Source organism: Macrobrachium rosenbergii, chromosome 42 (assembly GCF_040412425.1).
Source record: "Macrobrachium rosenbergii isolate ZJJX-2024 chromosome 42, ASM4041242v1, whole genome shotgun sequence".
Classification (NCBI taxonomy): Eukaryota; Metazoa; Arthropoda; class Malacostraca; order Decapoda; family Palaemonidae; genus Macrobrachium; species Macrobrachium rosenbergii.
Window position 1 is genome coordinate 36978822 of NC_089782.1, and position 132500 is coordinate 37111321.

Sequence of the window (132500 nt, forward strand, 5' to 3'; positions counted from 1 at the left end):
AAAGGAGCCATTCTTGCAGCATCCTGACTAAATATGTTTTGAAGGCCAAGTTTTTACGTACTTCAGTATTCGTTTTTAGTGCATTGTTCTGCTTGTTTCAGTTGCACCATTGTAACCGACACGTACGGATAACAAGCACATTCCAGGCATAGAGAATGTGAGATGAATATTTATATATTCTACCCTAATGAAAATAGAACCACAAAGACCGTGGTAGTAAATGGCGCGTTCATACAGATTGACATTTCCAGACGACTACTGGAATGGTTGTTCCAGACGGCTACTGGAATGGTTGTTCCAGACGGCTACTGGAATGGTTGTTCCAGACGGCTACTGGAATGGTTGTTCCAGACGGCTACTGGAATGGTTGTTCCAGACGGCTACTGGAATGGTTGTTCCAGACGGCTACTGGAATGGTTGTTCCAGACGACTGACGGCTACTGGAATGGTTGTTCCAGACGGCTACTGGAATGGTTGTTCCAGACGACTACTGGAATGGTTGTTCCAGACAGAATGGTTGTTCGGCTACCAGACGACTACTGGAATTGTTCCAGTTGTTCAAGACTGGAATGGTTGTTCCAGACGGCTACTGGAATGGTTGTTCCAGACGACTACTGGAATGGTTGTTCCAGACGACTACTGGAATGGTTGTTCCAGACGACTACTGGAATGGTTGTTCCAGACGACTACTGGAATGGTTGTTCCAGACGACTACTGGAATGGTTGTTCCAGACGGCTACTGGAATGGTTGTTCCAGACGACTACTGGAATGTTTGTTCCAGACGGCTACTGGAATGGTTGTTTCAGACTACGACTAGAATGGTTGTTCCAGACGACTACTGGAATGGTTGTTCCAGACGACTACTGGAATTGTTGCCCAGGGGACACCTTTTATTATTTCGAAAGGATATTAAGTAGTTTTGTACCTGATTTATATTATCATTAGTTATATTATCATACTGAATGTATAAATAAAGGGAGTTGAATTATGTAACACTGTAATTCGATGTATGTATTTACTGTTCAGAAAATACTTCTGGAAGCATAATGCATTCCAGTTGATATACGTATAACTCTTCATATATCGCATACGTGTACTTATGCAGATTTGAGGAGGTTGGCTCCAGAAGGCGCTGCTGCCCTTAGTGTTTTAGCAAATGCTTTTTAGGATGAAGTTACTAGCTCCACGCCCTTCTAGACAAATGCTCAGTGGGTTTACGTGCTGACGGATCCGTGCATTTATTGGTGATCACCTATCCAGCTACTGACCAAACCGTAAGATTCTTGGAGTTGATGATCAAGTAATGACCCGCTGTGTGTTTGTGTGTGTGTGTGTGTGTATCTTAGCCACTCTAAAATGACGACCACGTCAGCATACAAATGATCTGGAAGAGAAAATGTTGCTGGGCGATTCGTAAGCCAAACAAAATCGACCGAGAGAGAGAGAGAGAGAGAGAGAGAGAGAGAGAGAAATGACTATCCTTATAAAGACAGAAAATACAACGCAAGTAACAAAAAAAACAACGTCTTAAACAGCAAAAACAATAACTAAAAAAAAAAAAAAAAGACAAGTTGCAGGTTGCGTTACCAGTTTCAGCAATCTTCTTTTAACCGGGTCCGGACCGGTGCGAATTTGGGTCAGCCCCGACACATATCCCAGAGTCCTACTGACCCTGGGGAATGGGCGCCATGCCCATGTCCTTAAAGGAACTGTGAAGGACGCGTAGGAGTCAACGCTTCGCCGAGAGCGAGATCGTCTGTTCTCGGTGTGGGAAGGCGAGGCGTTCCCTCGAGTTTCTCTTAAAATACTTGAAACGATTCTCTCTCTCTCTCTCTCTCTCTCTCTCTCTCTCTCTCTCTCTCTCTATATATATATCTATATATATATATATATATATATATATATATATATATATATATATATATATATATATATATATATATATATATATATATATATATATATATATATATATATATATATATACATATATGTATATTATATATATATATATCATCATCTTATGAATAATACTTCCATTCCAGCTTAGCTTGAAGTAATTATTTCCTCTCTCTCTTCCATAAACTGTGGAGAATTAGCAAATCCTGGACTAGTCATGAAAGTGACCGCTTTTACTCCTGCGTCTCTTCTTCATTACCTTGCTCTCAGCTTCATCCCTGGTAGGGGTCGGTGTTTTGAATGAGCATTTTTATATAACTCATTTCATAGTTTTTTTTTATATAGATACCTTTCCTGCCTCCAACCCTCCCTATTTATCCGGGCATGGGGAGATCCTACTGCTATTTTAAAAAGAGGAAGTCCAGTAATTCCTAACTTGGTTTGTTCCTTTGTTCCTCCGCCAATTCTCATCCCTTTGGCCCCCGAAGCAAATAGATTTTCTTCAGGACATTGCTCTCTCGGATTCCACTGACCGTTTCGCCTGCGAGTTGATAGGCCTATCGATGTCCTACTTGCTGTTTTCGGCCACTAATCCTTTCACCTCCTCTGTCCCTTTAGGCTCGGCGTCGGTAACGGGACTCGAATACGTATCTCGCATGTGGGAGTGCCGTAACACGTGTACGAGGGTCACAGACAAGGGTGGAGGGGGGGGGGCACCTTGGGCACGTGCCCCTCATGAAAAATAATGACAAAATAATGTTATTGGATATATAGACAATAATAACATAAATGAGAGATATAAAAATTGGGAAAAAATGAAAAATCTATTATAGAAATAATAGTTATCCCTCTCTCTTGCTCTCTCTCTTTATATATACATATATATACACATATATGTATAATATACATATATACATGTATATGTATATGAAAATTGGTGGCCCCTCCAATGAAAATTTTCTGGATGGATCCTCTAGTGATCACAGAAGCTTCTTGTCAAAATGAGAAGAAGAAGAAGAAGAAGAAGAAGAAGAAGAAGAAGAAGAAGAAGAAGAAGAAGAAGGGCACTTGACACAACATAAACCTCTCAGACTGTTTGCCAGTCATTAGCACCAGCATAATAAGGGACTCATTCAAGTCCTGTTCTGATGCTTTAGCACACATTGTTATGGCCGTGGAATTTATTTTTAGAAATGGGCGATCCTATCCAAATTTTTAGTATTGATGTATTTATTTTTTATTTATTTAGCTATCTGACGAATGATTTACTTTTTGTGTGTTTGTGTACTATTTATTTTTATTTATTTATTTAGCTATCTGTCTAATTATTTACTTTTTGTCTTTTTGTGTATTTATTTTATATTTAGCTATCTATCTAATTATTTACTTGTTTGCCTGTTTGTGCATATTTTTTATTGATTGATTTAGCTAAATCTATAATTATTTATTTGTTTCTGTGTATTTATTTATCTATTTATTTATTTATTAGTTGGTAGTTTAAATGCATGATGTCTCCTCTCCTGAGTTGGCAGTAATGATTGTCACACAAATCTTAGCCGAAGCAGAGAACCTTTAGGTCACAGTTGCCATAACCTTTTTTTCATACTTGTAATGAGATTTTCTTGCAGGCGTGATTACACTCTTAAAGGGTGTAATTTTGCGTCAACTCCTGTAATTATGTTTTTAAGACACGTAGTTACATTACGAAGCTCTTTGATTTTTGTCTACTCTTGGAGAGAGACGAGATGCCTTGAAGCTGGCGACGTTTCTGAAACTGGAGAAGTTTCCTGAAGCTGGTTGCGTTTCCTGGAACTGGCGACGTTTCTTGAAACTGGTGACGTTTCTTGAAAATGTCGACGTTTCCTGAAACTGGCGACGTTTCATGAAACTGGGTACGTTTCTGAAACTGGACAAGTTTCCTGAAGCTGGTTTCGCTTCCTGAAACTGGCGACGTTTCTTGAAACTGTCGACGTTTCTTGAAACTGGTGACGTTTCTTGAAAATGTCGACGTTTCCTGAAACTGGCGACGTTTCTGAAACTGGCGACGTTTCATGAAACTGGGTACGTTTCTGAAACTGGACAAGTTTCCTGAAGCTGGTTGCGCTTCCTGAAACTGGCGACGTTTCTTGAAACTGTCGACGTTTCTTGAAACTGGCGACGTTTCTTGAAACTGGTGACGTTTCTGAAACTGGCTGTGTTTCATGAAACTGGCGACTTTTCATGAAACTGGCGACGTTTCCTGAAACTGGCGACGTATCCTGAAACTGAAGACGTTTCTGAAACTGGCGACGTTTCCTAAAACTGGCGACGTTTCTGAAACTGGCGACGTTTCATGAAACTGGCGACATTTTCTGAAACTGGCGACTTTTCATGAAACTGGCGACGTTTCCTGAAACTGACGACGTTTCACGAAACTGGCGTCGTTTCACGAAACTTGCGACGTTTCATGAAACTGGCGACGTTTCCTGAAACTGGCGCCGAATCCTGAAACTGTCAGATTTACTTTAGTAATGACCTCATCTTGATGTACAATGAAAATCGACCATTTGTACCACCATTCTTGTCGTATTCCTCAAACTACTAGTTTTAATATACGGATGCGGATGAAATATAATGAATGAAAGCGATATTACATTGATACTCTCAAACCTGTTTTGTTCTCAAACTCTTAATTTAATGCATGACTTCGTCTCTGAACATAATTAAAATCATACGTTCATACAGATAGCATCTCGATTATGTATCCCTGATACGGAGGAGCCTCCTTCTCTGATGTATGCTATTTCTGCTGTCGGAAGAAAGTTGGGAAAAGCTGGCATTGCATATTATATGTGTGTGTGCTGTCTGTGGACTGACCTGCGTTTGTTAGCTGTTTTTTATATGTTTATTTATTTATTCAATCATTTTTTTAAAAGACGCAATAATATAAGAAAAATATTGACGGGAGCACGTTTGGGTTTCACGCCGGTGGAAAACGTTCGCTATAGCGGTAGAACTTTCTCAACACGCCTGGGGAACAAAAGTAAGACGCGCGCTTGAACTGTATACAGAACAAAAATAACAGCACTCGATTCCTTTTCTTTTTTTTCCTGCTCTACTCTCGGAAAGTCCCAGAAGAAAGGCGAGGTGTCGTTAGGAGAATAAAAAAAAAAAAAGAGAGAGACGAAGATAAAAGACAAAGAAGAAAAAATCGAAGCACGGACATCGTCATGGCTTAAGACAGTTCGCCGCGGCTGAGGAAATACTTCGCGTGGGACTTATTCCGTTACTTGTCTGTGCCACTAACCTGCATTGTGGTGCACCCCGAGACTTCCTTACCTAGAAGCCTTCCTCCCACCCTCCCTTCCCCCTCCCCTTCCCCCACCCCCCCCCAGACCAGAAAGATTCCTTTCCTCCAGGGTCTCTCTCTCTCTCTCTCTCTCTCTCTCTCTCTCTCTCTCTCTCTCTCTCTCTCTCTCTCTCTCTCTCTCTCAATTAATCCCTCGCCAGCTGATAGCACCTTCAGCCCGGCGGTTCGTGCTAAGGTTCTAACCCGGGGGAGATTCAGCTTTAGATATGTAGTAACACCTCCAGCACGTCTGATCCAGTAGGGCTAATGACGCGACATAAAACGGCTTCTCCTTTGTCGTTTTAGTGCAAGAGGTCGCGTCGGGCGTCATCCGTTGTTTTATTTTTTCTCGCCTTGGTTTTCATTCGGGTCATGATTTAAAACCACCGCAAGAATTTGTGTGGGAAGAGGTTGACAAATGTACATACCAATCAGGATATTACAAAGCTAGTGGCTTCGTATCACTTATCAAGAAATGTGGAAGAAGTTACTTTTCCCATGTATTGTTTGTACGCATACGGTAATACACAACTATTCCATACATATTTGGACAAAAGGCCCCACTTTGTTTTGAATCGCTGAAACCGAAGCAGCCGTATTATGATTGGATTACAACTGTAAAAAAAATGCGCACACTTGTCGCGCTGTAAAAATAAATTAAAATCCAGTTGTATTTTGGAAATGCAATAAAAAGGAAAAGACTAACCAAACCACTGAAGACGTTTCCTGGGTTCTTTGCATGTCAAGTAGTCAGGTCATTTCTCTCTTGCAGTTGCGCGTTTCGAGACCTAGAAAGTCTCTAGAATCCGGCATTTTCTGAGGGCCAACTTACGGCAGCATCTCAAATGCACCCACTTACCACTGAGCGTTCCAGGTCTTCGTAGATGACCGTCGTCGCCTGAGGCAGCTAATGGTAGCTAGCTACGCTCGCTGGACAAAATCGTCTTGCCTTTTCCCTTCCCCCAAAACCACCACCACGTAATTTTGGAAGATTTATTTTCTGACTGGTTGTTTACTGACTTCCCGAGGTTCCTTTGTCCTTAATTCTGTGCCGTGTCTTCGTCTATTACCTCTCTGCATCATTCCTCCGAAGCCCTCTCTCTCTCTCTCTCTCTCTCTCTCTCTCTCTCTCTCTCTCTCTCTCTCTCTCTCTCTCTTCCCTTGTTACGCGACTCAGGTAGCTCTCTCTCTCTCTCTCTCTCTCTCTCTCTCTCTCTCGTTATGTGACTCACTCAGGCGCCTTCTTGGTATCGTACTTTCTTTTCCTTGGAAGGGCTACCAGGTTCCGTTTGGCTTTGAGAGGCGTGTCAGTCCTACTTTTATCACTCCTCCTAATGAATCATCATCATTATCATCAATAGCACCGTAGGGCTGTTGCTGTTAGCCGTCATTGGGTCTGGGCAAGTGAATTTCCGTGGGTCATGGCGGGAATCTAGCGTGGCGACCCAATCCAAAAAAATACTAGCTGAAACCGGAGGGCGTAGCACTCTTAGAACTAACCCCTTTAAGGGAAAAAAAGTATATATAATATATATATATATATATATATATATATATATATATATATATATATATATATATATATATATATATATATATATATATATATATTAATCTACTATTCACATTTAAGATGTACGTGTAATTGTAATAACCACAGTGATCTCGCAACTTCTTGATTACGTAACACCCACAAGTAGTCAGATGGTTAGGGTTAACCTCATTCTGACGTATCGAGTGCGTGTTCGAACTTTTCCGCGATCGTCAGAGTTTCTTTATTCGGATATCAGGCTTTGCAGTGAAAAACACATCCAAAAAGTGCGAAGAAATCATTCAAAGAAATAACTTAGAGACAGTTTACCCAAACCTGTTTTGAACAGGGTTTGGGTATTATAACTGTCTTCAGTCGGTGATGGAAGGTCATTTAGAAAACTGATATCGATAAAAGAATAATGTTCTCGGATCGATCATTGCTGATATATATACATGCATTTCAGGTCTCACTTTAATAAGCTCTGAAAGGCATCTTGCTAAAAAAAATGTTAAATTTCACTTACGCCATTCAGCGATTCTCTGAGAAAGATAAAACGCGGCAGCGCATTTCATTGTCTGTCTTTCTCATTGCCAAGGTTAACTTAATTCTTCCATCCAAGTTGCCTGTAAGGAAGAATTTCCCGTAGGGGGGTTAGTACCATCGGTGCACCTCATGCGGTGCACTGTACGCATTACTTAAGGGTCTTTGCAGCGTCCCTTCGGCCCCTAGCTGCAACCTCTTTCAGTCCTTTCACTGTACCTCCGTTCATATTTTTTCCTTCCATCTGACTTTCCACCCTCTCTAACAATTGTTTCATAATGCAGCTGCGAGGTTTTCCTCCTGTTACACCTTTCAAACCATCTTACTGTCAGTTTCCCTTTCAGTGCTGAATAACCTCTTGGGTCCCAGCGCTTGGCCTTTGGTCTAAATTCTATATTCTGTTCTGTTCTGTGCAGAAGAATTGCACCGTATTATGTTCTGTCTCTAGTTTCATTGCTCTTTGTAATTAGAGTAAGAGGTTATGTTATATATATATATATATATATATATATATATATATATATATATATATATATATATATATATATATATATATATATATATATATATATATATATATATATATATATATATATATATATATATATATATATATATATATATATATATATATATATATATATATATATATAGTGAAGGAAAAGTGAGAGAGGCATGCAGTGAATGCGACCTTTGCAAAAGATGGTCAGGTGTGAATTTTGATAAAAAAATAGAATTAGTGGTTTTTTTTCCCCGTTCGCGTGTTTTCTGTTGATGACAAAATTACTTCTGCTCGTGAGAAATGTCAAGTAGTTCTGAAGTGGAATGTGGGATTCATTCTAAATGTCTATAATTTTTTAGCGGTCATTCTCCTGTCGTCTGTACATTCTTCCCTTTGGGAAAACCCTAGTTACCTCCCACAGTTCCAGATTATGGCTCACAAGAAGAACGGATGGACATTATGTTATATATATATATATATATATATATATATATATATATATATATATATATATATATATATATATATATATATATATATATATATATATATAGACATATGTATATTATATATATATATATATATATATATATATATATATATATATATATATATATATATATATATATAGAGAGAGAGAGAGAGAGAGAGAGAGAGAAAGAGAGATGTGTTCGTTTGTCTGTGTGCGTGCATAATCTTTGGAAGACCAAGGGAGGAAGCAGTTCACACTGGAAAAAGATCATCTCGTGCAAACCGCTAAAAATAAAAATTTTGTGACGCGAGTCTTAACAAGAAAGATAAAAGAGAAGAAAAATGTTAAGCCTTAATCTTCAGGTACCGTAATGTGCTGCCCTTGTTTTTTTTTTTCATCCTTAGACAACTATGATCATTTCCATAGTTAATGAGTAAGTGTTTCGCAACGCAACACGTAAGAGTGTTCTCTCTCTCTCTCTCTCTCTCTCTCTCTCTCTCTCTCTGTGTGTGTGTGAAATACATATATAATATATATCTTGTACACAGAGAGAGAGAGAGAGCGTCTTTCGGAATAAGTTCTCCACACACACACGTGTATATATATGTATATATATATATATATATATATATATATATATATATATATATATATATATATATATATATATATATATATATTCATATATATATAAATACATACATACATACATACATACATATATACATACATACATACATACATACATACATAGGCTACATACATACATGAGGTATTCCCGTCTGCGTCTTGTTCCAGATGAGATCACTTTCTTTACCACCATTGAAATCACCGGCGGAAATTTTAGCGGAACTGGATCTTCTGTTAAATACCAGAGAAACTCTTCCAGTTTTAATCATCTTCTAGTAAGTGGCCACAGCGTCTCCAAATCTAAAAATTTTTCGTCCAGAATAGAATTTTTTTTTTTTTAATGATCATTCTGGAGTTTGGTTCAGTGAGGCGAATCGACCTTTTCTTGGGCTCTCGAACAGTTTTAAATTAATAATTAGTAATTAAATTAATAATAATAATAATAATAATAATAATAATAATAATATTTAGCTTTCACAAGCGTCGGTTGTACATGGAGTTTTCAAAGCTGTGAATGAGCTTAAGTTGTAATTACTGACATTAGCTATAAAAGCCCTGCGCCTGCGCACACATATACAGTGTATTAATTGTATGTATGTCAATGCAATTATGTCCGCTCATTTACTTGCTTATTCATTTACTCACAAAAGATAATGTTTACGTCCAATAAACATTTTTTCATTTAATTTTTCCTGGGATTTGTCAACGTTTTAGTAGAGGACATAAGTGAACTGTAACTGTGAGACTGTCTGTAACACATCAGCAACAGCCCATGGAATATTCATGTCGGAAGATGACACTCGATGCATGCAAATGAACAGGTGGTTAACATACCCAGCGTACTCGGACACTAGTAATAGATATTATTCATCGGATAATCGTTACTCATTGTTGATTTGTGTGTGCATAGGACAGGGAAGCAATTTCAGATATTTATGGTGACCGAATTACAAAAACAGAATGAAATTTTGACCTGCTTAAACGTATTATGTTATTGCCCTTTGTTTATTTAGAAGTTAATGCATCTTCCACATTCCTAAGCTTCTGATTCATATGTGTATAGGACGATCGTTCCTCATTGTTGATTCAGATGTGCATAGGACAGGGGTGCAATCCCAAATATAATTCTTAAGGAACAAATTATAAAAATAGTTTTATTAAAATTTAGAACTACTTAGGCGTATTGTATCATTGTTCTGTTTCGTTGCGAGTTGGTGTATTTTCAGAATTCCTAAACTCCTGATATGAATTCTCATACTGAATGACTGAATAACCCCTATTTTCAAGACTAGAGCATTCAGGCAATTCGTTCGAGAGAATATTGTATCTTACAGTTTCACTTAATGGAGCCCTGTGACTATTCCCCTTTCTCCTAAAGGTAGTCACTTGAGAACTGCCAATTTCTCAACGAGAGTTGATAGAATTAAGGGAGTTTCATAGGGACTTATTCCCCGTAGAGGGGTAGTCCCGTCTGTGCACCTCATGCGGTGCACTGTAGGCATTACTTAAGGTTCTTTGCAGTGTGCCTTCGGGCCCTAGCTGAAACCCCTTTCGTTCCTCTTCCTGTACCTCCTTTCATATTCTCTTTCTTCAGCCTTACTTTCCAGCCTTTCTTAACAATTGATTCATGGTGCAACTGCGAGGTTTTCCTCCTGTTGCACCCAAACCTTTTACTGTCGATTTCCGTTTCAGCTCTGAATGACCTCATAGGTCCCAGTGCTTGGCCTTTGGTCTAAGTTCTGTATTCAGTTCAGTTCATAGGGATTTATTTACAGTTTATACTACAAACCACTGTCGAGCTTTCAAAGGTCACCGACCTCGTCGGCGGTTGTCCTGAATCGATAATTTTGGCGCTGAGAGATCCTTTGTTATATTGGTTAATTTTATCCTTCCTTATATGAAAGTGAATTTCCTTAAAGATTATTGTAGCTTCCACAGCCTTAACAGCGTTATATTCATTTTACTAATCATGTCCTTTTAAATACTTTAGCCCTGAATGGGTTCTGCTGTAAAATACAAAACCTACAGCTGTGAGAAATTCCCGATCTTGTGTAAAAACGCGGTTTTCATTTATTCTCCTAACTCATTTCCCTTGCAAAGAGAATTTCATCTTTTTCTCCCTCTCGTAATTCTGAGGTTTTCCTTGGAAAGCGTATCCATAAGTATTAGAATAAATAGACATTATGGGGTTTCTTACGACTTTTAAATTACATAGAATCGGTACGACAACATGACCAATCGAATCAATAGCTTTCACGTAAGTTCCAGTTGTTGTTCCTGGAAATAATTTTACAAACGAATTCAAACAGTACTGCCTCGTGACATTCCCTCGTAAATCGTCCGAGATTTGAATGCTTATTGTCTGAGCATTGATGGATAGGCTTCGCCAGAACTGCCGCTGTGCACTGCCGTTGCAGTTTCCTCTGAGATGAGCACCTGTCGATTTCAGAACCTGTTTTCGAGACGTGACTATTATAACCTCATTTTCGTTTGCTACACCCGTCAGTAAAAACGTTTGTAGTGTCCTCTCTCTCTCTCTCTCTCTCTCTCTCTCTCTCTCTCTCTCTCTCTCTCTCTCTCTCTCTCTCTGTGGAGAATTTAGGCGTTCGCGGACATCTTTCGGGGTCGAAGTAGTACTTTGTGGCTCGTCTAGTGTGCAAGATATGTTTAGAACAGCGAAACCTTCAACACCCATTCATTTTAAAGCGTAAAAACTAAGCCTTGGATCAATCTATTATATATATATATATATATATATATATATATATATATATATATATATATATATATATATATATATATATATATATATTATTATATATTCGTTGAATTCTATGGCATTTTGATTGTTGATCAACATCTTATTAATTTGACAATATTTTCTGAATGTTCTACGTTCTTCCAAATTCAGTTGCTGGAAGTTGATCAACAGTCAGAAAGCCATAGAATTCAACAGAAATTTGCATACAAGAAAAAAAAACTTTATATATATATAAAAATATGCATATATATATATATATATATATATATATATATATGTGTGTGTATATATATATATATATATATATGTGTGTGTGTATATATATATACATATATATTCAAAGCTTCTGTTCTCGCCCTCTGGCCCTCTGGAAATTCCTCGTAGATCAACTTTCCCTCCAAAAGCTTCCCTGATTTCCACTCTGACACCAACCCGCCAAGACAAGTGGTACAGTACACGACGCTTCGTGCGCACGTTGGCCGAATTCCTTCTTTCTAAGCTCATAACCGGCAATCCGCGTTCATGCCACAGGTACCAGGTACTAGGCGGGGTTACTGATGCCGACACCAGCATTCCGTGGTTCATGGAGGGTGGGCCGATGCAAAGGTCTTTCTCTTTGCGTGTCTTCCGGAACGGAGGCGATTCTTTTCTGCTTCGTCATTGTTGTTAGATATTGTCGTCGCTGTATTTTTTTTTTTTTTTTAGGTATTGTTTCTTCAGCAATTTTAGTTTTCTGTAAAAGGAAACTACTGTGCCGGCTTTGTCTGTCCGTCCGCACTTTATTCCTTCCGCACTTTTTTCTGTCCGCACTTTTCCTATCCGTCCTCAGATCTTGGAAAACTACTAAGGCTAGAAGGCTGCAAATTGGTATATTGATCACCCACCCTCCAATCATCAAACATACCAAATTGCATCATCAAGCATCTTTCAGCCTCCTCAGTAGTTTTTTATTTTATTTAAGGTTAAATTTAGCCATAATCGTGCTTCTGGCAACGATATAGGACAGACCACCACCGGGCCGTGGTTAAATTTTCATGGACCGCGCCTCATACAGCATTATACCGAAACCATTGAAAGATAGATCTATTTTCGGTGGCCTTGAATATACGCCGTAGCGGCTGTACAGAAAACTCGATTGCGCCGAAGAAACAAAGGCGCATTTTTTACTTGTTTCTTCTTGCTCGTCATGTTTCTGTTAGTCCTTGTTATTATACTGCGCTGCTGTGATTGCAAGATTGTTGTATATTTAGTAAAATTTCTTCCTAATCTGTTTTTCTTTCGGCGTGTCCCATTTTCATGGTATTGTTTTTATTGGAAATTTATAACACTAAAATCAATTTTTATTACCCTTAAAATAAAAAACTTCCAGCACTGGAAGTATGAAACATAATTCCAATAAAAATTCGCCTGGAAGATCATATTGTTTTTCCATGAGGAGGCGTTACATCAATTTTAAAATGAGAGAATATGTAGTCAGATTGATTCTGAGCGATCTCTAACCTTTAGAAATTAAAATGAACCTCTTTGTGAATGAACGAAACGAGTAAGTATCAATGAATCAGGAAGAAGAAGAAGAAGAAGAAGAAGAAGAAGAAGAAGAAGAAGAAGAAGAAGAAGAAGAAGGAGTTTAAGCTCAAGAAAAATAAATACGAAAAGATGATAAGAAGTTGGCTCAAGAACAAGTATGCAAAAGAACAGAGTGGATGGAAAGGTGAAAGAAAAAAAAAAACTGATAATAGCTCCGACGATGTTAAGCGGATAGAAGAACCGCAACCCCCAGAAAAAAAGATACAAAAAAATCCCTTTTTTATGGCCGTAATTTTCTGGCCTCCTCGAGATCATATCCAACCTCTACGGAAGTCTAACGGTACTCGAGTCGCCGACGTTCGCTTGGCGGCAAAATGCAAACCACGCGCATGCTCACTGCGACGTCGGCTTCCGAAGACAAACTCTGTAACGTCCTTAATAAGAGGAGAGAGAGAGAGAGAGAGAGAGAGAGAGAGAGAGAGAGAGAGAGAGAGAGAGAGAGAGAGTCATTAAGGCCTTAATGAACGCTCTGAAAGATTAAACACACAGAGCGAAGTCTTCAGTTCACTTCCGCGGGGGCAGATCGGTCTGGTTCTTTGGTCAACTTGTGGTGAACAGAAACTTATTGTTGAATGAGGATAAGCTTGATGCAGCCCTGTGTTCGAGCAGACGTTTGTGACCCCGCCCCCCCCCCCACCCCACCAAGAAACAAAAAAAAAAAAAATGAAAACAGTCAACGTGAAGAAAAGGAAAGCAGGAAAATTGACAGAAAAGGGATGATTGGCGATTGGAATACCGAGGAAAGATTTCTTAAAACTGTCGTAATTATATAATATATATATATATATATATATATATATATATATATATATATATATATATATGATATATATATATATATATGTATGTATATATATATAATATATATATATATATATATATATATATATATATATATATATATATATATATATATATATATATATATATATATATATATATACACAGTATAAAACAGATAAAACAGAGAGGAGAATAGGTAACAGCGGAATGAAAGACTTAAAAGAAATTAATGGATAAAACGGTTCCCGCTAGAGGACACGGAGGAGAGAGAGAGAGAGAGAGAGAGAGAGAGAGAGAGAGAGAGAGAGAGAGAGAGAGCGCGGAAACAGTTTTGAAAAGAAAAGTAATTAGCTTCGAACCAGGTTATGAAGGTCAATGTTTTCCGGCTCGTCTTGACCTTATTCGAAAGGCAACTAGTTTAGACTCAGTACGTTTCAAAAACCCCATTCTTTTGAGTCTCACACAAAGTGTGTGCAAACACAAATGCAAACACACACACACATACACACACACATATATATATATATATATATATATATATATATATATATATATATATATATATATATATATATATATATATATATATACACACACAAGAAATACGTGTATGGAAGAGATTAGATTAAGCTTGTGAAACATTGTATGCTGTTATAGCATTTTCCCTGTTACATACATTATATTCATCTTTTGCTCTGTGTGCTACGATGCATGGCAATTAATTGTTTTAACACTTTCATTTTGTAGTAATAAATGTGCAGTTTGTCTTCGGTTGAAATCAGAATGTTCTCTTCGGGAAATGGGAGAACAAACTAATGGGTTTTTTCCCCGCTCAGCTTTCACAATGATGACGTCACAGCGTACTAACTCGGGTTGCTTAGGCTCGGTCAATTCTCTCTCTCTCTCTCTCTCTCTCTCTCTCTCTCTCTCTCTCTCTCTCTCTCATAAAAATGCTTGAGGACTTTCCCCATTCACTTTTTTGTTTGTTTGTTTGTTTGTTTCGATCTGCAGTGCTGCGTGCGCCAAATAGAGAATTTTCATTTCAATTTCAAATCAAATGGATATTTTATCGTTTCTCTCTTCTTCTCTTTGTACCCTGTTAATTTGAAATATAAATTATTAGTGAAGGAAAAGGAAGTCTTATTATATCTTTGTCCCCTGTCTTTCAATTTGAAACTTAGATTATTACCCTGTGAAACAGAAGTCTTATTATATACGAGCAAAAGTTAAAAAAAAATCCCGCGAACTCGATGAACACATCAAGAAAAAGCAACGTGCAGAAGCCTCTGTTGATCTCAGCAGCCACAGGCACCAACTGTAGTGAATATGATCATCATGGCTCCTTGCAGATGTTGCGAAGAGTATGTGCGTGTTCGGGCGTGCGTACGTGCGCGCAGATGCCTTCCGGTAAGTGTTGCACATGATCCGCGCGCGCGGCGAGCCACTTGGGACCCCTCTTCTTCTTCTTCAAGAGGTCAGTGTGACGCGAGACACCTCTGCGAGAAGGTGTCTCAGGGTGCTGCTCTTCAGAACTGAAACTTTTTTTTTTTTTAATCTCTCTGTCGTTCTACCCTTGTGTTAGTTCAGGGGCAGTGGTGTGTATCAGTCGTTTCTAAAGTGAGACGAGAGCATATTTCGTTTGACTGCGTATACTCTGTGATTTTTTTTTAAACAGTAATATGAAAGAGTAAAAGTGAACATATGACAATACATTTCACCATGTTTTCCAAATTGCTTTTTGTGTGGTGCTCGGTGCTGGCAGCCACAGGGGCGCACTTAATTCCCTACAACCTCGGGGGAACTGTTATCATGGTGGACAGTGAGGCACTCAAGTACAACTCTCCTCTCCTGGCCCACTTGGAAAACGGGATGCCCAAACGAAAGGGGCCCGAGAACTCGTCGAGCGAAAACCATTTTGAGACGTTTGGAACGATCTCAGATGGTCAGACGAAAGCAGAAAACAATCTCCACGCCCAAGAAACGCAGACATTAAGTCCAGCAGAATATTCAGCAGAAAGTGATTTTAAGACAGACACTCAGGGCAACTTAGAAATTAGTGTTTTGGACGAGGGTCAGGAAGTGTACCCTTTGCCCACGTACCATTATGACCCCCCTCAACCTGTTGGGTGGAAGGACGCGGCGGGAATTTACATGGGCGAACAAAAAATGCCCCTTGTGCCAAATAACCAGCCTTCCTTATACTACTCGGTAGAAAACCCAGACGAGACCCACGTTTCAGAGACAATCCACAAGATAATAACTTCGTTGAACCAAAACACAGCCGATATCAAACTGAACGATCGAGCTCCGGTTCCTTTGATCCCACCTATTCCTGATGCTCAGAGCTTTGTCAATCCCGTCCAGAATGCTCACTTCCCCTCCCAGGAGAGCGAGCAGTCGACTGACAGCTTCCTGAGTGATGCTTTCTCACAAGCTTTTGTCAGTGACTCTGATTTCAGGGATACTGTCGACAGCGTGACGGTGTTGGGAGATAATGTCCGTACCGAGATTTATCATGAGCATCAAATACTTGGTGGCGTTGGGGATACTCATCGTAATGACAATATACAAACACCTCCAACGGAAAGTAGTGGTCAGGAAACTACGACTAGCTTTGGACTCTTCCAGGCATCCCAATCTGATCGAGAAAATCTTGAGACTGTTACCAAGACCGCAGAGGACAGCAACAGCCCTTCTGTCACTGTTGTTAGCGATGGCACTGAAGAACCAAACTTTGATGGGATCACAGAACAACCGTTGGAGGATCAAACTACTGAAATTCCTCTGGAAGAAATTCTAATCCAGAAGGAGGAAGCCATCGTCATGGGTCTGCAAGAAGAAACTGAGATCAAGAAAGAAGAAGAAGAACACCAAGCTGCACTTCAGCAGGCAATGGCTGATATATTTGGTAGCCTATTTGCATCCGAACCCGAGCAGTCTGATAAAGAAGACGGAACAGTTGCAAGCGATGCCGATACAGAAAGCTCAGTAAGTTCTCAAAATTCAGGTAATGGAGAAGTGCAGCAACACTCTGACACAAGTTCAGTGGTGCATTCAGGTTCAACAATACAAGAGGATTCCTCTGTATCTAACTTCAGTGATAAAGAAGATGCCCAGGAAGCATAGAATCGCCAGCATCTTCAGCTGTTGAAGTTCAAGAGGACTCTGACGTGTCTAACTTCAATGACCACGAAAAAACACAAGTCTCAGATTCACACACACCCGCAGACCTTGCTGCCCCAGAGGATTTAGAGGGCGCTAATGATCATCAAGAAAATAAGGAACAAGAAACAGACTTTCCATTGCCATTCGATCTTTTTAAAGAAGAGGATTCGAATATACCGAACAAAGATGAGGAGGAAAATGTGCAAAATGAAGAAGTCTCCCTAGATCATTCAGATCTTACACCACAAGAAGATTCAGGCGTGTCAACTGTTGATAAGCAAGAAACAGACTTACAAGCACCTTCAGATGTGGACCAAGAAGATACAAATATGTCTAACGCTGATGAACCAGAAGGAGCACAGCATGATGCAGATTTCCCAGTACCTTTAGACTTTATTGCCCTGAAAGACTCAGAGATGTCTGCCATTGATGAGGAGGAAAGTATACAACAGGAAACAGACTCGTCAGTTCATTCAGACGTTACCATCCAAGAAGATTCAAGTATGTCTAATGCCAATGAACGTGAAAACACACGGCATGAAACAGATTCACTAGTACTTCCAGATCTTACAGTTCAAGAGGATTCAAGTATATCTAATAAGGATGCAGAGGATAAAACACAACAGGAACCAGGCTCGCCAACACCTTTGGATCTAACAGCTCATGAGGAGGACTCAGCTGCATCCAACAATGCAGAGCTTGATAGTACCCACCAACAAGACTCAACATCAGAAACAGATGCAGGAGCATCGCATGTTGCAGAGGAAGAAGAGAACGACGAGCCTCTTGATATCCTTGGTATCCTAAATGGTCCAAATGAAGGGGCTGAAGAAGAGCAGACCTCCCTCTCTGAGACTGATGATGACAGTGGTAATGATGAACCTTCAGCGGTGAACGAAAATACCAATGCCAGTGGGCAAAGCATTTCCAGTACTTTGTGGTCCTACTTCCCAAATACGAGAGGGGAGCCAGAAGAGGCGTCTGTTGCTGAAGCCCCTCAAGTTCCCCATCACTCCCAGGCAGTTATGAATCCTGTGCCAATCACTGGAGACCAAGCGGCTGGAATCTACATCGATGACAAAAAAGTTTACAACAAACAACCAGATGATCATACCCCTGGGTACTCAACACGGCACGACCCGCCTGAACACGATGACGGACTGCTCACCTGGTTTGACGACGAACCTATCAAGATTTTCGACCGTGAAGTAGCTAATGACACTTCTCAAGTGGCTAGCACTCCTGAAGAAGGTAATACTCCTGGAGTAGGTGATGCTCCTGAAGAAGCTGATGCTGCTCAAGTAGCTAACATGCCTGAGGAAGTTATCACTCCTGAACTAACTAACACTGCTGGAGTAGCTAACACTGCTCAAGCAACTAACTCTGCACAAGCAGCTAACACTGCTGGAGTAGTTAACACTGCTCAAGCAGCTAACACTGCTCAACCAACTAACACTGCTGGAGTAGTTAACACTGCTCAAGCAGCTAACACTGCTGGAGTACCTATTACTGCTCAAGCAGCTAACACTGCTGGAGTACCTATTACTGCTCAAGCAGCTAACACTGCTGGAGTACCTATTACTGCTCAAGCAGCTAACACTGCTGGAGTACCTATTACTGCTCAAGCAGCTAACACTGCTGGAGTAGCTAACACTGCTGGAGTAGCTAGCACTGCTCAAGCAGCTAACACTGCTGGAGTAGCTAACACTGCTGGAGTAGCTAGCACCGCTCAAGCAGCTAACACTGCTGGAGTACCAATTACTGCTCAAGCAGCTAACACTGCTGGAGTAGCTAACACTCCTGAAGAAGGTAGCACCCCTGAAGTGCAGGGGTCACCCGAACCAAACCCGCCTGCCCTAGTTGACCTGAGAGACACACAAAGACCCATTGACAACACGATTCCCGTGGGACCCCCTAATACTGTGGGACGACCTACCATACCAGGCAGACCCCCCATACCAGGCAGACCTACCATACCAGGCAGCAGTGTACCGAAACCGAAACCTTTCAGTGATATCAGTGGTATGTATGTATGGTGATTTATTGTGTCAGGTGTAGTTTTTAGTTTCATAACTTATGATTTGGCACAGAATGTGATAGGCCTACTTATGATGCTTCTTTATGTGCAGCTGAAAACGTCGCAGTAAAACACTGCTCTCATAATTTGTAGATTATGTAAATTTGTATTATTAGTAAGATACTTCTTGTGCAGTTTTCTGTTGTGAATTATTCCATGCACACTCTATTTTCGGCTGTGGGTCCATCGAAATTTGTGTTGGGGGTGACCTTGGTGACCAAGGAGAAGTAAAAAAAAGAACAGAAGCAGTAACTTTTAGATTTATTTTCGTGACTGACCAGTTGATGGAGATTGAGATGATTTTTCAATAAGAAACAGTTAATTACCAACAAAACAAAGAAGTTATTTGTTCCATACACAAATGAACTTCATTCATGATAATCAAGACGTGAGATATCAATATTTACAGACATTTAAGGAACATTTTAGTTGTTTTTGTGACCTGCTCAAAAAAATATATATATATGCTACAGAACTCTTTTCAAGAATTTCTGTCAGACATATGGATAAAATTGTTGTATTTTTTAAAAATCTTCCATACATCTCTTTATCTCTCCTTTCTCTTTATCCCCGGGCTCATTTCTCTCTCTTCTCTCTCTCTCTCTCTCTCTCTCTCTCTCTCTCTCTCTCTCTCTCTCTCTCTCAAGCCTGGGGTGTTTCGAATTCAAGCCCAGAAGTCAAATATATACAGTTGTCAAGATGATGTCCCTCGAAAGAAATAAAACCAAATAAATCATAAATATGACTTAATCTATCATTGCTGATTTGGAATAAAGTAGACCTTATTATGCCAGCACGGGCTCTTCCTAGTACGAGCAGCAGCCAGCCTGTATAAAAAAAAAGAAAGAAGAAGATTCTCAGGAAGAGAAAACGTCAAACCGGACATGACAGGCAAACTGGAGTGGATCGATCCGCTAATTCGCCGAACTGATGACCCAAATCAGGAAGAAGAAGAAGAAGAAGAATAAGAAGAAGAAGAAAATGAAGTAGAAAGTTTTTTAGAGCTTTGTAAATAATTGGGAATGAAGTTTCTGTCATTGATCTTGAAGATGATATGTTGCCAGTTGTAATAATAATAATAATAATAATAATAATAATAATAATAATAGTATGGCGACTAAGAACAGGTAAAACAACCCTGTTGGAGGAAATCGTGAATTATTTTACTTTTGTTCTTCTCTAGTGCATTGTTTATAAGATGAAATCTCTCTCTCTCTCTCTCTCTCTCTCTCTCTCTCTCTCTCTCTCTCTCTAGTGCATTGTTTATAAGATGAAATCTTTTACTTTTGTTCTCTCTCTAGTGCATTGTTTATAAGATGAAATCTCTCTCTCTCTCTCTCTCTCTCTCTCTCTCTCTCTCTCTCTCTCTCTCTTCTCTTTCTCTCTCTCTTTTTTTTTGATTATCATTATCTTTACTAAAATACAGATGTGTATAGATGAAAAGCAAACTTAAGACGATTAGCCATTTTGTATATTAGATGCAGTTTATTTACTTGTTCACTTATTCTTGTTTTCATTTCTTCAGTTTTGTCCATTTTTGCCATACACATCATTAAACATCAAAATGCTCATACTAAATAACGTATTTAAATGAACGCCACTTTCTTCGTGTCTCTATATAGAGCAAAAGAGCTAAAAAAGAAAAATCAATTTTGTATAATTCTCCATCAGCTAAAAACTCATTTTATATTCTCCATCAGTTTTTGAAAACAGTACCGAGTTTTCATTGGGAACTTTGAGGAAAAATCCACTTTTATAACTTTCTACGCCAAATGTAAAGACGACAGGTATTGAAATATTTTTAAGGGTCCTGCTATAGCCTCTGGGAGGGAAAATGCATAATGGACCGCTAAAATCAATTTTTGGGTTTCGTTTCCCGCTGGCTCCTTGAATGTGTGTCAATCCCCCTCCCCCCTCCCAACATCCAACCACACCAACCCCCTCCCATCGATGTCTCTCTTCCCATCGCCTGTCATCTCAGTTCCTCGTAGAAAACGGGGTGAGGTCACACATGCGACAGCCGACAGGTTTGATTGGGTTGAATGGTGGGTTGATTGCCAGTTTCCGTAAACTGGCATCGTAGCATCTAAGGCTTGATTGATTGATGTTTCATTCCTGTACACTGGCGTCGCAACAAAGGAAAATATTAATAGCAATTTTGCAGATAAAGTGCTTTTTTTAACATGTACATAATCATACTATATAATACCGTGAATATATATATATATATATATATATATATATATATATATATATATATATATATATATATATATATATATATATATATATATATATATTGTGTGTGTGGCACGGTTACTCTGTGAGTACTAAACATCTTAATCAAGAAAATGCAATGGAACATATAATGCACATAATTTACAAACAATGCAATTGCAGTCACTCAAATATTGATGTTATTTTTTGATGGGACACTAATTCTAGTACTGATCCATTTACTAACTAAAATGTGGAATTTTCCTTTAATTCTGTGTTTTTGGTCCAATTATCATGTCAATGAATTTCATTGAAACCACTATATTCTCAATTACTTTTACATGCCGTCTTGTTCTCTTCAATAAATGTTACCATTTTGCCTTTTATGCAGATTCCCCGATGCAAAAACTCTGATTGTTTCCTTGCCAAAATTTTCAAGAGATTATCATTTTAAAAGTCATTTGTGTGCCACAGTCTTATGCACTTGGTTTTCCATAGTGTATAGGCTGAGATTCTTAACCAGTTAATCAGAATTGTAGGGTTTGAAACTCGCGATGGTTCCTGTAAATTCAACATTTTTCAATGGCTGATTCATGAAATTTAAGAATAAGGCATAATTCTCAGGAACGAAGCCTTCAAGATTGCATGCAATGTATGTAGTTTCTGGCCATACACGTGCATGCATCAGTGCCTACACACTCGCACACATATTTCTTCCATGTTGTTTGATAGTCATATACATGCATGCATATATAATATAATATATATATATATATATATATATATATATATATATATATATATATATATATATATATATATATATATATATATATATATATATAATTAATTTTCAGTATTTGCGATGAACTGAGATATGAATTGGGAAAGTTATGTGAATATTTAGATAGTTCGTCTTTTATATCCTCTAAAATTGATGATCATCCGAGAAACATTCCTGCCTTTTGGAATAAAGAAATTGTTATTTAAGACAAAACTTTCATGGCCATACCAATGTAGACTTATCAGAGACACCTTTCACAATTTTTGCAAACAGAGAAGTTACTAGAACATACATCCATACGCTATGAAAGGAGAAAACTCTCAGGTTTTGGAAAAGGGACAGACCTCTCATATGATGCCTTGGTCACAATCATTCCAGATCCTGGAAAGAGAAAACTTAGTTTTTGGAAAAGGAAGAGAACTTATGATGCCTTGGCCTCAATCATTCCAGATCCTGGAAAGAGAAAACTCTCAGTTTTTTGGAAAAGGGACAGAACTCTCATATGATGCCTTGGTCACAATCATTCCAGATCCTGGAAAGAGAAAACTTAGTTTTTGGAAAAGGAAGAGAACCTATGATGCCTTGGTCACAATCATTCCAGATCCTGGAAAGAGAAAACTCTCAGTTTTTTGGAAAAGGGACAGAACTCTCATATGACGCCTTGATCACAATCATTCCAGATCCTGGAAAGAGAAAACTTAGTTTTTTGGAAAAGGAAGAGAACCTATGATGCCTTGGTCACAATCATTCCAGATCCTGGAAAGAGAAAACTCTCAGTTTTTTGGAAAAGGGACAGAACTCTCATATGATGCCTTGGTCACAATCATTCTAGGTCCTGGGACGGTCGATGGGGACTTCTCTGAGGACCAGGCCAACGTCACGATCAACACAGGAGGTGCTGTGTTCCACAACGCTATTCCAGACCTCCTCCACAAGTCTACTTGTCGTGAGTATTTCCCTGAGTATTATTACTACCCTGCATTGTCTGTCACTTAAGAGGAGATTGAATAGTTTAAATTAGGTTGGTGAGGTTAGGCTATGTTGGTCAGGTTAGGTTAGGTTAGGTTATGTTGGGTAATTTCTTCTAAGAGGAGACTGGATAGGCCAAAGTAACTGACGGATTTCCTCCGTTGTTTTCTGTCACTTAAGAGGAGTTTGGATAGTTGAGGTTAGATTATGTTGGTTAGGTTAGGTTATGTTGAATAGGTTAGGTTTTGCTGGGTAAGTTCTCCGTTTTCTGTCACTAAAGAGGAGACTGGATAGGCTGTAGCAACCGCTGGTAGCCATATATTGAACCTGAAGAAGTGCAGATCGACAAGGGCCTCCTAGTGATGGCCTTTGCTTTGGAAGAGGGCCAGTGACAACCATTCGATCCTGCTGAGTTGACCACGCTGTTCACTCACCATGAGCAGTGATGGTTGATGGAGCCTTTCATATTATATTATAATTTACTTTTAATAGTTACTGGTATTGATCTTCTGTTATTTCTTATTTCTTATAGCACTCTTCGTTGTTAAAAGTCAAGCAACTGTATTTCTATGACAATTTTCCTTATTTCTCTTGAGTAACTTCATGAACAATGAGCTACCAAAGGTGCTTTAAAGAAAACGTATTTTATATTTTTTACTTTCATTATTCATTTCCTCATTCATGTCTCTTTTTAAAAGGTGATTGACCATTCCCTTATCAACATTATCTCATTATTTCTGAAATTACTTTTTGTATCTGCTTCTTTTACTGTCATTTCCTTCTTCAGACGATCTAACAAAAATAATTCTGTTCTAAAACAAACCGACCTCACCGTCTTCCAGGATGCGGCCTCAGGTTCAACCAGAAGATTGTGGGGGGCGACCCAACGTCCATCGACCAATACCCATGGATGGCGGGCATCACGAGCAAGTCCGACGACTTCACCTTCTGCGGAGGGTCGTTGCTCAACGACTTGTATGTCATCACGGCTGCCCATTGTCTCTACCAGTAAGTATGAGAATGGTAGGCCTATCTATTGCTTTTATCCCACACTAGAGACCTCTGTCCAGTAAGTATGAGAATGGTAGGCCTATCTATTGGTTTTTCTCACAGTAGAGACCTCTGTCCAGTAAGTATGAGAATGATAGGCCTATCTATTGGTTTTATCTCACAATAGAGACCTCAGTCCAGTACGTATGAGAATGGTAGGCCTATTTATTGATTTTATCTCACACTAGGTACTTCTATCCAGTAAACGTGAGAATGGTAGGCCTATCTATTGGTTTTATCTCAAACTAGAGACCTCTGTCCAGTAAGTATGAGAATGGTAGGCCTATCTATTGGTTTTATCCAACACTAGAGATGTCTGTCCAGTAAGTATGAGAATGGCAGGCCTATCTATTGGTTTTATCCCACACTAGAGACCTCTGTCCAGTAAGTATGAGAATGGTAGGCCTATCCATTAGTTATATCTCACACTAGAGACTTCTATCTGGATAAAAATTACAATACTCTGTCGCCTTTAATGTCTGTAACTAGCTTTGTAGTGTCAGCATCCGCATTCTGTTAAGGTGCATGGATGTCACTCTGTTCATTATCTCTGTAGGTCATATGGATGATGAAGCTTCTAAATTCAGGAGGAGCTGTAGTGGTAATTTGAATCACCATTACTTTGTGCACGGGTATTTTCCATTTATTTCTTATGAGTCATTGCTTTCATATATACGTCTATTTGTAATTTCCATATATTTTTAATATGCATCTCTAGATTCCGTCCCTCTCTTTACGTAACTTTTCACAATTTTTTGTATTTTGTGGAAAATGACATAGAAACCTGCAAAGATTTTTATTTTTATATTATTAATTTTTCATTTGAAATGTTACTAAAATTGGGTCACTCAGTCAAAATTCTATGTGGTATTCTCTTCATTACCAAGAAGAGCATGCAGTGACACTATCACTCTAGATTAATTTTATGTCATCCAGTAAAGCTGCACAATTTCTTTTGCCATGCAGTAAAGCTACATCACGTCATTTTTGCTTAAAATCGACAGGTATCAAGTGGAAAAGAAAATCTACGCTAACTGAAAGCTAATTCAGCCATGAAGTCCTACTGATCTAAAAATTGTCTCCCCCCTTTTTTTGCAGGCAGTATGCTGAGGACATCTACGTCCGCTTCGGGGAGACCACGAGAGACAATTACAAATCTTTTAATGTTGATGTGGAGAAAATAATCGTTCATCCGAAGTAAGAAGCATTCTCTTTTGTTTTGTTTTAGGAATGCATTTAAATTAGTATTAAGTTTTTTGTGCTCTAAAAAGTTCTTGAATAACAGTGCCTTTTCAGTGGTTTTGCTGTGTGATAGGAGGGTAGTGGAAGAACGTACTTTATTATATATATATATATATATATATATATATATATATATATATATATATATATATATATATATATATATATATATATATACATACATACATGTGTGTGTGATATTTAAACATAAAATACTACAGGAAAAAATAAAACAGAAGGTATGAATACTAATTGGAAGAGCCTTTCCCATTTAAAATCTAAATAGTCAAAATGGTCAGGATTAATATATATATTATATACATATATATACAGTATATATATACATGCACACACACACACACAAACAAAGCCATATATATATATATATATATATATATATATATATATATATATATATATAGAAATGGCGCTGGTGACTGGTACAATACATGCACAGTGGTATGATTCTTGGCTACCAGTCGAGAAGGGTGGGGTTCAAATCCTTCAAAGAAGGCCGCTCACCCATACAAATGAAAAATGGCACATTAAAAGGATTGTGCCACTGCAAAAACCAAATAGTCAAAATGCCCGTCAACCTAACGGTCCGAAAAAAACCGAGGTTCAGTAGGAGAATAGGTACCAGCCCTCAACCTAACGGTTGGGGAGTTGTACAGTGGGCCTTAAACAGTGGGCCTACACACACTGGCCACATGTCATAGGCATTGGGACCAGGTCCCCCACTGACTGTCGGCCTAGGAAAAAGGAGATTATTGCCTGCCCTATGAGCCAACAGAGGACCAGGAGGACTTTAATATATATATATATATTATATATACTGTATATATACATATAATACATAATTCTTCCGCAGATACGACGTGAATATCGTGTACAAGGCAGACATTGGGCTGATTAAACTGAAGCAGCCCATCCCCTCCTTCACCGACAAGATCTTCCCCGTCTGCCTCGCCATCGGCAAGGATACCTTCACTGACTCCGAAGGTGAGACACGAAAGAAATAATATTTGGATATTTTGATTGAAGTCTCAAGGGGCCAAGGCTACTGTAGGCCTAATAGGCATTTTTTGTAGTAGGCATTTCAGAGGGATAACCAGAAGATGTACCTTTGCCTAACTTAACCTTGGGCGACTCTGCGGCGTAGCCTATCCAGGGGGTTATGGTTGGGGTGGGGTCCCTGCACCCTACCCAATCTGTGACCCCTTGCTCTGCATTCTACCCCAGTTATTTTTATAACTTGTATTAAAATACAAAAGTCCACATTTTTTTCACATTATTTATAACACCGGGCGTGCCTGCTCATCAGTAACTAAAAAGAGACCCCTTAGGGGGCTAGTGCCGTCCGGGCATCTCATGCGGCGCACTGTAGGCATCACTTAAGGATCTTTGCAGCCTCCCTTCCATGGCCCCTATAGCTGCAACCTCTTTCATTCCTTTTACTGTACCTCCGTTCGCATTATCTTTCTTCCTTGAACCCTCTCCTAACAATTATTTCATAATGCAACTGGTTTGAGGTTTTCCTCCTGTTACACCTTTCAAACCTTTTCACTGCCAATTTCCGTTTCAGCGCCGAATGACCACATAGGTCCCAGCGCTTGGTCTTTGGCCTAAACTCTATATTCCATTCCATCAGTAACTGGAAATTTTATTTCAGCCCAAGTCGCTGGATGGGGGAGGAACAGCTTTGGCGGCGACGTCACCCAGGGCCTGATGGAGGCGACGGTGAAGGTGCTCTCGACGAAGACCTGCCGCAAGGAATCCTTCTACCAGAAATACGAAGTCCACAAGAAGGTCATTTGCGCCATGGGCAAGGACATCGACGCCTGTCAGGTAAAATGCCCCCCCCCTTATTTTTTAGTTTTTAGTGAGATGCCTCTGATCCGTAAGAGTGTAGGCTCTTCTCTCTCTCTCTCTCTCTCTCTCTCTCTCTCTCTCTCTCTCTCTCTCTCTCTCTCTCTCTCTCTCTCTATATATATATATATATATATATATATATATATATATATATATATATATATATATATATATATATATATATATAATATATATATATATGTATGTATTCTATATCTATATAACATTCATTATGTATGTATCTATATCTCTCTCTCTCTCTCTCTCTCTCTCTCTCTCTCTCTCTCACACTGAGGGACTCTCTCTCTCTCTCTCTCTCTCTCTCTGTCTCTCTCTCTCTCCTATAAATTAGAGAAAGGATATCAGTAATTTACATAAAGATGTAGACGAGAGAGACAAAAATATCTTAAATGACTTATTCTCTTATCGCATTACATTTAAGTTTTACCTTTATACAATTCGGAAGACAAGTACATACATTCATTCATACATATACATAAATACATACACGTGTGTATTTGACAGGTGTATTATCAGGGAGGTTAGTGTTGCCAGGATACATATATACATACACATGTGTCTGATCCTGACTCAAGTACGAGACTAATTAAGAATATTGTATTTCGTCCTTTGAAAACAGGGTGACAGCGGCGGCCCCTTGGTGGTTCTCGACGGAGACCAGTTCAAACTAGTGGGCATTGTCTCTTGGGGCATCGGGTGTGCCCAGGAGGAATACCCCGGAATCTACACGAGAGTATCCTCTTACAGGTTGGTATCGGATTATAAAATTTTGGCCAAAGGCCGAGCGCTGAAACTTATGAGGTCATTCATCACTGAAAGGAAATTGAGAGTAGAAAGGTTGAAAGGTGTAACAGGAGGAAAACCTCAAAGCAGTTGCACTAAGAAACGATTGTTGGGAGAAAGTGGAAAGTCAGATGAAAGATAATATTAACGGAGGCACAGTAAAAGCAATGAAAGGGGTTGCAGCTAGGGCCCGAAAGGATGCTGCAAAGAACCTTGAGTAATGCCTACAGTGCACCGCATACGGTGTACTGACAGCACTATAGCCTCCTACTCACTTTAAATACATCAATGGTGCTTCTGTTGTAAATCTCATTTTGCTTATTAACTTTCTGATTTTATAAATTAATTGATTGCTCACTCGCTGTCACTTTTCATTTGGTTGGCAATTCCACAGGTGGTCCACACCAGGCCTCTTATGCCTGTAACATCTTTCCACATTTAATAGGCCCTTGCCAGTGCAAAGGCCTGTGCTGGCCTAAGGACGGCTAAAAATAAAACCAACAGACACCCATTTCTCCATCTTATTTTTAGTTAGGCACACCTCGCTGTAACCCATTACCTCTCAAAGATTGCTCACAAGTATATAAAAGCCCTGCAGTTCTGTCCATATTTACATAATCATTCTTCTTCTTTGCCTTCCAGCAAATGGATTCTCAACAACTCCAAGGACGGCACCGGATGCAGATACATCAAGAATGTGAAGCCTGGCAACAAGAACAAAAACAAGAACAAGAACAAGAACAACAAGAAAAAGAACAACAACAACAGGCTCCAGTTGGGCCAAATTCTGAAGAAGAAGAAGAAACCAGTCATAAGAGATGACGAAGTTGGGGCCGAAGATGGCGAACCGGCCAAGGGAAACAAACAAAAGAACAAAAATAACAGGAACAAGAACAAGAACAAGAATAAGAACAAGAACAAGGGTCAAGGCGACAAGAAAGCCGACAAAATCGAGGGGCCGAACAAAGGGTGGCAACTGATCTTCGGTGGCGGAGGCGCAGGCGACCAGGGTTCGGGAAACAAGGAGAAAGTGAAGAAGAAGAACCAAGTCAAGAGTGGCGGCGGCGACTTGGCTCCCGCCGGTCAAAATGCGATGACGAGCAACAAGAAGAACCAAGGCGATGACGGCGAGCAGGCGCCCGCAGCCGCTGACGTGGCGGGTGAGACGAAACTGCAGAACTCCTTCACCGAACCCGAACTGGCGCAAGACACTTCCACCAAAAAGAAGAAGAAAAACAAGAACAAAAACAATAACAAACGAGGCGATGAACCCGATCAAGGAGCTTCCGACGACGGTGAGAACAACACCAAGAAGAACAAGAGAAACAAGAACAGGAACAACAAGAACAGGAGAAGGAACAAAAACAAGAATAAATACAGCGAACAGACGTTAGAAGAGGCTGACGAGGAAAACGAAACGAAACAGGAGAATGTCCTCAGTGGAACTGAGGCTCCCGAAGACAGCCCCGTCGTCGATAACAAGAAAAACAAGAAGAAGAAGAAGAAGAATCACAAAAACAACAGCAACAGAGGCGAAGTAGACCAAGGCGACTCTGGCGACACGGAAGCCACTGACTTAACTAAGACCAGCAGTAACAGCAACAGCCAAAGAAACAAGAACAGAAAGAATAAGAACAGGAGGAAAAACAAAGAGGAGGATAAAGATCGAGTTGACTGGGGCAACCTGGAGTCTGCGCTGAAGGGAATCGGCGACATGATCGTCGGAGGGCAAAAACAGGCTTCCGGATAAAGCCACTCCCGTCCTTTCAACCGCATTCGTATATAGGCCTATATTTGTTACACTCTGATATCTATACTCAAGCTTTATATACCTTCCTATATACCTCCTTTAAAAGGTAACTGCAATTTACAGTTGAAAGGTTTAAGGGAGGTTACCAGATGCTTAAGAAAGGATGGGAGGTTCTGATTTTCTGAAGATAATTCGGGAAAAACAACAAAATTGTTATACTTCCTCTTGGTTGTAACTGGAAAATACAGATCATTTTTTAATGTATACAAGGTACAAATACTGTGTCTCTTGGTATTATGGTGACAGGTATCCACAGTAAGTCAGATGTAGTGATTCTCTGTAAATTGTGGGGAAAAGAGAAGCATTATTCCAGTTAACCTGTCTTCCAGTTCGTCTAAGACAGATATACTTTCCGTCCTTTCTCAGAATTGTATTATCTATTATCATAGACTGGCAAACAGTCCTCTCAACTATGTGGTAACCTTTCTTAGCGCAGATCTCTGGGCTACAACTGTTATCAGATGACATTTAAAGAGGCATATATTCGTCATGTAGTGTGATGAGGTAGACAGATTAGGCCTATATCTTTCTGTAGGTTAGTGTTTATTTATTTATCTATTTATTTATTTATTCACATGTACAATAATACATTTCTTTGTTTTCTTTTGTCTCTTTTTCGTATTTTACTATACATACCTCGATCCACACTGAACTATCGTTGAATCTTTTCTATTATATAGTTCTGTGTTATACCTCGTTATCTCTGTTGTTTTCTTTTGTTTTTCTAGTTAACTGAGTCCGTTCGCGTGGTTTGACATATTGTTGTTATTGTTGATATTTCCAAGATGCTGATAAAACTGCTCACTGAGCTCTTTAGACTTTAGAGCATTACAAAGATTCGTTATTTTACTCGTTAACATTTTGAATGCCAGAAGTGAAAGCTGAGTTGCAAAATAGGAAGACTCATACAAATTGTGATTTGTCTTCTCGCGTTTCAGTACTGGGACCTGGCGGTTTTTTTTTTTTTTTTTTTTTATAATGGGACTTTTTTCAGAGTCAAAGTCTCCATATTTATTTGTGTTGTCATTTTGTTCTGACGTTGCCAAGTTCTTCGTACATGTACACTATTTATCTCTTAATTTATTCCAATATTTATTGCTGCGGCTTTGTCCCCAGCGACCCAAACGCTGCATTTTTACAATAAACGAAAGTTGTACAGTACCTGTTTTCTTCCTGTCCTTTTTCCCACAAATAAATAGAAAATGATTACAAGGGTCTTCTTCATTACGAACCTCTATGGGGTAATAAACTCTGGGCTCGTCCAAACGTCGACAATTCTTCGACTCCCAAAACATAAAGGTCAAAACCGGAAAAGATTTGAGGTTGAAACCCCTCTTTTATGGATATATTTGAAATACAGCAACTCCTTTAAGCTGACAAAAGCAGACGTCTATGTTTAATGGAGATATGGTAAATGTAAAGGAGACTTCACAAAGCTATCATTTATAATTCTTTGGCTAAAATATATGCATTGTATATATGTGTGTATGTGGAACTATATATATAATAGGGTGTATATAATGCAATACAGGTGAGGTAATCTGAGAAATCTACCGAGATAATGAGGAATTTACGGCTATTATGTTTTTGTTTTTACGTTCGTCCCCGACAGGCTGGTACTAAACACGGCAGAAGCTCCGCAGGTTCGCCGTGTTTTAGTTATCAGCGCCTTGGGGGATGCAAGTAAAAAATAATATAAATACAAGACGGCGAATTTCACAAATTATCTTACCTGTACTGTATTATAAACACCCTTTTTTTATATACTCTTCAGTTTAAAAAACTGTATCAATAAATTATATCTTAGTGCGGTCGTCTCCCTTACGTTTATTTTTTCTCCGTAGAGAGGTAGTGCCGTCAGTGCACCTCATGCGGTGCAATGTAGGCATTACTTAAGGGTCTTTGCAGTTTCCCTTCGGCACCCTAGCTGCAACTGCTTTCATTCCTTTTACTGTACCTCCGTTCAGTTTCTCCTTCCATCTTACTCCCCAGCCTCTCCTAACAATTGATTCATAATGCAACTGCTTTGAGGTTTTCCTCCTGTTACGCCTTTCAAACCTTTTACTGTCAATTTCCGTTTCAGCGCTGAATGGCCTTAGTTGCCCCAGTGCTTGGCATGCGCGCCTAAAATCTATAAATCAATCAACCAATCCTTTACATTTACTGAAGATATTGCAGGCCAATAATATGTCCATAAGGAGAATAAAAGAAATAATATCAAAGAAAAGACAACATGCATCACAAGCAGAAAAAAAGAACCAATATAAAAGATAAACCGCAGTAAATCAGAAGAGCATCGCACCAGGAATTGAGGTGCCGTTACATAGCGAAAGGTTCGACCGGCGAAACCTAATTGACACTTGATTGATTTTATATAAGTTGTCGAACAACAACTTACCCTACCTCCCAGCATATAATGTGAAACAGATACATTTTTGTGCAGCAGCCACATCAGGAAATTAAAGAGGAACTGATAGCTAATATTATTTTATTTACAGATCTGAAAATAGGAGAGAATTTATAAAAGAAGTATGGTTTTAGACAAAAAAAACTTAAGCACAAACAAAGGAGGAATAAAAGCGAGCAAGGGAGCCGTTCCAGAGGCAATACTCTTATTCACAGATCTCCTGAAAATAGGAAACAATTTATAAAAGAATTATGATTTAAGAGACAAAAAAAAATTAAACACAAAGGAGGGATGAAACCGAGCAAGGGAGCCGTTTCAAAGGAAAGCCCCACCTACTAATACTACTACTAACCTTACATAAGTTATTGACCCGCTCCTCGTAGCTTTTGGCGGGCATTACGTATCGATTCGCGACGTGGATTACGATTCTATCCCGACGGATTGGGAAAAATGGATTCAGACGGACTAATCCCGACGACATAACCTTCCTCGTGTGACCCCGAGAGGCTACTTCCCCCCGTAAGGCCTCAGAAAAAAAAAAGGGACCATGGGCATTCAGGGTTTACTTCCCTTCCTGAAGAAGGCGTCGCGGCCGGCCAACCTTCGGGATTTCAAGGGGCAGACTGCGGCCGTGGACGCCTACTGCTGGCTTCACAAGGGCGCCTTCTCGTGCGCTGATAAGCTGGTTCGAGGAGAACCTACTGACGGGTTTGTAAAAGGATTAATTTTTAAGTGGAGTTTTGTATTGAGACCTAGGCCTATAGGCCGAGCTAGGCGCGACGTAATGTTGCTCGCGACCATAGGCCTAAGTAAGAGTTTAGATTTGGTTTAATTCAAATTTCAGGCACTAAATTAGACGTACACATGGTTACTGTAAGACTATGTAGGCTTAGCGTAGCCTCCTTTTTAAATTGATCTTTCTCTGTTTATTCCAAAAAATTAAACTAATTAGGCCTATTTAATCTGTTGGTATCACTAACCCTGTTTTTCAGCGTAGGGCCTACTGTAGCACCTACTAAATAGGTATAAGAAATTTTTTCGACATTTTCCATAAACATTCTTTGGTTAGATTTTAAAATTCTCTCCACTAAATTTGCTATAGGCCTAATAATATCCCCGTAGTAGGCCTACTGTGGATGCTGAGGCTCGAAATCCACTCCAGCTTCCTGTAATGACCATTTTTCGAACAATCAGATATTCAGTTTTAACTTCATTTAATTTTAACTGTTTCATTTCCATTTAATTGATATTTATGAAGTAAGCTATTATTTGCAACCACTTATACACTAAGTAGGCCTATTCATGGTCAGGTCAAGCTAGAAGCCTTATTTCCAGATGCTGTCGAACCCTGTAGAAACTCCTTTAAAACTCACCTAAACGTCAAATAGATTTCCAAGGCTTATAGCTGTTAATTGTCACTGGTAGCAATAGGCTTAGTTATGCAATTAGAAATCCTCTAGATATACTTAAAGATATTTTATTTAGGCCTATTAGGCTGACACTGTATGTATGATATGTTGAATGAAATGTCTTTTTAAATTTGGTCAAGTTTGTTCCAACAGTAAGCTAAGATAGGTTACTTCAATAAAGTTTTAATTGCAATGCAAACCTTAGCTTTGACAGTTGTTGCAGAATGCCCGGGCATGTCATGATCTGATAATAGACATGCCAAAGTCCAAAGTGCAGTCACTTAAATCTAACTTCTCTTTGTTTCTTTATTTGTTTTTTTATAAACCACATGGCCATGAAGGTAAACCCAAGGTTTAATTGTTCGAAGATCCATTTATCCCTTTTGTTTTAATGGTGGAAATTGTAATTTAGCTCTTCTCATTAATTGTTGAAAGTCATAGGTAGTAGTCTGCTAACGACTGATTTTACTGAATGGTTAAAGCATAATGTCATGCACAAATATGCGTCATCATATGATTCACTCTTGTGCCTTGTTTCTAAAATCTTCTTTGAAGCAGTTGACACTTGAAAGACACAGAGATATATGACTAGCATTATGTAGAGAAGGAAAAAATGAACTTGGAAATGTATCAGAGAAAGTCAGGTAGAGAATTATTAGCCTATACATAGGATGGTAAGTGCAGTGAATGTATTTAGGCCACCATTCAGTACAAGAATTTCCAAGTAGAAAGTGGCTCAATTTTACACACTGCTAGGGCAAAGTGAATTACTGGTGGAAATTTATGCAAACAAAATGTAGATTCAAGTAGTTTCAAATACTCAATAAGGAACAACATGCACACAATGGAAAGCCTCCTGTCTTTAGATATATCTAATATATCTACAATTTTATGCAGTGTGCTGGACAGTATAGTATATATTATACCAAATTCTAAGAGGTATTTTTCAGTATTCAACTCCAGTACTGCCATTTCTTAATTTAAGAAAAGTTATATAACAAATATTTTTTGCATATATATTTTAAACAGTAACAATATATGAGCATTTCAGTCGAGAAACATGCCAAGTGCCATTTTTAAAATATAACAAATTAAATTAAAAAATACTTTGACCCAGGATGGCGCTTGGCATGTTTCTCGACTGATAGCCTCATATGAAGTTAAGTTTTGTGAGGTCTCTCTCAGATAGTTAAAGAACATGGACTCCTCATATGTCTGGGATCAGCTGTGCGGTATAATGATATGTACAGCAGTCTGTGTTTTAACTGTTTACTTTGTTAAAAGGTAATCATGGTAATTATAACTTTTCTTTCAGATATATCCTCTATGTGATGAAACAGATTAACCTGTTCCTCAATAATGACATTAAACCCATTCTTGTGTTTGATGGTTGTCACCTCCCGTCAAAAGCTGTTACGGAAAGCAAGCGGAGAGAGTAAGTTGATAGTGGAGATGTACAATTTTTACTCTGTTTATGTCAAGATCAATAATGATTTTTTTTGTTGAAAGGAGCAGTTAAAGGATTTTTTGTTGATTACAGTAAGGTTTACAGTACTGTATATGCATGTGCAGTTAAGCCTGTGAAGAAAAAATGCATAAGTGGTTAAATTAATATGTTGTTTAATGAGTATAGTAATATTTTTAGATTTGTGAATTTCATTAAAAAAATTTGTCATGGACTGGTAGTGTTACAGAACTAATGAATGTATGGTAGTGTTATGGAACTAACGAATGTATGGTAATTTACGGAAATAATGTACATTCATTTTGCTTTAGAAAAATATTCTGGAGTCATGAAATGAATTTATCAGTTGCTTTTTTCACCTCCAACAACTTAGGAACAGAGAACGTAACCAGAAGAGAGCGAAAGAGCTGTTGAGAGAGGGAAGGGTCAAGGAAGCTAAGGAGTGCTTCCAACGATGTGTCGACATCACTTCAGAGATGGCTGCTGAAGTCATCGCTGCCTGTAGGGCAAGGAATGTTGACATCATTGGTAAGGTTTACTGGGTCTGTTGGAATGTATAAAGTCTTTTTGGCACTTGTGTTATACTCTTGAAGAAATGTGTTGTAGCTAGTAATCTTAGGGATTCATGGTCAGTTTAGCAAAGGAATTTATAGTAATCCTAACTGCTTTAAAAAAAAAGATTATTCGTGTGTAACATACAGCATACTGTTTGACTTATTTTGCAGACTGTCAATACTATTGGTGTCAAATTTCTTTTCAGTGGCTCCGTACGAAGCTGATGCTCAGTTAGCTTATTTGAATGTGTGTGGCGTTGCCCAGCTGGTGGTCACTGAAGATTCAGATCTGGTGTTGTTTGGCTGCAAAAATGTAAGTTAATTGTTAAACAATGAATGTCTGTACTTTGTTTTGTGTACTAGTTTCATGGGCACACACCGAGCAACACCCTAGTAGCAGATACCCTAGATCATATTTGTCATGAGATAAAATAAATGTTAATTTGTTCCAGGGAGATAAACTGCCATAGTGTTAGTTAAAGGATCCTAGATATGGAATGAACTGCTGGCTTACATCAGAGGTGACATGGATCTGTCAACATTCAAAGTGCAGTTTAAAAGAAAATTCAGAACTATTCATGATGAAGCATTGCCAAACATTGTAGATTTTAGACTTGTATCACTGGATTTGCCAGTTCACTTGGTTGTTAGCCATCATTTACTTAACAAGGACTTAACTTCCTAAAAATACTGCATGTGAAAATTACTGTTTACATATTTTAGTTTTTGTAAATTTGTACTTTATCAGACTGTACATATTTTTCAGTATTATGTGAAAAGAAGTTGAAATTGGAGAGCCCAATTAAAATATAGCAGCGGAGGAATATGGAATATGCGAGTAGGAGACAGAAAGCAAAGTATTTAGGAACAAAGTTATTACGAAGTTCCTTCAGTATTACCAACAGCACCCCACACAAGGCACCTACAGTTCTGTCCCCCTTTCATAATAAAAATCAAATTAGTCCCTAATCACTGAATGGTTCTGGGAACATGCCTTATAGACAGATATGGAATTGTTGGCCAGCACCTTTATCATGACCCTTTGACTCCCAGCTAATCGTTAGTACCCATTTGCAGTGGGGTGGAGTAGGTGAGCGGGAATCAGGCATCAAACTTTAGACCTCACAAAGGCTAGCTAGTTGTACAACCACAGAGCCTTTTAAAAATACTGTATCTAATAATCACCCCTAAGTTGCAACAAAAACTTAATCAGTCTCCTGCATAAAAGTTATTTCATAATTTTCCTGATGTCAAAAGAGAAAGTGCTGGCTTATGGCAAGTTAGTGGGAGACTCCCTCTGCTCACCTGCGTACTAATAATTAAACCATCTTGTTACTAGGCTTCAGTGACCATTTTCAACTCATGCTGGTGAATGTTCGTACATAAGGTTCTACTTTGTATATTCAGGAAAAATACAAATTACAGTACTTTTAAATTAGATATTTTTCAATCTTTGAGTAGCTTTATTCAGTACCTATTATAATCCCAGTCTCAAGATATGGTATGACAAGATATTAATATGTTATGCCAGCATGGTGTAGCATGTTTCCCATTCCATTCTTTAAATCTAATTTGTATCTGTAAATTAGCATTGAGAATACAGATGTCTGTATCCATAGGGTTTCATGATATTGTGATACTGGTTAAGATGTTAATCCATAATTACACTCTTGTCTGCTCAAGTACTGTATTGAACTTTCATTTGATTTAGTTTGCTGTGAACTTATGTACCATATATTATTCATTGTTATTCTTGCTCTCTCAGGTACCCTAATTATGTCATTTCTATATCAAAATGTTTTCATATAAAAAGTATTTTAGGCAGGGGATTTAGGTGACATCATGGCAATAGGAATGAACTGCATTAATTTTTATTTCATAATTCTGATGTCTTTAATTTTACAGATTTTATTCAAGATGGACTACCAAGGGAATGGCATTTTAATAGAGCAAGAGAAGTTGCACTTGGGGATGAATGTGCCAAGGGACAAGTTCGATTTTGACAAGTTTCGCAATATTTGCATCTTGTCCGGTTGTGATTACTTGCCTTCCTTACCTGGTATTGGCCTTGCCAAGGCCTGCAAATTCTTCAGTGTCACTTCAAATCCAAATCTCCACAACGTAAGTTAACTAGGATGGTGCTTTTGGTAGATATTCAGAGGTTTTATGTAAATGGTGCCAAAAATTAAGTCACATAATTTCTTCAGTCTTGTTAATCTATATATTAATGTCTGTTAGTATCTATCCATTTAAAATACATGTTTAAGTTTGTACAGGTAATTATAATTTATAGTGTTCCTGTACTTTAATTGTTCAGTTTTGTTATAAATTTATTATCATATCTACAGAGTGATTGCCTCATTATGTCTGTCTTGTACCAGAGTAATTTAGAATTTACCTTTATTATTGACTTTATGATGTATTTACATGATATTTTTCTGTGTTTCTGCTAATACGTTAGTAAACAACATAAGATGTAGAAAAGCAAAACAGAATTATATAACAAGATCATAAGAAAAGGAGAAAGATTTTCTAAGACAGGAGTGTTAGTCATAACAGACTGAATAATGTTGAATTTATCTACGGAGATAAGAAATGGGTGAAGTAAACCAATCATTTAAGAAACATGGGAACTTGGATTTAGGAGTAAGGTGTGATTTAAGGCATTCATTGATCTTTGACTTTTGTAACTTACGCTAACACTTCATAATGTATGTAGAGCATTGCAAATATTGCCGTGGGAAAGGCAGTGAATTGAGCAAATTTTCACAATTTGAAATAAGAGGGCCTGCTTTTACATGACTATTTATTGTCTAGTTCTTCATTCCAGCTTTCAGTCGTAACATAAGTGCTTAGTGTTTTATGGTATTTCAGGTTTTGTGCAAGCTTCCATCGTACTTGAAGATGCCACAGCTAGAAGTAACTCAGGAATACCGAGATGGCTTCATAAAGGCGCGTAACACATTCCTGTACCAGTTGGTGTTTGACCCCATTGAACGATTGCTGAAACCTTTGAATGATTACCCAGATGGGATGGGACCAGAAGATTTTCCTTACGCGGGGAAATTCATAGGCCATGACAGGGCTTTGCAGATAGCCTTGGGAAATGTTAATGTTCAGACAGGAGAGACTGTGGATAATTTTGACCCTGAATTTTATCAGGTTAGTGTATAATTGCTATTTATCTGGATATGAGTAAAAACTGCTGGCCTTATTCTAAACTGTGTGGAGAGCATGATGGCTTTTCAAAATGGATGTTATATATAGAAAATGCAACTTTAAGATGTGTTTTGTCATGAGAGCATTGCAGAATACTGTACTGGGTTTTTATTTTATGGTCTGATTTCTTCTCTGTATATTAGAAAATTACAAGATATCACCAAGGTAAAGTTTACAGAGTACAATAGAACTTTGGATGTGCCTTTTAGGTTGTAAAATGGTTGCAGAAATATATTGATCAAATGGAGTGCATTTTCAATACAGGTCTTGTATTGATCTTGGGTTTGTATCAGACAATCAATAACTTTGGAATATCAGGTAGTGAGGGAAATCCTTATGTTTCTCACCTACCCCAATGATCTTAGGAAAATCTTGGTTAGATTTCTTTTTTACCAATTACTACACATCCCTGAGGATGTTGTGCAGTTGGAATCTCAAAAGTTCAAGCAAAGTTGCAATGTATTACTACTAGATGAATCCTTGTATTTTATTAATTTACATTTTTATCTATTTATTAATTTGTTCATTTATTTTTTCATATATATAATAAGTGATCTTGTCTTTCTGTATTTCCTGTTACCTTCTGTCACTTCTTTCAAATGAACTCCATAATCTTTGGAAGCTTGAACTTCAAGTTAATGGCCTCTGTGAACTTGTTCCATATGAATATAGTTCATCATCTGAATTTGTTTGAAAATTTCATTTTGTTGTAGATCATTTACAAGGGGCTTGAACAGCCGTTCAAGAAAATTAGGACAATAGTCAGAACTCACTTGAAAAGAGTTGTTCACGAAGTAGAAACTGTTATTGTTTCCTTTCTTCCATGTGCCATATGTTGGTTGTTTTAGATCTTCCATGTGTATCAATCTTGCCCAGCCTCCGTGACTATTTGAGGGCTGACCTTTCTTCAAAGACCATACGATGAAGAAAGCAAAATTTACATGGCATGATTTTATTTTGCTAGTTTGGATGACCTAGCTTCTTGTAAAAAGTTCTGCTTCAAGTCCCATTTAGTCTGACTTTCTCGCCCACCATCTGTGCCAAACTGCTCTCCTGACTGTTAAACCTAGTTCTTACCGAATTTTAGTGGATTTTTAATAGATTCTTCATATTTTAACCATGTTAGTCATGCCCTCCCTGTAAATTCTTCCCCTCTTCTATCCAGTAGTAAAATATACAGATCTGTTTTGTTTCATTCATTTCTTAGATTAATTGGCTCAAAAATTATGGATGTCCCTTGATCAGTAAACTTGTAAGTTTGTCAGTTGCTTGCTTTTGTCTTTACTGCACCTTGTAAGGTTACCTGTTCACAGTGTAGAAATCTCAGTGGTTTTGCACCCACTTTCAAATGTTTCTATGTACGTAGGTAAGTTTTGAATAATCTAGTGCTGATTTTAAGACTTCTATTTTGAATTAGAGTCGAGCTGAGCCATATATTTGATAATTTGTTTTTAAAAATATTGAAATGGGTGTTTTATTGCTTGTCATTGCAATGTTGAATTAGTACCCTTGGGATATTATTGCTAAAAATTTGCTATGCCAGGTGTTTTTATGCAAGGTTCTTGATGAAATTAGTACAGCCATCCACTAGACCTAAGAGAATTTTGAATGGTAACTGACTGGTCTGGTTCAAGTATGAAGTAATAATGATAGTTGTTTATGTTTGATTATTGAAAAAAAAGAAAAGTATACCTTAGTTTAACCAGACCACTGAGCTGATTAACAGCTCTCTTAGGGCTGGCCCGAAGGATTAGACTAATTTTACGTGGCTAAGAACCAATTGGAATAGCATGAAAGTTTCCTAGCTGATGTATAATGCACATTATGACCAAATGGCTTGAATAGTACCAGAGACTATTGATGTGTTGATTATTAGGGAGCAATATTAAAACATGGAAAAATAACAGAATTAAAACAATTTGTAAGGATAGACAGGTTTCCAAGTCTTGAAAAACTTTTTCAGTATATTGTACTGAATTTATGTGCAGTCGAAGAAGATTTATACTTTACCATCAGGAAGACACCTAAAATTTCTTATGAATAAAATGTAGTTTAAGTTAACACTGTCAGTTAAAAAAATCGAAGTGGAGCAATCCAGTGCCCTGCACCTCTTAACAGTCTTGCTTTCCAGTTGTATTAAAGTTTTTCATCTCCCATAATTTGCACCGTGCAGTAATTTTAGCTAAATCTTTATATGGCAAATAATGAAGTGGCAGAGAGACGTTGTGTTCATTAGCTACAAAATGGAAGAGATCTTGAAGGTTGAGATGGTTCTGACAAGTAATGAAAGTGTTTGAGGGACAGTTAGTCAGAAAAAAAGATTTGAAATAAGGCCCGGCAGGTCTTGGAAAAAGATAAAGACTTAGCCCTGGCAAGAGTTCAGATAGTGTGTGGATAGAACTGAAGAGATGAAGGAGCAGATTTCAAGTTAACCTGATTTGTGGGATTGGATGCATTCCTTTACAGTTTTCATTGACTTGTGTGGTTTTAATGCAAAGGTGATTTAGTTTTTAAATAGCAGTAGGGTTTTCATAAGTAAGTACCGTAAGGGACTCCATAGGTTTTTTTCATGAGTCCTGCATATTACAAAATAACATACAACTTTGTTGTACTTCACCATGAAGTCAGCAGAAATATGAAATTTACAATGGTAGTTCAGAATATTTCTATTTTCAGCCACCTGAGATGAAATCCTCTGGATGGGATAAAAAGGGTAATATATGCCCCACCCATCCCAGTATGTGGAAGAAAGATTTCACTCCAAGGAAGTCTCAGCCACCAATCCCTAATCTCTGTGTAACTGATCGAGAAGTAACTAAAGGAAAGGAGGTTGTTGTGCCGACAGCTGCTGTCAAGAGAAAGAGAATGACAGGTAAAGTGTCACCCATAATCTTGTGTGTAAGAGCTTGCCATTTTTCAATATTTGGACTTTGCATATTGCTAGTAGGAAGGTACTCTCACAAGTAACAAGTGATATGAGGTTTATGTTACTTGTTTCAGAGGTTAATGGAAAATTAAGGTATATATAAAAATTAAAAGAAAAAAGATACAAACCCAGTAATCATGATACCTTATTCTGTGTGGAACTTATCCCTATTGCATAATAGTACATATTTTCCCTTGGCCTCTACTAGTTTGGCTTTTGCTGAACATGGAGCTATAAAGGACATGTGACCACAGCTTGGAACCCCATTCTGTGCAAGGGTCATCACTGCCCAGGGTATATTGACTGGTATGGCTGATACTGATCGTGTGCCATCATGCTGTGAATGGGTAGTGGAGCAGACTCGTGCATTTCTCTCCTGAGAGAGGACTCAGCTTGTCCCTCAGGGGATCTGATGGAACTGGGCAGTCCTGTGCCTCTGGAACCCCAACAGGCTGAACCGGAATGGTAATTTGCAGATGTCATTACTTACCTGTGAGTGCAGTGATTCTGGGGAGGCTCCCCAATCTCCACACCTGTATGTTTGTTCCACCAACCAGCGATCCCCGTAGGGGGTTAATGCCGTCAGTGCACCTCATGTGGTGCCCTGTGGGCATTACTTAAGGTTCTTTGCAGCTTCCCTTCAACCCCTAGCTGCAACCCCCTTCATTCCTTTTACTGTACCCCCGTTCATATTCTTCTTTCATCTTTCCACCCTCTCGTAACAATTGATTAATTGTGCCACTGCAAGGTTTGCCTCCTGTAACACCTGTAAAACCTTTCTACTCTCAGTTTCCCCTTCAGCACTGAATGACCTCATAGGTCCCAGCGCTTGGCCTTTGGCCTTAATTCTATATTCTATTCTATTCTACCATCCAATGATTTTAGTGTACATAGCGGTTCATTCTGCTAAATACAAAAGGTCATCAACTTTGACATGTTCATTCCTTCTGCCGATACTTCTAGCTTACTAGGTGTATTATCTCATTTAGTATAAATATTTTAATGTTTACTGGACTTGGATGGGTCAGCTAATTAATGCAATCTAAGTTGAAGCCTTTTAAATTGGGTTGCCACTGTTGACACAAAAATGTTCTTGGAGAGTGCTGCTGAGATGTGATTGCTACATAATTTCACCACTGAATTAGTCTTGATAAATTTCACAACCAAATTAGTATTGATACAGAGCAGTGGGAGGGGTCTGGTTGGATGGAGTTGGTACATTTTCTTCATGATTTAGCTGGTTTGACAAGGATAAGTTCTACACAATAAGGCATGTTATGATTAATGGGTTGTAATGAACAAATTCTATGAAATATAATTTTTGTGATTTATTGCTTCTAAGAGAATTTAACTACTTTTTGCATTTAAATGTTCAGGTACATTTGTTTTCTTAACAATTAATCACTTTAATTTAATTTTCATAACTTTTAGATATAAAATTTTTGTCTCAAGTGTATGGATTGATGTAAGGGGACAAATGAACTCATGAATAAATTTCTGTCTATTCCCTAATGGTTAATGGATATGTCCTTGCATGTGAAAGGAAAATTTGCTTGGAGGATACTCTCAAGCAAGGAAATGCAGGCCAAGAATATGAATGATTGAGGTACAGAGGTTGTCGTGTGGTTCATACAGTTGCCACCCAGTGCAAGGCAATTAAAAGTGGCACATGAGATAACACACCTAGTTGAAGTTGCAACACATATGCATTATACTAAACATTACTGTAAAGGAATGCTGAGTACTCACCCCCTCCCCACCACCACTGTAGATGTACATGGATCATTAATTGTATAGCATTTTTTCATTTGTATTTGCTTTAAGTATTTTTATTTGTGCTCAGAAAAGTTCTGAAACTGAAAACTAAATTGTATGCTTTTTGCAAGGTCACAGTACATTTTGTGTGCGTCTTAAGTCCACTGATTGAACAGATTTCTCTTACTTTTTCAGAGGAAGATTTTCCAACTGAAATAACAGAGGGAGATCTTCAGAGTATGTATGGAGTTGGGGAAAAGAAGATGAAACTTCCTTTGGATTCCAAAGGAGATCAGCCTTCACAAAGTATGGATGAAGAGGAAGAGGAGGAGGATGCTAGTGGTGATGCCTTGGATCTGCTCTCTGATGCTCTTGATGCTGAAGAGAATACCAGCGAAATATCCCCTGAGGAGGGTGAACAAAAAGAGCCAGAAGTGCAGAAATCCAAGAACCCTTTTGCCAAAGCGCAGTTGCCCAAGAAAAGCTCTCAAACAGTGAGCCAGTTTAGTGCTTTGAAAAAATTTAGCAATATTAGGAAAACAGTTGTTGATCCAAATACCATTGTTCAAAGCAGGTTAGTAATTTTTCTTAATATTCTTAAAGCTTACTTGTTTTATACATAAAAAGTTGTAAATCTGATACAGAATCATTAGTTGGTTTTTATGATGTCAAACCCCTTAGGGCAGATGTTTAAAATTTGAGTCAAACCCCTAGGACAGATGTTTAAAATTTGACTTATGAAGCAAATTTTGAACATTTATGATGTATTTTAAATACTCATGCACTGAAGCGCAAGAAATGTTCACATAAAGCTGATGATTTTTTCTTTCTTATACAGTTTCTAATTCCTTTCATGTGGATAATTATCACACATTTCCAGATGACTTTATCTGTCATGTATAGAAGCTTAAGCGAGGTGAAAGTGATCAGTGCACTCTTGATGACCCAGGAATCTCTCTTTTGGTTCAAATCTAAATTTCTCTATATGCTTCCTCTCTTTCTCATCATTATTTCAACCACGTTATATTTTATCCTATTTCATCAGATGTCTCCCATCTTGTTGTCCATCCTTTCTTGATTATTACTTCATAATGCAACTGCACCTGAGGGGTTTTTCCCCAGTTTCACCCTCATGGACAGTGCCACATGCACTAGTTTTAGCAGCAACTGAAGCAGCAATGGAGTGTCTCTCAGTATTTTCCCTCCCATATGGACTGTTATTGCCAGATAGATGAGGGCTGTAGTTATGCACCAGGTACCTAGCAATGATAGATGCATAATTTTCACTTTAGACTAGAATTCACCCGTGAAGGGCATGTCTCATTAAGAGAGATTCGTAGACAACTTTGTCTCTTACTGTCTGGGATAGAACCATGGATGGCAGTGAAGTTGATTTACTCACCTTATGTTTTAGCAGCACAAAGCAGTGACTGCCGGGCCAATTTTAGGCCACTGGGAAGGTGGTTCCATTAAAGATTAACAGCCTGTTCAACTTCAAAAATCTGGGACAATGGAGAGAGTAGTTAGATTGCCCCCATTTGTTCCAGTCTTGCAGGAATGCATCTCATCTCTTGCTCTTGCCTGAGTGTCCATGTTTGGACACACACACACACACACACTGGAAGTGGATGGTTCTCTCATGGCAAACAGGTCCAATTGTAAATGTGGAAGTAGGTTGTCAGTCACTTGGAAGGAGGGGTCACCCAACCTTCATTTGGTTGAGGATGCCATCTGCCTTAACAGGGGGTCAGTAGTTACACTGAGCACATAAATGGATTGCTGACAAATGCCACCTCCTACTAGAGTTAAATCAAAGACTTAAGAGCCAATAATTTGGTGTTATTGCAATGGCAGACCTAAGAGTAATGGTAAACATGGCAGACTTGCATACTGTTGGTACATCTCTATGAAAAGGGGAATTGGAAAGACCTCAGGTAATTGATGTAGGCAGGGGAGAGAGCCCTCCAGCCTTGAGTCCTTTTATACTTCATCACTGTGTCAACAGGGACTGTGTTGACCATGACCAGCCATGAGAGTATTTGAAATCAGTTGATTTTTCTTATGGTGTCCTTGGCAGGGCCATAAGGGTAATTCCTTTGAAGACAAACTGCTGCTACACTATCAAACAAAGATATCAAAAGTTTTTATGATATTTAACTATTTTGACTTATTGTTAGTGTCAGTAATATTTTATCACAGTTTTATATCTAAACCATTCTCAAAAGGGTACTGAATAACCTAGCTGTTCCAGTGCCAGGCCATTGACCAAAAATTCCTAAAAACTTGCAACCTCCTTCCAACATTTTTCTTCTTATAGAAGGTTATTACACTTTTGCACCCTTTGGTGTCGTTATTTTGTCATTGAGAACTTGCACTACGCTCAAAAGCAAAATTAAAATGTGTGTTGATTAACAGTTTAACCAGAAGAGTGATCGGTAACAAGATGTTGAATTATTGTGTGATAATTTCCATTCCCTTGGACAAGCAATGAATTTTTTATCTTGTATAGATATTCCTGCTTGCTTGAAAGCACTGATTGGCTAAGATCTCCAAAATGCTTGGCTTTACAGCACGAATTTCATCATTCAGTTCAACTTACCATCTTCAACAATACTTGGCTTCATCATGGTAAAATGTTAGTCATGAAGAAGGCTGTGTTTAGTAAGAACCTAAAATGAAAATCTGATGTGCCTTTATGATCTTTTATTATTGTGTGTGTCCATAGCTGAAGTTTTATTCCTTAAATTACCGGTCCTTAAATTACCGGATATTTCATGTGTAAAAGTTAATAATCCTTTTTTATGCTTTTGTTCACAGATACTTTTCATCATCCCTGCCATCAAAATCAGTTGCTGCTAAAGAGGAACCATTGGATGCATCTGTTCAAGAATCATCTGTAACTTGTAATAATGAAGGTTGTCCTAGTGCAGTGCAAATTGATGAGATTTCTGATGAAAATAAATGTAATAAAAATGACAGAGTAGAGTGTGTAAACTCTGATAATAAAACTACAGAGAATGTAGAATGTGAGGCTGCTAAGGAGCAAAACAAAAGCAAAACTAATGATACTGAATGTTATACAAAAGCACCATTGTCCCCTGTACAGACAAATTCAATGACTCCCAAACCTGAAAAGACATTTAAGTGGGGAAAACTGTCGGACATGTTTTCGTATAAAGGTAATAAGACAGAGATTAGCAGCAGCCCAGCGGCAAGAAATTCTTTCAAGCCCGTTGTGACTTCACAAAGTGTTCCATGTACACCTGTTTCAAGGAAAGAAAATGAATATATGCCTGTTGTTGTGGATCCATTAGAATCCACGACCCTTTCTCAAAAGAGCTGTCTCTCGGAGGTTTCCATAGCAAGTAACATTGGATCCATAGATAATGATTCATTTGAATTGACCCCTTCCTGCACTCCAGATTCTTCTCAAAACTCACAAGGCAAAGAAGAGAAATGGAATGCACAAGGAGACGATAAGAAGGCATCGCATGTTAAGCTAACAAGTCCTTTGGTATGTTGTTGAGTTAATTTTGATGTTTTATATGTGGTTTCCAGTCACTGATAATATATTTATGGCAGTACTTACATTTTATTTCTTTGGATGTTTTACTTTTGTTTCAGAGTCGGACGTCTTCAGTAAAGTCAAGGCCCTTGGGTCTCTCCAAACCAAGGGGCAAGGCTCAGAAACAACCAGATGCTAAGCAGAGGAATCTCAGAGATATGTTTGCTTTTAAGAAGTAAGTATATAGTATCGTAGATGTATTTAGCTGCAATACCCTGTGGCAGGTAGTGCCGTCAGTGCACCTCACGCGTGGTGCACTGTAGGCATTACTTAAGGTTCTTTGCATCTTCCCTTTGGCCCCTAGCTGTAACCCCTTTCATTCCTTTTACTGTACCTCCATTCATATTCTCTCACTTCCTTCTTACTTTCCACCCTCTTCTGACAATTATTTTATAGTGCAACTGTGAGGCTTTCCTCCTGTTAAACCTTTGTAACCTTTTACTCTCAATTTTCCTTTCAGCACTGAATGACCTCATAGGTCCTAGTATTTTTCATTCAGCCTAAATTGTAAATATTCTGTTCGATTCCATAGTTGCAATAAGTTTGCTCATACAAGTTTCCTACACTAGAGTATGGATACGAGGCCCAAGAATTATACTACTGTTGTGTTGCAGTTAACCGACGTCTTGGTTAGCAGGTAAATTGGTTGAAGGACGTTTTTTCCAATGAAAAATCTGCTCCATTAATGGACTTATGCTCAGTTTAAGTAAATTTGATGCAACAAACATATTGAACTCACTTTAGATCTTTGCCAGAAGTCAACATTAATAGTTCCTAAAACACAGTTGACTGATGACAGAGTTTAAAATGAGAGCCATCATTCAAAGACCACTATGGTAAACATTACTGTAAACAAGGAAGAAGAATGTAGTTAAAACACTCAGATGTACGCGTTTCATCACCAAGTATCACAGCAGTGCTATCCCAGATCATGTCTGTGCATTGTACTCACAGCCTTTGGGCAGTCTTACTCTCACATTTCCACTATATTCTTATCCTTGATGCCTTTAGTATCATTACTGGTGTGTGTCTGTCAAGAAGGGGATCAACTTTTGTGTCTTCCACAGCAGGATTTGAGTAAGTACATGATCATTGTTCTCAGTTGTGAAGGGCTTGCTTTGCTGGTGGTTCTCTATTTCATGTTATCAACACTTAACCCAGTCACTGATTGCTACATTTGGTACAGTGTGGGTACTTTATATGCAAATTATGTTTTTTCGTGACTGGCTCCATCTCGCTTTGGTTTGAGCCATCTGCACAAGCGTCTGGATAACAGGAACTTTGCTGTACCTTAAACATCAGCAATGATATTTTTTTTTTCTTGAGGCTATCATGCCATATTCATCATTGATTTTTTTATATCTGGTTGTCAGTGGGCTATTTTTCCTAACTGTTTCTCATTTTTCTGTTTCAGAGATACAACCAAACTTTTATCTTCAAGACCGTCATTGTAAGAGCAGTTTTTAATAAGACTGAATGCCTAGTTTATATTCAGGTAATTCCATGCAACTTTTGAAAGTAAGTGAAATATATTTTTATATTAGTATTTGAGCCAGAATGGTGTGTATGCTTTTTATTTCAACTTGTTAATAAAAAGATATTTATAGAGTGGGTGACATCTTCTTATGTGAATAACTATTCTTACACAAATGTTATAATATAAATAGTACAAAATGTGTATTCAAGTTATTTTGATTATAGAAAATTGGGCTGAAAACTGTAATGGATGAAAAAGTATTTTAAGTATTCTTTATTTTAAACCTTTCAGGATATCTTAGACTTCTATAGACATTACTTTTGATACTTTGTACCTTGTGCACAGTTGTAAGAATTTTATCTTGACTGACCATTATACAAACTGGTCATTGGCATATAATTTTTTTTTTATTTTTAGATACTTTAACATGAAATATGGTAATTGTATTGAAGTCTACAGTGTTAATAAATATACAAAGCACTGCCTAGTCTATGGACCTGAATTTCGTATTTTTAAGTTCCTTAGATACTTGAGTATCTCATGACATTCAGTTGCAATATATTAAGCACCTTTTTATCATCCCTCACTACTACAGACATCATCCCATTGCTACCTGATGTCAAAATAAATATTAAGTTTTTTATTTTCTACAGATGATACTGGAATGTCAAGGGATGAAATTTGCATGACGTTATTTGGTGTCAGGAGAGTTTCAAGGGTTAACAGGCTAGAAAAGTCTTGCAGGTACTAATTTTTGCAGTGATTAAAAGGTTTATTAAATTATTTCGTTGCATTGCTTATTTTTGGTGACATGATGTCCCCTGTTGGTGCAGTCATACTTTGCTTAATGGACTTGATCTATTCTAGGAGGCTGTCCTTTAACTGAGCAAATTTTTCCCAATAGAAATAATGGGAATTAGTCCATTCCAGACTTCCAAAAATACAACAAATAAAAGCACTTTAGCTCTTAATTTAACAAGAAGAAAATTCCTCGGCTGTTGTTTATTCTCGCTCCCTCTGAAGGTCCTGCAGCTCTTGTGTGTGCTCCACCACTAATTCCACATCATCATCATCAGTGACCTCCAGAAGCCCATGGACTTGCCCAAGGATATGATATCTTCCACAACAATTTCAGGCTCAAGCCTTCGAAGTCACTTTCCATTACAGCATTCGGCCACAATTTCCCCCGAGCAGAATTCAAGGTTCTGTAAAAGACTTCCTGCCAGAATTTGTCTATAAAGCTTATGTAGTGGGGGATGTTGAAATGGTTCTTTCCAAACTCTCCAAGGGTCAGCTCTGCATCAGAGGTAACTTCAAGGCACTTTTGGAATAGTGCTTTGGTGTGGAGTTTCTTAAAAGTTAAAAATAACCTGGTGGCCCATGAGCTGGATGTTATAAATTTAAAATCCTGCAGCAACCTGGTCTCCAAGCCTGGAGGGAAGCAAGAGCATTAGGGCTTTCAGAGGCAATTTTTTCTCCGAGGTATTTCATTCATCCACGCCATAAAAAATTACATTATTTTTGTTGAAAACCCTTGGGGGTTTCTGACAGACAGGCAAAGGCTTTGGATATAGGTACTGCCTTGTATATTCCCACAGAGCAAAAGAATCAACCTGTCCTTCGTTGGCTTGTGGCCTGGCAGTGGGATCTCCTCTTGGGTGATAGAAGTCCTGTTTAGCATTTTCTTCCAATACAGGCCTTTTCCGTCACAGCTGAACACTACTAGGTGCTGGAGCTCTTTTACATAGTTTTTCAGCAGCACTGTTGTTAGCACTAGGAGCATCCCCATGCTTCCGCACATTTCTTATGCCACTTCTCTTCTTGAAATGCTAAAACTACCAATGACTTGCTTAGAACTCTCTCTGTGCTGTTTGTAGCAACACTTGTTCTAGGGGTAGTTTTCAAGAGATCAGCATAAAGTTTTCTTGCCTTTTATCGTAAAATGGCCACAGTAACTGCTTTTCATGTATCCAAATTAATACAAATTTCTCAGCCTCTTTGGTTGCCTGAGACCTTTGTTTCATAATATATTTCACTCCCTTAGCACCATGTTTATCATAGTAGGAATTGTTTGGCTACCCTCTGTAAGAGTTTTTCTCTCTTTGCCTTGCTGTCATCTCTAGCCATCTTATGAGCCTTGGTGACGTATGTGCAGCACAAGAGTGGTACTGTACTTATTACTCGGTTAAAACAAAAGCACTCCAGCAAAGTTTAGCAGAGACATATACTGAGCAAGACTCATGCTTAGACTGAACCTTTCCCTTTGTTTAAGCTGGGAACCGCTCACTTGTGATGCTTTCAATCCCATACATGTTCACAAAGCTCTTCGTTGGGCGAGTCGGTAGAGTTGTGGCCTGGCAACTCACTGGGACCGAGTTCGCCTCTCCGCCCGGCTAGTGAAGAGTTAGAGGAATTTATTTCTGGTGATAGAAATTAATTTCTCGCTATAATGAGGTTCGGATTCCACAATAAGCTGCAGGTCCCGTTGCTAAGTAACCAATTGGTTCTTAGCCACGTTAAATAAGTCTAATCCTTCGGGCCAGCCCTAGGAGAGCTGTTATTCAGCTCGGTGGTCTGGTAAAACTAAGGTATACGTAACTTCTAGCTGGTCATCTTCGTCCTTCCTCAAACCAAGAAAATGTCCATTAATAAAGCAGACTTTTAATACACATCAATTAACCATTTAATACACATCAGTTAACCAAATTGTCCATTACGTGAGCCATCTGTTTGCTGAGGTATTACTGCATTCTTATCTGACGACCATGGTGGTTTGCGGTGAAGTTGATGGAATAGATTTATAGAATATTTGGGATAAAGTTAATAATCAGACTAATGGTACCAGTATGGTTTAAGTTAGTAATCACACTAATGGTACCAATATGGTGTCATAGTCTTTCAGATGGTGGGATTTCCTTTGCAATTAATTTTATATGCTTACCAGAGTTCTACTTGTGTGGTGAAGTTGGGTCCTGTTGTTTACAGGTTTTCATAATCAAGAAGGGATCAATTGTGTTTGCAATACTTATAGAATAATTAATTGTGCAATCAACAATTGATTCTGATTATTTGTTTATGTCCTGGATTCAGAGGTCTGGTTAAACAAATCATTTATAACTATGTCCTGGATTGTGTGCATTAATAATATTCCCTGTGTTTAATAGGGCCACTGTATAATTCATAGAAATGTGTAGGCTTTTTCTAGATTGTAATCAAGCTTGGCTGATTATTCATACCTAAAAGGATAAAAGTGCAGTGTTAGTTCTGAAATTAGGGGGTCTGTGGTGTAAAAATGTATTTTGTCATATGTCCCCTTTATATTGTATATGTTAGTCCAAGATGCTGCTTTTTTTGGGTGGTTTTAGTGAACTCAAGACATACAGTATTTCCAATTGGTTGGGGCATGCACAAGTAATGAATAGGTAGGGCTAATTTTTAAGTGAAATTGCATTTTTTGTAGATGTATAGAAGACATGTTCAGAAAGTGTCTGGCATCTTGTATATAGTGAATTATTAACTAATCAGTTATGTCTGGACCTTAATTCCCCCAGAGATTGATTGATATGTCAGTTTGGTCTGAACCCATTAATCTGTGAAATAAACCTTGCTTCAAAGTAAACAGCTCTCCAGTTGTTGCACCAGCTTGTTCAGTCGTGATAGACAGAATCCAATTGTGTATGGCCTATGGACAAAGAATCCAATTGTGTATGGCCATACTATACTTGGTCATCCTTCTAGACATCTTGCTTCCATACAACTCTGTGTGCAGACATAATGCAGAGTTGTTCTTCCAGGATTGGCAGTATTTTGCATTTGAGGTGATGTACTGTATATTCATTTACTTTACAAATTTTCTTATAGGGCTTTGTAGTGATTTAGAAATCTGACTTTAAAATTTTAGCATCCCAAATGTTACATCTAGTAAAGTTTTCCTTTGTATTATTGAGCAATTTCCGTTATTCATTTCCATTCTAGTGATTTAGAAATCTTACTTGAAAATTTTAGCATCCTCAAATGTTACGTCTAAGTTTTCCTTTGTATTATTGAGCAATTTCCAATATTCATTTCCATTCTCTGGATAAGTTTAAATTAAAGTATGTACAAGCATGGAATTATTGCAAGTTTAAATTTTCAGTAATTGAATTTTTTTATATGGGAGTTTCTCTTGCTAGTTTCTCAGTAATGGGTAATCTTCAGTTCTGTTTTCTGTTTTCTCAATTTTATTTACTGTATATTTTTTATTTCCTTTTTTATTTACTGTAATGACTTTAACATTTACTCTAGTTCAAGGTTTTTGACATCATCTTTACTCCTTAGTAAGTATTTAAGAAACTGTTTACCCATTACTTGTGCCTGCATAATTGTGGATATTTTTAGTAGACTTTATATGCCTCAGTGTACTTGAGGGTTTGGAGGGGCATCCTTGCAGCTCCTCGGTGTAATCTGACAATGGCCCACATTTTAGTGTCCCTAGTGTTGGGAAAAAGTGTTCCCATCCTGTGTGAGTTGGTTCACTGATTAGTGGTTTCTTAAGACCAAGAGCCCTTACATGGGATTCACCGATTACTAAATAACACAGCATTATCTAAAAAAATTCCTATTTTATTTTCAATACAATTACAAAATTTGTGCATTAAGTACAGAAGTATGCTAGCCTTTTCAGACGTGTGCAGATACGGCCACTGTAGTCTGACCAAGTCGACAAGCAGTATCACACAGTCTGTGAATCAAACTGATTCCCAAGATTAAAATGAACTGTCTCCAAGAGGCTTTTGTGACTGATTATTCAGGTAACTATAAAATTAACTAGCAAACATGTAGAAAAATTGATTTCAAAATGAATTTTTCAAATAATTTAACTTAAAACCTTAGAAGAACTCTTAAATATGCAGAAATTTTATTTTCACTAGTGTAAAAAACAATTCCACAATCTTCATAAATCTCATCTTCAACCTGTTTGCCAGCTCCAAGTTAAAGTTTATTACCCATGGAATCTACACATCACTGTAAATTCTATCATGTATACCCATATACATTATATATTTATATATAATATATACATATATAATTGGTATTGGTATAGCATTCTTATGTAATCACAATAAAAGACTTTACTTCTGGTATGATGAACATGTTACAAGGAGCGTAATCAATGGCACATACATATTCTTAAAACAGTTGCAGCAAAATGTAAGGTGTGGGGTATAAAGCAGCAGGGCATTAAAACATGCCCTGAGCTTGAGCTAAGGCACAAAGATTTGGGAGCCAAAAACATACAGCACATTACCTAGTAGTACACATACATAAATTGGCTCAAATTTGCAATTACAGCATAGCACCACTTTTCCTAAATGCCAGACATCGCACAATAACTCAATATATAAAAAAAAAAAAAGGACAACATACAAATTAAACCTGTAATTCTGCCGCTAGCCATGAACCACATGAAAAGGCATACCAAAGCAGAATTTTCAGTCTTTACTCCCCCTTCACTTTCTTAACCTTGAACACTTTCCAAAACATTCTCTACTTGCAGTGTTAGAGGCGATTCCTCGCTCCCTTTGCCAATCTATCCTAACAAACACAAATTTGCTCCATTTTCAAAAAATAAAAGAGTTGAATAATTGTCTGTACATATATCATTTTTACAACTTTACAATATTTATACCTAATTCTATACATAAAAGTCCACACAAACTATTTGTGATGGAATTCTATATCATCTCTTTGTGAAACATTGGTAAAAACAATAAACAGAAAAAGACTGACAAAACAAGACAGTGGAGATGGGAGTAGTAAGGTCATTAGTAGATGACTCCATTAACAGACTCGTAAGGAGATTACTTTCACAAAATCACATCATAAGCATGGCTAATGGTCATTCCTAACCCCACTCCTTACTAACAGACATTAGCAAAGGTCACTAATTTGAGTTAGCAAGAACATAATGCCTATTCAATTAATCTTAACAAAATGGGTTTTAAAAATTGACAATTAGCAGGAGCTCAACTCAAAACTGAAAAACAAAAGCTTTGGTTTAAAAAACAGAGAAGACAATTCCCATACATTTTCTGCATTATTTATCCAAGAATAAAAAAGCATTTCCTTGTCCAAATAGGTAGAGAATATTTTCATTATTCAGAAGGCTAAAGCAAAGTCAGTTGAGAACCCTTATAACATTGGTTATGGTGAAAAGTAAATGAAGCCATGTGGTTGAAAATTATCCAACAAGAAATTTCAATTACCAACACAAAAAATTCCGTTAACAGCTCATTTTGACAAAATAATATTCATTAATATGGGTTAAGTAAACTTTAAAATTAATTACTAGATGCTTCACTAACCCTTACCACTTGTACTACAAGCCACTTCCTGAAGGTGTTGCAAGTGGTACCTGACCAGTGTAACAGGGAAACCTCAGAAGGAACACAATAAGACACAAGACAACAGTCAGAGACATGGCATTTGGATATAAATTACAACATGAATAAAAACTCAAGAACTCTCAAACCTGTAATTCTTCAAAATTAAAATTTTCATAAATAGCACCATATTTAACAAGTGGTAATGACATAGCCATCAGAGAAGATATCTCCGATGTGGGATTGGTTGCAAAGTCCACCATGTCTCTGCCTCATATTTCCAACAGTTTGCTGGGCAACATTAGTTCAACATAACAGGTATTAATAAATAAGATGAAATCACCAAATATTCATAGGCATAAAATCATACCCATTTACAAAGGAGAAGTCAAAAAAATCAGGCCCTAATTTAGAGTAAGTTAGAATACATGAGATCCAAGTCTTAACCCCAATTGGCCACAAGACTTGTTTGGTTTTCAAATTTTTTAACTACATTTCTGTACTACACTATAAAATTCAATATGTGGGCCAAAAAGGACGTTACAGCTACAATCTATAACAAATGACCTGATGAAAGTATCAACCTAACAATTATGTGGGGATAAAGCTATAATCAACCTCTTATGGGTGTTAATAACAAGCGGACACTCTGCATAGGAACTACACCGAGCCAAAAGAAAAAAAAAATCAATGAAGCAGCCAGAGACTTCACCCTTGCCTGTACATCTCAGTTTTGTAGGTTGTTATTCTGAACAACTGGGCAAATAAATATTCTATCTACTTTTCAAGAAACCTTTCTATTATTAAAATAATCAATTACAGGCATAGAAAGTTTTGTACAAGTGTTTTCCAAACACCAATGGTTTCCTAAAGTTTTGGTCAAGGAATGAAGTACGAATCTGATTCGTCTTAACCAAATAAAGTATATTACAGTTTGGGCTGGAGGATGTAACAAATGTTTACATAGGGTTAAGTTACTACTGTACAATGTATTAAGGTAAATGGTAAGGAAGGTCCCATGCATCCTAAAAGCAATGATGAACTTGACAATCATTGGCAAGGCACATAAACCTCATTCTACTTTGTGTTTTCCCACCAGCAGAGTAGAAGAACAAACATTTACAACTAGTAGCAGGCCTGTACATTAATTACTGTACACATGACTATGACTGGGTTGAGTCAGCTGGTAGTCACTAGTGAGCGATGGAAGGACTCTTGAAAGGGAGCCCCTCAGAATATTTACAAATACAGTACACATTAGTTTTCTGACTTATTGGTTTCGTAAGGACTATACAACTGATGCATCACAATCAATCTTCACTTCACAGAACACTGCAAGAATAAAGTCCACTATTTCATCATAAACATCTGGATAATGAGTAACTGCATGGACTACTGTAAACAGCTTCAGCAACAGTGGCTCTTCTTGTGGTATCCCTGACTGACGTGAAGCACAGGACGCAACATGGTGTGAGAGTGTGTACGCAAACACAACAGACATCAACAACTCCTTGTCTTACTGGGGCTCAGGTATGGCCTCCTTTGGAATTTACACCTCATCTGGGGCCATATCACAATTGTTGTTGACCGTATTTGCTGCGTGGGAACTTGGGGCCTGGCAAAATAGGGCTTAGTTAGTTGGCTATGTTAAATAAACAATTCTAAATATAAATCTAAGCCAGAGAAAAAATAAGAAAATTAAGTATAGTACTGAAATAATATTGAAGTACATAAAATGTTAGATATTAAATTTCAATAGAAAAGCAAGAAAGCAAATTATTATATACATGAGAGCTGTTAGTTTAAGACTTTACAATATATAAAAGAAAAGCTTATCTAAATGGGCAGACATTAAAAAAAAGGCTTTCACTATATTTAAATAAAATCTAATGCATAAATAAAATCTAAGAAAATATATAAAATGTCAATAAAAGCTTGAACTGTTTAAATGACAAACTAAAGTAATGCTAAACACCTTGAAATGAAAAGAAAATAAAAAAAACAAGGATCTTTATATCATGTTATGGAAAGAGCAAACACATCAATGAAAATATTTTGGAAAGTCATAATTTCAAGAGAGTACCTGTTATAACTTTCCAGGTGAAGTATAAATATTTTGGCTAGTATAGGATAGTTAGGAACTGGTACTAGTACAGTGAAAATCTTTTATTTTTTCATTTTTATTGCTTTATAGTCTTGGAAAATTAATGCATAAGACAATGATATACAATTACATAAAGCATTTGATGCATTGTGCATGCAATATATTTCATCACACTAAAGACAAATTAACTAGCCAAAACATGTGTGGTTAAGTAAACAAGGCAAAACTTCCCAACTCTCCCTTAACTCCAAAAAATCCATCCCTGTAATAATCTAGACTTTCAGTTCACTAAAGAAAGGAGATTACTAAACTAAAATACAAATTTCAGAGCAATATGTTCCACAAGTAGAAACCTCTCATTTTATATATGCATATCATTCACTGTGTTACCTAGCAAAGAGATGTAATTATTCATAATAGAAAACTATGGGTTCACGATGCAAAGATGAGGGTGGCTCACCACTTGCAATCTATATTGATTTAAGTGGAAAGGACTTGAGAGGCCAGTTGGAAATTGTAAAGGTTGAACTTGCACCCATTAATTCTGATGGCTATGAAACTGTTGACATGTAGGCCCAAGGAAATTTTCCTTGAAGGAATGCAACAAGCATAAGCCACTTGTCCATAGTGCACCACCTTCCATACAAATCTCAATATCTCTTTAACAGTGGATGAATAAAAAAACTGGAGCTGTGAAAGTCCAGTATGCTTCTTTTCCGACTTGGCCATTTTCATTATGATGAGTGCCAGTTGGTTGAGTTTGAGGGACCACTTATAGCCAATCCTTTGTGCACTTAGCACCATGAAGATTCTTTTGTAGAAGCATGGTAAGTTATCTTGAATGTCCTCAGTGGCTGCCTTCTGCAACACGTTTGCCACTTTGTCTAAGGCTGTGAATCCCTGAATTGGGCCTGTAAGCTGGTGGTCCACCAGGAATCGTTAGCGACAAAGGACATGCAGAGAATGTTTATCCTTCATATTGTATGCAATTACGAATGAGCTTGTGCCCTGGTTTTCCAATATCTCCAGGTAGCCTGAAGACAATCACCCACTAGATTCATTATAATCTGGCCAAGATGGTGCTGTTGCTGTCATTTTTTTTTATATTTGTCATGCTTTCTTCCTCTAGTTAGGGATCTTGGAAACTATTGAGCCTTGGTCCATAAACCATCAGTGAATGTGTAGGATCTCACAAATGGAAGAGGTCCTGCCATAATGCCTTCTGTGGAACCACTTCCTCTGGCATCCTCTTAAAAGATAAATTTCATAAACCTTTCGATATAAAGACAACTCATGTTACCTTACCACTATTTTGGCAATGCTTCTCAATACCATTAGGCTGAAGATTAGGGTTGTAGCCAAATGCTGCAGCAAGGTCACTAATCTATAATTTTGATGACAAGTCTCTTTGCCTGTCGAATAATGCCATCCAAGCACCCTGGGGCAATCAGCAGAATAATGGCAGCCAATGAGTGGGCCAACAAAGAAGGGAATACTCTGGTTGGTATTGAATGTGTCTAATTCTGTATACAACCAACTATGGGAGTTTTAGCTAAGCTTTATTGTGGGAAAAGGTATCCAATGTTGTATAAACTTGGGAGATCATCTCCAAGAACTCCTTTGCTCCCAGTACAACCTACTGTTGTTTGGATGAAGACAGAAAAGATTAGATGCCTTCCACAGAAGCAGCATTCACTTACTAGTGATTTTGACTGAAAGCAGAGGATATAGTAGATCAATGGCATCTTAACTGTATATATGTCAGGAACATCTAAGTCACCTTTCAACAGTTAGGTGTGTGACCTTCCACAATGTTTCCTTTAATGCGACCATGAGAGTTGTCTAAGTTCTTTCAGATCAGATTGTCATCTTTTCCTTTAGATGATGGGAAATGCCTGCAGTCGTTGCCTGGCACCTGGTCTCTCTCTCAATACTTGACCAAGGTCCTGGGTCTTTGACCAACAAGGAACATAACCTTCGCCTTACGAAGACCTTGTCCCTATCCCTGGTGTATAGTCAGTCCCCTAGAAGTGATGATCCCAATCTCAACCACCTCGATGGTGTCAGAATTATTTAATGGTGACCTATGGTGGTTTCGTAATACATTAACTAAAATAGTTTAAGTTTAAGAATTCCACAAATCATATGTATTAAAAGTTAATACATGCATACATTAAATTCAGTATGCCAGCATGTACTTTAATTTCTATAACAATTAATAACAAACGATAATTGTTTAGGGCTGCATAATTTTCCCAAACATCCAAACATGTTATAAAACATATTGCATCATTAAAACCTTGTCTCACCAAACTTATACTTCAGAATGAGAGTGCAGGAGAACATTCTACTAAATAAGAACCATTAAACTTAACCAAAGGTTTATGCAAAGCATGTTGACACAAAAAAGAACTGAATGCCCATGTCAGCTGTTCATTGGAAAAATGTCACAACTTGTATGAACCAACTGGTTTTATATGCCCACAATGTTGGCACTGAACCCCTTCTAGCATGGACTTACTCCAGCTTCAACTTGAATGGCATATGAAGATAAGAGAAAAACTGTGAGCACATGGAGAACTGAGTTGCTGGTACTGGCTTCCTCTTAGAAGCAGCATACCAGCAAAAAAGACACATAATGCCGTTTCTTTCAAGAATACATCCATCTCTTGACTACTGTTGTCCAGCAAGCAATATGCACAGGTCAAATAAGAGGGCTCTTCATGTATGAACACAAAAATACAGAAAATCCCAAGTTCCAGCAGAATCTCTTCTTAAACCAATGTAGAATGTCCTAACCTTGATGTCACATTAGTTTAGTGACATATCACAAGAACAGACATCACCAAAAATTCTCTTCCTATGACGCCTTCATGCAGGATATAGAATCCTTACTTACATGGACTACATGAACTAGCAATGGTTTCTTCCTTACAGAATGTATAATGCAACGTGATTCAATTGGCAGCATTGCCTGTTGAATAGATAGGAATATCTAAAAAATCAAATGCAGGCTAACTCTCAGACCAGTAAGACCAGAAAACTACATCATTGCTAATGTTTTTTTTTTTTACTCTAAGCCTTACATAATGGAAAGTGCCTTAAAAAACAAACCATATCTTTCTGTCCTGCCAAACTTCAAGAATTTGCAACTCTACTCTGAATCCCCTTTCATCACCTGGCTATTATGATGACTATGAACCTGAAGATAACTTAGCCTCAGCATATCATGCTCAAATTACTTTGCTAAATAAATCTATAAAAAAGCAGATCAGGAAAACTGTAATTTTAATTTCATCCAAGACAAACTATATTTTGCTGTAATTCATGGTTTTGTATGGTACTTCAGTCCCAAACTACATATGAAAAAATTAATTGGGAAATCATTGTATTAAGTGTATTACATTGCCTACATCACAATTCAAATGAAACCAAAACAGTTAAGGGTAAAAATCAAAACATTTACATGCAAAGCAAATATGCAAAACATCACAAAGCAAGCCAGGTGCAATACATATTATACAGAGAAAATTTCATAAAAGCACTCAAAAGTTTACGAACAAAATGACCGCTTTCTTGGACTGCATCAAATTCCTAGAGATGTAAAGATATTTCCAAATCTACACCCTAGAAAATGTGTGCTGGCCATAAGACATCCAATACAATCACTGGTCAATATGGTACATTCAAATTTTTTTCTCATGGCATGACATAAATAATATTGCTAATGATAGTCAATTTCCCACCAAGAAATGCTGGAATAAAATATAATCTGCTGTGTAATTACACCTATTGTTCATCATATAACATGTAATATGTAACAGGAATTGTAAAACATTTTCTGTTATTCAAACAGGACACTGCAAAACCAGAAGAGACTACTTTGATGGCCACTACAAGTCTGAAAACAGCAAGGGTTAAGAGTGCAGGTGGAAAAAACTATTTGAATTGTATACTGTGCATGATCAAACAACTCATGAACAGGCCAGGGAATGTAAAAACAATATTATACTTAATCAAAAAAATACTTATAAAACTAATATAAAAATTTGAATTATGAATTTTTTTTTAAGGAAACCCCAATGCAAACAATACCAACGTGCAACAAAAATTTTTAATTTTCCAAGAAATCAAGGAATATTATTCTCCAAGATAAATGCTACATCTCTAAAATCTAAGGAAATTAAAATTGTTACTACCCCTTACTGGAATAACTTTGGAAAATGACAAGAAAATACAACTGCAATTTCAGATTAACATAACCCAGCCATGCTTAACGAGGGTAACACAAGATGGGGACAACATATGTTGATGGTGTAGGGCAACAGTTTGCTAGATGATGGTGATCAAGCACTGTCTTTCTGGGCCTATTTCTCGCAACAAAAGATATTAAAATTTCTTTGTTTAGGAGGACCTCTATAAAAACTATCCTATATCATTATAAATCTCATTTCGCATGTATATCCAATTTCCATCCTCAGAACTCAAATACAGATTTATGTTTAATAATGCTATCAAGCGCTGTTTCGTCTGCTGCCCTAGAGAGACTTGGAATATAGCCTTCAAATACTTGTCTAGTATTAGGTTTAAGCTTCTCTTGCATAAGAAATAAGAGAGTTTACAGAATAAATTAACTTGCCCACTTCAGTTAAAATCCTTCAATAACTGCTTGAGCCATACACCATGCAATAAGTTACCACATATATATATAAATATATACACTATTTATAAAAACCAGCCACGTGTGTTCATTAAATTCTTCTTATGGATGGACAGGCAAGGGTGGTAATCATCAAGATAGCATTCCCTTACCTATACAGTAATACTATGCCAACCTCTGACCTCCGAATTATTTCGCTACTTTCTTTGAGCTTGATTTTTTACCCTGCAACATAGTGTAATGAATGACATTGAAAAGAATTACAATGCACAGGAAATTCTCAAAGTCACTGCAGTGTCAACCAGCAGCCAAGCATCTATAGCAACACGCAGCCTGCTCCAAAACATCTGTTTATGCCTTAAAGCCACCAAGATTTCAAAAACTGAAGAGATCCCAGATGTTCTTGAGTTTTCAATTTTTAAAATAGCCAAAACAATAAATGAGAAATAAATAAATACATATTCAAGAAAGTGCTACCACTCTGAGAATGGGTTAGTTACACAGTGCCGTAAGGCCATTAAGGTAAAATGATAAAAATAAACTAATGTCAGTAGAAAACAAAATACTAGAAAATGAGGTTACACCGCTCACCCCATTTCTACATTACCAGTTACATGAAGCAAGTTAAAACCGTATTCCAAACAAGCTCATTCTTAATCTTAGTGGCAACCCGATGTTTCAGATACAAGTAACTTTATTTAGGCTGAAAAGAACACTGAAATCACTGGTGAACTTGAGAGAAATGGACAACTGGTACATAATCAAGAGTAAATCGGTAGGACAGAAACAAACTGAGGTGTTGTAACATCACAGCCCAAATATGCAATGTCCACCTATAGGAAATATTCTTTCACTGTACCATGCAAAGCAGACAACCTGAATATTCATTACTTATAGAAATCCTCTCCACAGAGATAACAATCCTCATAACCTTCCTTATTTTTGGGATGGTGTTCACTTAATGTTATTACACTAATAAAAAAAATCTACTCGTCTTGACATATGCCACTCATCATTATCATCCCAAGTGTTTTTAGTTTGGCTTTTCCCTTTAAAAGATTGGACATGAAGTTAGTTCTCTCTATTCTTCTCTGCTTTGTGCTCTTTCTGCCTGAACCCCCCCATCAGGCTTAGGTCTTCATCTACTCAAGATTTCCTGGGCATTCCTACAAGGCTTTGGCCTGCTGCTCCCATACCTACTGCCTTCCTGACCAACTGTTTCTCATCTCAATACATTTCCTAACCATCTAAAGCCTTTGAGATCTAATTTTTCTGCTTGTTAATACTATTTATCCACCCATACCTCATTCATAACAACTTCCCAACGTACTCCAGCCATAAATCCGAACATTCTGTGATCACGCCATTTCAAAATCTCCTCAATGTTCCTTATAAGTGCCATGTTTTTGTTGCCAATAGTGTACACCTTATGTACCCATGCTATGTCATTTGAATCCATGTGTCTCCAAGGGAACAGAAATACTCTTGACTTCTGAGACCTATCCATCCATCATGACAGGGTTTTCAACTCCCTCTCTCCTTACCATTTGCTCTTGAAATGAATGACAGGCATAACAAATCTCATACTACATGTATATTTTGTAAGCCTAAGTTTACAGTGATTTCGTCTCTCCTCTCCATTCCACTCTTCCACCGTTCAAATGATTCCATCACCAACAACCCTACACCCATTTGTAGCTTCTTCCAGTACTACGATAAAGAGCAAACAGCTCGGTGCTTACCCTTGATGGACACCAACATTATCTCAAATTCTTCTGATACACCTGTGGTTGTCTAGTCTTCTCTCTAGATCTAGTGTTATGGCAGAGTAAAACCACTGGCTTAATGAGTCTTCCTGGTAACTATCCGACTTTGCAATGCCCATTAAGGTGTCTTGGTACTCTTGTCAAATGCCTTGTCAAAATCCACAAATATGCGATATAATCTCTTCCTTGCATGGTACTTTTCCTCTTGTTACCTCAATATACACACTATTAATTTTAACGATTTTTCTCAGCCTTTCCTCCAGCACTTTTTGGCAGCATGTTCTACTGCTCTTATTCTGTAGTCATTTTTTGCATTGCAGTGCACACCCTTTTTCCATTGCTGAAAGGCTCTTTTCCCACTCTTCTGGTCCATGACCAGGCTATAATGGTTTCTGTCCATTTTCTGGTTTTATATTTTCTCTAAGTCACTTGTTATTCAGGATGGTTCTGGGACCTTACTATTTTTATCTACCAGAAGGCCCTTCTTAACCTCTTCAGTTGCTTTTCTCAAGTGGTCCTTGAGTACCTTCAATTCATGTCTTTTCTTGATTCAGATGTTTTCAAACCACCACCTCCATTGTTCCGGTATCTCTAGTTTCAACTTTTAATTTCTCCATTTTCATCTTTTATAACATTTGGCCCTTCTAAATCTTTACCATCTTTCCTCAGCCACTTTGCTACTCAAACTATTTTCCCTCTGCTGTCTAGAGATTCTGATTCCACTCCTCTCCTTTTGTCATCTTGTCCTTGCCCCCTGCCTTCGTGTAGTCTGCCTCCTCTTTTCCCTATCTATATGCTGAGAAAAGCTACACACTCTTTACTGTTGATTCCTTTGGCCACAAATTCTAATTGGTTACAGTCTTCCCCCTCCCCAACAAAATAATGAGCGAGATATATAATGCAATGAGCATAAAACTCCCTAAATTAAATAAAAAAATCTTTCTAAAGAGAAGAAGTGGTTGAAAAGATCAGTGATATTAGATAATGAATCACTTTGTTTAAAAGATAATTACTGTACAAGGTCTATACTACACTGGTTAAGATAAAAGTGAAAGGTAAACTTTTCAACCAATTTAAATTAAGTACGGTAATCGACCTGTTATCCGAACACACCCCATCTAATAAATGACTTTCTCATCCATTTCTGAATCAGGAAGGTTGTACAATCATCAATTTGTCATTTTCACACACTTTCATTCTTACACTGTAGCAAAAAAAGATTTTGCCAATCTCTGACAATCCTTAAAACTATCAGGTAAAAATTGTGTTACTGTGCTGCAATGTAAAAACAGCAAAAAACAAAACTCATAATTCATCAGATGATCATGCCTCTGCTTAGAAAATAAAAATCGAGCACAAGTTTCACACAACACTGTACTACCTAACCAATAAACTACAAAGACCAGGGCCACAACAAGGTTCTACTTAAAATTTAGTTAAAACACTGTTAAGCAACAATCTTAAAAACTTTGTAGAAAATTCTAAGGTTAAAAACCATATAAGGCATTCTGAAAATATTTCCAGCTTACTTCATGTAATCCTGGTAAAATTCACAAAAACAGCCTTTATAAAAGCAACGTGCAAATGAAAATCAACTTGATTTGAAATGCATTTATTCAGGCCCCATTCCCATCATGCATATCAGGCCAGCAAAAATATACTACCCAGAACATGGAAATACTGCATGTCAATTTATCCAGAGCCTTTTTTTTTATTATGCTGAAGTATCACCTAATATTAATTACTTCCTTAAACTTTCATCTTTACTGCCATACAATACTTCAATTATTTTACCCAACCAGTCACCATTTCTCATTTATACAAGCTCCACCAACCAGGTCCTCTCTGCTTTGTAGCAATATCTAATGTATTAAGTCTACCTTAAACAAATTAAGAGGTTAGATCTTGATGTGTACTAATCTGATTGAAAATTTTAAAATTATTCACATGTTAAATTTACAAGCTTGTTTTAACTCCTTGAGTCTTAAGATTTTTATAATAATATACTGTACCAGTCAATTTTTTTTTTTAAATATTACAGGTTTGAAACCTTAGCCCATGTTGATTTTCACTTCACAACTGTAGTATTTATAACTGAAATGTTTAGGCCCTCTTAGATAAGAAATATTTGTTTGTTTATTAATTTTTCTAGTCATTTGTGTGTTAAGGAATCTCTTTTCTATCAACAAAATCAAATTTGTTCTGAAACTTCCAACAAACACATTAAAACCAAAACCTTTGCCCTTCAATTCCACCATGACCTTACAACTGGTGTTTAATGCTCTCTACCTTAACCTTACTCTTATATCATAACCAAGCCAGGATAATTATTATACCATCATTTCCTCTCATGGCCTTACAATTGAAATTGTCTACCTATATATCTCAACTATTGCAAACCTGCCTGTGGACATCTTTATGCATAACGTACACAAGTTTCTTGATATTACGCCAGATAAGCCAAAATGCAATGCCTCTGACCATTTCTATGACTGTACTAAAGGACACAATTCTAACTCAATCAGGCACCTTGCATTCATATCTGAAGTCAAATCCAGCATCATTGGTTTTAGTAACTGAAATGGCTAATGCTGAAGTCCACACACAGGAGGGCTTCAACAAGGTATACCCAGGTATACTCCATGCAGGAGTGGATGCCATAAGGAAGCCTAGAATGGGGATGGGACTGGGAATGGTTATGGTGGCTTGAAAGTTTACAGGCAAGGGTGGTAGATTTGAATAAGTGGAGCTGTAAAGCATGGTGAAACCCTTGATTGTTGACTTTAGATGGTGGCAAAGTGATTAAAGAAACCCTAAAAACAGGGAAATGGATGCAGAGGAAAACTGGCTTTCATTCAAAACAAATAACAACACAGTCTTAGACTACTGCATCCGATAAAGAAAACTACCACCAAATGAGATCAAACAGCCAAAATGATACAGTAGGGATATTGCTAAAGCAATCAGGGATGACAGAATCACACACTTAAAATTACAATCATCACAAGACACAAACAGTTCACAAAACAGGAGTGCAGGGAGGTAGAACATGAAGACGATTTCATCTATAGTCAACAAGGCGAACATGTGAACAGGACTGATTTTTGAAAGTTTGTTCTAGCAACCAGCCAATAGAGCAGTTTGGTTATTCAGCACTGTGACCAGAGGGAAAACCAATTCTTTTAGTATCCTGTAAGACTTCTTCCACGACACATTTAGTATACGTGATACAAATGCAGCCATACGCAAACTATCTGGATATCCTAAGGGTATTTGACAGTCACATAAAAGATAAATGGCAAAAAAGTGTAATGAGTAGGTATCATAGATGAAGTAACAGATTACATACAAGAGTGGTTAAGTAGATTTAAACTTACAGCTGATAGGAGTAAAATTTACAAGACATACAGAAAATAAGTGAAAAGTCATTACAAAGGTAGGTGCCTCCCAGCTATGATAAGAACATTATTGGCTGCCTTCCACAATTCTGGATGCTATCCCAAAAGAAGGATATAGAAAGATTAGAACAGTACAAAAAAGAGCAACCAAACTAATACCATCAGTCACGCACACTGGACCTTGAGGAACATCAATACAATCAATTTATACTCTTATACTCTTGGGCAAATGGCAAAATGTTCATTAGGAGGTTAGTTGACCAAATTATTCAAGATATTTACATATACATAAATGGATATCACTTATCAGTTTACTTAAGTAGTAACCACACTAAATCCAAATAGAAACTAGAACTGAAAAAGTCGGAACTTCTGCACATACAAGAGAACTTAATTTTGGAACAGACTACCTAAGCTAATCTCATCTTGGAAAAGACTCGGCTGTGGTTAAATAATATCACTACATCTTTAATGTGACCCATTAGTCTAGTTAGAGTGCCTTTACATAGAAAACTAGCTCAGCAAACTTATGGAACACATGGGATTACAAGGCCAATTACCAAACTGAGCAACATTTGACATCACCCTACAACTCAAAAATAAAATAAACCACTTATACTGGCATCCAAAAGAATAATGCTTCTGAGATTTCATTAAAGCCACATTAAGCAAACTCAACAGGGAAATGAAAATGGCAAAATAGGTAGCCACGCACACAACATGAGTGTTAGCTCCTAAAAGTATCGGAATAGACAGAAAATCTGCTGTTCCCAAACAGACACACTGTAATTAAATATACGAAGCTTTTCTAAACACCAAGCACCTCATGAAATGGAATTAACTATCTTGCAAGAACATATGAGAACAATGTACCAATCTAGTTACCAACACTGATAATGAAGGTTACCCCAAATTATTACGCAACAGGCAACGGCTACTCTATATTACTATATACATAATGTTCCACTCCTAGCAGAAAAATTACCATTGTAAGGACATTTAACACTGGATCTTAAGCCCGAACACATCTAAAGCTAGGGAGACAGGAAGACCTTCCTTCCCTTGGTACTGCCTACTAACATAAAAAATTAGAATGTACAGTGAGACCTTTGTGAGAGAACAAATTAGATCATGCCTGAAAATATTTAGTGTTATGATTTAACCATATTATCCAGTTATTCCCATCAAATGACATTTGTTAATAGCAACTTAAACTAAGCATAACAAACAAAAGGAAGTTCCCTTCAGTTACAAAATTAACCAATACCAACAACAATTTCACCAGGTCATTTGTTATGGGTTTCCACACCCAGAGAGTTATTAAATACAATGAACTTTTTATAAAACTAATGACAAGCTAAATTAGCAGCAATGTTAACTTTTCCATCTACTACATCAAGATTCCAGCCACCTGGATTTTGTGACATACAGTGCTTGAAATTTTGTTTAATATAGCTGAGATATACAGACTACCATTTAGCAAAATCCTTTCAACTGTGGACATTAATGTAATTTTTAGGACATTGTTTTTACATAAAATCGTCAACCAAAGGAATTATTTCATACAACCACAGCAAATATGTTCCAACTAAATGGTCTTCAAAATTTTCCCACACCTGACAAACTAAAATTGGATCTCATAATTCAACAGGAGCATCATTTCAAAAATTCAACAGCTACATATAATTTCAGTCAACAATCATTAGACAGTTTATATATATCTGGTTAAAATACAAATGCTGAAAAAATTAAGGCAGTTGCTGCATCATCCTTCTATTACTCCAATTACTCCATTCTCCTTGCATAATTCTAAAACAAAGCACAAGCTGTCTAAGCAGACCAGATGTGTACTAGAGCAAACAAAATTTATAGGCACGCACACTGCACAAACACCACCTTAGGAAAACAACAAAACTGTACACGCAGATTTCACTAAGTATACCCTTTAGAAGCTTAAAATCTTGCAGCAAAACAATACAAAAAGAAATAGTACTGAAAACCTCATCTTGCTTGAACACTACCCTAAAATATTTGCATTTCAGGCCACAACTAGTTCAGATACTACAGTACTGTATAACCATGATAAACCTGATTTGTCAAAAAGCTCTTGTTTTACTTTCATTTCTTACTGATTCACAAACATCTTTAACAAAATTGTATAAAGGAACTTTAATGACTCTCCTTCTGCAACTTGCTCTTAACCATTAACTAGCTACACTAAAATTAAATGAAGTGTAGTCAAACTCTAACAAAAGTGAAATTACATTTCCATTCTGTTCAACAAAAATAGTAAGATACTTCATTATCTCCTCACTTCCCATGTACTAATGCTTTAAACACTGCCAACACACAAGCAATATTAAATACTTGAAAATCTGATTTATATTTACACTTGTTTTTATTTACAAGTGGAGTACCTGGTTTCCTATGGATAACAAGTAGATCTGCCATAAGCCTGTGCATACTGGATTCCAAATTGCTGAGGTTCCACTTATTCAACAAGATCTTCAATCTAAGTCACTCTCCTCAACTGTTAGACTTCTATCTAAATTACACATTAATGTAAATCTTTATTTGCTATGCACTATTTTAGCATTCAACAAAGTTCGAGTTGATTCTCCTTTGAGCTTACAAGCATAATAATCAAACTGGAATTTCAAGGCAATCATGCAAAAAACTTGGCCAAGGCCCATTACAAGATTGAATTCACTTCATATATGCTTATAATATAGAAAAACAAAATGTGCACCTAAATGAGGAATTATCATGCTAATAAGCAATAAATTACAAGACAATTGAAACATTAATCAAAAGACAAAAGAAATTACTAACCAGCACATCCCACAAAACTGGAAACTATCTAAATTCTACTCTTTCAAATCATATCACCAGCCTTTGTTAAGACATTTACAATTGTAGTGTGCACTTCAAAAATTTTCACGTTTTCTAAATGCAACAATATCTATGTATCACTTCTGAGAGGTATGTTTCGCATTAAATGATCCCAAAACCCAATACCTGTATACGTTAGCTGCACTATTAATTAATACCTTCAATGTAAGCGTAAATATGTCCATTGGGAATGGGGAAAATGTGCAAAAATATATTCTACTGTCAAAATTCCCACACATTAAAACCCTCAAACCTGTACATTAAAGTACACAGCACCCACTTCACACAAAAGCACACAGAGTTTCAGCTCCATTTAAAGCTCTCTTTGCTGACTATAAAATATAGCACCATTAAAATATCCTACTTAACATCCCTCCTGTGCCTGTATCAAATCAAAATACAGTAACAACCACTGATCACACACACACACACACAAAACAAGTTAAAAGAAGAGTTCCCAAAATGGAACTAAAGCAATACCCTAATCTTACCTAAGAAACTAAATTCATTTTCATCCTTGTCAAGTACTTCTCTTAATCTCAATAACAGGTTGTCCTTGACACAATAATCTAGTTCATCCTTGCCTTGCACTTCACGCAACCTCAGAATTAGGTTGTCCTTGACGTCCTATGTGATTGAAATGTTTCAACCGATGTGTATAACATTGATGTATGCAATACCTTAGTCTATCGATTATTCATCTCTACAGAGAACACCTCTCAACTGCATGCAGATTACGTAAAAATTTCTAACTCGCAACCCAAGCCCATCTCAAGATCATCTTTATTACACTCACACTTCACGAAAATGCACACACTGCCTGAATATATGATACACTCCCCTTAAAAAGCATTCTAATATTAAATACGCTTAAAATTAACTTAAACTAGCTTGTATAAAAGATGCACTCAATACAAAATCCCTGGCAAGATTTAATCTTGTATTTTTACAGCTATAACTACTCTCAATAAAATAATACTGCAAAACAGATCATATAATAGCTTTCTAAACAATTTTTTTGATACCCCAAAAGAGGATGAGGCTTGGCAAGCCATGCAAACACATCACACACATAATATATATACAGTTACTTTTAAAAGAACATTTTAGAAAACCCTAACAGCTATGAGAACAGATCAAGTGTCACTTTCAAACTACAAAATGATGTTAAACCTGTTCTTCATAACAAGAGATATAAAAACTAACAAGATACCGACTAGTATGGGATCCTAATACTGCAACTATAAACTTTTATTAAAAAGTATTCACTTAAAACGAGCAGCAAATAAAAATTGTAAACATACTTAAAAAATTTTTAGTTAATGAAACTAACAATTTATAAAAAGAAGTCAGGCAAAAGAAGAAACTAGAATCCTAAGAGATACTTGGCATAGAAATAGAGAACATTCAATAAAACTATGATAAAAATTATATTAACAATGAATCCCTTCACTGAGTTGAGGACCCGATTAACGAGACTAACCTGCGTTGGAGGTGGAGCCACAGGCGTTCCAGTGAGTTCAGATAGTTTGTTCTCTAGCCCCCTGATTCTATTTTCTTGTTTTAGGAACACTGCTTTGAATTTCTTCATTTCTGACTGCAGTTCATCTATTTTCTTCCGAAGATCATCGTTGATTTTGCAAACCTGGAAAATTCAGTGAATGAAAAACTTCCATATTCAAGGAATTTGGTTCCCAGTTTAAATTTCAAGTGACTGAATTATTATTATTAACATTCTTAACTCTCTCAGAGCTGGCCAGAATAATTTGTTCTTGATGAAATATGTTAGATCTTATTTTATATTTTGACACTCCTTAAAAGTTTAATGATTAAATTAACTGAAAATGTCAAAGATTGACAAAATTTTTTTCAAAGATTTGTTTCAATGATTGATGTTGTTCACTGAAAGTTGTACAATCACTGAAGATGTTTCTAATTGTAAGTGTTCTGCATTTCTATAACAGGGACTGAGTCATGCTGGTTCAACAAATACACTTGGATCAAATAAGTGTGACCAATTCAAAGACAGGATAATATCGGTTCAATATGGCGTCCTTTTTTGGAATGATAACATTGCTTCAATGTGGAGTTCTTTTTGGAATGAAGAGCAGCACAATTCCACATTAAACAGCTGGTTTAATACGTTTTAATTTACTACCGTCAAATTCATTACTCCACAATTCCTGCCACTTACCACAGTTGGGTTTAAGAGATAGTAACAAATCCTTGACAGTAATACAGTAGGTATACAATATTTTAGCTATTTCTTTGTGATGGCAGCTTTGGCTGCCTTAATCACGTCATTTCCTTTACTGCCTGGAAGAGGACGGGCAAATCATATTTCAATATTTATACTACCTTCATGGAATTTGGAAATGAAAACTTTAGCTTTTCAACAGAAGGATTTTTAGGACAACAATTCTGAAGGGCTTCTAAAGTACTTCCAGTCACTGAAAATGACAAAATTTCAGTGGTGCCATGTTTTAATAATTTTAATACTCAGACAATTCTGCTGTGAAACAGATAGAAAGGCAGACTGTCATTTTTGGAATAAACATAACCGACTAGCTACAATCACACAAGCTGTATATACCTCTGTGACTTTCTCTAATGCCTCTGAGGATAATGCAGTAGCCTTGCCCTCCTCTTCCGATTTCACCTTTCCTGTAGGCGGCATCTTGTCAAGAATATTTGTCTTCTTTTTGGTTACTTTGAGTTCAACCTTCTGTGTTGCTTGAATGCCATCTGAAAAAGGAAAATGCTACCTATAATATTACATATTAAATAGCTTCCTCACAATATTTACAACCTTTGGATAACATACAGGTAGCTGCAATGAACTGTTATCCCTTAATATTTACAGATCTGACTTGATGGTTCATGAGCTTTGACTGAAATATCTGCATCAAAAGCATGTTACAATTAATTACAAATTACAAACATCTGGTGAGGTAAATATAGATGTGTCTTCAAGCTGCATGATACTACACTGAGAAAGCATACCTCTGGGTATGCAATGTCAATGGCACCTGAATACCCCCAGAAGGATGACTTTTGCTTTGGCCTCAAAGATGAAATTTTTTTTAATGGTTTGTTTTCTTCTTCTTTTATTTATATTTTATTTTTGTATAACACAAAAGTACTCTATTCTGAGGAAGCTTAGTTAGTAGCTAATTGCCTTTTACTCTTGTTCCTGTCTCAAAAAGATGCAAAAATATTAAACTAACACTACTCCACTAAAAAGATATACATAATTCCAATGATTCATCCACAACAATTATAGAATGCCTTCTGGTATAAGGCTCCTCTGAATTACATGTGCATACAGGATTACCTTTGAGTGATATTAAGATAGGATCTCTTGAGTCTCCTTCCCACCATTCCTCCGCCGTCAATGCTGGTATATCTCCAGGAGTGTCTGGATATAAATCTTCTTGGAATAACTCTGACTGAAAACAAAAGTACCGGTTGCCAAATCAAGATTTTAAAAGACACGTTGCAAAAACTACCACTAAGTATAAAAATGAATTGCCCAAACTCAGATTTCAATATGGCCTCTCGGACACAAAACAATGCACATTCAAAGTAAATAACTACTACCAAAGCAAGTTTTCTGTGTTGATATTTTATATTACTTCTATCGGAAAATCGGAATGCTCATTTCTTGTAAAAAAAAAAATGTGACAATCTACAAGTTTTAATACGGTGGAGTACATCCACAAGTAGAAAGCCACTGCTCTAGCACAGTATTACTAGGTAGTTTACCCAGACCACTAAGTTAAGTCTCTGTTATATAGCGTAAGAATGTTTATAAAACTTGATAACATGCAACAAAAAAGTGAGGGACTCCATAGCTGTATTCATAAGAACTATCTAAAATCACACCTATTAGAATATTATATTTCACAGAAATTACCATATGCAGCATTCTACCTGTAAATACTGACAAAAATCATAATAGCAATCACAGTATCATTTTCCCACTTAAAACCATGAGAGAAAAACATCAAAAGCCACCTAAGATGGGAGACGACACCAGTGCACAAACAACTATCACCATCTTAATGATTTTGGTATGTTACTGCCAAACTTGTAAATTCATTTGATCTCCTTCTACTGTTACCTGCAGTAAACACTTGCACAGAAGTGGGTCAAGTGCCTAATGGCCTATGGTGGATTTGACATTTAATTTATCATCATCTCTCTCTCTTTGCAGATGTTACCCCACTAAGGAGGTCCCACTTTTAGTGTCTCCTGTGCAACACACTGTAGAAGGCACTAGCAGTTCTTTCCAGTACCCCTTCAACGTGAAAGCAGCTGCACTACTTTCACCCTTTTACGTGTCATCCATTCTCTTCCAACATAGCCATCAACTACTTCAGGCCTACCTCATGATTACCTTGATCAAATTTTCACTCACCTTCATTTATAAATAAAACCCTTTAGTCAAGCCTCACAAGTCTAAAACTGTAACTAAGGTGGTTCCATTAATCTATTATAAAAAGAAAAATAATCACTTCCAGATGTCATATGAAAAACTACATCCAATAGCAGCAAAAATTACTCCTAAGCCAATGAAAACACATCAAGACGACAGCACTACTAACACCAAACTCAGAACATAGGAAGGACTTATGAACAAAGTGGATAAAAACATTTTCAGCTCAGTAGTTTTTACTATGGGTATTTTCCTAATGTTTCCAGCCTTCTGCAAATTATTGCCATTTAGTCATCATAACCCAGACATTTTAGTCTGCACATTGATATAATTTCCCGTCTTTCATACAGTTTCAGTTCTTGGATCCTCTAGCTTTAGGGTTAATGGTTGATGCTGAAAGAATAACTGGCCAAAAGAACATACTTCCCATTGAGTTAGAAACAAATGTTTCCAATTTAAAATATTTCTTTCAACATCCAGAGTAAAGCAAAACTTAATCAGTTCTACTTGATAGAATACTAAATCTGAAAAAATCTAACTAAATGTGTCTACAAACATAAACCCTATGTCATGTATTAAGATGAAAAAGCTGTGATTTGATATTTCAAGAGCCTTTTCAAAGGCAAAAGCAACAACTGGACAAGCAGCGCACAATCTCCATCTGATATCACCCGATATGTCAATACAGAATCTAAACACCGCATTACCTTTCTTGGCACTGTCATGGAGATGATTTGGCAAAAGCCGCTGTTGTTGAGCCTGTAGAAACGGGTGATTTCACAAGTGGTGACATCAACACCCCGCTTTGGCATCATACCAATACCTCTCTGAGGGTCTGGTAACTGGAAGGTGTTGATGTAGTGAACAAAAGGAACTTCTGGCGTGATCTCAAAATAACGAATAACACTATCACCCTTACCTGTTGAGTAAAATCCACGTACGTTAGATACAAATTTTAATGTATTTTACAACTATGCTGTCCTAGACAAAAAATAAATTAAATATTATAAAATGTACTTTATTTTGGAAAGTTAGGCAGCAAATTTATTAAACAGTACATACAGCTCAACTCAAATCATTTTACATATATAAGGGCAAAGGAAGTAAGTGAACAGGAACCAGATACCCTCATAATGTAAAGATTAATACTTACCACAAAGATATACAAGATTGGTATCTGGATCATACATAGGAAACATAACACCGTTGGAAGAATCGAGCTCTACCATCGTGATTGGGTCGTCTAAGTGACCAGGAGCTCTTAAAGAATACTGGCGCTCAGATCTCTTGTTGAACCCAGTTGTAAAGACTAAACCATTACGGAGGAAAATGGCCCTGGTGGCTTTGCTGCCCCCATGTGAAGTTGCTTCCTGAAAGTAAAACCAATTGAAATTAATTATCACATTGACCTCCATATAAAAAGCAACATGGCAATGGTATCTGAGTGCTCATAAAAAATATCCGTAAAACATCTGCAAACCTCCACTTAAAATATAAAATGTGTTTCAAGCATTAAGCAGGCAATGTGAGAAATGATCATTCAATAAAACTAATCTGTCCAGAATGCTTTGGAGTTAAGTTCTCATATAGCTTATTTTTTCATACAAACCTACCAATCATACAAATCTACATGATTATGGGCTCATGATAAAATTGGTTTAACTGCATATTCAACTCAACAAAGTTCAGTCAGCCTGTCTCGTCACAATGAAAAATAAAGGTTACAACCTCTGTTTATGACAGATACTTCCAAAGGCCAACTTTTCACAAGAGACAGACATGTCAGCTTATTACAATGTCTATTTTGCTATGAGACTCACCTCAAAAACTTCACCATTTCTGGGGTTGATGATCCGGATTTTTTTGTCTTTACACGTTGTAAGCAAGAGTGAACCATCCCAGTTAAAACAGCACGAATAAATCATGTCAGGGTGGTTATTTAATGTGATGAGGGCTTCCCCACACCCTACATTCCATATGGCAATGAAATTATCAGAGCCAGCTGAAAGAAGGATGTTGTTGGCTGTCGGATGCCACACGACAATGCCAACTCGCCGCTGGTGAAACACGAGATCTACAACTGGGTCTGTCATGTTCCTGCAAATAAATGAGGGTGGTATTAGCAAAAATGAACATTTCAATTCATATTCTATTAACTACCCTCATTCTTTAGCTGAAGTATAAACTGGATAAAAAAAATTTAAGTTTATTTCTAACAATGTTCATTTCCCCACCTGGCTAGCCTATCTTAAAAGGTAAAATCCGACTGAACTTCGCGTGTAAGCCTGTAACGGAAAAATCTGACAAAATATTAAGGATGATTTAAAGAACTTACCTGACATTTCATATACAGTACTCATTTTGAGATATCTGAATAATTATTTTGTTTTAATTACCTGCTAAAGGAAAACAACGAAGAAATAACTACTTTGATGGCCTACAAAAGCAATCATGTCCATTGAAAGAATTCGTCCTACCATGGTATTACTACGCCAATATTTACACTATGGCCAAAAACTTGAATATCATCAACCAAATCTAAATGCATTCTTCAAATCACATAATCAAAAATGTTTTATATACTGTACAAACTCACTGCAACATAAAACTCATCTCTTCTACTCTGGTTGCAGGAGCACAATTGCAGTTTGACAAAAATGTAATGCATATATTTTGTTTTCAAGAATACAACTGAATGGGTAGATGTTTTATCAAGATTTCTATAAACATGCAAGTAATGGAGAACAATGGCAGCACTAAAACTTCTACGATATTGTATTTTAAAACTTGAAGAGTAATTCTTCTTCACAGCAGAATAAATATATACCCGATGGCCACTTAGATATACTGTATATCTCAATGGTTAGGATTATTCCGGCCATGAATTTGTAATTTCTTACCTCCCTAGCATAAAATATGAAACCAACAAACTATTCTTATGACATACTATGAAAGTTATATGAAAAACACTACAGATGGTCCTTAAAGCTAACAATTATAGAAAAAAGGCAAGGTAAAATGAGCAACTTCCTTTATAGAAGTTGTCTACATTACATGCACTGTTAGGTAAAACTTTTAGGAATAAATAAATGAACACTACAGAGGATGGAAGATTATAAAACTCTGAAAGAATGCAGTAACAGTTAAGTGACAGATTTAAAGTGCACATTAAAGAGAAACTGCCAACAGCCAACAAAAAATCAAACCATTTCAAAAAACAAGAAAATGAGGTGGATTTGATAGTCTGACATGCTGCCTTGACTTGGCCCACACTAGGCTGCTGCACTTGAAGGGAAAACAAGATATCTCTACAAATGAGGCTTAAACAATCAAACCAACTCCAAATTTTTCTCTCATACTTACGTGTGCATGCCTTTCCAATGAAGCAGAAGCAAAGAAAAATTAAATTTTCACAAAAAACTTAGAGGCTTTCTAAAAGTCATAATTTTCTTTTACGAGGGCAACTTTAACATTTTCCATGACTGTTAATGGCTAGAGAATGAAAATTAACAAGTGCTCAACTGTGTCTCATTGCTACATCTATGTACATACCTTATTCTAATCATACTTTTAAACTTTAAAAGCAGACATCTGAGATTTCTGTATCATTATAAAACAGCTTAACAAGACCACACTGTCACTCTTAGATTCTCATGGGGCTTGCCCACAGGGTTTGTTCTTAAATGATGGTGAAAATGGGGATTAGGTAGAAATATAGAAGCTGGACAGCTAGGAAGGAAGAGATGAAAGTGAAAGGAAGAAAGCAATGCAGCTGGGAGCCCAAGATGGGACACAACAAAGAACCTTCAGTAGTACTGAATGTACCACAAAAGCCACAGGTAATAAAATTAATACTGAAAACACAGGGATAATGAGCAAACAATTTTTGCTTCATGTTAACTCATTAAGATGTTTCCGAGTTCTGATATATAGCCATTCAGGGCATTCTTTTTCTTAAGGACTCTGAATATTTGATGATACCTTTTGTTACCTATCACTCTAATCTTTCTTTTTTATAGCGCTTGAAAAATATTACCGCGTGCTTTCAGAGAAGAAGTACAATCAGAAAAGAAATTAATATGGGCAAAGATCAGCTGGAAAACCAAACATATAATCCAAATGGGAATTTATATGGAATGCAGCTGATGGATGAAAGTGGTAAGAACTAATTTTAATTACTGATAATTTATAAGGCACGTCCACAGATACAAGCGAAATAATCTTAATTTATAAATTGCAACCTAACAACTTAAAAGCTGAATATTCTAAGGGGTCTTGTGTCCAAAATTTATCACTGATCGAAACTTGGGCAACTGCTTATAAATGTTTTATAGATGTCCAACTACATTCTTAGTATATAGGGATTACACCAGAAACCATGTTGAACAGGTATACCCCTTTCTAAGTGGAGAAAACATATTACTGTAGTCAAAGAGTTACTGTACACACTAGCATCTCAAGCTCAATAGACACTATGAGGGGGTCTGGCTTTCTTAAAGTCTGTTAAGTAACAGACCCCCATATTAAAGCCTGCACTTGAAAATTTTTTTCATATCTTTCAAATAACAGCAATTCCACAGTTCCTAACCTAAAGAGATTTATTTAAAAATGTATGACACCTAAAATGTAAGCTGAGCAAAAACCAAGATAACATAGCTTATAAACATAAATACTGAAGTTGTCAAGTTCAGGTGTTACTCTATCACACTCAGAAACTTTCCTGCTTAAGAAAAAACTAAATGCCCAAAATAGTGGTAATAAACACTTCAAAACCATTGCAGTTACTCAGTTTTCACTCATTCTCTTACTTCTGAGTCTGAGAGTAGGTTTACATCACCTCTGACCACAAGAAATTAAGATGCCTCTACAATCACCAGATATCTGCTTGTTTCCCATCCTTTGTATGAATGCAAGGCAAATGTGCTTTTATCAAACAAAACTTCAAATCATTACATCTAATGCAACATCTTGTTCCTCAAACAATACTTACGTAACCAGCCCATAGTCAGGGATCTGCCACACCTTGACGACACAATCCTCCGACCCCGAGGCAATCACATTGTCGTTAAACGGATCCCACGCTATGTCGAGGACGGGTCCTTTGTGACCCCCCACGAGGGGGTGGTCGGGTGGAATCCTCCCAGCCTGCAAAAAGTTTCTGTTGTAATGGGCCTGACGCGAAAAATCTTTTAATGAGCCTTCCAGCTGGTATCAAAGCACATCCAAAAGAGAATATAGATTGTTACAGAGGGAAGGTTGCAACAACATTGTATGTATCCAAATTCAATATGCAGACATGTTAAGAATTCCATATCTTCTGATACATAAAAAATGGTCTGTTAGTGAGAAATTTAAAGAGCAATAATCTATGGAAACCAATTATTTATTCCATTTACCTAATTACTGAAGCATATTTATATGACAAAAAATATGTCTCACTTGTTAAAAATTATGCCAGACTCGAAAGCAGCACCATTTAGTAGAGTACATTAACCATAATTCAATAGTTAATAAGCACCAATACTTAATTTTCATTATTTACACAGTTTTTAAACAGTAAAAATCTTAGCGCCCAAAACCTGCTATTGCAGGAGTTGGGCAATAAGTTCTAAATAAGCCATTCACTTGTTTAGCCACAGTGCACACAACAAACACTATAAAACACAATGCTATTCATGCAAATATTTAAAATACGAAATTCACTTCTCCATACACTGACCAAAAGCTAACCTTGCTTCTACAAAACTTTGAAGTGAAATCAATTGCTGTCAAATTTTTATATTTCTCATCATTAAGAGTGAGAGAGAGAGAAAGAGGTATATGAATTAGAAATCTGTAATAAAGTGTACACGAACTTTCCAAGTGAAAGATGTACTGTAACAACAAAGGGAAGAACACAGTGTTTCACGACGTCAGTGCTGTTCATTCAACTACTGTAGATGATTAATTATTCAAAGGGCAACTTTAATGATGACTTCCAGGACCAAAGGGAAACCACCAGCAGCCCATCTCAAAAGATTAAAGCTGCCTTCCCCCATAACCACTTAAGAAGACATATGTTATATTTAATTTGCGACAGACCCCTCAAGAGACAACGTTAAAACTAAAGGAAAACAACTTACATCAACTTTATCAAAAGCATGCAGTTATTTTCGGTTATTATGGTTCTGATGATGATGACAATGATTGGCACTATAAACAAGAAACACCTCATTTTTAACATTCACCCACATATAGAACTGGCTAAAATTCAGTAAATTCCAACCTAGTTTCACTAAATCTATTTTTCACTTGCTCAGTCACATCTGATTTCAAATTTAGTACAAGATAAAACTTCACGGCTTCTGATGATACATTACACGCCAACTGGAGAAAATGGAATCTTAGCGAAAAAATTCCATCTAACAGGCTGTGTGACAAACATTATAAAAATTACAACACACAAGAAACTTCTCTTCACGTTAAATTCCAACACCAGTGGAAAAATCCTCCACTAATGTGCTGTGATCAAGAGAACCTACCCAATACACATCACATGAACTACAAACACAACTTGACAAGAATTCATCCAATGTTTACATTTCCACCGACAAAAGTCACAACAAACACCAAGAATAAGGACAGAGAAGATGACAATTTTGCTACTCTGCATCTCCCATGGAATTATGAAATGAAATGTAAATACTACATGACTAGCAAAGATTAAAAGTTTTAAGTTCAATCATAAAGAAGTTTTTAAAAAATTAGGTACTAGTAGTTTTGGAACAAAGATATGATAAGGAGGAAAGGGGAAAATGTGCTCTTTCATGTGTAACTGGGATCTTCACATGGCATATATCAAATGAATATTTAAATATAGTAAGTGTCTTAACTCAGTAAAATAGTTCCATTAAACTGATGTTGTCCAAGTCATTATTAACTTGAGGATACTTAAATCTCACCTATGCTGGATAAAAAAAAAAAAATTTGGATAATTGTACCAAAACATTTTCAGTGCTTGTAGGATCCTAATTCTCAAGTTTGGAAGAAAAATAAAACTTGTGCTGCAAAAATTAGTTAAGCTAACCTACTATGCTGAAACCACAAACTTCTACAGGGGTAGTATAAATGGTTTGTTCCCCCCCCCCACCAAAAAGGAAACGTGGAAAAAATATACATTGCTGTAGTACATACTTCATAAATTATCACTTCAGGAATATTATTAGAGTGACATTTTGGCTATTTTCTAGATTTCTTAGGAATTTAGGTCAGACCACTCATTCACTGTTAACTGAAATGAGGGCAGTCACAGAAAGTCTTTAAAATTAATCTGTACAGTGATACATTTTCTCAACAAATTGGGATTTAGTTACAAGGGACGACTGCCAGCAACCAAGTTATGTTCTTGGCAAAGACAATACAACTTCACTTTTGTGTCTCTTTGTATTTCTTTTACTACAAAAAAATTGGTTTGATCAAACCATCCAGCTAAAATTTCTTTCTTTGCTTAGGAATCCCACAATTCTGAGTTTCATGACCTTTGATTTGTTACCAGTTTCATCAATCGAGGAAGTCTCCCACTTACTGCCTAATTACAATGGATGGTGATATAGTAATTCATGTAAGGGAACTTCTTTTTAACCTTGTCTTCAGCACTGCAGATGTGGCTGGTTTTTCTGCACCAGGGTTTCCTTTAATGTTTTCCTGAGTAAAGATCAAACACAGTTTGACATAATACAATCTTCATTTAAGTGAGGGAAAAAATTTGGACCTACTGAGCATAAGAATTTTTACAACAAACTGTAAGTGCTTCTGTTTCACTGCAGAATTACTGAACACCACAAACTTTGGCAAGGGTACATTTTTAATATAATTAGCATGAAATATAAGTCCAGGTAATTCAGCTGTGAAAACCGACAAAATATTTGGTAAGGAAAACCCTGTCAAACTGGGAATCATCGAAACCTGCTGCATAGTGCTAGCAATTTCGTTGTATTCAATATATTCTATGTGCTGCTTAATAGAGCATCTTCAAAATCTATGCATAATCTAGGGGGAGGAAGTTCCATTACTAAAGGGATGGTGACATTTATAATTTTGGCCTCAGGAAGTCAAATGGGTCTAATAGCAAATGGTGAATGATTATTTACAAAAATTAATTAGGCCAAATAATTTTTTAGTCAATGAATTATGCTCTTGCTCTAAAAGCACTCCAAACAGCTACTGAATCACAGTTCGTATATAGATGAGAATGCTTCACAACCATCAACTTGTAAAGATCTGACTGGGGAAGGCTTTCAACTCAGACTTGATATTATGAAATTTAGGTTGTCAGGCTAAGCACTGGGGAACTTTTGACCATTAAGTGATTAAGACAGTGAAAAGGGGGAGCTCAAGTGGTTGGACAGCAAGATAGAGAGTACCAAAAAATTAAGGAGATGAAATACAAGGACCCACAGTAATAGTCAGGGATGTTGGCCAGCATGACTGAAGAAAGGACGGACGTAAAGTAAAAGGCTTTTAAAAAGTGGATGCAGCCAGGGACTGGGGGGACACTGCAAACACCCTACAGTGTGCTACTTGAGTTGCAGTAACAGCACTGGTCCTTACAGGGACATTCAATTCTGGAATACCTCACGTAATATTCCTGGAATTATATGAATTCAAGACACGTCCATCACCAGCAAAGAAGCAACGTTTGTGTAGTCCAGTAAACTTCAGCTGAATGGTTCATCATTTAATAGAAAGAATACCCAAGTCGAATATTAAGAATGGAAACATTACAATCACTCTACTATTAATAATACAGCAATGTATTTTTCTAAATGATTTAAAAAAAAAAAATTCCACCCCAGCAGGAGAATGGACTTATCTATACAGTATAGTGTATAATATATACCCCTGACTATACTTTTACCCGAGGAGTGAAATTAGGAAAAAAAAATTTTCAAGAAGTTGGACAAATTAGGAAGTGACCATATGAATCAGAGGAAGAGTAAAATACGGCAAATAATGCAGCCAAGGGCAGGGCAAAGGGATACTTCAAAGTTCCTTTTGCACTGTCAAATTACAATTTTTTCCCAAAAATTTTAAATTCTCTGAAATTTGTAACAAATGTGTCCGGATGAACGTGACAAGATTAAGTAGCTGTATAATTTTTGTACCATTTAAGGTAGGTGTACAGATTTAGATATTTACTAGAAACTCTTGATACCAGAAACTGATGTCATTAAAAAAAGCTAGTGAATGTAAGAGCACATCAAATTGAAAGTGTCAGTATAAAGTGCTTGGAGAAAGGAAAAGAAAAGTGTACAAGAGTTGGTAATGATGATTTAGATAGGAACAACTGAATGCTCAGTCACCAAAGTATCTAACAAAAGCAGTCCTACGGTGGCACAAAATCTGCCATAAAGAAAATAATTTGGGCCTATTTAAAAGTGGTAACTGTAATGATTTACAGCTTATATATAATAAAATAACACTTAAGCTCTAGGACAACCAATCAAACACCTGATACCCACATTAAGGACGAGGGTTCAATTTGCTCCTAAGATGCTTTTGCAGCTTTAAGTTAGTCACACAAAAAAAAAGAATGTACAGTACTCAAAGAGAGTCAATTGTCATCATCACCTCCCTACTGGTTACCTCCAGCACTTACCGTAGACGCTTTCTTGAATACTATACTCTGCAAGAACATTCAAACAACTTAAAAGTATACACCTGCACTGAATTCATGGTGCCTTGCTTAACTTATACCATTGATTAATACCACTGATTAATATGGTTACCTAAAAAAAACTGATACTATGAATTAACACCCTAAGTAAATTAATCCAAAATATGCATCTAATATTACTGGACACATCTATTGTCCTAATGAGTTGTTAGTGGAAGACATCAAGTATAATATACAGATATTCCTTCAAAAATGTACGGAATATCCCTACCCACTATTTCCACACTAACTCACCATAGCTGCCGCTTTCTTCGAGACATAAGTCTGCAAAAACATTCAAACACCTTACAGTACCAACACAGTAAACTATTAGTGTGTACAGATGATGTTACCAAACTATTAATATAGTAATAACCCAAATTTCATAAATGCATTCTAAAAAAATTTAGCTTGCTAAATCTAGAAAATACAAGGAAATACATACTTCTTGGTCACTCTTGTTGTGAATTCTATAACAAAAATCAAAACAGGGTTAAACTAAAAGAAAAAAAATTTAGAAACTAGGATTTGATTCTGAATTCAGCCCGTCACAACTTGGTTTCAGCCTCAAATAGGTGGCTGACCAAAGTTCCTACTCAATCTCTTAAACACATGAAACTCTTCTCATGGCTAAGTTTCACATAAATATCTTGAGACAAATGGAAATATTATCCATATTTATATGGCTCACAGAACCTAACTTCTAAAGAATCCCCAAGAGAATGGAGTGTGTCCACTACATTAAAAACACAAAAAGTTTAATAAGATGCAAACAACACACTGTATGAATTAAATCACACATTATGCCCTTCTTACAACACAAAAGAACACAACAGTTATTCAGAGAGAACAGTTAATATATTCTAACATCATCAATTTTTTGCACAACATTTATCTATTATCAAGAATACTTCAGCTAAACAACAAAGTAAAAAAAATTTTTAACACTAATCAGACACCCTTTGTTTGGTCAAATACTGTTATACAAAAACGATTATACGGGAATCTTAATTGCAAATTCTTAAAAACTTAATTGTCGGAAGATTTTGCTAAATAAGAACTTGCCACCATCAGATTTTTTAACCTATGATTGTTTAAATTAAAAACTACGGCATAATCGTCTTATCCATTGCTTAACTACGGTGTAGCCGATCCCTCTCTCCTTAGTTATTGCAAAGCCCAATTTTCTTTAGCATACGAAACTTTAAAAACAAGCATGCCTTTCAAAGTAGTTTACATTATTTATACTGTACTAGAGAGTTTAACCCGATCACTGACTTGTCTATGCAAACACATTGTTCTTTAAAAAAAAACTCATTACATTATATTCTAGCCACTACCTGACTCTCCCTGGATAACTATTGCACTTTTAAAGCAATACAGATGAGCAGATATCAAAATTATGCAAATGGCTTAAAAATTTAATGCAAAATATTGCACTAAAAAAATTTCCAAAAAAATAAAATTTCAGGGCAAAAATTAAAAATCTTGTCCTGATATGATATAAAGTCCATTACCAAAGGTAACGTACTCAAAATATTTGTTACAAATAAAAATAATACATTACACTTTCAAAATACTGAATGGAAAACAGGAAGCAAAAGTAGTTCAAAAACCAACTTTAGTAACTTAAACTTTCCAAATGTGTTCCTGTCATTTAACTAAACTCTTGGGGATTCTTTGCATTTTTCTTTTCTAAATACCTAATCCCTGCACCAGCTTGCTTATCAACAAGCAAAAAATTGAGAAAATTGATACCCATACTAGTAATAGTTTCCAATGTCCCCCAATAGCCTGTATGACAGTCTAAATTGGCACTGCAAGTCCAAATTAATTACAGTATGGTCTCTAGTAACCGCAACACTTGTAAGGCTAACTCAGATATGAAACTGTCATCATCGCAGAGCAGAACTTTTATCACAAACTGTTTCAGAATTCCATCCGTGTGAGTTCAGTCATCTATCCTACGTGGCTACTATGCAATTCAGATGACTTACCAAAGCACCTTTTCTATCAGGTTCCCACTTTCCCTCCTGCAAATTTGAAGTTAAATTCTTGGTAAAACTAAAAAAGCACATTACTAGCAATGTAACACAATTCGGTATATCCCATACAACTGTATGTCAATCATTGCAAATTCTGTAAGAGTAAACATCTCATTCTGAAAAAACGCCTTCTAAGTACAGATCACATCTCAGAAATAAGTCAACATCTTCAAAACGTTCCACTATTTATCAAATTAAAACACTTCCTTTGAAATTACTTCAGCATACTTTAAAATATATAATGCATACCATCATTTAACATCTAAATTTTTTCCACCAGTCAATATTTTTCACATCATTTTCTTTCATAGCCATTCAAGTATGGCACAATCGTCTTTTTAGAACTTCAGGAATCCTAATGGTCCCTCAACTCAAGATTTAAAAATAAAATAGGGACATAAAGGAAAATGCAATTTTCATGCTAGGCAGGTGGGGATGCTGGCATCTTTGACATTTGCCAACCAACTGTAACGAAGTCATCAAATTTTTCCCTTCATATGCTTAGAAACCAGACACTCACGGTAAAATAAAACTAAAAATCTTATCAGCCAATCAATTCCCGAGGGGCAAAATAAGGCAGCTGAATTACAGTAGAGGATAAAATGATAAGTAACTTCAACTTAAACAGCTAACACCCTCCAAGATATTTTCCACCAATTAGTGCTGCAATGTTCCCAAATAACTCTGGCAACTTTGGCAATTCTTTGAAAAGTATTCAGTGGATGCTTCAATCTACAAACCATCGCCCGTAAATGAGGTACAGTAATAAGACTAAAATCTCCAATAAAACAGATGAGAGACCAATTCAGGATGTAATGATAAAAATAAATCCCACACACAATTCTAACAGGTAAACAAAAACCTGCCTATCAAGGAAATTTAACAAATTTGTATGTGCATTTAACCCTCTAAATGCATTAAAAGTTCTTATCTGATCTTCAGTATGAATTTTGAAATCCATGATGGAAAACACTTTTTATCACATTCCACATATATTACAATTTCTTGAGGATGTGAAGATATTCCTCTCACAATCGAACTCCAAAGAGCCACAATCATAGCATCATTATGGGTCTTGTATTCCCTTTTGAACTGTGAAACCTTTTGGGGAAAAAAGTCTCCCAAATTATACCCAAATTTAAATGCATTTCATGTGTGTTTTCTCAAGTTTTCAACTTCGACTAAGTGATTTGAAATGGACTAAAAATTAAAGACTCAACCATTGCAGAGTAATAGCACCAAAGTAATGAAAAAAAAAAACATTAAAACAAAATCCAAAAGTCTACTCGAAACAAGACTAGACAAAACTTACAAGAGGGTGGCTGCTAAAGGAATACAGACTGAGAGGCAGAGGAGGGGCCAGTACAGTCACCCCAAAACCCCTCACTAGATTTATTTATAACTGCAACCATGCACGACAATCCCGTGCACAGACGTTACCAGCTTACTCTCTCAGATTTTTACAATAAGACCAAGGGACTTCAATATCTTCTCTAAACCCAAGAGGTCCCCAAATTCTGAAAATGCGATACATCCTTTCAAGTCAGTGGAGTTACACCAAGCTATTCTGGGGATCTCCACTGCATCTAAATATAGACGTGTCTGAACTCACTGGTTTAGAGAGGTTCCCTGCTTCTGTTATGGCCAAGCCTGCTGCTCCCTCAGAACCATTTAATGGCAGGGAATAATCGCCACATACTCCAAAACCAATAAGAATGGAACTCATACTTTTGTTGTAATACCAATTTACAATTTCATTATGAATAATCCTAAGAGTAAGATTTCATTAACATGAGAAACATTGATCTAAAACACCAGTACTATTATGCCTAATGACAGTTGGAATTCTTCATTAACCTTCTAAAATAAATATTTCAATAAATCTATTGATATAAAAAAGCAAGGAGACATGATAAATTTATGAATAATCCTAATCTCTATAATATTACCACCATGTAATACATGTAGAGACTCTACAACTAGTGTTTTAAAATAGCAGAGCAAACTGGGTACTACAGTAGGCTATATGTGTTAACATGCTCTCACCCAGGAACCTATGGCTATTTATAGTTCAAGGAGCAATCCCCTGCAGACAGCCTACACACAAGTGTGCCAATCTGCAAGAATAACCAAGCTTACAGATCATCAATGGTATTCCAAATTGTTAGCCAGGGGGAATGACATTTATAACGGATAAATAATACAAAATGAGAAGAGATACAGGCAGTCCCCAGTTATGGGAAAGGGTTCCGTTCCCGATGACGTGACGATAACCGAAAATCGCTGATAATAAAAAATCAGCGGTAACAGCCCAGACCACCGGTTATCAGCACCGATATCGAGTTATCGGTGACGATAACCGTGAATCAGCACCACTGTTAAGAGGGGGATCGGTTCCAATAACTGGGGATCGGTGCCGATAACTGGAGATCAGCACCGAAAATCCAGTTATCGTCGTCACCAGACAAGCGCCGTAAAACCGATCACCGGTAACCGGGCACTGCCTGTATTGGAAAGCATTTGTAATGGAGAAAACTACCAAATTATATGAAAGGTCACCATTTGCAATGGCTGAAAACTACGATAGAAACAAATGCACAGCGAATTATTTATTTTAGTGATCACAGAGTTGATGCTCAAGATAACCTAACAACAAAGTTTCATGACGATAAATGTCCAAACTTTCACAATTTCAATCTCAGAAATTTAACTTCTATTAACTAGATCCTCAGCCAACCTACAGACTACAATTTCTGCTGAGAACAAGATTTCTCTGAACTGAGCACATAACCTTCAATGAAATTCCCAACTTTCCAAGTGTGAGCCAATTGCTTTTCCTGTTAGATTGAATTTATGAATATATACAAAGTTTAGTCATTTCACAATGTGATGACTGACTTATCATAATACAAAATAACCCCAAGTTAAGTGGTAACTGGAATTCTTTTTACAATTCTGTATCAAATAGCACACCATCTACTTTGTCATCTACTTTGTCATGTCCATTTTAAATTCATGAAGCCCAAATTTGTATGACTTGATCATTCTCCTACATAACATTTATAAAATGCTTTGCAGAAAATGAAAATCTAGGATATGTATTTTTCATATTTCATTTGTCCACTGTAAGATAACTGCCAAAGTAACAAGACTACCAATTCAAAGCATCCAACTGTTAGACTCAGTTATTCATAGTTGTTACCCATATACTGTATAAAGCTGCTATGACCAATCACTTTTATTTTTCCTTCAATGAGACATCTCCATATTGCAAGTTCACGTAGGCCAATTTTGAATCTTTTTTTTCAAACTCCAATTCCCTTCTTCTAGTTTCTCCTCACCTACAAAATGGCCATTTCCTATTTCTTAATTCCTGACAGTTAACATTCTACAACAGTCTCTGAACTTCCTCTAACCACTGCCAGTTCGGATGTCTCCTTGCAGACTAACACAAAATCCTCAAGTATGTCAGGCATTCGAAGCAGCAAGGGAGTACAAAAAGCACCGGTGTTGCCGCACCACATACTCTGGTTTTTTGTCGTTAGAATTCAGATAAATTTCTTTCCCCATCAAAATTATGATAATTTTACCATGTGCTTCTAGCAAATACTTTGACACTGTCAATCACGAAAGTTTAATGTTGCTAAATTCTTTCAAGATTTTTTACAATCACAAAACATTAGAGAAACTTCCTAAGTTGAATACTGTACATATTTTTACTAACCTACCCAGACTATGGAGTGGTATTTAGTCGTACAAAGCCGAAACAGTATCACCATTTTTCATTCTGAAAATGCAACGGCAAGCCTAATAAAAAAATACAATAACTGTTGCATTGGAGATCCTTAAATAAAATCTATAATAGGTATATAATATATATACACATATACATGACCTAAAAGTCATCTTGCCTAAGAGCAAGCTCCACATCACTGTGAATACACAGAGATAAACATGACCAACATTTCTGTGGCTACTCTGTTCTTGATTCCAACACGAAAAAAGGCTACAAACTGCATGAAGCTATAGGAGATAAAACATACAAAAATCTTCACCCAGGGGAATGAAGATGAATACAGCACCAGCAAGCACTGCCAAATTTCGTCCAAGTCTCCTTCTCCAATACTGCACGAACATTAAAAAAGGCCAATCATTGATAACCCAGATGAACAACATCTGTAAGATAAACTAAAGGGCTTTCACACAGCACAAACATAAGAGAAAATCTCCCTTTTCTTCTTCAAAGAAACAATGGCAAACAAAGGGAATTTAAATACAAAAACCAGTGAAACAATAAGATAAAAGACAAGGACATTCTGGCTACTTTTTTAGTGTAATTTCTACTGGCTAGAAGAGACAAGTAAGCCAAGGCCATTAAAATGGGAAGTGTAGTTTCCCCAAAAATAAAATGGAGACTTCCTGTACATTCCTCAGAGGCCTGCAGGGCGGCCAATCTTGAAGCAGTGCCCAGTATGTATTTTCAGTAAGAACACGAGGTGGCGTTTTAGTTCCCGGTAGTATGAACATTATAACTGTGACCAAAATGGAAGGGAGACACACTATATTTTCCTGGCTACACAGCACTGATAAGGTCCTAATGGTGCCCATCAAGGCAACTGTTGAAATTTATCTTACATCAGCCAACGGCTTGACTGCCAAGTAATTTCAAACAATGCCAATTTAAAGCCATTAATAAGATGATCACTACAAATTTGATCAGTGTCAAGGAAAATTTAACCATAGGTAAGCACAATTAGTCTCTTTTTATAGCAACTGATAAATCATTCTAAAATTTAGGATCAAATCAGTCATTGAGAGTATATCTCAGACTGTAGTCCAATTCTACACATCATATAACAACACTACAAATAAAGCAAAATTACTGTTGTAATAATAGACCTTCAACACCTAAGCTTCTCGCATACAGCATTCAAATTCAGTCACATTTCAAGATTTACTCCACTGGAGATAGTGAATCAATTTTCTAAAGATAATACGTACTTTAACCCTAGATAAATATTTATAACCATGAAGGAAACTAGGATATAATTTTATGACAAACTATTCAACATGAGATATAAATGCAACAGCAGACAGAGAGAGAGAGAGAGAGAGAGAGAGAGAGAGAGAGAGAGAGAGAGAGAGAGAGAGAGAGAGAGAGAGAGAGAGAGAGAGAGAGGGAGAGAGAGAGAGTAAACAATACACTGCCACACATTTTCACATTTCACTACGTACTATTAATTACTGTAGTTAAAAACAATGATAAAATTACAAAAAAAAAAAATCCCTATACTGTACTGAAGTTTACCATAAATACTTTCACTGAACCTATTTGAAGTACCAAATGCCTTCACCAGTGGCTATTTTCAATAATTGCGACTTTTCCCTCCCCAAAGTTTATTGTACCTCACACGGAGAATTAAGTATCTAAATCACGTGATTTCCTTTAGTTTAAGTACTCACATCCTTTTCTTGATTTTCAATTCTTGTATTTTTGATATGATGCAACATCCAACAGCAGTTGATTCAGTACTCACTTACACGGGTCCAAGTTTAGTCAGTTTCACCGAGAATACAACTCCAGACGGTGTATTCTGCACGTGAGTCATTCGAGCAGAAGGCATGTGGTGTCACTAGTGCAATATATGACAGTGTAACTGTCTACGGTAGTCAAGAAAAAAGACAGAGAAAGAGACATGGGGAACCAGAGAGCCTATTTGGCTCCCAGCCATGACCATTCTATCATGCCACCACCTACGCAAGGCTTAAAACAGGAGGATTTTGATGGTCATACACAGCAAAGAATAAATTTAGAACCACCCACTGCATACACTGCTAAAAATAGTGCTGCAAAATTACAAAACAATACGGTTCGCGTACAGACTACCTGACGGAACACCAAGAGGCAGTCTTCGTTTCAGCACAAGTTGGCATAGTACCCATAAGATGTCAGCCACCAAACCCCAGACATGCTAACCTTCAAATCTGGGTCATACTATCTAGCACTGATGAGCAAGACTATTTGAATTCTGACTGTTACACATTTTGAAAATCTGGCAATTCAAATGATCAACTGGTTGCTATGCTTTGTACTCGAGTCATTTACTTACTGACTAGCATCATATACAGTACTGTGATTGTAAAGCTGACATTGACTATATCAAATTACATGTAATACTCGGCACTTCAGTAACATTTCAGAGGGGAAAAGTAACCTGCCCAAAAATGCCACATGATCCAAAAATGGAAAAGATATACCCACAAAATATAGCACTACATTTCACAGATATCAAAACCTAACTAAAGGTGTACCCAAGACATTAAAAATGCAAAAATTCATTACACACTCTTACAAAAATTCTGTTGCCTACAGTACTGATGTATAATTATATAAAATAACAATTTAAAACAATGGGAAAGACTGGGCACCTGAACATTCCCAAAAGATCAAAATTCAAAGAGGTCATCACCAGATAAGCAGTAGGAAAAAGGGAAGCCCAGTGAGCTGTAACTGCAAATACTTGTGCAGTAAAACAAGGCTGGTGCACTATATTGTTTATGGCATTAAATAACCTCAACTCTATCAATAACAAGTGACAGCAAAACAAGAAAATGTTTCTTACCTTATTGACTTTGGCTAAAGGCAAAACAATGAAAGCACCGCCTCCTCCTGATTCTACTATAATGGCGCAAAACTTTGGGTTGACCGCGCAGAATGTGGAGTCACAAGACGACTGACTAACACGTACATTATCAAAGCACTGTTCCCTTTTTAAACATGTGCCAAATACATGTCGGAACTTGCTCTGTCTCACCATACGGAATGACATCTGAAAAAAAAATCACAAAAATTACCTCATAAAACGGAAAATGTATAACACTGCAAGTTCAATCTGTGTGACATACAGTAAGAAAAATTATCATAGTCTACCTACTGAAAATAAAATAAATAGTATATCAAATTAACAACTCTCAGAGTACAGTACTTTCATGATAAATTCTAAAACAAGTTCAATTAGGTTCATTAGCAGAGTAATTTCTAAATGCCCTTACACAAAAGTTTACAAATCTACCAACATAACTTCTGTCCATCTTCCAATCTTGGAAATCTTTCTCCACCTCTGGAATATTGCTAGAATACTGGGGCATCCTTTTATTTCTAGTCTCAACATAACCAAATCTTTATGTGGTTTTTCTCTCTGCTGACTGATGATCTCCCTTCTATGCCAAATTTGGTTTTGCTCTACTGGGGGAGGGGAAAGGGAAGTACCACTTACAGCATGCATGGCATGACACACTGCTTGTGGGCCTTTGCAACATGCAGGAATGGCACTTGGTAGGTAACTTTTGCAACATCTTTTGCACACAATCTGCAGTAATTTCAGCCCTTTACTTCTCAAAGAAATCCTGCAGGCAAGCCCTCTGAGCCTATAAATTTGATTCAGAATAACATCAACAACTAAGAGGACATTTCTCCTCCTTACTGTTGTGGCTTAAACCAATCAGGCACATCACTGTACAGTACCATATTACTAGGTTACTAATCCAGTAACAGTTTGAACCAGACCACCAAGTCACGTAAAATTTGTTTTGTAAAAGGGGAATAGAATTGCAAGTATATTCCACCTCCTCACATTACAGCTTCAAAATACTTTAACCGAGGGATTTTCGTCTATTCCTACAATTTGCTTTGACTGAAATTTTGTTATTCTCACAAAATATATTACCCGTATATGTTAATGTTATGCTGCATTCTCTAAAGACATGACCTGATCATGAGGGGGGGGGGGCCCACTAAATATGGTAACCATCTGCTAAACGAGTATGCTCAATTCTCAGTGGGATAATGCTGCCTCTAAATTGTTTTTTATTGACAATTGCCATAATGGTAATGTGAATTTAATGTTAAATTTTCCTTTTCCATTCCTTAACACATAACTGCAGCTCCCTCTATTTAGGCAAGAATTCAGCACTGTGAGGGTACTTGACTGCACTCTGAATTGGCAAAACAATACTGTATATGTGAGAAGTATAAAAGGGCTTAGTTTGTCTGCATTCCAATCTGAACTGATAACCAAACGGACACCCTTATTTTTCATAAACCTGTGCAGTAATATGATAATACATCACATTCAAATAAAACTGCAGGTCATATAACTAGGCTGCTTTCATACATAGAACAGAAAAAGAAGATAATTTTCTTGCCTCACCATCATTATTATTATTGTCATAAGTAATACATATCATAACTAAATTTTACAAAATAATGAACCAAAACAGTTTACACTGATCTAGACAGCTATAAATTTTGCCAAACAGATTTGTTCTTTAATGAAAAGATAAAATTTGGTTTAAGGTCAAATTAGAGAAGTTGGACGGGATTACAAAACAGAGGAGCCTTTTTTTTCTCTGTCATTAACCCTTTGCAATGCCAGGAGTCCCAATTACATCTGTGGCGAATACTGCACTGTTCACTTCTGTCAACAGCAATGCTTTTATTTTACTGCTCAATGGGTATTTTTCATGCTATAATAGCAGATTCTAGTGTCATTTTGAAGCATAATATTTTCATTTTATTGCAGTACACTCACAATATGAGAACAACATAAACAGTCAAAATAGCAAAAAAAAATTTATCAATACTCTCTCAACACATAGAATATGACAACAGACATCATAAGAACCTCAAAAGGGTTAATACTTTACAACAACACAGAATTAGATCAAACTTCCTAAAGCGACCAGACTAACATGATCTGCCTGGCACCACCTTACTCCCAATATGATCGCATAGTGAAGTAGTAGTAAAATCAAGTGGGGCATGAAGGTCACATGCAAGAGAGACATGATAAAGACAATACACTTCTCGCAGAGTCTGAGACAACTGGACCCACTGCCATAAAATCTACATTATTTCAACTGTTTTCAGCAGGTATAGGACATATCCCTGTGATGGGTGGAATGAACTGTTTCACCCATAAACTACAAATGAAATATTTTCAAACATATTGCTACCTGTGAAAACCTTTCTCACATGAGCAAAAATGGGAATATCAGTAGAGTAAGGTGCTCAAGTACTGACCACACCCAACCCTGCTTACAAATTCCATATTGAATAGTGTAATCCATGTGACACAACAATTGATACTGGGTTGCGGAAGCGGTAAAAGCCGTTTCGAAGAACAAAATTTGAAATATGACAGCAGCAAATATCCAAAACTTTTCCTTGGCAAATTGAAAAGTACTCAACAAAGACAGTACAAATAGAAAATAGATAAATACAGTACATGTATAAGCATTCAGCACAAAGATAAACCAACTCTACCTTGATAAGTAAAGCTCCTTTCAAACACGACACTGATCCACATGAAAAACTGAGCTGGGTCAGACACAAGTGATATATAACAGCGAGACTCCTGAACACTGAACCGGCAGCTAAAACAGAGCCACCTTATCACATTACTGTATACGATAAGAGTAGTGTAATCATCTTATCAGCCATAGTTTACAATGCTCTGTGAGGTTTCAGATCAATATTCCAAAAGCTACCCAAGTGCATAGCTGAGAACAGTGGAGAAAAGGAAATATTTATACTGTACTGGTTAAAAATAACTTAAAAGATCAAAATGTCAAGAAAGCCAATATCTGGAATCATGACTAATCAAAAAGTACAGCCTGTTATCTTATCACGAGACCTGTAGAATCCTCTGACTGTGGTTTCACAACTATTCAACATCCTGAGAAGATAGACGCTTAAAGAGACAGAACAGAGAGAGAGAGATGCAGAGGTTTTTGTTTGTAGAACGAGGAATGATTTTCTTATGCTTTAATAGAGTAAGTGAGAAAGGCAGTTTGACATTGATATTTAGCATATGCCCACTAAAAGATAATGAAAGTAAAATTACCAAGACATCTGCGTAAGCAGGAACACACTAACTTATAAGATTATGGGAACCATTGGCCAACCTTTCCCCCACCCCCTCCCAGACATGAAATGTAAAATAATTAAAATCCCCACAAGCCTACAGAGAAAACCAGCAATACCAAGTCAGACAGACGAAAAATATCTCTGAGGTCGGGTTATGCAATGAAAATAGTCAAAAGAATGTTACAGTGTAAGTTGTATGTTTGAAATCTTTACATGATTCCAAAACTCCAAAGGGTTGGGTACAATACTTTTGAAACTAATCACTGTCATATTCAGTCTCCATTTTCTTATTAAAATCCTAAGGTACCAAACATTGCAACAGTACGAGACATTCATGACTCTCCTTTCCAGACGAAAATGATCTATTCGCCAAGAATACTGTACAGTATATATAGTGATGCTTAACTCTAAAAAGATAATTGCTGGGAATTTTCAAGCCCTCACAATTCATTATCTACATGCCCTTTAATATTATCACTATTACTATTACTTTAAACGAGGAAATATTTACACTGAACCCCCGTTATTCGTGGGGGATGCGTCCCACACGCCCCCCACAAATAGCTAAAATCCGCGAATACTTAAAACCTCTCTAAAAGCACTTAGAACTGCCCATTTTGATAGTTTAAACACAGAAAAACCCTGTAAAAATGCATATACCCGAGTATTTTAATAGTTTTATCACAAAAAGTGCGTTTATTCTTGAAAATTATATGAAAATACAGTATAGTAATTAGTTTCCTATTGAAATAAGTTACTGAAGACTGCCAAACCAGGATATACTCTCTTGACAGTCTTATCATACTAAGCATTACTGAGAAGTTGAAATCACAAATAAAAAATAAATTGTCTTAAGTTGGTCATCACCTACAGCTAGTTAAAGTATTCCGAGAGAAACAGTGCAAGAGATCTGAATCATGGGGCATTAGTTCTGTAGCACCATCTCTGTACATACAGAAAACCTCAACAACAACTTCTGTTCTCTGAGGGTACCAGATAATTTTCAAGTACTGTGGACAGAAAGCCTGGAGTCAAAAAACACAACAAAGTATTGGCAAATATTTTACATATCAGTGTTATTTTACAAAGCAAAAGCACTGATGGAAACCCAGTCAGAGAGAGCCCAATCAATCAAGTCTCAGTGCTGGCGCTAGGCTTCACGGCCCAACGTTATGCTCTCTGGAACTTCATTTTGCATATAAGGTGTTGCAAACTACTGTACGAAGAGTAGTGTTGTCTGCATACTATACTACTCATCCTAGACTAAATGCACAATGAGTTTTCTTCATCAATCAAACACTAGTAGCCATGAAAATCACGAAACTTCCCATAATACTCGCCTGCGAACAACTGACAATACAGTATACCACGGTTCTAACTCACAAAACTTTCCCTTGCTGATTACTTGAAAAACTGTGAATGGAATCAAGAATACACACACCTCTCTCACAAATTATGAAATGTATTTGCAAGTCTTAAAATCACTAGAAAATCACCAAAAGGTCAAGAGGATAAAATCAACTGTAAGGGACTTGGGACTCAGCCACTGCAGACACTGGCATGGAAAAAGGCTAATTGGTTATACTGTATAAAGGCATTACAAGTAAACACTTGAATTTATGCATAAGCCATACTGGCTGTCAAATTGCAAGGATCTTGGATTCAAGCAAGTTTAGGACTTGCATATAAAATTTTCAGTAATTTCAGGCATCAAGGGAAGGAAGAATATTACCCTGTAATTTGAACTTCTCGCTCCTCGGGTAAAATGTAATTCAGGAAATAACAAGGTAATATGCTGAATTTTGGAGAAAGAACATCAGACATCTTTTGAAAATACTGTATTCAGAAAAACCTACCTGGGTCACCCCCACTCGGGTGGGTATGCTACCTAGGATCACTTTTAAGGATCAGCAGACTTCTATTTCAATACAAGTGCCCTATGAAGCAACTAAACTGAAAGCTAAGCAAAATATTTGTGCTGTCTATCTGCCAAGGATAAGGGGGGGGGACTACCATAATTTTGAAAAGTATACATTGTGAGATTCCATTTCTGCAAAGGACACTCAAAACTGGTGGACCCATTTCACCATGCCAAATTAGTATCGATGTCACCCCTATAACAACATGGTTACCTAATTCCTAATTAATGCAAACACCCCTATGCAGGTGATAAGGGAGGCAGTAACTGTGGCATCTATGAATATTATTACCTTTCTAGATAGAAAACATCTAATAATGATGAAGGACTGATACACACAATACTGTACAAAGAAAAATACAGTACTTGTTAACACTGGCACACATTACATTTCTGACAATTATTGTTTTAAAGTACTATATATTTAAAGACAAATGAAGGGTCAAAACTACAAGTACTAGAGAAAAATACTTAAATCACATCTTCAGATTAATAGCAGTAGATTCAGTACATAATATCAGATGTATTGTGCAAATTTGGTACTAGTGATAAATGAATATTACCTATAGAGCAAAATAAAAAAAAAATGAAAGACAAGCAATAAACCATTATTTCCATGCTGACTGAGAATTACCTATATAGCTAAATAAAAACAGAAAAATACCAAAACAAATTCCCATGTTGACAGGGTTCAGTACTAAAGACCTATGAAAATTGTCTATACAACAAAATAAAAAAAAAAATGTATATATAAATACTATAGCTACAGATATACCTCAGTTTTTAAGGCAGCTTCATTTGACACTTAATACCCAAGTGAACCCAGCTTCTGTTGGCCAGAAAAAATGCCAAACAATACCATATTAGGACTTCCTGTTCAAATACCAAGCCTAGGAGTCTCTGTCCATTTATCTAAATGAGATTTATGTTACACACTACTCCAACTCAAAAGCTTGACCACAATAAATCTTAGATATTGATGTAAATGACCTATATGATTTTGATAACATATCTGCAATTAATTATTAATCTTGTTTCCTGTGACAAATACAAGCCTCTAATTAAAGCGGAATAGTACCCTGTATCAATCACTTCACAACTTTCACTGATTTGCTGTTGAGTATTTAAATTTAGTGTGCTGGGCTAAAAATGTCTGGCTGCAATAATTCGTCTACAGTCCTCTTGCAATGCAAACTGTAAATGTCTTCAGCTTTAAGTACATTTGAAGCATATGTCATTGAAGCTTTTGTAGTTCCAACATCATTAAAAAAAAAAAAAAAAAGTTTGCCCTTTAACAACAAATGAAAGATTTAGCAATAGTAACTAATATTCCATCTCCCAATCAACCATTCACACTATAAAAGGATTGTACACTAAATGACACAGATTGGGAAAATGCATACAATGCAGAATACTGTACATATTAAGTTTTCCCTATACAGTCCTGTATAGGCTATTACTTTTTCAGATACATTAACAAAACTCACTTTTACACACTTTTTCATCTTTAAATGCACAGACATTAGTTCATTTTTATTGGTCAATTTAATATTTTATATGCAATGGTGGTTTATTATCATTTTTTACTGATATTTTCATGAACTTTGCCTGTTGTATGTGGACGGCCTCAAGCCAGGTGTCACAGTGCCTTAGCAACAAAAATAAAAACGCTATGCACACAGTTATGGATAAAACCCCCTTAGTACCTAAGTAAAAATTCTTACAAAAATAGATTCACATCCCAGGAGCGTTTTTCAATACGGCAGTACTGTAATCTGATTAGTTATAGAATTCTTTTTTTCATTTAATATTACACAGCCATGTGTGACATACAATTATTTGCATAATCTGTTACTTTCAGTGTTTAGCCCACATTATCTATGACCTAAGGAATTATTTATAACGTCAGTCTGTTGGCACCCGTTTAAAGCATACTGCTACCTCCGCCCACATCCACGACTCAGTACATGACTTGCTAGCCAAAGCCCTCTGTGCTAAAAATGAAAATGACAATATACTCAGCACGCTGAGTTGGCGACAAAAATACTTTGATCTCGAAGAGTCAACAATTCTGGAGGAATTTCTTTGTTAATCAGTACCTTGCAAGTACCCTCAGGAAAAGTAAACAAAACCAAGGCAAATGCTGAGCTCTGGTTTAAATGCGCAGGAAGATGCACACAGTACTAATTCAGTTTTCAATTATGATAAGCTAGCTGTTGAGCAAAACATAAGCTAACTACAAATACCATTACATTAAATTAAGGGCTCTACTGTAGTTGGTTACCTGTAGCCTCCATTTCCTTTAATTCAAAATCTAGTACTGTTAGATGGATAACAAATGTCCATATCCAGTCTAGGGCTGGAAAGAAGCATGAAAAAATAGGAACTGAAGCATAAATGAATTCCAACAATACAGTACATTATAGTATTTGTGATGATTAAAAATAAAAAAATAGGTCTAAGCAAACAATGAAAATACTACATTAATATAAGAAAACCTGCGTATAGACTGAATTTAAAGCAAAATAAAAAAAATCTATTAACTAAAATAAAATAAGAACATGTAAGACACAAATATGTCTAACTGCAGAAATACCTAAGCTCGTCATATGAAACATAAAAAATGTTGAGCTGAAATTACAGACAGAGATACTGTATTCAAATACAGTATATAAATCCCTTACACAAATAAAGAAACCAACGTTAACTCCCATAAGTAAAACAAGCCACAAATCATTTTCATTAGACACCAAAGGACACTAGTGTACATATAACCAAAACCAGAGTAAAAAGGCAGGCTACATGTTATGGAAATATTCCATTAAGGGCTGGAGGTTAGAGTTACGCCTACAAATGAAACCTGAACCTCACGACGGGCATGGCTGAGGATAATTATGTCACCACTGGTATGAATCAGCAAACCATCAGCTGCGTATTCTACTTGTCATGGTCAATACTCAATACTATTCACCTAAAGGAGACCTGCTCTGAGGGTGAAGAAATTTCTTTACAGGGCGAGGGATTTGATACATGTAAAAGTACATCTGCATGACTCTGCAAGTTCTACGGAATATTCTGGTGCTCAGTTAGGTATGGTTTATGGAGTAGGAAATTTATAACAGAATTTGGCAATAACCTTCTAATCAACTCCAGCTCTGCATCACATCCACAGAGTGCATTTTGCAACTTACTGGCCAATGGATGAACTATAAAATTTTGAGCTCAATGGGAAATACTGTTCTGAGAAAAAAAAAAAAAAAGTCAAATTAATGTTAAGAGGAGGAACTAAAAACATTTGGATTGAAACAAAATCTTTAGAAACTACTGTACAGTATATTCATGCATGCATTCTCTTTCTAAAAGGGACTATTTTTTGACTGATACAGACTCAACTTGCCCGCTTTTGCTAAACCAACTACAGTACTGTACACACCCAAACGTTTCGGCTGATTTGGGGTGAAATTCTGTCAATGATTCACACAAAACCTTTGAACCACTATACTGTTAGCAAGGACTGACAAGGTGTTCCAGCTAGCATTAACAGCAGGGAGGAATATCCAATCCAACATAAAATAATGTTCTGTACTTAAATTTGTGAATTAGTTTACTGAAAAACAAAATACAGTACTGTACAGTACTATAGATATGCAAACAAAATCTACAATCCAGTATACTGTATAATGATCCATTATGAACAAAATATGGTCACATGATTGGTTATATTATAAACACCCCATTCCTTGTCTAAGGTCTGATTCCTGCAAATACACATTGTGAAAGCTTTTTGCGCACTACACAACCTATACATTATTTAGCATAATGTCACGTCCAAACATCACCCTCACAAAATATCATACAGCTCTCCTTCAAAGAGGCGACATATCCATACTGTACATGAGCACCAAATACATCATTCATTTGTACATTTGTGTATTTGTCCCATGTAACATATACTGTATAAACATTACATAATTATACAGTACAGGTACATAAAAACAAATGTGCGAGAGAAGAGTTGTGTGCATTCCCCCTAGACTTCCTCTGGTTCAACACCTGCTGACGTTCATTTCTGACAAGTCCTCAGGTGCAAAATTCAGTGTATGAATAGTCTAATAAGGACACACCCTGCAGACATTACTCTGAATCACACTTCAACTCACATGACTAATAATAGTAACAACGTCCTCTGTCAATGATGGTTTGTTAATGCAAGCTGTTAAATAAGATGGGAATTTAGATGCAGACAACGCTAGACGGGAAAGAGAGATTCCTCATCATTCACTAAAGTATTTTTGTGCACGCTGCCTAAGTACGGTAACTCCAAGTGATTAATATTAATTGAAAAATAAGACCTCGGCACCGCAAATACTGTTAACAAACATGATGAGTACAGTGCGATTTAAAACATCTGCACACAGCCACAATTATGGCTTAGCAGCTCAGCCCACAAACAAAGACATCACAGTCTCGCTCAAGCGATAACAATTAAAAAAGGTCACGGATCGAGAAAACATGGAAAAATCCCTGAAAGTAAACGTACTGAGGAAACCAACAAGAAAAAACTTTAAAATAAGCAAACTATTCACTATATCATCTATAATAAAAAAAATAACCACAAAATTACTATAAATGCAATACAAATGGCTCCCAATACACCTCAACTGACAACAAGCACTAGCCACAAGTGTGAACACACCCAAGACATGTTCAATTACCAATCCCAGGCTGCACCTGACTGATACCCATATAGCTCAACTTCACAAACACACACACACACACACAATCCCTGTACCCAACACTACCCTCTCATCCCACATTCCACAGTATCCCTTATAGAAATTAAGTGAATCTTTCATCAAATTTAAATGAATCTGTCCCGTCAATTTAATCAGTTTCCCACTCATCCCTTTAAAGCACTTCAGACATGTCTTGACAGGCAAAAGCTATTACTGTATAAATCTTGGTGATGAAGTTACAATACTTTAAAGTCTAGCCAAAAAAATGTATAAATTTTTATAACGATCTCCAAATAACTAGCGTACCAAATGTCTTCGATCCCACAGTTCTTTTAAAAGATTTTCCAACTCTGTTCTTAAATCACAAAGACAACAAAAACTGAACGAAATATAGCCAGCTCTCATTCTGCCTTATGAAAAAAATAACTTTGGAAAAATTAAATCCCGAAAAATTATTATTCTACAATCTGTAGCATATATCAATTGTGAGATAAACATACTCTTCATACTTGAGCCCTTTATCAAATAGTTCCCAATTTCTTTCAAAACTGAGACACAAGGGAAAGAAAATTGATCATCAAAATCTCAAGTGTTTCTGAAGCCCTTCCAATCTCTATTCTTAAAAAAATCTAACAACATTAAGTTAATAACCATGAATATTAAATTACTTGTTCGCTAAAAATTTCAGCATCATTTATCATCTACAAGTTACAATCTACAAAAGCTTGCTTCAGCACCTTAGCAATCCAAACCATATGTCTACTAATCTTAAAGGAAGTTTTCCATATTGACGCAATAAACAGCATGACTATAACAATGTAAGTTTTAACTTGATTTGCACTTTTAAAAAAATAATATTACCCAGCCTCTGACTGGTTTTCGATGACATGCAAAGAAGTGATGAAAAGGACACAAAATTTGTATAAAAATCTCAACACAGCAAACACATTACAACATAACTGCAAAGACGACTTGCCAACGCCTAATAAACAATAAAAATTTTGCACCTGACGATATACATAAGAGAAAAGGAAAAAACTATCCTTGAAAGATTCTGGCAAGCGTAAAGAGGGCCACTGCCAATTTCCTATAGGGGAATATGCATCCCACATAGCCAGCTGGTGATGGCACCCACATCGCAACTTTTGACATCCAACAACCACAACAGCCTCGCCTCATGACTGCAATAATTAAATCTGTTTTCCAAACTTGCGCAAGAAATACTTTCCTCCTCCTCTCACTGTTAGGCTATCCGCTAAACTTGATCTACCAGCATGAAAATGGTTGCGGGTCATACAGAATCACAAAAATTAGTCTTTTCTCTAATTTGGCCTTCCATAAAGACTACTGTGTTGAAATTTCTATCTGATCTACCATCTAGTCCAAGTCTTTATTTTTGACCCATTCTTCATGATTTTCTGTTTTTCTACTGGCCTTCATCTTGATATCTGTATATACCTGAAAATCAAAAAAATTATTTTCCTCTCACTCTAAACTACCTATAAAAACCATCAAGTGCTACATAACAGTTTCATAATCATTAGTGATGCCTCAATAAGAATAACTACTGTACTCAAATCAAGACTAGCTATGCCTTTACAAAAAAAAAAAAAAAAAAAAAAAAAAAAAAGGCAGGTTTAATATTTACAGAGTAAAGAGGTTTACCGAGTAAAGAGGTAGGTTGAATTCCACATTCTAGAATAGAATGATATATAAACCACTGCCCAAACCCACTGACACTTTGGTTTTGTAACTTCTATAATGGCAAACTAATGCAGAAACAGGGATATTTTTAAAGCAAAGACCTATAGTAGCCCCTCATCTAGCACACTGCTTGGAGAAAATTGAAAAATGAAAAAGAATAAGAAGGGTGGGGTCTGACCATGAATTCTGTCAGCCTCTTAGAAAAAAAGTTAGAAAAAACCAGGTAGGCAATCCAAAGCCTTCCAGTTCATATATTGAAAGACAGTGTCATTTTGGCTTTCTGCTTCATGTGGAAAAAAAGCACTTTCCTGTCTAATGTAAGCACATTTTGCTTATCAAAAAATTATTCCACACACAGCAGCACGTGCAAAGATCGTAATGACTGACTGGTTGGCTGACTGCTTTTAGTACATCTGAATGCAATTGAATTCACATTTCAAATGGGAAAGGTAACTCTGGTTACCTTTAAAAGACAACCCAGTCTTTGCATAAGTTTTGAATATCTAAACACAACTAACTTACTGGACAAACACTAAGCAAAATTGCAATATTGAAGTCTGATCTTTCAGTTAAGCGAATATGAATGCCAGTCCATTCCTGCCAATGCCTACCCTTTGTCACTTGCTGAAAGAGCAACATGAATGAATACAAGAAATTTTGGCCTGGTTTCTTTATCAAGATTCTTGGTTTAAATCATTGCCTAGAACTGTGTTACTCAGATTTTAAAAAATATTTTGCACAAACAGTAAATATGAAAACACAAATATGCTTACAATGGACATAAAAATATATGTATATCCAACTGAATCTACCTCAATGCATAAGAATCTGTAATCAACAAATATAGAAATGATGATAAAGAAAGAGGCTGGCTATACAAAGCATCAACAGAGAAAACTACATGTGTCTGTCCATGTATACAATACACAGAAAATAAAAGTACATGATGAAGACACCTTAGGAGAATTAAAAGGGTGGTAACTCTTATTACAGGATATATAAAATTAACAAAATTGACACTGACAGCATAAAAACAACAATAGTGCCATTAGATATAATGGGCCTAATTATATACAAGATAAATTCACTAGTACTGAAACACCTCTCTAATTCAATTATGCTACAATACAGTTCCATGGAACAGAGGAGAAATTTCTTGTGCAGTATATAATGTTAGGTAACGAAGACAAGCATGGCTGGTTGGTAATTTAGATCAATTCAGCCTTATGCTAGCTAAGACCCTTGCCTTAGGGCAGCCCCTATATCTGCAATAAGGTGTCAAGAGAATAAGAGGCCTGGCAGTGACTTCTGGACTCTTCCGACCAAAGGGGGAAAAAAACCATGGTGACAATGTAAAAAATTTCTGTTAAATAATATCTCATATCTTGAAAAATGCATAGGAAAAAGAGTTCTCTACTCCATCTTTGCACACACCCTTGATTTCTACACAATTTCTGTGGAAGTGTAATGCTTGACATTAATGAAGAGGTGACAGATATTCAAAGCAGCTCTAAGGCGCAGTACCAAAAAATCATGTCAATAAAAGCAGAAGCCACACCCTTACAACAGTCACTTACTAGACACAAGATACAATGACCAGTATAATATCTTAGGAAAAAAACTGTGTGGAAACCCTTCCTGCATGTGAGAAAAATGTTCCACACAAAAGTAGATAAAACTCCATTTAAATCAGAATAAAACTTAGTGAGGAGGTACAAACAGTAACTGAAGAATAAGCACATATTCCTTAAATTTTAATTATCTATGCATATGAAGAGATCCTTCAAAGGCATACCCAAGGCCATAACACATAATTTAGAGGGGTTAACTCCAAAAGCCATTGAACAAAACTACTGTTAAGAAATTAGACTTTCAAGCATTACACAAGCAGAAATTTTGTCCACCCCATCTACAGTAGATATATGCACATCTACATAAACACTAACTAAACTATGCAATATTGAGAACTATCTAAAGCAGGGTGATAAGTTTTTTACATTTACCAAATAGGAGAGTCTGCCTTCAAATCTCACATGGCCCAGATTCAATACCGTTTCATAGCATACAGCCTAACTTAGTATGGAGTAGAGGTGGGAGATTTATTATATTTTTCTTAGTCTCTCACCATAACATAACTATCATGGGCAGTTCCCTGGATTATTAAAAGCAGCAAGACAAGCCACTTTTCTAGAATTAAGGACTGAGACAGTGAAATCTTTTACCAAAAAGAGCAACATCAGTGTCCCACCAAAATCCAATTCAGTAGCCTACATTTAGTATTTGGACTAGCTTACACTATGAAATTCTATAAAAAAAAAAAAATGAATTTTCCACAGATTATACAGGCAGTCCCCGCTTACCGGCGGCATTGGTTGATGGCGTTTTGGTGTTACAGCGCTTGGCTACCAATGTTATTAACCAGATTTTCAGAGCTGGTAAGTGGTTTATCGGCGCTGTGGTCAATGGCGCCATTAAGTGGTTTATTGGCCCTATTATTGCTGATTTTTGGTTATCAGCGATTTTCGGTTAGCAGCGCTCACCCAGGAACGGAACCCCTACCGCTAACCGGGGACTGCCTACATAAAATTATGAACAACACCAAATACATTATGTACAAAAAAAGAAAATGATGAACACAGAGTGGAAGAACAGAAAAATATAAACTAAACAGAGGTAAAATAATGTACTGACATGAAAATAATATAGATAACTAAATAAAAAAAAGTGCAAACAGTGAAGACAACAAGAATCTAACTGATAAACATCTAACTTGAAAGATCAAATATTAAATAATGATATACTGCATTAAACATCCTCATGCACAGCGGTAGCCTAAGTATGTAAATCTACCACATTACATGAAAAGTTACGGTGCTTAATTTACAATATTTACTAAGACAAATTCCCCTTGGGTTAGCATCACCCCTACATTTAGTAATACGGCACTGGCTACCTATTACAGTATGAATGGCATATTAAACAGTGTAATGATTTATTCTGTGTTAATGAAAAGACCAAAATAAGAAATACACAACAAAAATCATAAATACATTTAGGAGCAGGGCATACCTATACAGGTTAAAGGAACCTCGATATAACAAACATAACTGAAAAACAACTTCTGAATGCATGGTAGAGTACCCAAACCACAGTACAGTATTCATAAAGTTTAAAAAAAAAATCCCAGACTACTCAATTATTGGCAAAAAAAAAGCATAAACATACACCGTTTGAATTGCCTATATAGTCTGGTACCGTACCAATGCATCACCTAGACTAATCAGAAAGTTACAAAAAAAAAAATTACTGGTCATTTCAGAAACTTAGGCTATCTGCTAAAAATAGGTCGCACATGGAAGCACAAATCAAAAAGATGGAGTTAATAAGAGCCTACTGAGTAAACAAAGATGATGGTGATGACCTTACATATGTCATATTCACTTTTAAGATAGTTCCCTACCCAAAAGTAGTTAAGCAGTCTTGCCTCGACAATAACTGTCATCTTGACAATCAAGCTACATTGGCACTCTCATCCTGGCATGCAACAAGAAAGGTAGTGTATTGCCATATCGAATGTTTAGTAAAAACAATCCTACCACAGGCCTTAATTGATTAGCCCTGTTACCCTGTGACCTTCACTCTCTCATAGTACTGATATTCATGTGTAGCCTATCAGAATATATCACATACCAGTATGTAATTTTTTTCTTTGTAACTTGGTCCTACTACAGCTGAGCAATAACCAACTGACAAACTGTTGACAGTTTCTGAAAAAATCTAGAAACTGAATTATAATTACCGATCAGACTGACAAAATCCCTAATCTGTCACAACTCACTGAAAAAATTTATCAAGGGTACCAGCTAGCTCCTAAAAACTGGTGCAGAAAAAAGGATTTAGTATAAATAATAATATTTTGCAGCTCATAAGGTAATGGAATTCCTATAATTTAAGTGAAAAGTAACGGGTAACGTCTTAGCCTACGAAAAACATGCTGGGGAAACATGCATCTAACCACTACTTGGTGCACCAAAAAAGTATCAAACAATTCATACAGTAACTAGGTGTGTGTATTTCCATGAAGTAGTTGCCAATACATCTGATGATTTCATTCAAATGGTACCATAATTTTGTAAAAAAATAAGCAAACATTAACTCACTTCTATAAACGATAGCATTCAATTATGATTTAAAACTTATCTAAAAATACAGAAACAAGACAATATAGAAGACATAGCTGTCTACCCTACATATAGCTTCAGAGTATGGGCATTTCCTGGCTAGCCTAAGGCTACAATCAATTATCAAGCATGTCTTGAGGTCCAGATATTTTATTTTCCTTTCTTGCTAGTCATCTCAGTGTGTGACATAACATATAATTTTGATACTTATGTGAACCCTTCCAAGGTCCAAAATTCACATGTAATCAACACTCAAAATGTAGAGTGGTCTTGTGATACACTGTTGTACTAGTGAACTGTAGCCTATGTATTAAGTGCTGAGCTAACAAAAAAAAATTACTGTTTTGTATAAATACTGGTATTGAATAAAATTATTGGTAATTTGAATGAAAAACAAGTCTTTCCTTGAAGTGCAATGCAAATATTAAATACATCTCCATACCCACTAATACTATTACTAATATGTTCATGGATTTCACAAATAAAATTACATAGATAAGTCATTTCTTTTTTTACAGATACCCTACCATGTCAAATGCAGCATTCTCCCCTACTAACTGCTCCAGAGACCACAGCATGTATCCATTTTTACATGGATATTTTTCAATTTTCAAAAGTGAATTTTCTCCAATGTTACTGATTTACAGTTGCTTTACATGTGTGGTTGGCACACTGCTAATTAAATTATTTGCAAGAAACAGCAAAAGGAAATTGCTCATATTGTACATTATGTATGTGTTATATATGAGCATCGCATTTTTTCTCCAATAATGATTATGATGTTAGTGGAGATGATTCACAAAACCTTTCTGTGTGCCTTTGCATCTTAAATCTCATTGCATTTTTTATCACATTATGCTTGTCACTGCTTCCCCTCTGGGCTTGGAACAGATTATTCAAATGACATCAGATATCTTTAGTCATAAATTGAGGATGAAAGACTAATAAGAGCAGGGTGAAGGCACTTAGACTGGAGTGAGGTAACTCAGAATGGCAGGCCCAGATAGCTGTGATATACAAATGTGTATTTGAACTGCATAGGTTAGACCTAATGAATTTTAACCATTGTAACAAAATATTATATAAAGCTTGCACAATTAGGAAATTCTAAGGAAGAGCTCTGGCTCTGCAGATAGATATTGTTTATTATTGAAATATTTTGACTGCACAATATAGAAAAGGGTGTATATGATGCAGAACAGAACTTGAAAAATTCACTTAGATAATGTAAGAAATCTGCCATCTCATTTTTATGTCAGTCCTGAGGACCTGGTGCTAAACATGGCATCCAGCGAAGCTTTTCTTCATAAAAGAAATAAACAAAAGATGGTGAATTCCTCACATTATTTTGGTAGATTTCTCTCACCTTTACTGCATCATATACACCTTTTTCTATATTATTTACAAAAAAAAGTTCATTAATAAACAATATCTCAGTGTGGAACTTTTCCTTAGAATTACCCACACTACTTCTGGCTTGTACTAGCAGCACATTTCTGTCTGGTCTGTGAAGTCTGCAGCGAACAATGGCCCCTAACTTGCATATAACAAGCCTGAAATACATATTGTTCTTATAGATTACTGTAGGGCCATGCCCTCACCTGATTGACCTGATAATACTCAGAAAACGGTAATTTTTCGGAAGACTCCAGCCAGCCATTTCCAAAGGTGCCAGCTAGCCATTTTTGCATGAAAAACCATTTCAGATTTTTCATGCAAAAATGGCCAGAAATGTTTACTGGTTACAATTTTGCCGTATTAGTTATGGAGGGGGCTGGTATTGTCTTACCTTACAAGTCCTTATTTTTCTCTGCTATTAGGCATTTGCGAAGGTTATGTATTGAGAAGAAATTTTTTGTTTTGATGTGATTTACCCAAGAAAAATATAAATTATAAAGCGGGAGGTGGCTGGAGTCTAACGAAAAATAACCCAGAAAACAAATGAGGGCTTTTAACAATCATATTCAAACAAGAATGGGCTCAGAGATTATCAAATAAGCTAAATCTGAGATCAGACTACTCAAACCTAACCTGGGTAAAGTACCCAGTCTAGCATAATATTAAAAAAAATATAAATATATACAGTTACATAGTTACATAGCTTAAACGAACCTAATTGATGCATTTCGATCAAATAACACCAAATCCATTCAATCCTTTCAACTTTCAATCTCTATTTGGGCTCGGTTAAACGACTAGTTGGCAACCGCCTGGCAGCTCGGGCCAGGCCTTCGCTAGGCGTATTTTTGGCCACTTCTAGAACCTACAACGAACAATTTATACCTTTTCACTCATTTCTCGTTCAATATTCATCGTGTCTGGCACAGGCTAGGCCCCTGCCCGGGCACGGAAGACGTCAAATCCGTAACAAGCTCTCGTTGTGCCCCAGAAATACCCCGTGGACCCGTCCCTCCCTACACCAGCCATGCCCCACCGAAAGCCTATATAAAAACACCGGTAGTCCGAAGGGCGATAATCCGATTTGTCTATCACTGCTATGCCCGACCTCTGCCAAAGCCGCCGAAAGCAAAAAGGGTGCTTTGGTGGGGTGCGGGTGGGCCAGAAAACCTTAAGACCCTAATTTTATTTTTACCCGATTTAGTTAGCCTAGGTGAGTCAGGTACAGTATATAAATACAGAACGATCGTCCACGCAAGAAGGGCGCGAGAGCCGAAACCATAACTGAAAGGCGTCGAAATAATTACCTTGGCTGTATCTTATGTGTATAGTTATCACAAATACAGTACACGATTTGGTACGGATGAACCTTAACTTAGTATCACATGGAGCGGCACTACACACCCGACAGCCACCACAGCGAAACCCATACTGAGGAATACAAATTCCAATACGTAGATTGAACTCTCTTTTAAAAGATATTTGGCAACAGATTGCTGCCAAAGTGGAAAGAAAAATTAGAATATTTATCAAAACACTTAAAAATATTACTTAAATGTTATTAACACCCACTTTAAAGTGTATAAATAGAGAAATGTAAGTTTTAGAAGCTCAGCGGATATCCCCGCGCGAGTTCTGGTTGAGAATAGATGCCCAAGCCAGACCTTATTAGGCCAACACGGAAAGGTGAAGAACATAGATAACAAACTAACTGAAGGAAGTCGCTACTAACTCAAGGATATGCTAACTCAAACATTATCAGCGTTCATTGGGACGGAGTGACTCGATTGAAAAAATTGACCTTGCCTGTGTATACTGGTATTTTATTCATTCGCCCATTCAAATTATATACATGTATATATATATATATATATATATATATATATATATATATATATATATATATATATATATATATATATATATATATATATATATATATATATATATATACTTTTAGGGCACAATTTTTCACGGATACAGGCATTCACTAAATAGAATGGCTTTCTCACTGTTAACCAGCTTTTTTGTTATAATGAGGAAATATGAAGTAATAACAACAAAGCTGGTTAACAACGAGAAAGCCATTCTGTTTAGTGAATATATATAAATGTAAGTATATATATGCACCCACGCCTGACGTATATCTACAAGTGCATGTTGCCTTAAATACTTGTGTGCATAATTGCAGACAGGTGTACAGCTGTACGTTAGTAAGCATTGCAGTAGTCAATTCTTAGGCTTTATATTTCTTAAACAGCAGTTACAAACTAGGACAAACCTCTCCTTAAAGTTATACATTTTGTCCGTAGTACACCATACTGCCTCGCATTCTTCACTGACCCATTTACCGAAACTGGAGAAAAGGAAAAACACCTACATTCGTTTTCCTTGATCCGTCTGTTACCTCGTTAAAAAAAAATACTAGAATTAACTCAGCGAGTTAATATCTGACCAGTATTAAAATTTATAAAAACGTTCGATTAAAATATAGTCTTCGACATTAATAAATGAGAAAAAAAGTAACAGGAAGAGAAAAAAAACGCCGCTGATTCACAAATAAAAAGTGAAAGTTTAGCTCCGTTCATAATAGCTGAGCGCCTGGTAGGAAACACACTATCGAGTTACCAAACTAGTCACGTCCAAGCAAGCAACCCAAGAAAACACCCATTTCAAAGAGAGTCATATTATTTTTTTTCCAAGTGGTGAGATCTGCACGCAATCACGCTGGTACCTACGAAATTTCATTCGTAGCAGCTTCCTCGTAAATTTGTAGGCCTACTACTTTGTTACACATTAATTTATTCGTTTGCTTATTTCTGCGAAACAGGAACTGTATTTTATAGGCCTAGAAATTTCATTTATTTAGACATGTATGTTTGGGTAAGTTCTCTTATGCGATAAATAGTGATATATCTCGCAGCTTCTTCATAAACTAGTAGATCTAGGCTTACTATCGTGTCATTTTTATGTAGGCCTATCTAATGATTCGTGTTTATCCAAGTATCCCATTAAAGCTTTAAATGAGCAATTGCTTACGACAGAAAAAAACAAAATCATTCCAAGCGTGTAAAGTTCCTCTCCTCCTCCTCCTTACCTTTAGGTTTCCTTGAGTCTTGTGGGGTTCTGCCTTATAGGGGAATGGATGGGAGCGCTCCGGAGGAAACTCAACCCAAATGGTACTTTCTCTCTCTCTCTCTCTCTCTCTCTCTCTCTCTCTCTCTCTCTCTCTCTGGGTGTGTGTGTGTGTGTGTGTGTGTGTGTGTGTAAGAGTGTGCGCACGCACATTTATATATATATATATATATATATATATATATATATATATATATATATATATATATATATATATATATATATATATACATATAGATAGTAAAATAAATGTGTCTAGTCTGGGTGCGCGTGTCTGTTTCTGCGTCTGTGCGCATGTGTATGTGTATACGCATACACGGTATCAGTAAAAACCCTTGAGAAAGAATATTGAAACCCATTTCATCATCTCTCGGCGTCGGTCTAAGGACAGGATACGACTTCTGGTCGGTTTATTTTGATGTGCTCAGCCTCCGGGCCGTCCGGAGCAGAGGCGTTAAAAGGCATCGTAATACCCTTCTGAAGGATCGGGAGATAAAACCACAATAAACACATCACAAAGGAAAATACCGATTTGGTATTCTTGAACGTTTCCTGGAAATGAGTGAGGCTGATTGTTGAATTATCTTATAGCACATATCTATCTTCAAGTCGGTGAGCAACTTGGCTGAGTGCACGGTCTAGAGTTCAAGACCAAGATCTCTAGACCATGGCTGCGTGGTACGCTGTGCTGATTACATTTGTTAGATCCGTATGGTCACTCAAAGTAATCGTCTGCTCGTCCGCCCAGCTGAGAGAGAGAGAGAGAGAGAGAGAGAGAGAGAGAGAGAGAGAGAGAGAGAGAGAGAGAGATCGGCGATACAAATGCAAATTCATCATTATCAGAGAGCAATGCACCTGGAATCCGAGGAAGGAACCATGCGAAAAACCTTTTTGTGTACCGTCCACTGTACGCCATTTAAAGCATGCTGTAATCGGTAGAAGGAAAATGGCAGACGAAGTAGACATTATTAGAACTCACAGCTTAATTGTGCGACTGAAAAGTAAAAGTATACAGCCGGTGAGAGAAGACGTAACAGAGAAAAAGAGCATCGTGATTTTAGGCAAGAAGAGACTGCTTGAATGATATTGTCCGGTGAGAGGTCTCGGAATGAGACAAGCAATCTCTTGCTCTTATAGGACGGAATGTGTATGTTTGATAAACGGGGGTGCATAGACCTATATATGAAAAGTAATTATTTTCATAAACAATTTTATGAATTGTCACTTGGGTGCATAGACCTATATATGAAAAGTAAGAGTTTTCACAAGTATTTTCATGAATTGTCACTTATTAATGTCATTTACAGCTGGTAATGACTTCTGTAACTCTTCATTACTTACGGGTAATATTTCATTCGAAATCAAATAGATAGCTTAGTGGATAGGTCTAAATTACCTCTGTATCAAACCACTTCAAATCATAGGTTCGAATCTTTAACAGGGCAGATGTACTTATAAATAATTAAATAATTCCCTCGTAATTACAGTGATTCATTTCAAACTCCACATGGCGAATCCTCGTCATTTTAATATCCTGATACATAAAAAAAGTGTTAATTTTAATTTCATTATCAAGAAACCCACGTCGAAGAAACTTAATACAACGTCTTTGGTAGGATGCATCACCGGTGTTACCTTACAAAATCATATAACACTCTGGCTCACCCTAATAACTGTTCCGTGAAATCAACAGGTTACGGATACCTTGAGCTCGTGATTGGGGTGCCGAGGACAAGTTCTTTAAAAAGTGCCAAAGAGAGACGGCTCCAAGTCACGCACTTCTTCCTGCAACAACTTCACTTGCTTACGTATTCTCAGATACTTCAGTAGGGTAGTTGGTAATTTCTAACTTCAAATTACGCTTGTTTTTTCAGATGGTAAGGTTGCTTCTTTCGACAATGTAAGACTACCTACAAAACAGTTTGGAGAATTAAACGGCTGCTTGCTTCTTTCAATTGCTAGTGTCATTGTTTGACAGAACGATAACTTGGGCCTCTTGTGCGTTTTCTCTTTTTACGTTGGCAGATTAGACCATTCAATTATCTCATTTATCAGTTTATTTGTCTTTCGCTAATATTTGCTCAATCTGACACATGGGTAATTACCACCGATGTTGTTTGCCAAGATTGATTCGCCCTAGTTTACCTCCATAAAGTAAACAAACTCAATGAGCTTAGGTCCCGCAATTATCAACGATTCGGTGGACACTACACATGGTTGCAAACAAGTCAGGGACGTCCCAAAAATTCTATAAAGAGTTTTTTTTATATGAACCAAGTTTCCCATGAATACTGGGACAAAATTTATCATGGTTGCCGGTACGTTAGGGGTATCCCAAGTTTCCCAGGCCAAGATGACTTTTTTTTTTTGTAAGGGACAGGTTTTCCCATGATTGCAAGAAAGTTAGGGCTTTCAAGAGTTTTTTCCACGAAATGTTGATTTCTGATATGGGACTAAATTTCCCGTAGTTGCAGTAAGTTAGAGATAAACCACCTATTCTCCCAAACGAAAGCACTTTCTTAAACAACGAGTGACGAAGTTTTCCTCGACTTCAGAGAAGAAAAGACATTTCCAACATGGGGCAAAGTTTCCCATGACTGCAGGGAAGTCAGGGGACTCCCTATTCCCACCCCATTCCCCTCCCCCCAAGTTTCCCGTGCACAGAGGACTTTCTATTATGAGATAAAGTTACCCAAGCCAATGGAAAGGAAGTTCTGGTCAAGACGCACGAGTTCTAAAAGCTCAGTTCTTTCACCGACAGGAAGTAGAGCATCGCAGAGGTAGACTTATCTTCGTGACTCGCAAGAATTTTGAGAGGGTAAGGTTATCTAACTGAATAAAAACCGGCTCAAGAGGGATAAGGCTTTCACCATGAGAGAGAGAGAGAGAGAGAGAGAGAGAGAGAGAGAGAGAGAGAGAGAGAGTTAAACGCCAAAACAAAGGAGGATTCCGAACAACTAATCTTTTATGCTGAAAATGAGTGGCAGCCCGGTACAGAGATTGCCATCTTTATAGGCCTAAGACCAGAAACCTCTGCTAGTGGGTGGCAAAGTTAATCAAACAATGCAATTGGCCATACACCGGTCTGTTGTTACAGTGGGAAAACCACATTCACGTGCAATAAACTTGAGTTTGTAGAATACAATGCATCTGTAAAAACGTACCTAGGCCGAGAAAGGCAAGGAAAGGCAAGAATTTACCTGATGCTTCATTCAGCGGAGAAGGTCAGTCTTATCGATTGGTTCAGTTACACTTGTGGTAATCGAAGCTTTACGGTTGGGTATCGCTTTAAATGATTTCTCTCTCTCTCTCTCTCTCTCTCTCTCTCTCTCTCTCTCTCTCTCTCAACGAGCACACATTCGCATCTCATGCGTGTTGAATTTCCACAAGTCCGCATAATATCATCATATTGCTCGTATACCTAGGGTTCGTTCATGGTGACTTCTGTATTTTTAGATTTAAAATTTATATATATATATATATATATATATATATATATATATATATATATATATATATGTGTGTATATGTGTGTGTGTGTGTGTGTGTGTGTGTGTGTGTGTGTACGTGTACTCCACAGGAAAACGGAGGAAAAAACGAAGAAGAATGAAAATTCTGGTCTTAATTTGTCCAAACAGTTCCGCCCTCCATAAGGCCTCTTCTGGGGAACTTTATTGACTAAACGGTTTAGGAAAAATGTACGTCAGACAAATGTTCATATTTGACTAAATGATTTGCCTGAAATCAAAACAAATAAATATGGTAAATAGTGATTGAAGCCGTTATAGCAGTGCATGAAATATAATATTGTTTAGTACAGAGTTCATTAAATAGAAAAGGCAACAGTCTGATAAGGCTAAATAGGTTATTGTGTGAAAACCTGAATAAGTATATTACACAATTTATACTAATTTTTCATTAAATGGACAAAGATATGGTCTGCCCTGATTATACCTATTTTATGTCGAAGTTATTTTCATAACTAAATTGAATGCCAGCTGTCTCCACTAAATTTCTCTAAATGAAATTAACATTTTTGAGTAAAGCGTGTTATTTTCACCACTGAATTAGGTAAAAACAAACTCTCAAGTGTTTATTAATGGCATTGCTTGACATTCTCGTGCATTCCTTGACAGACATACGAAGGAACGCGCGCGTGGATGTAGAACAATCTCCCTTTTGGCAAAGGTATCCATCGTCCCCGAAATTTTCCTTAACATGACGGAATGAGACACCACCCAGGCGATCGAATCACGATCTATTTTTATTGGGACAGAAATAAATTCTACAAACCAATCGGCTTAAAATAAAGTCTTTTGAAGAAAATGAGCATCGACTCGCAGGAAATTCTTCACAATGACTCAGCCGAGTATAGGTCTAGGTTTTAGGTCTTGGGTCTAGGGCTAAAGGGCGACTCTCCAAACCGGCTCATTCGAGGATAGGCCTAGGGCTAAAAGGTGATTCTCCGAACTGACTCAGCTGAGTATAGGTCTAGGGCTAGAAGGCGACTCTCCGAACTGACTCAGCTGAGTATAGGTCTAGGGCTAGAAGGCGACTCTCCGAACTGACTCAGCTGAGTATAAATCTAGGGCTAGAAGGCGACTCTCCAAGCTGACTCAGCTGAGTATAGGTCTATAGGCCTAGAAGGCGACTCTGCAAACTGACTCAGCCAGGTATAGGCCTAGTGCTTGAAGGCCACTCTCCAAACTGACTCAGCCGAGTACGAATCTTAACACTGACTCAGCCAAGTATAATAGGTCTAGGGCTCGCAGGCGACTCACCACACCGAAGGATATTGGCTGAAGGTTATGTAGATCGGACCAACAGAAGGGTAGGCGGATCTGTGACGTCATTCAGGGGAACAGACAGAAATAGCTTAGATATTTCTGTCCTGACTGCAATGTCTTTTAGCGGGGACAGGATCACCGTCGATAGTACTTCTTCAGTCAGAGGGCTATTTTGATCATTTAGGACAAAACAACTCTCTCTCTCTCTCTCTCTCTCTCTCTCTCTCTCTCTCTCTTTACATCATGACTGATTCGTGTTCAGGGTAAGGTGTGTACAAAGAAATATTATCTGTTTATAGTTCTATGAAGTAAATACGTGCGTGGGTTCATATATTCCCAGTCGTTCAGGGCGTCACGCAAAAATTGTACAAAGCAAATGTGCAGTATACAAAACTCTGTTTGCATATATACATATACATATATATATACATACATATACATATATCCAGTACAAATCTAATCTAACCTTTACCGAGACAAAATCCAACGAGAAAAGCGAAGGGCCCTGTACATCCGGATGAATTTCTAATTTCGAAATCTTGAGTCATCTGCCCACCTTTTGACCAATTAAAGGAACCAGGAGCGTTTGATATTTCTTTGCCCAGTCAAGGGTGACGGCTTTAATCAGTCGGCTGGCGGGGGGCCGGCGGCGGTGGCTGCGTGGCACTGCCGTGAGAGCCCTGTATAGCTGTGTATAGCTGCATACGTATACTGGATTATACATACATGTATGGATTTATACATACTTGTATAAGCTGTGTATACTAGAATATAAATAGATGTATGGGTTTAGACATACTTGAATAAGCTGTGTATAGTGCATACGTATACTAGATTATTCATACATACATGGATCTATACATACATGTATAAATTCATACATGCATAGAATTACTGACATACATACAAAAAACAGAAGTAAAAGCACAGAAAATGTATATTGGTTGGTAATAAACCTGTCAATGAAATCATACATACATACATACATACATACATACATACATACATACATACATACATACATACATACATACATACAAAAGAGGTAAAAGTGAATAAGAAATGTTGGCCTATGTGACAGGTGCCAATATTCATCTCAATAAGACAAGCGAACAAAAAATTCCTCGAAAATATCTTTGAATGAAAAAATTAAAAAAAAAAATAAAAAAGTTCCTTACTGATCTAACAAAAAAAAAAAAAAAAAAAGAACGCAAAAAAATGAATGAAACTGAAGGAACTAATAAAAATATAAACCACCTCCAGCAACAGGTGAGAGGGACACGGCCATCCAATTTATACAGCCATCAATAACACCTCAAGACGGAGACGGCCCATTAAAATGAAGCTATATCAATATTTGCAGGTCCCTCGCGTGCGCCCTCGGGAGAAATGGGATTAGTCAAGTCTTGTCTGATAACACGCAACTTCTGCAGATGGAAGCACCCATCTCTCTCTCTCTCTCTCTCTCTCTCTCTCTCTAACCTAACTCCTTCCCCCTGCCAACTGTCCTTATCCCCACATCTTCTGTACACCTTTCATCCTCCTCCGCCACCCCCTCTCTCTCTCTCTCTCTCTCTCTCTCTCTCTCTCTCTCTAACCCACCCCTATCCTTCAAGCCTCACCCATGCAGGGTTCTGCAAGGGTTAGGCGGGGTTGGGGGGGGGGGGTTGCAAATCAAGCCACCCAGCCAGCAGTCATGAATGCAAACCGGTAAACGAGCGTATAAAACTCCATAAACACCCAAGAAGCAAAAGGCGAGGCGGAAGATCGCACGAAGATCTCGAAAGAAGAAGAAGAGGAATGTTGCAGTGACGTATGAATGTACGAAGGGGAAATAGGATTATCCCCAGAGACATTCGTGACACGAACGAGAAGTTGGAATTATAGAGGGAAAGCGAATTCGTCGAGTGTAATGTTGAACAACAATAAAGTCTGGTGCTGTACAATTAGACTAAAGCGGAGGGAGAGAAGATAGAACGGAGTTGAGAATGAATCAAAAACAAAAATAATCAAGAATTCATATAATCATATAAAAACAAGTAAAAAATGCGCCCCAAGTTTCTTCGGCGCAATCGAGTTTTTTGTACAGCCGCTACGCCGTATAATTAAGGCCACCGAAAACACATCTATCTTTCGGTGGTCTCGGTATAATGCTGTATGAGTCGCGGCCCACGAAACTTTAACCTAGGCCCGGTGGTGGCCTATCCCATATCGTTGTCAGAAGCACGATTATGGCTAACTTTAACCTTAATATAAAATAAAAATTACTGAGGCTAGGGGGCTGCAATTTGGTATATTTGATGACTGGAGGGTGGATGATCAACATACCAATCTGCAGCCCTCTAGCCTCAGTAGCTTTTAATATCTGAGGGCGGACAGAAAAAGTGCGGACAGAAAAGAGTGCGGACGGACAGAGAAAGCCGGCACAACAATTTCCTTTGACAGAAAACTAAAAACGAAGGAGAAAAACGGAGAATTCCGGAAGCAAACAATAACAATACCAAACGTAACAGATCACAGATAAATCACAGACCGCGAACACATGTCAACGATGAAACGTCCTGGGGTCCTTCCCCCCAACAAGGAAAACAAATCTCGTGTCGCATGGCAGCAATGGGAGAAGCTACGAGGGTAATTGTGAAGCCTCCTTCCTCCCTCCCCTCCCTACTCCGTACCCCACCTCACAAACCCCTACACACACACGCAAACACACACAAGCTAATTCCCGAATTGCAGAAGTTACGTCACGCAAATTCCGAGATCGCTGACTGCACCAGAGAGATGGGAGGGCATGAAAGGAAGCCATCTGAACACAGGGTCACCTCGGGTTCTTGGATAAAGACAATACAGTAATAGCCTGACTGGATGCACTGCACAGTCTAGATCGTACAAAACAGATCTCGGTTATTGAGTCTAGAAGTTTCCTTTGGTGCTGGAATATAAGCCATGACTTTTTTTTTTTAGACTCAAACTGATTTTTAAAGCCTAGATACCAAAGACTATTGCAAAAGAAACGTGCACTGTTATTATTATTATTATTATATTATTATTATTATTATTATTATTATTATTATTATTATTATTATTATTATTATTATTATTATTATTATGCATAAAGCTTCTAATATCCATATTCGGTAAAAAGGGGAAAACAAGAAATAAAGTTGAAAAATAAATAGATTATTGAATAAATGAATGTAAATAATAGCTCAGAAGAAACCAGTGCAATGGTGGGTTGATTCGAAACATATTTTATATATTACTTTCGTTGAGTAAGCGCACTGGCAACGCTGAGTGAAAGCCATCATGTTATATTTATGCGGTGCTGACAACATATGTGCTTTTAACACTTGTATACTTGTGTGCAAATATGCTTATTTTTACACACACACACACATCTCTCTCTCTCTCTCTCTTTATATATATATATACATATATGATAGTACACCAACAACTAATTTATACAGAGAGAGAGAGAGAGAGAGAGAGAGAGAAACGCAACGTCAAACCGTCAACGACGACAGGCATGGCAAAACGGTCTATGTGTCGCCAGTTGACATAATCGATAAAACCCACGACCACGGACAAAAAAAAGAACAAAAAATCTCAATACTTCAGTTAAAAAAAAAATATAATCCCAAGTTAAAAAAAAAAAAACATTCCCTTAACACTAGTGAAACAGGAGTCAAGCCTCGTTTTCGCAGCTCGTTTTACAAGCGATACGTATATAATCCTTCTAAAGCGGATATTACGGAGTCGATGCATCACCATCCCCCCGAATAAAATGATTAATAAAATGATTATCTGCCTCGTGAGGTTGCCCGAAATAATGATTGGCGTAGACGCCCGCCTTTGTTCCAGCGACGGCCTGCGAAAAGGCTTCACGCTCCGGTGGCGCCACTAGACCCATTCTGGGGAGGATGAAGAAATTATTGACAGGCCGCTGTGACTTAGTACTACTGTTACTGCTACTACTACTGCTGCTACCACTGCTGATAATCAGGTTGCTACTGCTGCTGCCGGATCTGCTGCTCTGGACACGCAACTGTGACTTAGGACTACTAATACTGCTCTAGACGGACCACTGTGACTACTGCTACTGCTATTATTGATATTGCTTACTGCTACCGTTTCTGCTCTTGACAGGCCACTGTGACTACTGCTACTACTGTTACTATTACTGCTACCTGCTTACTGCTGCTAAACGGGTTGCTACTACTGCTGACACTTCTGCTCTTAACAGGCCACTGTGATATACTGCTGCTGCTGTTACTGATACTGCTTACTTACTACTTGCTACTGCTGCTGCATTCGTTTAAGGGTGAAAATGATGTAGCATTGTTGCTGCTAATATCAATGCTAGTAATTTTGGATGTTGCAATGATACTACTACTGGTACTTCTACTACTACCACTACTGCTATTTTAATAGCAATAATAGTGATAGTAATAACTACTCTAGTGGATGTGATACTAATACTAATAAAGGAAACTTTGAACATCACTGACCATATAGTATTATATAGGACTAATGATGGTTTGGTTGGGTAACTACACATAATCTTTCTTCAGTTAAGAAATTTATTCACATTGTGAAAATTCGCTGCGATGGTTCTACAAAAAGAACCTTAATATTCCATAAAAATGGACATCGGTCTAAAAAAACCTAGGCGTGACTGCTATAATATTCAGAGTCAGAAAAAAGCCTATGTTAGAATAATAAAATAAAATTATAATCTTATTTAAAAGTGATATCCAATCCATAATTCGCATTATTCCGTTACAGTAATCGTAGGTCTATCAATCTGAAAGCTAAAAATATCGTGGTCAGAGCCTGACCAGTATGGTGATCTCACCTCGGCCTTCAATCGCTGTAAAATTTGTATCATTCTGATAACTGAGAGTATCATTCTAACCATTTACAGTATCATTCCGATAACTGGCGGTATCTAATTCATAGTCAGTGCATAACGAGCATTCCGCAAAGTCCATAACTGGACTTTTTGTTGCTCGGGAGTGAATGAGTTGAGCGAGGTGCGTTCTCAAGGCCAAAGAGTACTAAATCCAGGATCACGGAAGCGCATTTTGTAGGGCGCTCATTCCTCTGTAAGCAAACCCGCGGGTCTTCATTTCATGCAATGAACGACGATGCTCTTGCAGTATTTAGTCACTAATGCTAAGAGTCTACGTCAATATGACTTCCATAATCATGATTTTGTCTATTCTAAGATCAAACTAGGACACGTTACGTCATTTTCCTTTGGACTGCATATGGCCGGGGCCGTGAAAATTTCAATCAATAAAAAAAAAAAAAACATGGAGGAAGCGAATGGACTTGTCACCAGCAAGCAAGTTACAGCGAATTCCCTGTAAGGAGAGGGTCTCCGAGGGGTTAAGTTGACTTTACAGGTATTTATTTCAAGATGAACTGGTCCGACTAGAAGCCAAGGCCTCGGGGGCGGAGGCGGGGAGGGGAGGGATGGAGGAGGGAGGAGGGAGGGGAACGGAGGAGGTAGGAGGGAGAAAGTATCAGGACCCACGCAAAGAACACTCCTCGGCGCGCGAATAAATAAACACTATTTGCTTTGCGCCGAACGCTGCCAAATCTATTTTTCGACGCCTTATCGGCTGAGGCGATTCTATCCCAAATTGATGTCAGTTTATATATATATATATATATATATATATATATATATATATATATATATATATATATATATTTTCTCTCACGAGTTGGCAGTTTAGACCTATTAGTAATTGATCATCATTATTATTTCTTGTTTACAAAATCAGTCGTATGTTTTATGGAGTTTTGTTGATGCACACACACACACACATTTTATATATATATATACAGTATATATATATATATATATATATATATATATATATATATATATATATATATATATATATATATATGTGTGTGTGTGTGTGTGTGTGTGTGTGCATGTGACTTTGTTGTAAACACAACAGTTCAAAGTTATTATCCAGTCACGCATTCACGCCATCAGCGTTACGTATAGTTATAATAATTTGTTCTCAGATCACAAACACGCACGCTGGTATTTGGTTCCCGAGCGCACACCACGTACACATGTGTATGTGCTTGTATGTTCGTGTGTTTGCTTGTGTAGCACATGTGTCAGTATGTGCTCACTTGATTTTATTGCTTTCGATGGTGGGAATGTGAAAATGACTTGACCAGTTTAACCCAAGTCAAGTCTACGTTTCAGTATTTCAGAGTTTTTAAGATGAAATTTATCGCAATAAAGAGCAACATGGGTACATAAGCGCATGCTATACATACACATATACATACATACATACACAAAGACAAACACACACACACACATATATGTATATTTATATATATGTATATGTATATTAATACATAAATTTATATATATAATATAAAAATTATATATATATATATATATATATATATATATATATATATATATATATATATATATATATATGTATGTATGTATATGTATCCGTAAGGGTCAACATAATATTGACCAGAGTTCCATTTAATTTGAAGTGCAAAATGCATAATCAGCATTGTACCTATAATCTGGAGAGAGAGAGAGAGAGAGAGAGAGAGAGAGAGAGAGAGAGAGAGAGAGAGAGAGAGAGACTCATATGTATGATATCCTATTTGAAAAACACATTCCCACTTGAAATGAAAAGACACAGGAATGTAAAAGAGAGAGAGAGAGAGAGAGAGAAGAGAGAGAGAGATAAGCCTTCACGCATCTGTGCCACGTTGCATTAAAGCTCCAATAAAGAGCGGGAGCAATAATTATTTCCCGGGGAAAAAAAAAAAGAAGAAGCCAGACGACGGGACTTATTTCAACCGCTGACTTCAGCGGCAGCGAGTCACTTCTTCCCTAGGCTTCCCTCCTGGTTGCATCTGTCCGTCCGACGTTCGGGGTATTTCGGCAGTCTCTTGTATAGCCGGTGCCTGGCCATGCCCTCCCTGCTTACACCCCTCGAGGCATCGGCAGCAGCAGCAGCAGCAGTGAAGGCGTGTCTCTCTCTCTCTCTCTCTCTCTCTCTCTCTCTCTCTCTCTCTCTCTCTCTCTCTTCATATGAAACCCAACCCGATGCTCGTAGTTCACCCTTCATCAGCCCGCGGGAATTCACGGGGTCCAGGTGGCTGCTGACTGGCTGGCTACCTGGCTTTGATACGATGCGGAAATAGATTCAATGAATAAGCCAGTCACCAGCTCTCACACGCTTGCCTTGCACGCACGTGTTTATATATATATATATATATATATATATATATATATATATATATATATATATATATATATATATATATAATTGTGTGTGGTGTTTCAATATCATGAGCTATATAAAGTCACGTCACTCACGAGCTCTTATTTTGTGTAGTAGGCCTATGTGTGGGTGAACTGGCTTTGTATTAGTCAAGTTGTCCGCGCGTGTATAAATTTTAATTAATAATTCATAGCCTATAATCATATACAAGAACTTTTAAATATATCTAAAAGCAAACACCGAGTCTTTTAACCCTTTAACCTACTTTCCTCGGTGTTCCTCCACTTCCAACACCTGTGCCGCAGAAGAAGAAGAAGAAGAAGAAGAAGAAGAAGAAGAAGAAGCAGCATCATCCGAACGAAAACATCATCTCGAACGTCGCATCATTATACATTTAACGACAACATACACATTCTCACACACACACACACACTTCCATCACGCAATGGAGATGCCACCATATATACACGCTAACATCAGCGGCGCTATCTAGCGAGCGGGAGCGCATCCGCTATCATAATCCACGCTGTGACCGGAAGCGTATTGTCACAAATAACAGCGAGTTCGGTTTTGTTGACTTTCTTTTATCTCTACTACGTTTCCTGCCTCTTATCTACCGAACTCCCTGCTCACTCTCACACACCCACGCACGTACCTACGTCCACGCACGTACACACCCACGCACATACACACACACACACAAACACACACTGCAGGGAAAAGGTATAGGAAAGATACAGTCGGGATGAAGCTTGATAAACTCGTGAGAGGTTTGACGAATTGGTTTTTCTGGGGCGCGACAGGTTGTTTTAGAAGGGGTGTGATAAACTATATATACATGCGGGGGCTTGAGGCCGTGGTTGATAAACTACCGGCGGCCGGTTGTTTTTGAGAAAAGTCTGATAAACTGATTTCGTTGGGGTGTTCTCTCTAGACCGTTGCAGTTGTTTTGATAGACCGATCTCGTGGACGGTGGAGGATTTGGTTTAATAAACCGATCTCGCGGTTATTTTGGGAGCTGTTAAACCGCTCTGTGGGGATGAGCGTTTGGTACGATAAACCACGAAGGGGGTCTGGCTTATTCTTATGATGAATTTTTTTTTTTTTTCGGGGAGGGAACGTTGGGATACATTACTTTGATTAAAATATAGGGCGTGGGCGAATGCTGATAAACAGGTGAGGGTAGGTTTGATAAACCGCTGGGGGTAGGTGTTTCATTTGATAAACCGTGGGGGGTGGTGGTCTATTTAATAAACCGTGATGGGTCTGATACTTAAATTCGAAGCCCGTTGCTGTAATATAGTCTTTTAGTGACTCCATTACAGCAGTAGGTCTATTATTGTTATCGCCATTCATAACGAACATGCAATCTAATTGAAAAATCCAAGCTTTAGAAAAGTTTATTATTATTATTATTATTATTATTATTATTATTATTATTATTATTATTATTATTATACAATACACCAGTTTATTGGTTAAAAATCTTTAAAGAACTATTGGTCTGATGACAATACATTTAACGTAATTTAGCGTAATCGCCACTTCCGTCTGCATGAGCTGCCATTTCTTATCGCGTTGCATCCCTTTGTCACTAATGAGGAAAAAGCGAAATAGCCAGCAGGGGCGTGGCTAAATTTGTCCCTACCGCCATGTCTCCTATGCTCTGCCCATGAGAATATTATTAGGCCGAGTGTGCCAGTCTCACAATTCCATTTCGAAATTACCAGCAGATTGCATCGAAACGAAGGCGCATTTCTTGTAAAGGATTCCTGTGAGGGAAAGATTATGAGAGAGAGAGAGAGAGAGAGAGAGAGAGAGAGAGAAACTCAGGAGCAATAAGCCCTTCATATAGCTGTACAGAGAGAGAGAGAGAGAGAGAGAGAGAGAGAGAGAGAGAGAGACTCAAGAGCAATAAACCTTCCTGCATCTGTACAGAGAGAGAGAGAGAGAGAGAGAGAGAGAGAGACAGGAGCAATAAACCTTCCTGCATCTGTACAGAGAGAGAGAGAGAGAGAGAGAGAGAGAGAGAGAGAGAGAGAGAGACTCAGGAGCAACTGAACTTCATGCAGCTGTAAACACACGCACACACACACACACACACACACACACACACACACACAGAGAGAGAGAGAGAGAGAGAGAGAGAGATTGCTACAAGTTATCGCAGCAGGCACGCGAGCTACTTTTCAGGTTTATTGGTCTAAACTTCACTTTTAATGAGGGCTTTAACGGCGACAAGAGAATGGCGGTGGGCGCCAGTCACCAGCGGAGTGGCGTGGCGCTCCTTGTTAGACGCATGTTGCTTCAGGTCGTGACTGAAGCGTCAACTAATTGTTTTATGTGTCTGTGTTATTAGAGTAGGTATATATAACCGCATTTGCCTTCTCATAGGTGACGGTTATGTAGGAGTGACTATAGAGAGAATATATTTGCTGAATCATCTGCTGAATCGAGGCTGTAGTTCATTTATAGGAACTGCCTAAACATTAATAGCTTCATACACCTACACACAAGGTATATATTATATATATATATTATATATATGATACAAAATATATATACATATATATATATATATGATATATGAATAAATATATATAATATATATATATATATAGAAAGAGAGAGAATATACATATATTTATATTACAATATATAAATGTATATATATATATATATATATATATATATATATATACACACATACACACACCACACATATTATGTGTGTGTATGTATGTGTGTGCGCGCGCGCGTAACAGTCACGAATCCACCGAGGACAAAACCAGATTAAAACCACTGATCAGAAAGCATCCTCACGGAATAAAGTAGGTCATAAATTTTCCTTTTTCATACATCAATCCCACTTGAATGTCGTGTCATTAATGCTCGGGAGATTCTAATACCGCAAAAAAAAAAGCTAAAAAAAAAAGCGCGCTTAAATAAAAAAAAAAAAATGGCAAAAAATCTATACAACAGAATCACCAAACACAAAGCACAGGTATGCGGTTGGATGACACTGTCAAGCGTACACACACACACACACACACACACACACACCTGTGTATATGTGTGTATCATACACTCTTATGAGCCTGATGGCCAGAGCACACAACAACGGATCGATTCCAATTGACGACGACTCTCTTTTCTCTCTCTCTCTCTCTCTCTCTCTCTCTCTCTCTCTCTCTCTCTCTCTCTTTCTTTCTTTTTGCTTCATCGGCCGCGTATCAGGTGACCTCATAAACTGGTCTGGTCTCTATGAAAAATGGTAAGGTGAAAACACAAACTTTATGTGATGGCGGTGTCACACGGCACTTTCTCTCTCTCTCTCTCTCTCTCTCTCTCTCTCTCTCTCTCTCTCTCTCTCTCTCTCATTCCCTGATATATATATATATATATATATATATATATATATATATATATATATATATATATATATATATATATATATATATACATATATATTTATTTGTGAGTTTGCTCTTCAGCAAAAGCGGCTGATTGTACCACCCGTTAGGGTACCCCGTCCTCTATCTAATCCACGGAAACTAGTAATCCCTTTAAGAGTATACGGTTCAACGATCATTTCTCCAAATGCCACTTCTAAGCTTTGGATTTCTTTCCAGCCTCTGTTTTCCCCTACTCCATACCCTTTCTTTCTTCAAGAGTCGAAAAGGTCTACAGGTTTCTGCCCATCTGAACCCAACTTTCCTTTCTTTTCATTTCCTTGTTTCTTCGGGCCTGGGCTAGAAAAGGACATTTGGTTTGCCGTGCAATTGTCCTTTACTTTTAATTGACAAAAAAGCGTGTCTCTTACCCAGGGGGGTTGGGGTGTTGAGCCTTTGCTTTGTCCCCTGTGTAAACCTTATACCAGTGGGAGAGGAATTCCACTGGCGAAATTTCCACCGAACAATTTGATTTTGTATAAATTAATGTTATTGCATACGCCTATATAGCAGAAACTTATGGGGAGAAATTTTGGTACTTTATATACATACATATACTGTATATATATACACATATATATAAGTATATATATGTATATATATGTGTGTATATATATATATAATATATAATATATATATGTATATATATATATATATATATATATATATATATATATATATATATATATATATATATATATATATATATTTATTTCTGACTCGCATCAGGATCAACCCAGGTCTTTCAACTGAAAGACGAGACTGCTGCCAACCAAACCACACAAATCATAAAAAAAAACACCTGGGTTCGATTCCGATGGCAGTCAGAAATTTATTTCAGTTCCACACGTGATTGTGTGTTGATTATATATATATATATATATATATATATATATATATATATATATATATATACACATATATATATACATATTTCTCCAAGGGCAGAATAATGCGTATTAAACCAATGCGCACTTCATCAATTAAGGCGAACATAATATTTTGAGAACATCTTCAGAATCGCAACTCTAAAGCGCAGTTTCAGACGGAAGGGACATAAGGTAAAAAAATAATAATAATAATAATAAAAAAGTGACAATAATGAGGAGGAAAGTTACTTATTTATAAGTTCCTGGTGCTTAAGGAACGGTGCTTCTGGTCCGTTTCAAACAACGTAGAGGACGGAACTTTAGGTTCCTTTTTTTTTTATATGAGTTTGTTGTTCTAAACACATTTCTCATCTTTCTTTTTTCTTTTATTCTGTTTTCCAAAGCGAGGTTCAAATGCCTGTGATGGACGAAGCGATAAAATTGAACACGGGTGCTGACTAATGACGTGAATTGTTTTCAGTGTACAGGTATGTAGTACGTATGTATATATATATATATATATATATGCGTATATTCATATGTGTAGATATATGTATATAAACATATAGTACACACACACATATATATATATATATATATGTGTGTGTGTGTGTGTACACTTATAAATATATAATTCAACACATATATAAATATACATAGGCTATATATATATATATATATATATCTATCGCCTGACAATTAACAAAAATAAAAAAAAAAACACCAAAACCTTCCGATCAAGCAAACTGCGTAAAATAAATTCCACGAAAGCAATTCTGTCTCAGAGCTCAAAAAAAAAAAAAAATAAAAAGACTAACAGACGTTCTTTGCTCAAACTTGCTTGAGCCGAAGCCCTGCCAACAAGTCTTTATTACGCAACGGGCAGAAGAAACCAAACGCATAATAATAATAATTCTTTTGACAGACACGAGGTGCTTATGTCGTGTGATAATCTGCGCGATCTATTCGCAATGTAAAAGTTATATATATTCTTGCCCGACGGGATCTTGTGTCAACGCCTGGATGTAAGGTCGAAGATCCTCTTGTCCTGTGACTCGAGGTGAGTCATGACGGAGAAGAGTGGGAGGGGGGTGGAGGAGAGGACAGGGTGGGGGGCGATGGCGGTCATGGGGATGTTTTATGCAAATGGGACATTACTTCCGCAAATGGGACACATTTCACAAATAGGACACTCATTTCCCGCAAATGGGACACTTATTTCCGCATATAGGACACACTTATTTTCGCATATAGGACACACTTATTTTCGCAAATGGGTACTTATTTCCGCAAATAGGACACACTTATTTCCGCAAATGGGACACATTTCCGCAAATTTATTTCCGCAAATAGGACAATTTCCGCAAATGGGACACACTTATTTCCGGGACAAATAAATAGGACACACTTATTTCCGCAAATGGGACACACTTATTTCCGCAAATGGGACACTTATTTCCACAATAGGACACTTATTTCACTTATTTCCGCAAATAGGACACACTTATTTCCGCAAATGGGACACACTTATTTCCGCAAATGGGACACGCTTATTTCCGCATATAGGACACACTTATTTCCGCAAATGGGACACACTTATTTCCGCAAATGGGACACACTTATTTCCGCAAATGGGACACTTATTTCCGCATTATTTCCGCAAATGGACACACTTATTTCCGCAAATGGGACACTTATTTCCGCAAATAGGACACACTTATTTCCGCAAATGGGACACACTTATTTCCGCAAATAGGACACACTTATTTCCGCAAATGGGACGCACTTATTTCCGCAATGGCACTTATTTCCGCAAATGGGACACACTTATTTCCGCAGATTGGACACACTTATTCTCACAAATGGGACACACTTTTTTCCGCAAATGGGACGACACACTTACTTCCGCAGCGAAAACTTTGTCAGATGGGATTCTGAGATTCAATCGAGTTTTCTGTACAGCCGCTACAGCGTATAATCAAAGCCACCGAAATTAGGTCTATCTTTCGTTGGTCTCGGTATAATGCTGTATGAGCCGCGGCCCATGAAACTTTAACCTGGCCCAGTGGTGGCCTGTCCTACACCGTTTCCAGAAGCACGATTATGGCTAACTTTAATCTTAAATAAAATAAAAACTACTGAGGCTAGAGGGCTGCAATTTGGTATGTTTGATGCTTGGAGGGTGGATGATCAACGTACCAATTTGCAGCCCTCTAGCCTCAGTGGTATTTAAGATCTGAGGGCGGAGAGAATAAAGTGCGGGCGGACAGACAAAGCCGGCACAATAGTTTTCTTTTACAGAGAGCTAAAATGGGATCTTTCCTAGATAGTGAAACCCCCAAGGGTTTTGGGGGGTCGTTATTTAAGCCTAATATTTCTTGGGGATCGTTATCATTATGATATTTACAGTCTTTTGTTTATGTTTTTACGGTCATCCCCAGCGGGCTGGTACTAAACACCCCGCAAAGGCGGATACATACCGGGTTAAAACCCACGGGGGGGTCATTATCTGGGAAAGATCCCAAAAATAGAAAGAAAGTTGTCTGCTAAATCAGTCGGGGAAAAGAGGCTTAAATCTGTCTGTGAATGTCTGTCAATCTGTCTGTATGCTTCCCTCTGCTTTCGTCTGTCAGCCTCACTGCTTGTGTGGCTGTCGCTTGCCTGTCCGTATTTTATGTCTGTCTGTCTGTCTCTCTGGTTTTCAGTGATATTTTGACTTAAAAGGAATGAATAAACAACAATATATATATATATATATATATATATATATATATATATATATATATATATATATCCTCTCTCTCTCTCTCTCTCTCTCTCTCTCTCTCTCTCTCTCTCTCTCTCTCTCTCTCTTAATTAATCTGCATTTAACATATGGTTATTAAGCGTCTTCACCTGAAAACAAAAATAATAATTTATATTCTAAGAATAAATAAATTC

General features: G+C 37.1%; 3 protein-coding genes across 14 annotated transcripts; 2 read left to right on the forward strand and 1 right to left on the reverse strand.

Moving 5' to 3' along the window:
- The first annotated feature begins 15495 nt into the window (after positions 1-15495).
- On the forward strand, positions 15496-30045 carry LOC136828268 (uncharacterized). The gene is given in 9 exon segments (XM_067086128.1): positions 15496-17157; positions 17160-19224; positions 23113-23226; positions 24092-24257; positions 25398-25496; positions 26413-26543; positions 27214-27389; positions 28054-28181; positions 28860-30045. Coding segments are annotated over 9 exon segments (5388 nt in total). The 5' UTR covers positions 15496-15756; the 3' UTR covers positions 29968-30045.
- A 2732-nt stretch (positions 30046-32777) lies between these two features.
- tos (Exonuclease tos) lies at positions 32778-49285 on the forward strand. Its single transcript, XM_067086131.1, has 11 exons — positions 32778-33142; positions 35159-35278; positions 35682-35836; positions 36069-36175; positions 37768-37983; positions 38737-39024; positions 41758-41953; positions 43958-44336; positions 46580-47276; positions 47387-47502; positions 48742-49285. The coding sequence occupies exons 1-11, from the start codon at positions 32982-32984 to the stop codon at positions 48779-48781; spliced, it is 2475 nt and encodes an 824-aa protein (XP_066942232.1). The 5' UTR covers positions 32778-32981; the 3' UTR covers positions 48782-49285.
- Positions 49286-53385: 4100 nt separating this feature from the next.
- coro (protein coronin) lies at positions 53386-114981 on the reverse strand. Of its 12 annotated transcripts, none has more exons than XM_067086142.1 (12): positions 111336-111473; positions 92787-92993; positions 84062-84088; positions 79415-79569; positions 76245-76521; positions 75578-75794; positions 75132-75343; positions 73321-73435; positions 72580-72731; positions 71470-71631; positions 62083-62155; positions 55617-56781 (listed from the first exon to the last, which is right to left on the reverse strand). In XM_067086142.1, the coding sequence occupies exons 2-11, from the start codon at positions 92991-92993 to the stop codon at positions 62120-62122; spliced, it is 1560 nt and encodes a 519-aa protein (XP_066942243.1). In that variant the 5' UTR covers positions 111336-111473; the 3' UTR covers positions 55617-56781; positions 62083-62119. The 12 variants fall into 12 exon arrangements, with proteins under 12 accessions (XP_066942235.1, XP_066942236.1, XP_066942238.1 ...); XM_067086138.1 differs by lacking the exon at positions 84062-84088 and adding an exon at positions 86116-86151 and having other exon boundaries at positions 56073-56781; XM_067086134.1 differs by lacking the exons at positions 62083-62155; positions 84062-84088; positions 111336-111473 and adding exons at positions 86116-86151; positions 114868-114972 and having other exon boundaries at positions 53386-56781.
- Between the last annotated feature and the right edge of the window lie 17519 nt (positions 114982-132500).

Bases quoted from the DNA above. Each gene is read 5' to 3' on its own strand.
- tos (XM_067086131.1), top strand. From the start codon at position 32,982: ATGGGCATTCAGGGTTTACTTCCCTTCCTGAAGAAGGCGTCGCGGCCG. The intron at 36,176-37,767 runs GTAAGTTAATTG...TTAATTTTACAG, and splicing joins TGTTGTTTGGCTGCAAAAAT to ATTTTATTCAAGATGGACTA. The intron at 47,277-47,386 runs GTATGTTGTTGA...CTTTTGTTTCAG, and splicing joins TTAAGCTAACAAGTCCTTTG to AGTCGGACGTCTTCAGTAAA.
- coro (XM_067086134.1), bottom strand. From the start codon at position 92,993: ATGTCATTCCGTATGGTGAGACAGAGCAAGTTCCGACATGTATTTGGC. The intron at 76,522-79,414 runs GTAAGTATTGTT...ATTTATTTGCAG, and splicing joins CCTGACTATGGGCTGGTTAC to GAACATGACAGACCCAGTTG. The intron at 75,344-75,577 runs GTAAGTATTAAT...TTTACTCAACAG, and splicing joins CAATCTTGTATATCTTTGTG to GTAAGGGTGATAGTGTTATT.